General features: G+C 40.7%; 3 long non-coding RNA genes across 5 annotated transcripts; 1 reads left to right on the top strand and 2 right to left on the bottom strand.

Moving 5' to 3' along the window:
- Positions 1-14048: 14048 nt before the first annotated feature.
- Positions 14049-18249, bottom strand: LOC121358644. Its single transcript, XR_005955924.1, has 3 exons — positions 18142-18249; positions 15988-16111; positions 14049-14112 (listed from the first exon to the last, which is right to left on the bottom strand). It is a non-coding gene; the product is annotated as an uncharacterized LOC121358644 (long non-coding RNA).
- Positions 18250-43875: 25626 nt separating this feature from the next.
- On the bottom strand, positions 43876-137206 carry LOC121358642. Of its 3 annotated transcripts, XR_005955921.1 has the most exons (4): positions 136974-137206; positions 46926-47073; positions 45818-45914; positions 43876-45025 (listed from the first exon to the last, which is right to left on the bottom strand). It is a non-coding gene; the product is annotated as an uncharacterized LOC121358642 (long non-coding RNA). The 3 variants fall into 3 exon arrangements; XR_005955920.1 differs by lacking the exon at positions 45818-45914; XR_005955922.1 differs by lacking the exons at positions 43876-45025; positions 45818-45914; positions 46926-47073 and adding an exon at positions 105765-106706.
- LOC121358645 lies at positions 49985-53779 on the top strand. The gene is made up of 3 exons (XR_005955925.1): positions 49985-50244; positions 51969-52043; positions 53686-53779. It is a non-coding gene; the product is annotated as an uncharacterized LOC121358645 (long non-coding RNA).
- Positions 137207-144179: the final 6973 nt, after the last annotated feature.

Genomic DNA, 144179 nt, shown 5'->3' with positions numbered 1-144179 from the left:
AGGTTTTCTGAGAGATGACAGATGATTACAGATCTTGATCTGAATTGCTGAATTCATGGTGACTTAAGGCTGATATCTGATGTCTCATCACATTCATGGAAGCACCCTGAAAACCTCTGTACATCCTGTGTGAATGCAGTGCCTGGCACTGCTGCCTGCTGGCACATCCCAGGGAAGGTGCCGCAGCTGACCCAGGAGCAAAGCACGCTTTCACAGTCTGTAAATCAGGGTCACTACAGCAGTCTCTCCCAGTCAGCATGCAAGCAGAGGGGAAAATGAAAAGGATGTTACATTTCCTGTAACATATTAGGAGCCAAAACCTTCAAGGTGAGAATTTTTATCAAGCACACAATTTATTTAAAAGGATAAATATATACAGTGAAATAAACAAAAATGGTGAAGTACATCCTAGTAAAAACCCAGGTCAAGATTTAGGACTCTAGAAGTCCTAAGAAATTATTTCAGCCCTTTCTCTTCAATCATATGCAGTTTTGCAGTTCTTAAAAAAAAAGATAAAGAAAATACTTGCAAAACTTAGTGTTTATTTGGAAACAAAACAATTATTTTAGTGAATAATATATGTGCATACCAAGATGTGGCCTGGGAGCTGAATGAAGCCTGAAAGAGCTGAGCCCTTTGAGCTGAGCTACAAAGTCCTGCAGTTGTGGAACATCCTGTCTTTTCAGGACCCAGTTCTCTCACTGTCTTGTATATCTAGGTATAAGACTTTCTAGGTTTTTTCCAGCATCTCAGTAACAAGTTCTAATGATGTATAAAAGAACAATACCACTGCCTACAAAACAACTAGTGAGTGCTAGGTTGTGCTATTTCATTATTATTTCACTGAAACATTGTCAATAAAGCCCAGCAAATGCAAACCTTAACAATAGCAAGAAATTAAGGTCCTCCTGAAAAGGACTCAGCTACAGGAGAAAATAATAAGTGCATTTGCTATGAAGTGACTTTATTTCTATACAAATAGTAGTGACATAGAAAATGCATTAGTAACCTTCAAGTTATATTTCTTTTATATACAAGTGCTGGATTTTAGATCAAAGATAAATTGTTTCTCATTTAGTTGTTGGCTTTTTAAAAAAAAATTCTTGAGTGCTTTTTAGTGGAAGTGCACTAACATTGATATTTTCCCTAGCGGAGATGAGTAGCACGGCTAAGTGGATAACAAATGCTTTGCTCTGTATTAGAACTGTAAGTAGCAGTTAATTTACAGGCTTTCAGAAAAAGTAGGGCAAAAACAACGGAAGTTAATACTTTTTTTTTTTTTTAATTTTGCCACAGTGCAGTTTTAATTTTTCCGCCCATCTGGGATTTTGCTCTACTTTGAATCAGAGCTGTGCAAATCAACATGAACTCTGTTATAACTTTTTAATTGTTCTACCTATACACATGCAAAATGGATGAAAAGAAATTGAGTGATCAGTGTTAATTACAATTACTCTTACATGTTATATGATTTTTAACAATTATACAGATAATTATCAGGAAATTCATGTGCACTTCGATAATAATTTTTCATTTAAAAATTATTGTTAACTGGAATATATTCTGTAATTTTCTCAATCTAAGAGTAACTTTTATTATTTCCCTTAATTTCTTAATAAGCCCTCCAGTTTTGGGGAAATACCAATTTGCAGCACTATTTAGTTGGGGAGCACACAGTATTACTTTTAATTCTAGTACATTACAAGGCAATCACTAAAATTCTGTAGAATCAGTGGATACTGAAGCCTACAAATATTGGAAGGTCTTGTTATCTTTAGGTCTTGATTTGTACCAATATGAAAAGGAATAATTCTTAGACCAAAGGAAATAAATGCTATTGAGATGAGAAGATATCAATGCCTTGAGCAACCTGGTCAAGTGGGAGGCGTCCCTGCCCAAGGGCAAAGGGGATGGGACTAATTGATCTTTAAGCTCCCCTCCAACCCTTAACACTCTATGATTCTGTGTTCTGTGATTTTACAACCTATTGCTGTAGCCTATCAAGTTTGAAAGGTATCAATGCCTATCAATAGGTATCAAAATTGTTCCATATCAGTGGCTGTGAATTTCAGGTGCTGGCTCTCTACTGGTCTTGAATCCTACTGATGTCAAAGGATTTCTTAAGACCAATAGACTAGATGCTTCTCAAGGCAGACGGTTATCAAATGCAATAAAAGGAGTTTCATTGAAATATATCGGTCCTACTAAAATTAAATTGACTTTAAGTAAATATAACATGAAAACATCCTTTGTGAAATATCAGCTGATGGTGATTTGAAGATGACTCAAAAGCACAAATCCAGATATATAGCATGGATTCATACAGTTCCTGTAAGTAAGATAGTCTTAGCGGTGAACCAAAGACTGTTTTGATAACTGTGCCAAGAAGACTTCAATTTATACATACTGCAGTCAGATGTGAATTTGCCTACTCTACTTAGCCTATTTGTTCATACTTAGAAAGTTACAGGAATGGTGGATCTCCTTTCTAGGGAAGGAAAGATCTCTCATCTTTTAGTTTAAAACTGTTATCCCTTGTCATATCACTGTCTGCCCATATAAAATGTCCCTTCCCCTCTTTTGAAAGCTCACTTACTGAACGGCCAAAATGAGGTCTCCCTGCTGCCTTCTCTTCTCCAGGCTGAACAACCTTAACTCTCTCAGCCTGCCTTCATAGGAGAGGCACTCCAGCCCTCAGAACACCTTGGTCACACTCCTCTGGACCCACTCTAACAGCTCCTCATTTTTCTTGTGCCAAGCACCCCAGGGCTGGATGTGGCACTCCTGGTGGGGTATCACAAGGGCAGAGCAGGGGGGGAATCACCTCCCTCAGCCTGCTGACCACACTGCTTTTGATCCCGCCGGGGATGCAGTTGGCCATCTGGTCTATGAGTGCACACTGTTGGCTGATGTTCAGCTTTTCACCCACCAGGACAGCCAGGCTCTTCTCTGCAGGGATGCTCTCAATGAGTTCTTCTCCCAGTCCACACTTATGTCTGGGATGACCCTGACCCAGCTGCAACTTTGCACATGGATTTATTGAACTTCCTGAGGTTTTCACAGGCCCGCTCCTCAAGGTTGGTGCTCCTACTCCAGACTTTGAGAATTGTAGTGGAATAAGGGAAGGTAACTGAATCTTCAAAATAAACACACATAACAGATCATGGCTATGCAACAAAAACATCAGCCATAAGAACAAAGAGACTAATTTTCAAAGGCACTAACAATCATATTTCTTTTTAAAGCTTCTATCATACATCATTTTCATGGGTCAGTCAAGGAAAATGTGAAAGAAGAAACATATTTCCCTCTCTGAAGTCAAAGAAGTAAGAGAGAGGAAATGAGAGAAGAAAGGATTAGAGGCTTCTTCAAAGTAAATGGTATCTGTGAAGAGCTTAGGACTGAAAAATAGTCATGCAATACAACATATTTGAAAAAAAATATGTTCTTAAGAACGAACATAATATTTAAGAACCGTACTTTCATTCTTCTCCACTATTGATGACATAAAAAAGTTTGAAGGATAGACTGATGATGCAAGGCAAAAAGTAATCTAAGGATTAAAAGGTAAAGAAATAAAAAGGGTTTTTTTTATTTCTTTTATATATTTCTGCTGTAGGAGTCAGCTTTTTCAGAAATAAACCCATATAAATAACCCCAAAAAATATTTTTGCTGTTAAAGCAAGTTCTTCCTAGTGTTTAAAAAAATTTGTGGACAAATCCTTAAATAATGTCAGTTCTGTTTTTCTGTTTCATCCTTTTTTCTAGCTAAAGTTATTCATGGATAAATACTGGGTTTGCTAGTTTATTCATTTTGTGAATCTTGAAAGAACATGCTTGTAAACCACTTCCTTTTGGTTAAAGTCCCAGACTGACAAGTATATTTCCTGAACTGCAGATGACTAAAAAAAAAAATTCAATCAGAGCATCAATGCCTTAATCTTGATCCACAATGTACCTGAGGAAGAAAATTACCTCAATTGAATATCAATGGCAAAACTCCATTGACTTCAACAAGCCAAGATTCAGTCCCTGTTCTTTGTCATTTTGCTGATATGAAAATTCAAATATCTTATCATACAAGGCCAAGCTCAGAAAATCATGACTTTTTGAACATCAAATAAGAGAGGGGGACAATCATTTTTTCTAACTAAGTGAGTACTTAGAAGTGGAATCAGTGTTTTCATTCTTCATGGCACTTGCCTTTCATTCTTATCTAAAAGTAGTTTTCTTCTATTGCTCTCAATACTTTTGTCTCCTGTGCACCAGGCTGAAAATCCATACTGAGCCTTAGCTCTCAAGGTTATTGTCTCAAATGTGGTCAACCTCAGCGGGTACTCTGCACTGTCACCATCTCACAGCTGCTTGGGGTCTGTGGGAAACACCCCATGGGGTCAGTGAGGTCCTGGGCAGATGCTGACCAATACAAAAGGTATGACCAGGAATTACATTAACAACTGTATAAGTTTCCAGGTGGCAAAGGACTGAGGGAGCTGCAGCTGACAGAATTACTCAGGCATCTCTGGGGTAGTCCCTTTGGCCAGTAATGTGATCTACTGGTGAATCCAGTATGAAACCTTGTAGGGAACCAGCACAAACTGGTGAAGAGCTTTATTGTCCCAGGATGCCAGCCTAGCACCTTCCACCTCCACTAAAAACACAGCAAGCTACACACAAAGAAAGGGCTGCAGCTCTCAGGCAGGGCATTGTTTTACTTTACAGTGTGGCCAGGGGGTGTGAGCTCTGAACACTCAGGCCCTGGGGTAAATTAAGTGAAAAACTCATTTTAGAAAGCAGCATGTTAAGCTCACAAAAATAATTTTTAAATCTTTCCCCTGAGCTCTGGAGCAGCCTTCCTGGCTAATGGATGGCTGCACAGCTGCCTGGCAAAAATTACGAGCTCTCCCACTTTCATGTAGACAAACTGGGAGAGGCACTGCAGACTGATCTGAAAGATGCTGAGAAGACTTCTATAATTATGCAACTGATTTTCCTCAGTTTTCTTTGTTGTCTCAAACAACTTCAGAATGATTTTTCAAGTAAATTTCACACTACTCTTCAGACAACTCATTCAGCTCATTTGGCTTTATTTATTCATTCCTTGCTAGCAGACGTGTCAGAAATGAGCAACTCAATACATATAGCAAAACAAATACACAAAATGAAATTTCAAAGGTAAGGAGAAATAAAAGAAAGAATTTATTGTGTTTTCTTGTTTCACACTGGCAAACCCAGAGGAAAGTGGACAGTCTTGTCTCTGGATGGTGGCTGAAAGAGGGATTCTCATGGAAGAGTAAGTTCTTAATTTCTGAATTTTGTCATCCACCTGCTTGGGCACAGAGCTGAAGACATCACTACCTGGTAATTTCATTAAACATTCCACTTCTGTGATTCATCTATATTTCATAGTGTAATAAACCTTCCCTAGACACATTAGCACCACTAGATTAGAATATTTTACATTTACATTTGTTATCTTGGGGAGAGCGTTAGTATTTTCTAGTCAATGTAATTTACATGAATGCAAGATAACTTTCAGTGTGAAATACTCACACTGAATGTATCTGGAGGTAATAATAGCTATGAACTTTACTTATTTGTTATCTCCTAGAGGCAGATTACACTTTCTATTAATAAGAATAATCCACAATCCTGAGATTGTGCTTCAACACAATACCTTTGATAAACATTACCCAAGTGCCAATTTTCTTTGTCTCTGTAAGCAGGTAGGTCAACACTGATGATGTAGCACTGCAATCTATAAAATCTCTGCTCCCCATGCTTCATCCCTGCAGAGAGCTGGCTGCTGGCTATCCTTCATTTACCCATCCAAGGAACAGGAGCCCATTGCTTAGCCTAATAAAAATCTCTGCACCTAGGACTAATGCTTACCATGCCCAGTTGCATAGAAATATTACCACAGATTGCATCAAACTCCCAAAAAAAAAAAAAAAAAAAACCAAAAAAAACCACAAGAACCCATACCAAACAAACAAAAACACTCACAGATATAAGAAAAGTCTGAATAAAACTCAGCACTCCTTCTTTCACAGAATCTTGCTTTTGGTTTCTCCTACTATTCTGATGTCTGTGGTCCTCCCAAACTCATCTGAATGCCTGCTTGCATCTTCTCCAACTCTTATCTTGGAACTACCACTGGTACCTCTTCTGTTACTGAGGAGTCCAGTGCTGTCCAGTTACTTGGATGCCACGTTTTCTTTTCATCAGCTGAGGGTGTCTTTGCTATGCCAGGCTGTGAAGTGCCTCTTCTGCATTTCATACTCAGAGCTCTGTCGGCTCCACCAAGTTATATCTTGTCACAGTCATTTTGAACCAAAGGGCCCAGGGGAGACACTGAAGACATGCAAATGCTTCTGTCAGTGCCATAGGCCTCAGGTGTTCCAGCCACATAATCGTCATGGGCAAGTCAGTGGGTGTTGGTCTGATTCCCAAGGGATTCCATGAATGGGCAGGGATCAAAGGGAGCTCCCTGGGCTACCCAAGCAGAGCCAAGACCCTCAGACCTGCATTAAGTGACAATAAAGGGATTCAACTGTGGACAAAAGTCCTGCGCAACTGCAGCCATTGGGTTTTGCCGCTGTCTGGGGAATGGGGGCTGAGGAAGGGATCATACACTACTTTTAAGAGGCCTGTAAAATCCAATTAGGGAAAGCTACATCCACAGTTTACCTATGGGAACTTTCTTAAAGGGCTCACAACTTACAAAAGCACCAGTACTGCTGGACTGCACTTCTCTGGGATAAAAGACCACCATTTTATTTATTTGTAATGGTAAAGGTAAGGGGGTCAAGGCGTGACTCCCCAGAGGATGAAGTTTTTATTAGAGCCCTTGAGTATGTGACTACTTCCCTCTTTGCTTTGCAAGCCTTGATGCAATATTTTCTTCCTATTTTTTAGCTATTTTATTACTATCTTCCAAAGGAGGAAAAAGACACAAATTATCCAAGCATTTAGACATCTTTAGATGTTACAGTTCAATAGCAGTTTACTGCCATTTTGGCAAATTGTGCACAGCAGCAAGCCACAATTAAATGAAATCTTCATTCTTAATGTCTATATGTCTCTAAGATAAGAGTGCAGTTTTATTCTCTTAGAATACTCTATATCTTTATTAAATGCACATGTCGTTACAACATAAAATGACTGTCTCCTCAAGCAGACTCTGAAAGATGGCTGCATTTATTTTGCTTTCTGCCTCAGATGACAATCAGAAATGCCTAGAGCAAGATTCTGTTCCTGGTAAATATTGAGCAAACTGGGACATTTCTCTGTTTGCACATCTATCCCATGTATCCCATAGATTTGGGATGGGGAGCAGGGCAGGAATGAAAAATACACAAAGGAGAAAAAAGTGCAAATCAATAAAACCTCACCAGTGCTCTCCTCACCCCACTTCTTGAAAAAGTCACTTGCTTCATGCTGTATCCATAAATGCAGTGAAATTCTCCATGCTTAAGTGTCCATCTGACTTATTTCTAGTCTGTCAGACTCAGCAGCATCATTTCAAAGAGATGGAGACACTTGATAGGAAAGAGCTGATCCTCCACCTCATGCTGGCATGACCATGTTTGACAAGCTGGGACAAAAACACTGTGGAAGCCATGCTTATCTGTTTGCCATCCCTGTCTTGTGTGAACAGGGAGCTCTGTAGGGAAAATCTGCCCCAACTTCTGCTCCCAAATTCTGCCTTTGGTGTGTGCCTGTCTGAGCAGTAATTCAAGCATCGGCAGATACTGGCTGACCTCCAGCTGAAGCTGGATACTGCACTTTCCTTCCCGCAGGGATAGGCATCCCTTCAGGAGTCTGCTATTAGCAGCCAGGTGAGAAGGAGAGCCCAGCTGACTGCAGAGCTGACCAACAACATGTTTTTATCACAGATATCCACCGCTGGGGCATGCAATGAGAAACACGGGCCTGAGATTTGCCTCTCCAAAACATTCCTTACCTGAGAGCAGCTGAAGAGTCACCACTTCTCTTGATGCTTTCCTGAAAGACCTGAGGAGCTATCTGTGCACAGAGCAGGGCAAAAATGCACATAAGCTCCATACGTATTGCTCCTTTCTTTTTTTCCCCCCTGACTTATATTCCTATACTGTTAAAAAAACCCCAAAACCAACTAACCAAAAAGCCATGAAAGACAAACAAACAACCCCAAACCATACAACAATGAATGCCCCAAAAGAAAAAAAAAAAAAAAAAAAAAAAAAAAAAAAAAAGAAAAAAAAATAAAAACCCCTCAAAAAAAAATAAAAGCCCCTCGAACAGAAAAACTCCAAACAACCAACACCCAAAAACCAAACCACCTCTTCCCCAAAAATTTCCCAGCAGAATTTCATTGGTTCCCCAGGGAAATATCAAAGTAGATATCCAGTCCTGAGAGATCCTGTGTTCCTTCTGTAAGGTGCAGAGCACCATCAACCACAGCGGGCAGCCAAAGGGTGAGGGGTGATGACTGGTGTATTTAAGACAGTGTAGGGTCCATCCCAAGGAAGCAACACTGTGACCAGCTCAGGTCTTTGAAGGAGCACAGGAGTTAGAGCTGAAAAAGACAATGCAAGCACCAGTGTTCCCACACTGACCGTTTGGTATAATGGATTTACCACTGCCACGAGCAGCTGCTGGGTGGTGTGGTGTTCTGCAAAGTAAGGAGCTCCTGACAAAAAGGTATAATTTTCACACAAACCAGAAAAATGAAGCGTTGCCTCCCAGATAGCTCTAGCTGACTATAGGGAACCACAAAGTGAGCAGCCTATTTACTATATTGCATCTGACATTACGAGAGCCTGTGTAACGTAATTATCCATAAAAGTCCCAACAGTCTGCCAATTGTTCCTCACAGGTACACTTGTTTTTAAGACAGGTTTCCTAGACATCCATTACTTACAGCTTCCTGCCTGCCTTTATCTGTTCTGTAAACATTATTTTGCCATGAATAACTGAATGTAAAAAATTTGAAACCACACAAAATCTACTGGTTTGAAAATATAGATGTATTTTTATTTTTATAATTTAAAAAAAATCTGTTTAGATAGGATACTTGACGTATATATAACCTATCCTCCTCATTGTTATTCTGGTATGGAAAAGTTCATTTGCAGGCAGTGGGCCTTACTGTGGACCCAGGGAAACATGGGGGCTTTGTTCTACTGACCTCTGTAGCTTTACTGAAGAGTATAAGGAGCTGTGCTTTTGCAAGAAAAGAGGAACCTTGCCCCACAAGATTTGTTAATACACCTTCTTTGGGTTCAAGCACTCTAATTCACAGAAGAGGACCATCACTCTTGGAAGATTAAGACAAGGAACAGGAGCAACAGACTGAGACAGTAAAGGCCCAAAATGGCCCCCATTTAAAGAAGCTTTGGATGGTGAGGATGTTTTGAAATTAATGAGTAACCTGTAGTTGGTTTATGCTGTTTCAGACTGGCTTTTCGTCTTCATTTCATGAATTAAAAGACACCACTGCTACCTCCTCTGTGTCATTTCCAACTTCTCTTTGTTCAGGTCCGACTTCCCCATCAGTATGCTGCCTTTTGTGGATCTAATTCTTACACAAGAAAGTCCTTATTTCTCATAAGAAGCCTACATATTTAAATTGGAGTTATGATTCATTTTGGGCCACTGATAACTTTAAAGTATTCCTAAAATTGCACTATACTTCATCTGGTACTTAGAGTTGTCCTTATGAGACCCACTGGATACAGGCTATGTGCTAACTCATCCAGCTGCCCCATATCCAAAACTGGATAAACTTTTCAGATGCACAGGCCTTGGTACATATTAACAGTGGCAGAAATCATAGAATCATAGAATGGTTTGGGCTGGAAAGGACCTCAAAGGTCATCAAGTTCCAATTCCCTTGCCATGAGCAGGGACACCTTCCACTAGACCAAGAACCCATCCAGCCTGGCTTAGTCGATCTTTGAATTCATTCTGTGCTTTCCACAATTTCCACAATTATGTTTCTTCTTTTAAAAAATGTATAAAGAGGGGACTCAGATGTTTTTTGCCTCACATATTGTCATGCCCTTGTAAACCACTCCTGCTGTGAGAGCTGTGCTTTCCTGCTGTAGGAGGAGATAGGGTAAGGTTACTTTCTGAACACAGTATTGGCACCAGCAAAGTCCCCTTTGGACTGGAAGGAAGTACAGCAAAACAAAAAGATATTGAGGGAGGAAATCTCCCAGCAGCAACTATGGGACCTAAAGCATGCTATTTCATAAGATGTATGCTTCTTTTGGTGTGCTGTGTGCTAATCCTTACAAGTGTTCTATAAATAGAATGATAGCTAAACATGAGCAAATCTTAAGAATAACTCAACTGTTTCAGAATCTCGTTATATTTTTAACTTGATTTCAGTCTTGTTCAAACTCCATACCAAAAAAGCCAATTCAGGGCTGCAGGCAGCCTTGAAAAACACTTAAAACCAGAAGAACATAGAAGATACATAACAAAAAATTGATCCAAAAGGCAACATTTCATCCTCAAGCATATTTTATCCTCAAGCATTTCAGAGGCAGTTCTGTCTAGTGCATAGGAAACCATAAACTCAAGAGCAGGGCTTGACTCAGCCACTTGGCAATTCCTTCCCCTAGCCGAATGGTTTACCTATCCCACTCTATTTCAGACTCACCAACACAGGCTGATAACCTTCTGTGGCTGGTACTGCCTATTTTCCTGTATCTGCCCTCTGTCCATAGGTGCATTCCTAATGAATAAGGGTGTATGCACCATTTTTCCCTATAAGACCTCTTGTTTCTCACACCAATGGAAAAGAGGAACCAATATAAGAACAGAGGAAATGTGAGATCCAAGAGGCATCCAGAAGAGTTACAGGAAGGGTAGAAGCTAATGTCACAAAGCCATAAGGTTATGGGAAATAATTTTTTCCTAGTTTTCTGTCATTTGTTATGTAATTACAGAAAACAAGGCCACAGGGAACAAAATTTCCAGGAAGAGACAGGAAAATAGAAATGCCATTCCAGGAGACACACTGGTGATGATTAGCAGCTGAAAGATGCTAATCTGCTAGATGACAGCAAGCAAGAAATTAAATAAGAAGAAATCTATATGCAGATAATTTGCCTAGTTTGGGAGAGTACTAATCTGGCATCTTTTAAAGAACTACTGTTTTGAGCAACCCATATGTTTTATTTCACTAGGCTTTCTATTTTCCAGGTTCTGTCAGGGGATGCCTATTTTTTCACTTAGTTTGTGTTCTGAGAAATTCCCCATGTCAAAAGTCCCTGAAGTTTATAATTAACCACAACAGAGCTCATGCACTTGAAGATGGATGAAGCTGAAAGAAAAGACATAGCCACAGAGAGAAAAATATTGTACTGAAGGCTGTTAACAGGGAAAAATGCTGTCACTGTGCATATCTGCCTGTATAAAAGCAATGTTCAGCAAGGGATCCTTGTCTGGTGTCCCTTAGGCTTTGCAGGTAAGCTGTGTGAAAAGCTAACTTGAAGGGGCAGCTCTATATTCTCCTGCCAAGGCCAGGAAATGCTGTTATAAAATCTAGTATTCTTCCTGGAATATTTATTAGGAGTTTGGAAAGATTGATTTGGCCACTGAGGATAGATATGTGAGCATCTGCTGTAATGGCAGTAAAAAGAATTAGACTCATCAGGAATAGTAATTCATAATGATAGTGGTGGTGTTTGCTCTTTGAATATAAAGAATCTCCTAGGCCCTTCAATCAAAGTATAACTAACACTACTACGTGCAAGAAAAGCCTCCCTTTCTTCTTTTTCCTTTTTTTTCTTTTTCCACAGCAAGAGTTGCAGTCAGAAAAGGGCCCAAACATGTGAGCCTCTGAGCACAGGAGTGAGTGGATGATTGTTAATTGAGGTGGTTCCTTTTCTGATCACCTCATACAAACAGAAAGTCTTGCCATCACATTTGCAAAGATACTTGAGAAACTGTTACTGTCTGAAAAATTACGGATGAAGGAACCTGATATACAGGTCTGGTAAAACTCAACACCATTTGCAGTACTGACATAACTGGATTTTGGTTTCCTAAGGAAAGAGGAGAGATGAAGTAGGAAAGGCAGATGTCTTCTCTTCTCCACCTGGGACACAGGGAAAGGAAGCCTGAACTTGATTTATTTCTTTGTATCCCATTAAGGAAAAATAAATGCTGTTCAAAATGCTATATTTCTATTCTTTCTGAAGTATGACCAGAAAGTCATCTGAAGTATGACCAGAAAGTCATCCTAACATCCTAAGTAAAGATGAATCACATTCATGATGAAGTCACTCAGACTGGGTGAACCTCTGCCTCCTCCACCTCTGCTCCTCAGGTGAAACTGCAGTACACATTTTTTAAGAATTCTCCATGCTTACTCTTAACAGTCTTTTACGTTGACCAGGAATAAGGAGTTGTAAGGAAAGGTGCTATAGAACTTAGCAGAAATAAACCCAACATTGTATTGTTAAAATTAGAACTTAAATTGATATTTAAAATGCTGAACCACGGATCTAATTCTCCATAAAATTCTACTCAAGAGCTTGAATAAAACTGCAGAAAAGATTTCCTTCTTAACTGTAGAGAAATTTGCTGTAAATGGATGCAATGGTGTACTTTAGAACCCTGGAGGCAGTTAATTGAGCCCTCCCTCCAATTTTAGCCTGCATATTCTTTGCTAAGCCCACACATGCAGCTGAAAGAACAGCTCCTGGAGTACCATCCTGCTCTAAAAATGAATCTCTGCGTGGTCATGCGCACTGATATAGCCAGAACAGCATGCTTGTGACAAGTGTTGTACACAGGGCGTTTAAGAATACGGCTGCAAAAGATTAGCAGCAAGCAGGTTCTTGCTTAAAATGAGATAGACGTGGGAGACAAATAACGTGGGAAACAAGTGGAAATGAAAGAGTCTTCAAAGACCATTGAAAAACCTCTTCATTCTAAGGAAACAGCCCACATTAGCAGCTTAAAAAAAAGACCCATACTTATTTTGGTCAGCATTGACAACCTTCTTCCGTTGTGTAGTAGTTTCCTTCTCAAATAGTCAGGTGCAGAGCACAGTCTTACTCATTGGGAGCAAAGCTGACAGAATCTGCCTCTCACTTGGGCACATTCAGCCTTTCACAGACTTTATACTGTATATCTGGTGAGTCAAGCACCCATTCTGCCAAGCCTCCATATGTAAATGCAGGCTTACCCCCACTGGCACAGCATAGCAGAAGACGTTCCCAGACTTATTTATTATTTATTGGAAAAACATGTTTATTAAACAGCCGTGCTTCAAAACACAACTTTCTTTTTCTTTTCCCTCCTTTTTCCCTATAGCCTCCTAGGATCTCTCTGGCACCAAAAATTTCCCTGCAATTATAGCCAACAACTGAAACTCAGACTGAAGTCCAGATATAGATTTCACACCCCTCTGGAGCAATCACTGAGAATTTCAGGGATTTAAGGAGTTTCAAGAACTGCCTGCAAAGAGCTAAATCTTACAGAAGTATTGCTCGTTCACCACCAGACACATAGGGACTGTACTTTTTATTTTAACACTCATAAAACATGTACAAGGGCTGAGGTGTTTTTGACACATAAATCTCAGGTGCTGAAAGTTCACTCTTGTTCTGCTGCCTCTTACAGTTATTTGAGGCAATGTGCCACTCCCAGTGTTTCTGGAAATGTAATGGCACACTTCCCCCTAAAAGCCCAGAGTATGGCTATTATACAGACTATGGAAGTTAAACTCCTTTTGAGGATTCTTGATCCTTTTCTTAAAGCTCAAGTGAAATTTTCCTTGCCAGTCAGCCAAAAATCATATTGAAGTAACCCTAAAATTTTAGAGATATGGGCAGAAAAATGGACTGCATGTACAGCTAGTGCATATTCAGTATGAGCTAAATTGTCCCAGGCTCTGGAAAGGATGTTGTCACTGTGTGACCATGCATCCATCTGCAGAGGGTGAAACAGGCACTCTGGTCACTAGCTCCCCTCCTCTTGGCCCCTGAGAAAGAAATAGCCAAGGACAGTTGTGCTGCCCAGTGGAGGTCTGAAGCCCCTCACCACTCATCTTCTGGGAGACCACGCTGAACTTCTGCCAAGCCACAACGTTTCTGTGCTGGTAGGAACCTGCAGGAAAATGTAAGAATATTCCTTCCCTCCTCTATTTTCATATACAGTAAGTTATTTAACATAAAACAGTGAAAAAATATACATCTGGCCTTTTATTTACTGGCAGTTTCAGACCATGAGCTCTGGTACCAATCCCTGGTGCAATTCCATTGACTTCAGCAGACTCCGCCCGAGGTCACAATGTGCCATTAAGAGTTGAAATAAGACAAGATATGCAGGCCTGTTTCTTTCCAGCCCATAAAACCAGTCTGAAAGGTTTTCTTTCCTGTCTTCATTTTATCCAAGATCTATCAAGAATATTGAGTTCTATCTTTGCTTTGCTGAAGGATTGCTGAAGTGGAAAAACCACTTTTTTTTAATTACAGGGAAGGGGGGCTTAATCTATAACAGAAAGACAGCATTTCCTAGTTAGTTTCCACATATTTTAATTCAGTGGGTGATAACTGAAGAAAACCCAGCATGTTCAGGATGTTTCAAAAAAAAAAAAAAAGAAACTTTTCCTTCAAATTTTCTTAAATTTAGACTTTATGATACATTTTATTCAAGTGCTTGTGCCATACTTAGCATTGTCATCAAGAGTCCTTCCAGAAGTGTATCTGACAACACAATTAACATTTTCACATGTTGTTTGGGGTTTTGCCTTCTTCAGGACAGGTTTATATGGAAGAATGTCTTATTTTCTCCTTTATTTGTTTTTAAAATATCTCTCTGTCTGAGAGAAGGGCAAATAAAAGAGGAACAATTTGCACTAGGTAAATGTGCACAGACTTAGATGTGGTGGACTAAATGAGTGCAGCCTTAGAGCCTTTCCTTAAGCACTGCCTAAGAAGGGACTGTCTGCTGGATACTTCTTACTCCTTGAATAGGAAGGGCCTAAAAGATGGAAGATACTGCAGTCTTCCTCCTTCTTCTTCCAAACTAGAATTAGTTAACAAAGACCTGCTACACTCTGTACCTCAAACCCAGAGACAACACAACAGCAACAGCATGACATTGCTATGGCTGATATTTTATGGCCCTTTGCAACATGGAGTAAGAAGTCATTCAGAAATACTTTTCCAAACACATTTGACAGAAGTTGTTCATTAAGGATATATATCTTTTGAGCATGAATAGCTTAGTGACCCTCCCAAGTCACACAGGTGACTGGGAATTTCAATTTGGTAAAATAACACAGTTTATATAATGGTTGCCTGACTTGTAATTGCCATGTAAACTATTTCCTTGCAGAAGCAAACAACCAAATAACAAATGAAAAACGTAATGCAACTCCACTGACAATCATACTGAAATCTGAATTAGGTGTCACAGTATGTGTCTACTGACATCTACATTGGAGTGGCAATGGGGAGGGGAGGAAAGGCTGTCTCTGGTTTAGATTCCTGAGGCTAAATGCAATACAAATAAACCCTGAAGTGAACAGACTTTCACATGTTATACATCTGTCCTGACTTTGCTTTCCAATATCCTGCTTCCCAGATTTGGTGCGGGCAGATGGTGGATGAGATCTCCCTGGAAGCAGCATGTTCTCCCCCCAAGAGGAATGCCCTTATGTCTCTTAGACATGAACTGTCTGGCTGATTAATAAGCAGTGCTGTTGGGCTTAGGAGAAAGTTCAGATTTGCTTCTTTTGCCTGCCAAGTGGGACTTTACTGGGGCAGGGGTGTTAAACTGGGACTGTCGGAGAAGTTGGGAGCAGATGGTGGAAGTGACCAGAAGAAGTGGGAAGGGAACAAAGGAGGATGCTGTGTCCCCTGAGGGAACAACCTGTTGCCTGTGGTGATTTTGTCTGGCATGGCAATGAGGATGCCAGTGCCTGGAGCTGCAGAGAGGTGCCTCGTCTCCTCAGCCCTCACCGCCTGCCAGGCTTACCGGTGTGATGTGACCTCTCCAGGTCACCCAAAAAGCCCATGACTCCTGGCAGAGAACCTGGTGCAAAGTTTTGTTCTCTGAAAAGACTTCTTTCTTCCCCTGGATAAGGAAAATCCTTCTGCTCCTAAGGGAGACAAAAGCAGCCATTCAGTTCAGAGCTGGGGCTGTTTTCAAGGCTTCCAGCAAACACACTGTGCTTCAGTACTGCTGATAAATGTGTTAAATGAGAGCACATGCTTTTAGAGGGCAAGCATGTACTTTACCTAAATGCTATTTACACGTGAGTGTTAATCAAGAAATATATTCTAATCCAATTCTGGCACAATATTATTTTTCCTTCCTTTCCCTGACCCAGCATCTATATGAACAAAGGGCACGAAAGACAGAGCTGTCATTTGATTTATGCTACTGACTGTGTTTATCACTGACCGTGCATTTTCTTTAACTTTACATAAAATCAGTGTTTGGGACACCATAAAGTTGTAAAGGGACTTTTAACACAACACTGTGTTTACTGACTTCACTGACTTTACCCAACACATCAATAATGAAGAACCACAGAAACAACCCAAAGTAATATATACACCTCAGAGGGAGAATTTAAAGAATGGTAATGCAGGCACTTCTGCAGCAGGACCCATCCCTACATTTCCTACAGAGAAATGGGAAGCAGGTGAGGTAGCTCTGGGGCTGTGGGTAAAGCTTAGCAGTCCTCCCCAACTCACAATGCCATGCAAGGATGGGACTGACTAATTTCTGGGAAAATCTCAAAAGTGACAGAATCTGAGAAGAGGGGGTTTAAAGGCCTCTTGGATAAAACCTAAGAGGTCCTAGTAAGTAAACTGTAGAAAGGAGCTTTTGGGGGTATGGTATGTGCTGACAATAGCAAGTTGAGAGAAAAATAAAATTCACTTTTACTGTGGCTGCTTGAAGCCTGCAGATAAAGATGCAGACCTGAGATCAGTGAGACCACTCTAGAAAGCCTATGTGAAACCAACACAGGATTTCACAGGGCTGTACTTGCAACTTTGCCTCCACAGAGTCTTCACCAGACCAGTCAGTATTTACAAGGATATTTCTAGATGCCTGCAGACCTCAGTGTATGACAAATGCTACAAAATGAGAAAAAATAATTTCTTGGCTCTTTCTCAAGATGCTGTAAAGGTATTCAAAAATTTAATAGTCATAATAACTTGATATGCTTCAGAACATTAACTCAAGAGACATTTTTTTCAAACAGATTCACAATATTTATAATAACCCTTATGCTATGCTGCTTGTTGCCACCCACGTGAAGGAGCTGCCATACAATGTTGTCTTACATTATTTGCTTAGCTGCAGAAATTTTGGCATGGTATTGTATAGAAAATGAGAGGAATTAACTGTGTGCTGCTGATATATTTTCTCCTCCTGCAGTTTCACGTGGTTACAGCTCCCATGTTGCACCCCAGAGGTGCCTTCATTACAGTAGGTGCATGCTTTCCTGTGTGTTAGAATGAGTTTGTAAAATATTCCTTGGAATTAAAGATACTGGATGGATTTCTAATTGGACATTTAGTATAGCTAGCTGGCACATTGGTGACAGCTTCATTTAATGTATACAGCTTAATTGGATAGCTCATTTGCCAAGCCCCAACTGGCAGCAACAAGCACCAGGTTCTGCATCTAGATGTCCACTTTTAACATCATCTTGAGACACCAGAGAGAAACCAAATCAAACTGTGAGAACACTTAGTGAGCAATATATTCCCTGCTCACAAGCAGTGAATCAAACAGGCTTATTCAAAGAGCACCTTATTTGGGAGACCATAAAAACAAAGAAGAGAAAAAGAACAGCACACAGAAACAATCTACAATAGGCCCCTTTGCTCTCTGCTCCAGTCCCTTCTACTCAAAGCAGATGAATAATAATTCATATTGCCCTTCTTTTAGCATGTTGCTGCTTATTGCTTTTCACAACCAGACCCATCACTTCCTGACTATGAAGATACCAAATTTTCCTAATTTAGACCTTTAGAGAAAAATCTCAGCTTACTGTGAAGGGGCTAACATCTCTCCTGATAGCCTGCCCTGCTGTTGTTTCCACTTCTCACTAGGAATTAAAAAAAAAAAAAAACAAAAACCAAAACAAGAGACAGCCCATGAACACCTCACCTAAAGAAAGGAGCTTCCTTAAAAGTAGGGTCCTTTCATGCTTCCCAAGTTTCTTTGGCCCAGTTCTTTCTTCTGCAGCATCAGATCTGGGCATCTGGTCAGGCTCAGTGATACTTCACTGGTTTCAATGAAAATGCCATAAAAAATGTTTTAGAGGTCAGGGTTAACAGTGTCTCTCAAAAATTTACTAGAGCTTACAAGACCCAAAACTTACTCTAAATCTTCAGTAGTTGTCATTGCTCTCTGGATACTTTTGCTTGTAGAGCACTGAGTAAATTCTGTGTCTCCTCATACTCTAGGTACTAAAGTTCATTGCTGAGACAACAACTTCAATGTTGTGCTCAGGATTTTCAGAATCACAATCCTCTCTCTTAATCCTTTTCATTGATTCCAGTCCACATATTGATATTTATTTTGGAATATGATATTTTGATCAGTATTAAACTGAGTTGTGTGGCTTTTTTTGGAGATAAAAACATAGTAGAAATGTTAATCTGATTGGCTAACCAAACAGTAATGTTAAATATGCAATTTCAACATCTCTTTCCTGAGATATGTTGGCTACTTATCTTCTTTAATTTTACAAAAACAATTTTTCTACAATCTGTGTGGCTAGGCTGAAAAACATGGGTATACAGCTTGGCCACATATTCTCTCAAAATAAAACCAGCAATAAAATATGTAGTGAAGATTGAAATGGATGAAATACAGCAGAGAGAGATGAAAATCATCTCCTGCTGAAAACAAAGGCAAATTTATAATTGATTTAATTTTAGTTGGGATATCAGTCAAGGCATGTAGACGTCTCAGGAACATGTCTTTATGTGTGCAACACCCACCCTCCCCCTCCCCCCACCACTACACCTACTTCCATTTCTTGTCATGGTTTCTTCATCACCAAAATCCAATGTTTTGGATTATATGAGAGACCTGAGAGTCCATCAGTTCCAAAAAGCAAGCTCCAAGTCAAGGACAGCCTGAGAACTGTTACAGTTGTACTTTCCACTGACAAAAGTCACTGTTTCCAGCAGAAAACTATAATATCTAAATGCAGTGGGAAATCAGATCCTTGGTAGAGCAGTATAGCTTTATTAAAGATGAAAATGACTACAATTATACCGGTAGCTCATCTGATTGATGAGTAGAATCTCACCTTGTAAGACTGCAAGAGGGAAATGGAAGGGAAACATTTTCCTGTGCTCCCTTAAGAAAGCAGAGAAAAAATTGGTATTAAATGGGCCATGGATGCTAATGTGTGATGGTGACTGTGGATGAAGGTTGCAGGACTTGTAACAACATTTTCTGTGTACCCACATCAGTGGCAAGTTTTGAGATCCTTTCCTTTGGACTGTAATTCAGACCTGATTGAGAACTCTTTTTTATAATCTCTCTTTTTCTTTTTTTTTTTTTTTTTTTTTTTTTTTTTTTTTTTTTTTTTTTTTTTTTTTTTTTTTTTTTTTTTTTTTTTTTTTTTTTTTTTAATTGAGCTCACCATACCATCAAGTAGACTACAATTGAAATGAACAAGATGAGATTTGAAATGGGAACAAACTCCTTCCCAAAGAAGTCAGCTATTGAAGAAATGATTCTGGGGTAGGCAGAACTGGTTTTCTGGTACTCAGGTCTACTTACCCTGTGAATAGGCACTTTCAAATTAAACTCCTTTCCTTGAGAGATTCACAAACCTCTCTATTTATACATGCAGATGCTAAACAGAGCAGGAGGTACTGACTCCTTCAAGATGCACTGTCTTCAACAGTGGTGAAGATTTATTTTGCTGATGCCTGTGTGGGATGGAGCTATTAGGGAAATTATTTACTCTGAGAAGGAAATTAATACCAGACAAAACAAGAAGAAAGGATCTTGTTTCTGGAATGCTTTTTCTTCTCTTTAAACCAGAGGAAAGAAAACTCACCTAAAGAATGAGGCATTTAGAAGGTTTAAAATTTATTAGGTGCAGAGAAATAACCTTGGCAAAACTTGCTTTTCTGTGTCAATACCTTGAGCAAGAGCAGATTCAGACAAATGTAGCAGGAAGTACTGAAGGAATGAGAAAGATTTAAGAGCAGTGGGATGCTGCTGTCTTGTAATGCTGAGCTAATTCAATGTCCCATCAAACATCCTGGCACAAGCATACAGCTCTCTGCCACATAATCCAGACAGCAAACAGAAGCAAAACAAAACATTTCAATTAATATACCACTAAAGGTAACAAGATGACCTTGACTTGTCTGAATTCACCCTTTAGCAAAATACATGTATGAATAAATAATGACTAACATTCGTAGTTTTAATAAAACCAGTTGTGTTCTGTATGGGGAGATGAGATCTTTCCTTCACAGCATTTTCCTCCTCCACATATATCAGTTTACTGACTCAAGCATGTTTACTCCATGACCCTCAAATTCAGTTCTATGTTGTTCTGATGCTGGTGTTGATAACGAATCACACTTAAATACTCCTCTGGCACTCCAGTTTAGGGCTCACCTTTTCAAGGCTGTTTTCAGACATCATACCCACCTCCCACAGATGGCATGTCTCAGCCTTGCTCAGTCTCTAGTCCTCTTTGGGTTGTCCATAAACTAGCTATGGTTCTGGTAGTAGGGATAACTCCCATCAAAATCTCCATGAGATGTTGCCCAGGTCCTACCCCAGATACACATCTTTCTTCCCCCTGTAAGACTTGTGGCTGATCCAGCCTTTTAAAGGGAGTGAGATGTGCTTCAGTGTGTGCTTTAGGATGTATTCAATGTGCCAGCATCAGCAATATGCACAGCCAGGTGCTCCCTATAGAGTTAACCTATTTTATCCACCAAAGGGTCATTACTGTCATCTACCAAAGACGTGTCCCAAAAGGTATAATCCTAATCTTATAGCACTCCAATGAGATCTGTGTAAGCAAAATTTGCTGACACTCTTTAGGTATGTCCAAAGCCAGATATATAGACGACTTGGCCTATTATTTTCTCTTCCACTCTCCAGGGAACTCATCATGCTTATCTTTATAAAGTCATCATTGAAGCTTATTTGGACTGGGAGCCAGAACAATAGCAATGTCATTGTCAGCTGTGACTTTTCAAAGATTCTCACATTTTCTATCTTCTTCCTTTGCTAAGGAAAAAATGACCTTGCACCTTATTTCCTTGTTTTCATTGAAGAAGGTGCAAAACTGCATTTCTCTCTTGGCCATTCAGAGAAAAGTCTTTTAATATCACAAACTAAACTGGTGTTTAGATGTTCACATTTAGATGTTTTCCCAGCAGGGATTCAAATGCATCTGCCACTTCAATGTCTCAACAAGATCCTATGAAATACTGGAAGGAAAAGAAAGACTCCACAGTATACAGGGCCAACCAGTGAAAACATTTCATCTGCACTTTGTCCTAGGGATAGTAATTTAAGTCTAATCTGTAAGCAACAGCTTCAGAGTGCTACAAGTACATCCTGTGTCCACTAGCAGCATTTTCAGGGGGGAAGATCACTGGTCTCTCAACTTCTTAGCCAGTTTCTAAAAGGCACTTGTCCCATGGAGGAAGGTTTCTCTCGCCCTGTCTCTTCTGATGAGTTTTCATCACAGGTGAGACATAGAAAAACCTGCAGCCTGTCTTTATATTTTCATGACCAGCTTCCTTCTAGCAATTTACTCTCAGCTCCTCACAGGACAATCAAAATATCAGATAGGCAATTAACAACCCTCCACCTGCACACCCACCCACCCTCAGTGTGCTACAGTGTCTAACAGCATAGGAGAACATAACTAATGACACTTACAGTCCAGAAAAGCAGAGGGAGATAAAAAACATAATGAGTTACCATGGAACAAAGCACTTATTCTTCTATTGAGGAAATGAGCCATAAGAGGCACGGTTAAGGCCTGGGGTTTTGTAAAACTACACGCTATTTCACTCCATATTCATTTTAATTCAACTGAATCCTTTCTTTAAAATATTATTTTTAATTTTTGGTCTTTAGGAATAATTATTAAAATAGGCTGCTTTTTGCCTTTTTTAATAGACTATACAGACATCCAAATGTTCCATCATTCTCTAAACTTAAATTTCTGAAGTAGTCATAACTCCTGACCCTGCATGGGAGAAAATGTGCTTGAAATCAGAGTTTTATACGCAGAGTTTATAACAAATGAGTCTACATTTCCTACCACCTACTATTGATGATCCAAGTCAATATGGGCAAAACAGTGAATAGATTTTCTCACATGGACTCAAAACCAAAACTCTTTGAATATAGATATAGTTGTTTGTGTTTTGTTTTTTTTTTCTTTACACCGGCTTTCATTTGATTCCTAGCTTAGGAGCATTTAGTCTTCAAAATTGTTTTATTGCTGCATTGTGATGTGATGTGATAGATCGCAGTCCAACACACACTTGGCGTTCTCCCAATTATTCAAACAATTCCCAGTTTGCAGAGTAGTGCCCCCAGTATCTGGGTATAGCAGTCCTGGACAGTGGGTTTTCTGATGAATAGCACATCTTCTTCTGAAGCATTTTTCAGCTCACCCGTCACAGTCACTCAGGTCTGATAACCATTCCCATGCCAGGGAGGAGAAAAGGCCTTAACTGGCTACTTGCCATTGCTGACAGACTGATTTGCAGAATCTTCCCTGCAGCTCAGCATGGCTCTAGTAGTCCCTTGAGCTGTTAGAGCCTGTTCTTTCCTCCCTCTTCCTCCTGCGTGCTCCTCCCTCCTGGCCCCTCACTTTCAAGCCTTCTTTATCTTACTCTGTGATTCCTCTGGCAGCTTCATGCACTCTGCTAACACCACTTTATAGCCTTTGCTCTTTGGCTGGTCATCAGGAGCTGTCCCCTCAGATAACAAGGTTTCCTCAGAGGTTCTGCCTCCAGCTCAAGCTTTGCTGCTCAGTCCTTCCCATCCTCTGGGCAACCCCTCCAAAGGACAGCCAGATGTCACACAGTTCATTATGGGTAAACTTCAAATGAAGTTTAAATTGTCATCAATCACATAAAAAATAAAGAAATGGGCTACATTTGAAAGAGTAAACATAAATTATCATTGTCTTTTTTAATCTCTACGAAAGCAATTCTCAAACTCATCTTGTGATTTCACCAGCCATTTGATGCATTATTATCCTCTGTGGGATTATGTGGATACAGCCATTTCTGTGGGTGATTATTTTTAGTATTTCTATATAGGCAATTTTGAAAGGCTCCATAAGAATATAGCTTTTAAGACAGCATTTCTTTAGGAATGATTAAGCATAATCATGCAACTATAATCATGCATTGCAGAGAAAAGTTGAATACAGAATTGATACAGTCTCAGTTGTGGTTGCTATGTAATTTTTCTTTTCATACTAATATTGAATTTTATGCATAAAAGAGTAACTGATTTTTAAAGATTGAGAGAGAAAGCCTTAACTCAGAATTTCCTGTAGATGCAGTGTCCGTTTGTTTTTGGAAACTGCATTACATATTTTGACAAGTATGTTATTAAATATTATTTTTCCCTGGAAATTAACTTTTGTTATAATCAGATAATACATTTTAATGACAACTATCCTATTTATTATATATATACATTTGTATATCATATCAGATATATAACAGCCTGGGAGGAAAAAGTGATGGTGATACTTCATATATTGAATTAAAAGTTTATAGGAGGGTAATTTCACACAGAGGTTTCTTGTCTGTGTGAGGACTTCAAACCTGGGTATTCATGTTGGAAATTATATAAGAGTTAAGAATAATTGTTCTCTGCCTCACCACTTCCTCCAGCATACATCAAGCCTGCTGGTTCTAACTGGAAGAGCTTTATTAAAACTAGTGTAGTTGCATCAGTTTCTTTGGCAGGGGACCTCATTCTGAAATTGTTGTCTGTGGTCTCGGCGGAAAAAGTTATAGCAACCTTTTCAAGTTAATTTTTCTGTTTTTCAATATATAACAATTGAGTATTTGTAACTTCTAATATTATCTAAGTATTGAACATCTTGCATTTCTTATTCTTCTTTCATCCAAGAGTCTTCCCTTAAACTTTGATTGTATTAGTTGCACAAGTGTATGTGGAAAGATGTATGGAAACACCTAGAACAGAAATTTTATGCTGAGATCTCCACCAGCTAAAAAGCATTTGAGCTGATACTGAGTATGTGTGTTAAACACATATACAGCATGTCAGGGCAAAATGGATAAAAAAAGATTTTAGAGAATTTTATAAAGCTCTGGGTGGGGCTAGACCCACTATTCCCAAGGAAGGAGTCATCCCTGCACACACCAAAGAGTTTTGCCTTTCTGTGAAAGTACTTCACTTTCTGTGAAGTACCAGAGTCCCTGCAAAAGCTAGTATGAACTAGAGCTGTCATGCCACGTTTTGCACAGAAAGTAGAAAAGTGCTTGTTATTGCCTTGTTTGTTATCTACTGTGCATAAAAATAAAATAATTTGTTTTTAAAATTATGGATGTAAATCTTGACACTAACCCAGCAAGGACCCTAAACATGTTTACAACATAATTGCAGATCTTACAGCTACAAGCTGTGTTGATATTGCAACTCTCTACCTAACCTGTATATAGGGATAAATAATTTGCCAACTATGCAAGAGGAATTGATGAGTCCATTGACAGCCCAAACCTTTACTAAAGACAGCTCACCAGTTTGTAGTAGGACCCATCACAAAGTCACACAGGAGAAAGTCTCCCTCTTTCCTCCTTTACTCTCCCCCTTACCCAGTGTAGACAGTACCAGTGGGACCACCTTTGTCACTGGTTTTAGAGGACCTATGGCTATTTACCTCTTCACAACAAACAGCTGGAAAGTTTTGCCTCTCTATTTCTACACCCTGGATATGGGACATCCCTGACAGCAGAGAGATGCCCATGTCACCCTCTCAGGTCTTGTCTTCGCAGAGGAACAGAGCTGTGTCCAGGGACCACAATGTGAGCGTGGCAGACCTTGGGTTTGACTGGGGGTTTAGGCAGCCCTCTGCAGTGTGTCAGAATATCAAAAACCTCAAGCAGAAGAGATATCTTTGCATTTCTGCTTCCTTCTCAACCTTGTTGCAAGCCAAGAAGAATAATAACTGAGAAGCAGGCTCACTGATGCCAGAAGTCCCTGCTACATCTACAAACATTAGTGAAGACTGACACAAAGAGCGACTTTTTAATTTAATGTTGCAGACTTCAAATTGCATTTTCAAACTTAAGGATTGCCAACCTGACTTGAGGCTTGACAGTTCTTAATAGCCAGGTTACAAATTAATACTTTTTATCTAGCTGAGCGCATATCATTTTGATAAATTGTTCATTTACCTGTCTGCTTTATCAGCTATGCCCTCTTTCCTTTCCAAATCTAAGGAAACTCTGTCCATAAGTTGACTAATGGAAAAAGCTATTTAAAAATCCCAGAAACTCCAAAGCTTTTCACATATTTTATTATAAGTGTTTCTGAGCCTCTGAGTAAAAATAACATTGTATGTATATATAGTTTCCTCACTCTTTATTTTTGTCTTTTTTTCTCATGTTGTTACAATCTTTAATTTTGTTCAACACCTTTATCTTACAAGTATTTTTCACTGCTATCCCTTGGCTCTTGTGGGGTATTTTAGTCCATCTCATATGTTCTAGAAAACCACCTTTACTGTGCCATCAATAGCACAAATAAAGGAGGTTTTCAGTGACACATAAGAGTCTTTCCCAAATAATGCTCTATCTTCTGGACAAAAAGCCTGGAATCATTAGCAGTTTGAGGTTAGAAGGGCATGATCCTTTCCTTTCCTCATTTTTTTTTTTTTTTTTTTCCCTGCAGCTAATATTGCCTCATTTTCAGTCTACTATAAGGACCAGATCATTTTCTGTAGAACGAGTGCAGAGAAATTAATTTCCTACCTTGTACTACTGTGGTTCATTATTTCTGTACAATACTCTAAATGTAGCACTCCCCACTTACTTTTAGTGACTTAATTGATTTTTTTACTTTCTCAGACCATTTCTCCAATTTGTCATGATAAACTTAGGCTTTCATCCTGTACTCCACTGTATTGCAGCTTCTTCCAAGCTTGTATCATCCCCATGTTTAATAAATTCAATCCATTCCATTATCCATCTTATTAATGAGATTACTGAATAGGAAACACCTTGGTGCCACCAGCACAGGGAGCATAATTTCAAACTGACAGTGAGCCTTTAATAATTACTTCCTTTCAGTACCATCTTTGTGAAGGATGAGGTGCCTGGTGCAATGTGGAGCCTGGAGAAACATCTGCCCTCCGTGCGCTGCAGAGCTTCCCGCCTTCCAGGGAGGGTAAGCTGCGTGCTGAGGTTTATTTTGCATTAGCAATTTAATGTACCTACTCTAGCACTAAAGTCAGCTTTGCCCAGGCACGTGTACACTCTTAGCTAACCATAGGCTTGCACATGTGTGCTCCTGGTACAGAAGTTCCATCTTTCAGACCCAAGCCCACATGCATTCCCTGAGCTGAACAAACATGGCAGGTGCTAAGTATCACTGGGTTTGCATTTCAGTTCATAAATTTCAGGGAGATCTCTTATCTTCCTGATGTGCTGCTTCACAGTGTTTCTCAAGTGCGGCTCACAATGGAATAGGACAGCAGTCACAAGTGAGATGACTCACACTCATGAGCTATTTTCATCTGGCTTATATTGCTTCACTCATAATGTTTCCCCTCTGCATTTAGAAGTCTTTTTTCAGAGAAAATGAGGTCTGCTGGTATGAATCCACTGCTGCCAACCCCATCTGGTAGCATATCTTCCTGACCTTCTCCAACCTTCTTCTTTCCTCAGTTTCTCCACTGTGAGCACAAAATTCATCTAAAAATGTGAAACATTCTTCAATCACTTATAGATGCAAATTACTGCCTACTGATTCCTATTTGTATTTTTATGGTGATTTTCCCCCTAATGTCCTGGAGAAGAAAATCTACTTCTTTTCATCTTCAGACCACTATGGCATGTAATCATCCAGTGAGAACACCCAGTACCTATGTGTGACATTGGAGTCAACATTTCATAATATCTTTCTGTCTCTCAGACACATTTTCCTTGCCTTTCATCCTCTTAGCAGCAATATAAAATAATTTAGCAAGTGCAAGACAATGGATAATCCCTCCCTTTTTGGGGAAGTTGTGGCTGACAACTTGGTTGAAGAATTCAGCAGCAGCAACTGTGCCAGAGGTAAAAGGGGATTTTTATTCATCACCTCCTAAACATTTCTGAAATGACACCTGTGTAGGTGTGTGTCCATGAAGGTTTCCACAAACCTGCCCAAGTCAGACATTTGTCTCCATTAAGTCATACGTGAAGATAAGGGCATTCCTGTAGTCAACAAGACGGCACATTGTATTTTAAAATGAAGGATTCACAGGGGTGGCAGCTCATTTGCATGCAGCAATGTGAATCTCACGGAGGAGGTGTTGTAAATCACCAAAGAGCTACTTGACAGTGCCACTCTGTGAGTCTGGTTCAGAATTATTAATTAGAGCAAGCTCAGGGTGGTTTGTTTGCATATCAGTTGAGCTAAGCCATGTTGGAATCCCTGTAAATAATAAAACAGGCTGATTAGGCCTAGTCATTAATTAAGTGTCTTCACTGTGAATAAACAGTGAAATCTTTCAGTTTGCCAGGGACCCCTATGACACTGTGATAAATATGCAGTCACAAAAGCTTCTATAACATGGTTTGACATCTTCATCTATTAAATTGCAGCCTTCTCCCCACTGACAATGGGTTCAAATCCCACAATGGATAACACATCTGCTTAATTTAGTTTGTTAAAATATATTACTTTGGAGATTTTGGGTAACCAGGGTTGAGAACCTGATATGAAAAAAAGGAAGGGGGAAAAAACTTGTTAATATTGTAAAATGAAGTGTCAAGCTATCTGTACGTATGACTTTTGATGGATGTAACAATGCAGAAGACGATATAAAATCTTGTTTTATTGTTACATGGATGTATAAGTCAGCTGTTATTTATTTGACTAAAATGGTATACCTTTAAAATTTAATTAACTCCCCTCAGAAGTTGGGGTTTGAATTGTGTTTCTGTCTACCACTTCTCAGTGTGGAGTAAGACCAAAGCTGAAATCATTTTTACAAAGTATACTTTTTTTAAACTACAATGTCAAAGGCAACTAAATCTCATGCCTCTAGGCATGAATTGACCAGGTAGGTGATCAACTAGTAGATTTTATCTCATTATGCAGTGCTGCACAATTGGCGAGGATCCATATTGTGGGGATCTTTCATCTTTGAAAGGTTTGAATATTGTCAATGTTTGCAGCCAGGACATTGGACTAAAAGACAGATGAATGTGCTCAGCAGACAGTTCCATTTTGCTGTTCCATTCCACATGCTGCAGGTACTGGCTGAACATAATCTCCTGGAAAACAAGACAATCTTTATTGGTTCAGCAGAAGGGCAGAGACCCACCCCATGCCTGTGAAAGCTGATGACCTTTTTCCAAAGCATTTCCCCTCTGTAGCATTCTCCCTGCTGCACTTTGCACAATGAAGAGGTCTAGGACAGCCTCATTTAAAAAAAGGCATGCAGACATCATTTTGGTATTCTGGACATGAGGAAGAACTTTACTGTGTGGGTGACTGAACACTGGAACATGTTGCCCAGAGAAGTGGTGGAGTCTCTTTCTCTGGAGATATTCAAAAGCCGTCTGGACACAATCCCGGGTACTGTGCTGTACGGGATCCTGCTTGAGCAGGGAGGCTGGAATAGATGACCTGCAGTGGTCCCTTCCAAACCTGAACCATTCTGTGACTGTGATTTTCTGATACTCCTAACTCCCAATGTAAAGGTGCTGAGATAATTACAATGCTGAGCATGAACATTTGAATAGGTGGGAGACAGATGACTCAGTAAGATCAATCTATTGATCTCAAGATTTTCTAAGTATTTAAGTGCCATGCAACAATTAAAGGTATTTCTGAGTATACGGTAAATGGCTTTATTCTGACAAGTTCTTTTGTTTATTTTATACATAATAGAGAATGAGAATGTCCTTGAACTTGGAAGATCTTTCAGGAAACAAGTGCTCAGCAGCCTGTTTGATGCTGACAGCCTTGTGCAGTGGTAAGCAATCAGCCAGGTGGCAGGAGATCACTGAATTTACTGCTGTGCAAAGTGTTAACTTCCTGAATCCTCAGGTTTACTTGCACAGGATCAAAGCTTATAGACCTCAAAAGGAAATTAATAGTAATGTGAAAAGTTTGGAACATCTACATTAACTCCCACTAAGTACAGACAAAGAAACTGAATCCACAGTGGTCCCTTGAGGAGGATAGCCATGACCATGATTACTTATTCAGAGTCTCCCAGAAGCGCACGGAATTACTCTCTGAAGCTGTCACCTTCATGCTCCAGAGGCACCCTAAGAGGTAGCCATTGGCAGTGTTCCTCAGTGTGCAGAGATTCCAGCAAAGCAGCACGGGAAATGCTCGTGATAACGTGTGCCAAGAGACCTGGCCTGTGCAGATTTGTAGCAATATTCAGTATGCTGATGTCACCCAGCTGGCACAAGGGAAGGGATTAGCCAATGTCTAGACACACTTGAGGCTGTCAGGGGAGCTGGCTATTTGCAAATGAGCGTGGAAGAGACTGAGGCAACCTTGGTGGGATGAACAGAGGCAGGGAGAAGTCTTGCCATCTCCACTGCTCACTGAGGTAGAGCGCAACTGCTGTTGGTGAGGCAGATGGATTTAGCTCAATTTAGGGTTGTGTTGAGACTGAACTTCTTCCCCTGGGCATCACCAAAAAAATCTCTCTTAGTTTCTGCGTGAGGAGTAGACACAGGTATTCTCTTTTCTGTTAGACTTCCCTATTACTATCAGCATCTCTTTTGTCTGGAGGTGTTGCTATAATCCTGCCTGATAACTCACTGCAGACTCCACAGCTATTTTTATCCCTGGTTTCCACAGAGGCATCCTGTGCCCCCAGTTGCTATTAAAGAAACCCTTTGGGCTGGAGCTCCTTTGCTATGAAAGCAGGAAACCCTGAAGGAGTAGGCATCCTCGAGTCTGGCATTTTTTTCTTCTTCAAGGCCTTTGGGACTGCATGAATTTTAAGTTAATAAGCCTTTGGCTATGTCACAAGCTATGTCCTTTTTTCCCTGGATTTTGCAGAACAAATAGTCTGAGAAGTGGAGAAGATGGAGTTTATTTTATTGTCTCCTTATCTTGCCAACATGCTAGTCAGGTGAGATGAGCAGTCCTTTTGTTTGTGGCTAGAAATACACCAGAGCAGGCAATGACCCCAAAGAACCTTTTGCAGGAGAAATATGTAATTTAGAAAGCTTCTTCTTTCCCCAGATAGCTCAGCTAAGGCATGTTTCAACTCTCATGAAAGCTGATGGAAATCTTCCTAGGTGCTTCAGTAGTGTGGAATCAGGCCTATTAATTATTATACTTCACACTTCCAGGGAATACATACCAATGATGCACAGTCATCAAAAAATATGCTACAGATGGCTGTGAGCGTTCATGATAACTTTATTTTGGTTGACGGAACAAAATGGCATTACAGAGAAATTTCAAGGTGTCTTGCACAATATCACAGCAATTAGCATGGGATCGCTTCAGCTTGATCCTCCTTCACGTGAAATCAAGACCTTCCACCATGTCTCTGAATTTAACATTCCCACATTACTCATACACTAAAGACGTGGACTTTGATTTCATATACAACCAGGGCATCCAAGAAAACAAGGAAGTGCCATACCTTACACTTTCTCTAGAAAAGGAGAGCAGCAAGCTATATTTCACTTTGTGCAGTAGACCACACATTTGGCACTCTAACAAAAAGAAAAAAATCACTGCACTGCTGAAAACTCCACAAAAAGTGCAGCATTTCCTTTGTTCTCTAGATCAGCCTCTTCTCCTCTTCCAAGCTTAGTCTTTTTTAACAGATCTCTAGCTGTGAGAATAGATTTCCCAATGCAAAAGACACACAGTTTTGCTGAATTTACATCCAAGCAGACAGAGGGAAAAAAATCACCTGGTGAGCGAGGTTTTAATCTCTCAAGTAACACTGAGAGTCCTATTGACTTTGGTGCTCTTTGAATCAAACTCTGGAAAAAGTTGTACCATTCCATAGTTGCCTCAACAGGGAATAATGTTTCTGATGCCTAAAAACCATTTATAGATCTCAAACTGCTGTAGAACACTACACAGTAACATACTAATCTCACTAATGCATGCCCATCTAGTGTGGCTGGCACATCCTTTTAAATGTGTTTTTTCAAAGGTTCCGTATAGCCTAGGTTGAGGCAACAGAGGCACTTCTGTCAGTGCATCCCTGACAGCTCTGCAAAGTTTGGGATAATTCTACCACCTCACCAGAGGTGTAATCCAGTGCTGGAGTATATTCAGAAAAATAGAAGAACTTGGATTTCTTCCTGGAAAAAAATCTAGGAGAGGTTCAGACCTGTGTGTTGGGAGTAGATCTTAAACTGTGGGCCAGGTGGTTTCCTAAGTCCTTGCTCTTGAGCAAGTGGCATAAATTAGAATATGAGGCATGAGGGCAAAACACGTGCATAGGGCATTTTAAGATAGGGACAGCTTGTACTTCCATCATCTGTTCTTTACAGTGTGTGTGCACTTTCCTCAAGCCATCAGTGGCCACAGAGGCAGGGGCCAGTCTGGAGTGAGAAACCAGCATCCCCATTCTGGTATCCTTTCAGACACAATCCCAACTCCATACAGAAACCTAATCCAGAAAGCAGCAGTATGGCCTCAACCCCAGGGCTCAACCTGGAAACATTGTGTTCTTCTGTTTGGAATTATTTCTGGGACAGTGTTGACTTCTCCGTTAACTCTCTTCAAAAAGATTTTAACAAATAGAAACCAAAACATGTACTTTCAAAAATCAAGACATTTACATCAGTATAATTTTTCTGAATGAGAGATTCAAAAATAGAGTAGATTTTAATTTCTAATTTTGACTTGGATAAGTAATATTTCTCAGATTTTGCACCAACTTGGAAGTTTTCTATTCACTTTTATTTTGATTAATTACTACTTCTGTTTTGTTCTGTTTTTTTTTAATCTCCATGAAGGTTGTTTAATCCAGGCCCCTACATGCAGACTAAGTTTTCGCAAAGCTGTTTATCTGTATGACTGCATCTGCAAGTGTGTGTGTGTGTGTGTGTGTGTGTGTGTGTGTATGAGTGACTATGTCTGTACCCACTGGCCTCAGAAACATTAAGAAGGCATTACTACATTCAGAAAAATACAAAAAAACTTTCTCTGAAGCCACAGAGAGGGGGAGAAGCAATCCAGTTTTTAGTACACTTGCAAAAATATTTATGCCATAGTATAAGTATTATAAAACAGTCTAGTATTATCTCTAACATTTTGTAAGAAAGCCCACTGAATTAAACAAAGCTTATTTCTGACTAGTTAGTAGTAAAATAAGATGTGCATTCTGGGTGCTGGAAAAGGAAATCAAGCACATTTGGAAAATCTAGGAACAAGAAACAAGTCATTATGATGTTTTTCTAAGCTTACCCGAGTCTCTAAGAGCTGGTGATTATACTGAAATATGTATATTAGATGTGGTCTTATAAAGGAATAGAAATTGTGATTTTATGAAAAAGAGGACCTGCCTGATGAATTTCGGAAGCAGGTGGGCTGACTCTGGTGTGATATACCAGATCAGTGCCAGCGGCATGTCATAATTTAAAATGGTCATTTCCCCCAAACACTGGTCTTCTTTTCAATTGTACCTAAATATGTGCTTATCTTGACACAGTTTACTGTTTGCATCTCATCTCAGAAGCACAATTTACGAACTATGATCAACAGTGAAAAACTTTCCTGAGTACTGAGAAATGCAATTTTGGTATATAAACTGCAAGTCTATCATTCCCCAGAAGATAAATATTTACCCTACATATGTTCAAGAAGTGTTGAGACCTCTTATTCAGGGTGTTAAACAAAACATACACAGACCTGCAGGTTGGTTGTAGATTTGCCTTTGTGGTTTGGGAAGCTGAATAGAGACAGGAATGCCACTGAGACAGCTTATTACAAAAATGTGCCCAGCAGAGCCAAACTCCTTCTTTACTGGCCACATTGACAAGATTTCAGGCATGTGAAACTCTGTCAGAAGAACACCTTCCACAGCATCCCGTTCTGATGGGGATTTCACCATCAAGCTTGCAGGCATATCAAGGTTGGTACAAATATCCCAACCCATGTCAAGAGAGAAGCCAGGTATGTCAGTGGATGTGGAAGAGCCAAATTCTGGAGCAGATGAGGATGTTACAAGAAAAGCACAGAAGAAGCTCTCTGAAGCAGCAGACCAAAGTTCTTATCATTCATGTAGGTGGAGTTTAGGAATGTTGTGAATATGATAATCTGCCTAACTACAGAGACTTAAGGTGCCCTTTCCAAAGTGTTGTCCTGAACTACAGGCACATTCCAGAGACTGTATTATCTGCTGTGCTATGAAAGACAGGCTAACTAGCAGCTCCCAGATGGAAATGCATCCTGTACAAAACGAATGTGAGGGGAAGGACTGTGGTTCAGTGGAGAATCCTCTTTTTATAGTGGTTAAATTCAAAGGCAGTAATTGTGCTCCTACTGCTACTAAGCTATGTGGGATACACCAGACTGATTCTAAGGAGAGGCACTATTCCATGGCTAAGGTGAAAACTGGTATCTGTGACTATAACATAGGGGGGTTTTTTTAAGGTAGTTTGGAGAATATGTGCATGACTTTACCAGAATGAAAATCAGTGTCTATCAGAAGAACTGCTATGTTTATCAACCTTCTGGGCTGACAGTTACTCATGTATTTTCATAATTTCCCTAGAGGAATCTACCAGCTAAGGATGAGAATACTTTTTACTTTTCTTCTGAAATGGCTACTGGGTCTCCTGGAGCTGATCTCCAGAACTTTTTTGCATAAGTACAGGTAATTCTGTTTTTCTCCCACAGGCTCTTGCTGAGGCTGAGTTGACATCCTGGTTATTATCAAATGAAATAATTAGCCCATGTACAGTTCTGGTCAACAGTTTGATGTATTGAAAGCAACCTTGGAATGTTTTTATTTCCTGACACAATAATGCCATATGATGGTAGAGAAAGGTTTATCTTTATAGTGCAAAATCTTACTGGACTTTCAGCAAATATTACAACAAATAAAAATTACAGGCAAGTTAAAATGAAATCCTAGCATTATCACAAAGATCACTCAGCATCAATGGTTTGTGTGAAAGCAGAAGACTGTTTCTAGGGTTTGGACATGACCCTGCAAGATGCTGTGGACATCTTCCAAGATGCTAGATTCCTCCTGTCCACATTGAGGAAGATCAACACCTTGCACAATGGCATCTGCACATAGTAAACACTAACAAAACCAGCAACAGTAGAGCTTACAAACACAAGTGTTTTGAAAGGTAACAAAGCACAGCCATGAATCAGAAGCCATTTCTGTCACTGGTTTCTGAAAACCCAACAAGGGTTTGAATGAGCTCCAAGTAGAAACTCTACTGTCAAAAAAAAAAAACAAAAAAACAAAAAAGAAACCACAAAAAAAAAAAAAATAAATAAAACAACAAACCTGCTTTCATTTTTTGAGTTGGGTAGATTTGCTGTCCTGCTTGCACAAGGCAAACCCTAAGGTAAGGGTGGAGAGGAGAGAAAGAGGATTCATGGGGGACTGTAAGTTAGAAAATCATCAGGGAAGATGTGATCATACTTAGAAGACTGTTAAGAACTGCACAAGCTTCCCTAAGTATGCAACTTTGCACTTTACTTAATTTTACGAAATGCTTATCTTTCAATGAAGGGAAAGACTTAGTGACACAATTTATTTTCAAATTAATGGCAAATAAAGACTTTCTACTTCAGTGTAATGAATTTGATTACAGAGCTCTAACCTCTTACTCATAAAAATCACTGCCACTGAGAAGCCAAAAAAGGAAAGGGATTTCTAAGAAGGGGCACAATTCTAAATATCATGCCACTGAAAAATTTTAAATAACTTAGACAGTCATCCAAAATGCTGTTTGTGCACTGTGTGAAGCAGATATACTTGTTTTACTGACTATTTTATGTCACTGTAATCAGAAATAAAACATAAAGTTATGGCTCAGGAGCTGGAGCTAAAAAAAAAGGTTTTCTATCATTTTTATCACCCTGATTTACATATTTACATAAATATTTGGAGTTTCTGCACAGAAAAGGTAGAAGTGGACTGGTAAAGCAAAAAAGAGTAGTGCTGTTGATATATCTTGCCTATCACACCTGTCTAACCTGCTATTAAGATCTGACCTGTTTATTAGAAAAATAAATACATGAGAGGTTTCCATGGTAAGGCCCAAATGAAGCAAACTTCTTTCAAGATTTAATTTGAATTTAATGGCTTGCCCATGAAGTAAGCAAAATATCATTAAAAAAAAAAAAAGAAGAAATTTTAATGATTTACAATGAATCAAGAAAATATATGATGTGCCAAAGGACGCTTTAATCTTAACAGGCTCCTGCCTACATTTTTTGTGACATGTTGTAGAAAAGCTGAGCTCATCATGCTACTTTTTCAGAAACATCATGATGCAGAATTTTAACTGGAACAATCAATTCTGATTGCTGCTCCCCACTGCTTCATACTTGAGGGGGAAATGTGTTTTGGTGGTGCAAAGTACTTTGCACTGTTTCCTTCTGCTTTGCAGAGTGATCTGTATCTCTTCTCTTCTTGCATGCCAAAAAGGAGCTCATCCTGCTTTTATTGGTTCAGGTGTAAATCTGTATTTCCCCAGAACAATCGAAAAAGTAGAATTTGGCCTGTCTTGGGAAGACAAATACATTTCTCTTCTAATGCCAGCGTTAGATATTCTCACTAGCTTGTCTTAATACTAGACTCTGATGCTATCTCTAAAGTGGAATGAAAATGGGTTTTTTCTTTCCCCTGTGCACTATGCCACATCAATTTCCACAGTGCAATATTTTTCTTTTTTTTTTTTTTTGTACTATGGAGGAGCATAATTCAAACCTACTCAGATTTCTGACTTTGCTGTAAATTAATCTTGCCAGTGCATGTCTGGCACTTGGAACTAAGCTATATCTTCTACTTCTTTGGTAGCCTGAAAGACATCAAAATGCTACTCATGCTGTGCACTGCTGTTTTATCTAGTTTATGATGATATAAAGAAGACCAGAAGAAAAGGTAAAATACTAAAAAGACACTCTGTGGTGTTTTCGTAGCTTGTTGCTATCCTCCGCCAACTCAAAAATCCATCTAAAGGAGCTCTTAGCTGTCATGGACTCTGAGGATGGGTGACAAGAAAATCTATTTGCCTTGGCTGAAATGACAGCCTAAAACTCTAGCCCTTTTAAAATATGAGCACTCTTATGGATATAATAGAACTGATTTTCCTCTCAGTTACCTGAGTATAAATCAGGATCACCTCCTTGAAATTGTACCAGCTTAAAGCAGAATCAGAACTATATTCCATATGTTGATCTGGTGAAAAACATCTTCAGTAGTTACAGTTCCAAGTATTAAATATTGTAGGTTAGATAGAGAACAGAAAAAAGCTCCTGTGGAATCCAGTTTGTCTTACTTTCAGGACTCTTGATCCATACGATCTTCAAAAATATACCCATTTCAGACTCAAAACAGTGCTAGTGGGGTCATGCCAGAAAACTGCTTTCAGTTTTAGTGTATTTTGAAGGCAAAACCTGGCTTCCACCTCTCTGCTAGCCCAAAGCAACATGGCAACTCAGGGAGCTTGTACCAGCACAGGAAAATCCTTGTGAGCACACTAATGCTGAGATAACTCCAAAACACACCCAACACAGACCTTGGAGAGACTGCGGTAGGCAGAGGGAAAGTCTGTGTGTTCCTGTTCCCCAGGGAAACCCAGAAGCCACCAAATCTCCTTCAGGAAGCCCAGGCTACCATCAGCATTTTTGCCTTAACAGTGTTTCAACAGTGAAGATGAAAAATAGTTTTCAGGATACCAGCATAAGTAAACAAGGACTGGGAAAATTAAACGATTGCTTAAAATTACCTTTGCACAGATGTAATACCTGAATTCTGCTGAGCATTTCTTTGTACTAATTTGGGACCTGTTCCAGGGAGGGTATTTTCAAGAATTTAATTGCAACCCATTTAGTTTCAAGGCATTCACAATAAGTAAGAGGAAATATATGCTGTTAACAAAAAACCCAAAACATTTGTTGTGGGGCTGTGAGAAGAGGAAAGATAAAGATGTTAATGCCAACATTGGCAATTTTCTTTTTTTTTTTAATGCTTCTCAAGAAAGTTTTTCCTACGGTGAACTTTTTAGAGGAAAAGCAGATTTGCTGCTGAAGAATAAATTAAAATTGCCATTTATTTGTGCTCCCTTTTTCTACAGATACAAATAGCTGTGAATGATGAGTCAAATGTCAGGCGTGATGCTTGGAGCTATGGCTCTGCATTAATCTTCAACTTGGAATTTTTTTTCCCCTTCTTCCTTCAAATCCGTTTAATCTGAAGGGTTATCCCCCTCAGCTGCTCAAGTGCGAGATCGGTTACCCAGTTGCAACTTCTCTGTAATCCCTCTATTTAAGGTGAGATAATCAGCTTTTGTCTGGTTGACTTGGATCTAAGACAATCTCCGGCCTAAAGACAAAGAAGAGCCTACATGAAGAGAATGCAGAGTCTCTGCTTGCCTGCAGAGAGAGGAGGTGGCCTTTTAAGCTCTTTCCAACACTGAAAATTCTCATGCCCTGCAAACCCCAGCAGTATTAACTTAGAGCACTCCCCACAGACAAACGTTCCTGTTAGGAAGTGAATATTATTTGGATAGCAGGCTCAAGAACGTGACAGAATATTTGGCATGGGTGATCATCCCAAGAGGGAGAGAATAAACTCTTTGTTCTTCAAGTGATGGCACACAGCGCTGCTTGGGAAGCTACCTCCCAATTTCTGTCGATTGTCACTTTCCTTTGACAATTGTGTGCATTGTGGAAGAAAGACAGACCAACCTTCTTTCCTTTTTTTTTATCCTTCTTTCCTTCTGTCTTTTTACATCTCCCCCCATACACCTCTTTCTCCTGAATTTAAAGCTATGAAAAATCACTGGACAGAAAAGTGGTGAGAACAAAGTGGTTCATACACACAGAGGTTGTGGAGCCATCCAGGCTACCCCACAGCGTGTATCAAAATATCTGAACAGTGGCTTGGAATTTCACCGGGAAAATGTATTCCTATATCACTTCTGTTTGGATCTCCTGTCAGAAGAGACCCACAGAATTGTGCAACAGATAGAGAGTTTGGGCTTTTTCCCACTACAGAAATCCCTTAGGAGCTACATTTCAGCCATAGGAAGGAAAAAAAATAAAGGATATTGGAAAAAATCCCCACAAGGTGACAAGTGTCTTCAGAGACTGACTAAATGAACGGTTTTGTTATCTACACACATGTTTCACTCTGCAGTTCTATTTCATGCTTTTGATATTTCAGGGTTTGAGGTCTATCTGGGAGTAAATAAACACTACTGCATCAGAATTTCAGCAAGACAGCAATCCCCATTTTCAGACTATGTTAGGGAAAGGGCCTAAAGGAAGACTGTTTCTGTGCAGTGTATTTCTCTAGGAAACTGATGGCATAAATGCTTAGGGAACAAATAACTTTGTTCAAGCCCCTGGGGTACGGTTCCAGGTTCTGGCTGTGTCCAGTAGAACTTGCCATTCAATAAATACCCCTGCTCTTCACAACATAAAATAGGTCCATAACTCTGTATCTGTGAGAGGCTAAGGGAAAATGCATCTGGAATTGCCAGATAAGTGTTGCTAAATACATGCTAATGAACTCACTGAACAAGGCAACATAGGTCAGATTTGATCCTGTGTGCAAACCTCTAGAGGCTCACCTGTAAGTGGACAGTATCAGGAAGAAATTCAATAGACCTTCTGAAAAAGACAGGCAGAAGAACAGGTACAATGTTTCCCCACCCTGACATAGGGACCTGCTGCAGATCAGATGTGGGAGCATGGAGCTGGTAGGGAGGCATGTAAGATGGGGTTGCTTCCAAAGGGTGGGTCAGAGGGATGTGCCACACCCCCATCCATTGCAGTCTTATGATTTCACTATTACAGATTCAAACTTGGCATATGCAAAAGTTAAAGTTCCCATGGCAACAGTTACTTCTACCACAATTCATGCCTTGTATACTTATCATACACATTTAGCGTCAAAGAGGAATATATTACATGACACATTTAACAACGTAAAATAGAATAGAAAATACTTCAGCTGTGGAATGAAGCCAAGTTAAAGATTGCTATAGAAACTTTGATTTTTGCACTACCTGACCTTTTCAATTTTAGCTGTAAAACTTTATGGTTACATTAACAAAGATTTGTACTTATTATCTGTTCACCTCATCCCACAAATGGTAAGAGCATTGTCCAAGCAGAAGAAATGTTCTGTTCTGTAGATAAAAACTCAGTGCTTATTCTCACTTTCCACTGGTCAGCTGAGCTTCATTTGTAGTCTTGCAGGGACAGAAATTAACAAATATACTAAGAGAAAAAGAATGGCGAAAAATTCAGCTGTGTGATATCAGTTCAGGCAGCTGTTTGCTTTAGTCATTTTGTAGTTCCCTAATCTCTCAGAAAGATAAGCAGAATTGAAGTGATATGGTTTTAATACCCTAGTCTTGCAGAAATTATATGTGAGGGGAAGGTGTTGGCCTTTCACCATACATATAGGAATGGACTTAACAGCTCAACCCAAAATCAGCTCTTCCAGCACCATGTTATGAAGAGTAATTGATAGCAGGTATCTGTGGAAGACTATACAAAACAGAAAAAGATAGAAAGAGACTTCACAGAAGTTTCTTTCAGCCTAAAGCAAATTTGGGAACATCATGAAACAGATTTAGTTTGGGATTTTTTTTAATCTCTTCCTACTCTAAACCTGTCAACTGATTAATTTATTTACGCAAAATGCATCAGAAATAACAATGGGCTGACTTTAGCCCTGAAAGAAAGAAGTGGGTATCGTTCTACCCATTTCAATGGAAGTACTTCAGTGACAATATTGTGCTATTTGACCTAATTTTTTCCTGGTATCTTTGCAAATGCAAGCAATTTCTCTGAATCAGTACAAAGGGAGGATAAGTGAAAGAAGAATCTCTTGGATGTTCCAGGCTTTCTGTCTCCATGCACTTGTGTCCTTGTTGACAGCTGCTCACCATCACTATATACCACTGTCACATCAGATTGGCATTGCCTTGCACATTAAATCCACATTTCAATGGTGTAACCTGTCATTGCACTGTTCATGTGAATTGATGTGAACTGATTTGTTCTAACCAGAGCTTGGAGCAATTTGATGGCAGGGCCTGTTATTCCACAAAATATGAGGCAGTGCCAAACAGCACAAGCAGACAATCTAATTAAATTCCTCAATTCCACTAACTTCACTGTCATGGTAAGAGTGGGAAAGTAGGTTTTTACAGCTCTTTTGACACTGCTGTGCTGTGGTTTATTTGGAGGTTTGCTAATTTCATGTCTGTAAATTATTATTTTCCCATATGGGAGTTTTCCCAGGTGGATAACACAACACATATGTGCAGTACCTGCCACATACCTGCCATATACCCTACAGCCTGCCCTGCTGCCCAAGATGTGCTGTACATGTGAAGATATGGGAGTGTATATGTATGCAAGCTATACCAAACCATACAAAGGTTTATTTACCTGTTCTATACTCACTGCTCCACTCAAAGTAAAATATAGGCATTTCTCATACAAGAGACTCACTGTTAGGCTGTTATGTTACTTGGAAGTAAAAATTACACAACCACACTAACTACCAAGCCCCAAAACAGCCGTTATGCAAGCAAAAGGCCTAGAAATATAACCCTGAGTATCATCAATGCACTTTGTGAATAGATTCGTAGTTCAGAGTTACGATCATTGTATGCAACAGTTATAGTGCAGTTTATTTGAAAGATAAGTTTTGAAACAGCATCTCATTTAATGGGACCATAACATCTCTAAAGGAAAAACATTGCAGTTATTTAACATCAAAAAAAAGAACATAGATGTGTACCTGCCAATACAAAGGTTGTTTTTGCCCTAAGGTTCTCGTGGGTTAAGAATTCAGAGTGACTGAAAAGGCTCACTAATTAAAGCAGAAAAAATAATTTTTACTTGTGGCCACTTAGCTTTTGACAATCAATTATCTCCATATACCTGCAGTAAAAAATTACCTGGATTTCTCAGATAGCCAAATCTAACACACAAAGAGCTTTGATTCATACAAGAGAGTAATAAAACTGCTTAAGTGTAACAATTTGTGAAAATCTGATGTTTCAATGATAAAAAGTTGCTTCTTGTTGTAGTATCATATTTCTGACATCTTGGTCTATAGATTGGCAAATCGTTTCTTTTCTCCCATCCTCAGTCAACAAGTATCTTTGCTGGTGGTGGGTCAATATTAGCATTTAATTTGCTTGACATACACAACAGGAATATCTGCCAGCTCCGTCAAGTTTGAGGCATACACACCATATTCCCTGATGCCTGCCATTACTGCAGTTTCCAACCTAAGAAAGAAAGAAAGAATTTCTTCCTTTCTCATCAAGCCTGCTAAAGAACCCACAAAATCTCAATAACACAAGCCTGGCAATGGTCTCCTGGTCATAAAGGCCTATGCACCAACGTATTCAGTCTGTACTCAAATTAAACTGTATTCCTGATCAAAGAAAGCAGTTGAAAGCTGGAAAGTTGGAACATAGCCTGGCCTCATCCCCATTCCTGTATCAAATCTAATTCAGAACAGGAGGGGTCCCAGCAGCGACCCTGTGGGATTCAATTGGGTCCCATTTCTCCACTTTATAAACATGGCAGTTTTTGTTGCTTTTATTTTAGTCATGTATGAAACCATGTGAGGGGACCTCCCTTTTATCCCATAACTGTTTAATTCCTTTAAGGACCTTTGGTTATGTGAATCACTTTGTGAAAACTCAGGTCCACTGTATATCAGGCAGCATGCCTTTCTTCTGATTCTCATTAACTCCCCCAAAGGATGATAATGGATTTGTGAGGCATGTTTGCTCTCTACAAAATGATGTGTTTACCAGTTCTATTTTCTATGATCGCTACCAATTTGTCTGGTACAGAAATCAATTTTACTGGTCAGTAGTTTTTCTGTTCTGCTCCTTAAATGTTTTTTTTTTTTTCTTTTTAATAGCATCACATTTGCAACTTTCTATTTTTCTGCTTTCAAGAGTGATTTCAGAAATTAGTAGTTTAGCAGTCTCATATTTTAGCTTCTTTAGAATGCTTGGTTTAATGCTACCTGGTCCTTGAGATTTGCTACTGCTTATTTTATTGAATTGCTCTGAAAATCTTCTCTGTTGACTGTTCGATTTCTGAGTGCTCTTCAGGCTTGAACCTGTAAAGAATGGCTCAGGTGTGGAAACCTTCATGACCTCTTCTGAAGAGAACACTGATGCAAATAATTCATTTAGCTTTCTCACCACAGCACTGCTTCCTGGAGTATCCTATTTGCACCTTAATCATCTCTCAGCCTATTGACTTTCCAAAAGGCTTCCTGTTTCTGAGAAACTTCTTATTAGTCACTTTTATGCCTGTAGGAAGTTGCTCTTCAAAATCTTTTTTTGGCTTGCCTCATTAGAGTTCTATGTTCAACAGGATGGGTTTAACTTGTCTTTTATTTTCCTTGTTTGGACAGGATTTCCACATTTAAATCGATGAGTATTTTACTTCTAATAGCCTTCGCTTTTCTGTAGCTCTGTCTGGTCCAGAGAAAAGTGCTGCACTTTTCCAGAGCTGAGAGATCTGATTTCATAGATTTTTAAGACCAGAAGAAAACAGAATGTTCATCTGTCTATGATGAAATACTATCCCTCTTAGCACCAGGCTCAGATATGACCCTGACATTGAAGCTTTGAGTTTATTCAGCTTATTATTTATTTTCATATCTGCTTGTCTACCAATGGGAGAAATTCTCAAGTAAAAATTATTTTTTCATTTCATACTGCCTTATCAATATGTTTGGTTTTGGGGTGACAGCTGCAAATATCACATTAGCAGTATTCCCATTCACTTAGCCACCAAGGTGCCCTTAAAGGACCAGGTCTGACATGCTTTTCTGTAGCTCTGTCTGGTCCAGAGAAAAGTGCTGCACTTTTCCAGAGTTGAGAGATCTGATTTCATAGATTTTTAAGACCAGAAGAAAACAGAATGTTCATCTGTCTATAATGAAATACTATCCCTCTTAGCACCAGGCTCAGATATGACCCTGACATTGAAGCTTTGAGTTTATTCAGCTTATTACTTAAGTTATTTTAATATCTACTTCCCTACCAATGGGAGAAATTCTCAAGTCAAAATTATTTTTTCATTTCATACTGCCTTATCAATATGTTTGGTTTTGGGGTGACAGAAAAGGTAACTCAAATTCTTGTATTTATAAATATTCATAGAGGTGAGAGGATTAAGCAGTTAAGAGTATTGTTTGAAAGAAAATTTAGATCCCCTTTGCAAACACCATCATGGTGATAGAAAATCATTCTTTTCCCTGTAATAATCTACTTTAAAAACATCCTCTTTGCATTACTTCCAGCTATCAGAATCAGCCAGCAAAGTACAGCCTGAATTCTGATAAAGGGCAATTGCAGTAAATGGAGAAACAAGCATAAATTATATCACCAGTGAGCCCATGAAAGAATTGCAGAGATAAGGGAAGATGAGCTTTATGAATCATTTATTTCACCTTACATTCTACTGGTAATAAAATTAAAACAATTAATTATAAATAATCATGTTTATAAAGAACAAGCAATTTCTATGCCTTGTCCTTCCATCCTCATAGAAAGTTCACAGCAGCCAGGAGCAGCAGCTGACTTCACACCATTTCATCCACTGGACATATGACCAAAGTCAATTCCTAAATGACATATGACATTCAATTCTTAAAGTTCAGCTGTGTGTATCAGGAAAACTCCACCCTCTCTGCAAGCAGTCTCACGTGAGGCTATTGAACTGACTTCACAAACAAGGGTCTGCACAATCACATTGTCAGTGGGCAAGCCACTGAGCAAGCTAGTATGGACAGCAGGGAAGCCACTGCACTCCCCAGAGCACAGGAGAGGCTGCAGTTCCTGCACTTGCATCCATGCTTCCATGGTTTGCTCTTTCCACTGGCAGAAAATGTCTGTCATCAGCAGTCTCCACTGCACAAATCTTGTGCAAGCATTTTAAAAAGGGAAGCTTGGTGCATCTCTGTTTCCATAGGCATGTTCATGGAGTCAAGAGCCACAATGTCAGCAGGCACATACGTACTGGAACTGAGAGAACAGCTTGGGCAGTGGCAGCAGCACACTGTGGCACTGGGAGTTCAGGATAAATTGGACAGATCTGTTTACAAATGGCAAGTACATTCAGAGGTGGCTGTTATGCACTAAGGACCATATGCAGAGCGTCCTTCTAGTGGCACCCCAAGGGCAGAGGTGTCTCTGCCCTTGCTGCAATGAGACCCTTCAGCGTGGGTGGTTTCTGCTGCTAGACACATCAGTGTGTTGAGACCGTTTTGTGCTGCTCTGGGGATGTGATGCAAAAGTAAATAAACATTTACCAGTCAGTTTAAACAGGCAGTAATGGCCACTAATTATGTGAGTCAAATAAAATAACTTGTGTTTGAATGATTGACCTCTAAATTCTATAACTCAAGAGATCATCTATTTGCTACAATGTTCAAATATCAGTTGCTGTTTTTTTAAAGTTTGCAAAGTTTATTATCATCTCTGAATTTTAACCCTATGATACAGGGCTGATGAGTGGGTCCTTTAGAGTGATTTCTTTTTTCTGTTTTTCCTTCCAATTTTCCCAGGAGTCTGGTGTCTAGGAGAAGCTGTTTTATGAAAGAAGAGCAAATTTTACCATTAAAATAATTTAAAATATTAACATTAAATCAAAGCATTTATAAGCTGTTTCATGGGACTTGTGGAAATGCCTTACTTAAGGCACTGTGACTCTCAGCAACTAAAACTGCAGCTATTTTGCAGACCTGACATTCCTGCTGAGTAACAATTTACATCAACAAATTAATTTTATTTCAGAGTTGTTAACAAGCTTATCTTTTAATTTATGTGTTCATTTAAAAACTACTACATAAAAGAGCATTCCTGAATAAATTCTAATCCTACTTTGGGGATAAGCCGTCATTCAATAATATTTATCATAAAAATACCACAAAAACTCTCACATTGTTTAAGGAAATAAAACCCAGACACTAGACTGATTATAGACAGGCTACTGACAGCCAGAACTAGGAGTGCTTTTGCATTTGTGTCACCTGCATCAGCAAAAGTGCTTTCAGTTATAGCAGGTGGGCTGCCTTTGATTAGGTAGAGGCCCAGCTCTTTGCCCAGTGGAGCCTTTGAGCAGGATTGCAATGCCAGTGGTATTGACATAATTCTAAAGTCAGTCACTTCATCCCCTTGGGAACTCCAGTAAAGCTCCCCCACAATGTAATGCTGTATTTTCCTCCATACATTATAAACAGTTATTCAAGGGGTAGCACATCTTATTTTTCATGCTTTTTAGCTTTCCTAGATTTAGGTATTCACAGTACAAATGGACAAGCTTCTGTCAAGTTCAGGAGCCCAATGAGCACTGTAAAATATAAAGGACAGAGCAATACCAGAAATCTGCAGGTTTGGCTGCTTTTTCAATTGCTGTGATTCACATGCGATTCCACACCTCAAAAGCAGAAGCATCTAAAAGGTGGGAGAGTAGATCTTCAGGGGAAAAAGAATATAAGTCTTGGTTTAGCTCTCCCTGTGAATACAAATTTCATCTGCATGCACATAAACAGTAGAAAAAACTTTATTTTGAGAGCTAGTTTAACAACTGGAAGGATGCTCCTTCAAAGACTGAGCCATTAGAAGGAGATACATGACCTTAAAATTTAGACAATTTAGAAAAAGTATCTTTCCATTTAATGAACAGCTGGTCGAATGCAGAGAAACATAGTAATTTTTCTTGGAGATGGATTTATAACTACTAATATTTTTATGCTAGCAATATCTTCAAGCAAATGTGATGTGTTTTATGATGTATCTTTGTTTTATATACACATTTCATTCTTGTTATTCCTTGAAAATGAAAATAAGAACCACAGCAAATAAGAACAAAAAATGTGGAGCGTAAAAACACTGGATTTATCTGAAATCCTAGTAATAATATGTCAGAAGATTAAAATTTTAAAAAAAGCCTTAAAATGTAAATCTCTACTCAGCAAAGACACTGACTGAACGTAATAAACTATGTGAAAGCAGAACACTGAATTTGCATCCAGTCATTAACTGCTGTACTTACATCTTTTGGGCAAATATAAAGCTCTCAAATACCACAAAAAATGGAAATGTGATGGCCTCACCATATAAAATAAAACCCCAGTGCAAGATAAAACATATTTCAATGACTGCAATTAATTGCAAAATAGAATAAATCACTATACAAATAATTTATCTGCTTTAAATATCATAAAAAAAGCCATTAACATACCAACAGGAAGCTGGCAGCTTGACAACTTTATGACACTAAATAGGACTGCAATGGTGTGATTCTCACTTCATTTAAGACAATGACAAAGCTTTCATTAATTTCAGCTAGTGAGAACAGAAGTGTCAATAATTTTTCATTTAATAAAATGTATTTTTCTTCTGCAATGCAAAAGAAATTCAAAACTCTAAAAAGTCTGAATATACTGACATTTGAGCTGGTTTACATATGCTTTACATACTTACAGAAATGAGCAGAATAATTTATTATATCAGACTTGCATTGTCAAATAACTCTTGCACTGCAGAATCCCCTTTTGTTCATCTTTTCCTCTGATCAAGAAAGAGCATTAAAACCCCTCATGTTCTTCTTGGGTGGCTTGAGCCTGTAAAGCTAATATAAAAAGAGATATGACTTAGGAGAAGCTATTTTGTATTGTTAGTTTATCAAGTCCTATCTTTACGAGTGAAAAGCAATCTAAAGTCAGGGGCAGTGGCTATTTCTCATGCTCACATAATTTTTGTTTTGAAAATGTTGTGCAAACCAAATGTTGTGCATAACAAAAGTAGGATTTATGCTGTGAGCAACATGCAAATGAAGGAGAAGAAGTGGGCACCCATTGTGTGAACTGTGGGTGCTTGGCAGCGTTGGAAAGCCCAGGGCCACCTCCCATGGTGGGAGAGAACCAACAGCTCCATTCCCACTGGAGAAGAGAGCCACAGCCAGCCTGAAAGACCAGACAGGAGAGCATTTCTGTCCCGAGCAAAAGGCAGGGAGTGGTTAGTGGCTCCAAAACACAAGGAGTCCCACCTCGTGCCCAAAATCCTCTGCCCGTTCACTGGGAGCTGGCACACTGGAATGAAGGCAGAGAGATTCCACTTTACTGTGCTGCCTCCACAAAGAGGGGCTGGCTCACCATGGGCTTCCTAGGGCTCATCCTGCCACTCTGTGCATGGAGGTGCTCACTGAGATGAAGGAGACACAGCCTGCTTTTCCCTTCCTTCTCCTGCTTACCACCATTTCCAAAACACACCACCACTGGCTCCTTGCCTAGTCCTGCACCATCCCCCTGCTCCAACTCAACCTCTCTGCAGCAGAGAGGGCTAGCAAGGATCTCCTGGGGGACAGCCGGTGAACAGAAGGGGAGGAGGAGATGCTATTTGGTGGATAGGAGTGAGGGAAGGGGCGCTTCATGAATTATTATTGTCTCCTGAAATGAGTTTAATTTAGCCCCTAGGACCATAAGCTGCTTTTGAGCTACTGCTAGGCAGTGCTCTCTGCGTGTACGTGTCAAACACATGGCCCCTTCCCAACAAGGGCCCCAGGCAGAGGTTTGTGAGGCAGTTGGAGTGAGCTAGTGTTGAGGAGCTGTGGTATGCCAGCAGATGGGCTGGGATGAGCATCTTATGTCAGAGATTGCTCTCCAGAGGCTATTTCTAGCCTCTTCAGGCCTTTTGTGTTGCTGGAGGGCAATGGAGCAACAACATAATACAGAATTAGGCCTGCTGGTTCTGAATGAGGAAGGTGTTTCCAAGCATTCGTGAAGCAAGTGCAAGTCAGCTATCTCAGCACTGGAATGGTAATTGTCTTGCAATTTGACTAATTACCATGTGTGGCAATATAGGTGCGCTGCGACAGCATTTTTTAATGCATCCATTAGTGTGCAGCTCTGCCACACAGCAACAAGGCTTCATCTGTTTCACAAACTTCTTAAGAGTTTGTGAATAAAGTTAAGCACATCCCTCAGCTCCTTGCTGACTCAGGGAGAGATTAGTTACAGCATTAACTCAGCTCCACCAAGGTGCACCTTTATTCCTCAGAGAAAAATTGCAGGGCTTCCTCTTGCTTTTATGTATTGCAGTCCTTATATGTAAAAAGACTTCAATGTATCTTTCCTCTTCACTAAAACGATAATAAAATAAAGTGTAACTGTATTAAGTGGCAACAATGAGAAAAATACACATCTGGATGCTCAGAGATATGTAGACACCAAATTCCCATTGAAACTGTCTAGCTAAAAACCACTCCTTCACCCGGATAGTTTCTGCACACTCTTTGGTTACATCAGTATATCACCACTGCAAGAAAATTTCACCCACGCTCAGCAGTTCATTAGAACTATCTAAGCCTGTCAGACTTGACTGACTCGGCTGAAAAATTTTTAGGTATTTAAGAGCTCCCATTTTTCTGCGTTCTTAAACCTTTTCCCCGCTCGAGACAACAGCCTTCCAGCACAGCCAAGCCCTGCGCTTTCCCTGCCTCGCCCCAGCTGGGAAATGCTCGCTTCCTGCGGGAGGGGAGCGCGCCTTTCTTCCCGCGGGCGTTTCCGCCCGGGCGGAGCGCGGCGCGCAGGCCGGGCCGGGCCGGGCCGGGCGCGCATCCCCGGACGTGCCGCGGGGGCCGCGACAGCAACCTTTTTAATTTCGGTGTCTTGGAGGAAGCATGACACCGGGTTGTTAATAACCTCACCTGTCTGTGCTAACACAACCACAGCCTTTTTCACTATCCCAGCAGCAGCAGGAAATCAGCAAGGGAAAAAAAAAAAAAACCAAACCCAACAGCCTAATGTAGACCCGAGAAACATAAACCAGCTACTCCTGGAAGGTGATGTTGAAGCCCGGGATGTAAAAGGATCCTCTCTAGGTTGCGGGAGGAGTGACCCGGTCCTGGGAGACAGCCAGGATTACCCCTGCTGCCCTGCGACCGCGGCACTGGGGACAGCGAGGAGGCGGAGGAGGGACTCACTCCAAGGGAACAGGCAGTGGAACATGAGATCCCTTTCCTCTCAGTCAAGGGACATGCACAGCTGTCAGTGCGAAGGTGGAGATAGGTAAATGACAGACTGGGTTCGCTCTCTTCCCAGAGCAACAGCAGCTGAGTCAAAACAAGCACAGCCAGAAACATGAAACCCTGAAACCCCGCCCCCGCACACTCGCTCACATATATACACACATCATAATTCATGCTACATCAAAGCAGTGATTACCACAGCTTCCTGGCTGTCTACTTCTGTTTATTTATGGTGCATTACACATTTTAATGCTATTCTCATACAGCGGCTCAGCTGCCACTGTTCTGCATTTGGGTGGGGGAAAAAACCAAACCAACAAATGGCTGTAACATACAGTATGTTGTCCCCTGGGAACAAAGGATGAACAAATGCTCAGCATCTTCCAGGGAGCAGGGATTCAGAATTTTTAATAGCATGACTCCCCCTCCTCATTTCAGTCTTGCTCATGGCTACACACTTCAGCAAGGAAAGGGAGGAGTGACAGTGGGGAGGGGAGAAGGGCTGGAGATGTTTCTGAAGTGACCTGTTAAGCCCAGCTGGCTCCAGGAGAGTCCTTACATCATCCTCCATCTCTGTAATCATGTCTAGCTCTGGGCTGCTGCAAAGTAGTGGATGGAAGGGGGAGGGCAAAGGTTTAACATCGGCCTGAGGAGAACCACCAAACTCATGTCTTGCTTGAAGCTTGGTTCGAGCTGATGGTAAGAGATCACCTACTAAAAACACTGCCTGCCACAAGGTCGCAGCTCATTCCCTTTTCTCCCCATCCTCATAAGGTAAGAACATCGGGACTTGACTTTATTAATTTATTTAAGGAAATGACAGTCATCTCAGACTAAGTTGAATGTACAAGATTTATTTCTCCTTGCTGTCAGCCTTACTATCATTTCCCCTTGAAGCCTGAGTTCTCATTACCATTACTCTCCTTGCAAAATGCAAGTCATTTTGTTTATGCCATGGGAAAAATATATAATCTCTTTAAGTGCATTGACAGTATCAACATAAAACAAATAATACTGAACAGGCAGCAAAAACAGAAGCCATTGTGCCAACAGTCCCTGCTGTGAGAGACACACAGACCGCCGCTGTGCACCTCCTGCTGTACCCTAGTGTGTAGGAGTGACACTTCTAAAAGGCTCTTTTTACATCCCTTAATAATCCAGCCATCCTTGTGAGCTCACTGCGGGCACCATGCTATCAGCAGAGCATTTGCTGTAAGAAACTGCTCTTTTATACACCCAGTGATAGTGTCCATGAAACATGCTACAGATACATCCAGGATCCCAAAGCCCTCACTGCATAGGGCAGGGCAAGTGAAGCTGTGCACTTGGTGCCAATTTACCATGGCCCTTAACTACAAAAAAGAAAGAAATGCCATCTTTCCCATACTCTGTTCACAAACTTTTCTCTAAAGAGGACCTCAGCTCAGAACAAAGGGTGTGACAGTTCGTGAGGGGTCTCTGTCAAGCAAAAATAACACAAATAAAAACTGTTCTTGATGGAAGAAAGCTGCTGAATGGAGTCACACCTCAATCAGACAGCCAAGGCTGAAGGGCCCCATGCCTTATCATGAACTTCTTGTCACCCGGTCCCTCCTGCCACCCCGTTTGCAGAAATTGTTGCAACAAGAAAGGATAGCCTGAAAGGGCTAAGCCTTGCATCATTTTTTTTTTTCAAGCTACTACAGTGACATGTACGTTCCTAATTTCACAGAGCTGCTGCACTTCATTAGTTTATGAGCATCTATATGGCTACTTTTATACATATATATACACATACACACACAATGGCAAGGACAGATTACATTACAAATTTTGACCTCATGCAGAGATATAAATGGAACCTCTACTCATGCTGGTAAGACTCTAGATTTACAGGGTAAGGAGTGACAAAATGTGACAAAGTGTCTGGAGTGACAAAGTGTCTGGATGGGATAACCTACACAGAGTTAAGTTCCCTAGACATGTCCCCTGCTCTATCTACACACTTCTGCCTCACCAAGTACCCTTCCTCCAAAGATATGAAAGGCTTCCAAAGAAAGAACGAGAAAAGTCCTCATGCAAAAATTTGTGTGACAGTACTAAGCAGGGGAACTACAACAGAGCTCAAATGCCAGGGGGCCTGAAGGGAAAGTCACTATGGGGACTGGGGAGGAGGACACTGATGGCCACCTCTTGCCAAGTCTGGACTATCCCTGAAGAGGGGACGTAAAATAGATGGTGACCCCTGTGTGGAACAACCCCCAGAAGAGGCACCTGAGAAGAGCACATCCGAGCCTCCCAAATGCCCTCAAGGGGAGCTCTGGAGTGTGGGCAGAACAGGGTTTGCACTGTTTCAGCTCAGTCCTTGCCAGGACTGAGTTTCGTGGGCCAGTTAATCCCAGACGGCATGTGCTAGCTGAGGTGGGATGGTAACACAATCCACATGGAGGGATTTCATACAGGGAAAAAAATGTTGCTGCTATGCCATAGCATTTGCAATGGGTATTTTTGGCCCCCAGGTTCATTGCACATGGGCAGCAGCCACAGAACTGAGGAGCCTGTGGTAAGAGCTCCAAGGAAGCTGGGGCGACCAGGTCAGTAACACAGGCCTTCAGCCACAAAATTAAAGTTCTTAGGGTTGTGTTTCACTTGAAGAAGAGCTGAAAAATTTGGTGGCCACGGGTAGTGCCTCTTGGTTCAGAAATTTAGTTGTAGACTAATTTTTTTTCATGTTCCATTTACTATCTGCAGCTATAGTTCTCACATCAACAAAAGCTGTGGGGCTGGGTAAGCTGTTGTGTTTTTTCAAATGGCCCACTCCTACTCACCACAGAAATTGGAAGCATCTTAGGCAGTTCTTTTGCTATGTTGCCATGTCCTGCTGCTGCTGCAAATCAAAAAATGTTTCTTTCATCCTCAGCTTAAAGCTGAGGTGTATAAGAGGTGGTTTTATTGTTTTTGTTGAAAAGTCAGGAAAATGCCATTCCGATTACAGTAAATTATTTTGAGTTTCTTGATGGAGTAATTCAGACTAAACTATTCAACCCAAAATGAAATGTATTCTTCATTCTCCATGTGTTTAATTCTCTTGTTAAACTTTGTTTTCTTCTCGTTTAGGTCACTTTTGAAATGAAAAATGCCATTTTGACACAAAAGGTCCAAAAGTTTCATTTGGTAAATGTCATAGCAGTTTCATGGGCTATTTTTTTAAGCACTATTCCATTAAAGGCTGCTGAAACAAGAAGTTTCAAACTTTTTAAAATTGTTCCTTGTCATGACATTTTTTGGGTTTTTTTGACAGAAACTCCATTTCAGGAGAATTATGTTTCCCAAGTACATTTCTAATCCTAAATAGATTGTAAAACAAAAGGAAAAAAAAGAACAAAATTAGAACATCAGCCCACTTTCACTCAGCTAAGCTATGGTCTTTTCTTGCCACATGAAAGGACCTCCTGAGAGCAAGCAATAGGGATTAGTTGTCCTTGACAGATACTGTTCTTTTTTGAAGAAAGGCGAGTTCTGAAGAAGAAGGGAACATGCAAGGGCTGAATTGGTGAGGCTGGTCATATTACTTTGTAGGATGATCCTGAAATCAGCAGGAAAGTGCTGCATCTAGAAATGTTTCTGTCCTTTATCCCCATGACCGATTGCACAGGCTTTGCGGGCTGCCAGTAGCTGTGTAGGCAATGGCACTCCTGTCACAGGGAAGGTGTCGCCATTTTCAGAGATTTGTTTGCTGTATCAAGACCCTGCAGCATGATACCAGCTACCTCTCAAATCCAGACTTGCAGCACTTTGCCTTAAGGAGTGAAGTAATCTGGAGTCCTGACATGACAATCCATATTCTGTACTCTGTACATAAAATGTTGTGCTGTTTACAACCGGAGAAAATAGGTGTGTGTACATGATCCTGTAGCCAAGGCCTTTTAGTGACTTCCAGTGAGGAAAATTTATGATTAAAGATAATCATAAATGGCTGCCTGCTATTGGGTCCTCTCTCCTTCCTGTCCCATTCTATCCCCACCTGACACACATCCCAGCAGTGATTAAACCAATGGGAATTAATCACATCTCATGAAAGAGAAGTGGGCCTGTAGTTTCCCCTTTCTGTCTGACAGAATTATACAATCAACTTCAGAAATCATTTGTTATTTCCCTTATGACAGGCTTTTGGCCGAGTGAGCCACTGTTACATGCAGGCAAATCAGAAATTATTCCCTCAACTTCATCTTTCAGCTTCAAAGGTGCATGAGATGCATTCCCTGAATGTGGCATATCACAAATTAATCCCGGGAAAAGTCACAGCGATTTCATCTTAGACCATCATGGATTTCTTGCTGGCCTGAAAACCTGAGTAAGGACCTGTGTTTTTCACAATTCAGGAAATTTCACAGCTTCAAGGAAGGGGATAAAAATGAAAATCCAGAGCGGCAAGAAGACGCTTACAAATTCTTCAGCAATACAAAAATTACCACCAATCAAAAAAAAAAAAAAAAAAAAAAAAAAGAACAAAAAAAACCTCCAATCCACCCTCCCTCTACCCACGGTGTCCCATCATGAGGCGCAAATTCTTCATTTCAAGAAAATCTTTTTGGGGAAGCAGGATGGGCTCCGGGCAGCCGCAGCTCCGCCGCTCCGCCCTCTGGGCCCTTTGTGATGCGCCTGTCACCAGCCGGGACACTGAAAGTACAAGGGCATCGCCGCAAGGCGAGTGTTTGGCTTTGCATTTACTCCCTAAAGCACTCCTGCAGCAGTCATCTCATCCATGCATCTCATTATGGCGTGATTAATTAATGAATTAATTACAGCACGGTGCTGCTAGCTCCGGCTCGGCATCGAGTGGGGTGAGCAAGCAGCTTGGGGGGCTCCCGAGGGCTGCAAGGGAAACAGCTCCAATTCAGCCAGCATGCAGCTCTCACTCTTACAGCTATCCCGACTGCAGCAATGTCCTGCAGCCTGAAAACTTCTCTAGAACCTACTGGCAAGACGAGGAGTAAAGAAAAAAAAAGAAAAAGGAAAAATAAGAAGAAAAATCCTAAAAAGCAAATGCAAAGTCTGATAACAAAGATGAGTTCATTTGGAATCCAAGAAATAGGTGTGAAACAATAAAACCTTTATTTAAGAAAATTAATAAAGATTTTATTCATGGAAATGACTGGAGTCTGTTCTTCCCCTGATGACTATCAAACAAAATTAACTATGCCATTCTTCTCCCTTTAATGTGGTTGGTAGGGGTTACTTTAAAGGTTAATTTTTTGCCCCTTTACACATGGATTTCAGGTGGTTTACACAGAATAATCACAACTGGCATTTTACCATGTGACAGGCTCCTCACAGAAGCTGCCCAGAAAAATGTCCATCTCCTCTCCTCCGAGGGACAGAAGGAAGTGTGAATCCTCTGTCTGCAAACCATTAGTGCTCAGACTACCCAGTCAGAGTCACATTCTGCTGCCAATGTACTGCATGGTCTTAAGTAAGTCATTTATTATTGAAAAATTTGTATAAAATCACCACTGGGATGTGAGTTTCTCCTCTAAATCAGGTGTGGATGTGATGATTTACCTTCAAAACTTTCCTTTATGGCAGAGAAGTAGTCAAATGCTAATCCAAAAGATGCATAGGGAGGGAGAGCAGGGGAGAGAGCCTATAGGAGGGTAGAGGGGTGCAAAGGGGAGGCTCATCTTGTCCTTCTCTCTCATAGAATGATGGCACAGTTTAGGTTGTATGGGGCTTGGAGGTCTCCAGTCCAAACCCCACTCAACCATGGGTAAGTTTAAACTTAAAGCAGGTTGCTGAGGCTTGTCCAGTTGAGTTTTGGCTGTCCCAGAATGGAAAGTGCACAGCCTTGGTGGGCATTTTCTTCAGTTCTGAACCACTCTCATATTGCTCTTTTTTCCCCCATACTCAGTCAGAATTTCTTACTGTGGCTTGATGCAAATGCAGCTATCATCTTCCTCTGAAGCAGCAGCAGCCACACAGCAAGGCAGCAAAGCTCCATGCTCCAATACTGTCTTTCCTGAACCACCTCCCCAGATAACATAAGCCCTGGGAAGTCCAGTGTGCTGAAGGATGGTTATGTGTGACAGGGAAGTCTGGTCCTTCAGAGAGGCTGGGGATGCACAATAATCCTCTCAGATCAGTTCCAAGAGAGCACTCAAAGGCTTGTTTCCAACAAGGAACCCGAGACAGTTAGACCCTACCCCGGGGTGCCACCTGCTTCCTCATCCCTTTTGAGAATCCACTGGGCTCCTTGGCTGGAAGTCTCTTGGGAAAGAAACAGCATGACTTCATTCTCAAGAGGCTTGAACATTCTGCCTGGCTGTGGCCTTTACCAGCCTCAACTCTTTATAAAAAGTTACTGTTTACATACTGTAGTTAATTCCCTTTGCTCAGTTTCACAGCAAATACAACTTCTTGAATACTTGTTATGCCAACTCTGTGGATGCTGGATTTGCACGTAAGGGAAAAACACATGGATGGATGGTAGGTAAATTAAAAATGAGAGCTACTCAGCAGCTGCTCTGGACATATGTAGGCATTTCTGTGTGGTGTCTGTTTTTGCTGGCAAAACAGGAAACTGTGAACATACTAAAGGTTAAGAAAATGCACATGGATAGGGCATGATATTTTGAAGAGTGGCTTGACCTAAACCTGTGATTAAACAAAAAGGAAACAGCACTTGAAAACCAAGTAAAGGATCACTAAGATATTCAGGGACTTGGAGGGAGAAATCTGCTTTCACTTTTCTGGGCATTTTGCCTGTCAAATTATGAGCTTATTTGTGGTGCTAAATGCTTTGCTTGTGTCTCAGAAAAGTACAGGAACTGCTGGCTTTTTTTTTTTAGTGGAAGAGAGAAGTCGTTAATGATCCCAAAGGTTAAGGAACTGGCACAGTCAGAAGCCAGGACTCCTTTATTTATTCGTCAGCTGGGCTCTGTGTGGGCTCCCAACATGCAGAATTCCCCACTTGACTGCTTGCCTTCCCCAGAGGCTTCTCTGTGTTTGCCTGTGTGCACACACCGGCGTCACCCTGCGTATAAAGGAAGATTAGTTTGCAGTCAGAGATACTAGGCCAAAACTATAATATGGTTCAGCCATTGGCAGGTGTTCCAAACCAAACATGTTTGTTTGTTTGTTTATTTGAGGTAAACTAAACCCTGAATTTCACTATATACCAAATGGCTTCAGAGATGTTCAGTTTAAGCACAGGCTCTATGTTTATATGTCTGTATCTCCTAGATCTGTATAGAGGTGGTGTGGTCAGTGCCACAGACCACCCACCCCATCTTCCCCAATATGCCAGCAACAAATCCCAAGGGAGAGGCTCAGGAGTGAGAGACGACTGCCCACAGTTGTCCCTACAGAGGACCTTGGGTATCAGGGTCAGAGTTTATAGCACAAGAGATTCAGCTTCAGAAAGGGCTGTATGAAACTCAAAACTGAAGACATCCCTATTTAGCATTTTACTGTCTGTGAAGCCCCAGGATGCCCCAGGGCACTTGGAAAACCTCTTTCCAGATCATCAGGACCAGCCCTGATCCTCCTTAAAAAGCAAAGAGGAGTCCACTCCCGCTGCTCTTGTGTCACCTCTGTTTTGGCATGTGCAATGCCTGGAGCAGGTGGGAAGGCTCAGAAGAAGAACAGCTACTTCTCCCTTTCTGCCCTGTTTTTAACCTGCTGCTTCTGTTGAAGGGGGTCTCTCTCAAGTGTGAATGTGTGTGCAGTAACCCTGTGAAGGAGCTTAACCTCAGTCCTCCCATGCAAAATGGAGAAGATCTGCTGGACCAGGTCAACCACTGGTCTCCACTTTTCCAAGATTTTGTTAGAGGAGAGGTGAGTGCATCAGCTTACAAAATTCTATCTATTGAGAGCAGAAGGTATTACCTGCTTAGGCAATTGCTTAGGCAATTAGGTGTAATGAATTTTCCTCTACAGTGGTAACCAGAGAAATCAAGAATCAACTCTGCCTGATTTTCCATTCAAACTTCTCTCCAAGGAAGCACATGAGGGGAAAAATGGAGGAAATTATAGTAAATTTCATCCTAAGCATTGTAAGCCTTGCCCCTATACTTGTCTTGCCCCTTTCCATTTCTGTTTAATTTAAAATATTCATCCTTCAAATAAAAAAATAATAAAAATAAAAGGGGATATGGGGCAAACTCATTAAAAATACAGGTGAAATTTCAGTGCTTGTTTGTGGAACCAAGTACAGAAAATGAAAAGGTGTCTGGCAGAGAAAGAAATGCATTTATTGAGGTTTTGTGCTGTAGCAGTGCACGAAGGCCTTTAATGAGAGCATGTCCCAGTATGCTAAGTAGTCCTTATCTACAGGGGAAGTTACATTCCGTGACACCTTCTGAAATCTAAAGACACAGGGACAGAGCACAGTAGCTTCTCTTTTACCAGCAGGAAAAGTAATGCACCGAGAAGAGATCAGGCCTCATACCTCAAAGCTGAGAGTGGAACAACTTTAAAAATCTTGTTTAGTCTGGCTTACCCCCATGCTGCAGAGCTAGGAGCCCAGTACCCATTACATGCCAGCACCTAATTAGATGCCAGCTCGCACATCCTCTTGCATATATCACCCGTACACTGTACACCGGGACACGGAGTTTGCTATCTGAAAAGCCTCTAGCATTCAGTTTGTGCTAGATAAGTAATAATAGCATTAATGGACTAAAATATTAACATAAAAGACTAATTGTTGTAATTTCTTCTTTGTATGATTCCAGCTAACAGCATCTTCTTTTCTCGAAGGGAGACTGCTTTGAAAGGATCAAGAACAACTCTGCAGAAGTGGGAGGAAAGGACATTTATGTAACAATAAGCCTTTTCCTTTTTCCCCCTTAATTTTTTTCAGTTGGCTGCACAGTCTTCTCCCATCTTTTGCTAACATCTCTTAATAAAAACATTAAAAGGATAAGCGTAGGCAGCTCCATTTCCAGTGATAGGGTGGGTATAAGGCCAATGAGAATCTTCATTTCATAAAACCTCCCTGCTGAAATCTACCCTACCTCAGCATTTATCAACTTGTCTGCTTTATTGTCTAGTTAAAATGGAAATAGCCTATCTTCAGCTCTTAGTTATCAAGCCATGTGGGTGACAATGTCAACTGACACTGGTTTTCATAAGCTAAAAAAGCTGCCCTGGGGCAAGCAGCAGTGAGACCAATTAGATTTAGTGATTAATATTTCCTGCTTCAGAAATGATAAAGACACACATGCAGTTGAAATTAAACTTCGCTGGTGAAGATGAATTGAGAAAGTAGCTGAACAAACATCAGGTTTCTGAATGAAGGACCAGTGGCTCAATTCTTAAGTGGTATTTTCCATCAAGTTTTCTGGTTGTGTTATACAGAGCATTAAAAACTAGAAAACAGAGTTGCCAAATCTATTCCCTGAGCCATTGAAAAAAACCCAAGAAAACAAGAGGCAGGTCTGCTCTTAGTGCTTGCACAGTAATTGTTTGCATCACCTCCCGCCAAAAATTCTTCCTCTCTCCTTTCAGCTTGGATGTGTTCTTTAGGATTCCTGCAGCGTTCCCAGTGTGGCTCTGAGAAATATTGCACTCTCTTATCCTGTATTTTTATTCCTGTCACCCACCAGCAACTTTCATTTTGCTTTGCTTGCCTGGCCACCTGAAGGAAATGCTCACAGTCTTTCAAATGAGGCTCACAGTGTTTGACTGTGAAGGTGTTACATCAGTGCTAAACCAGTGCACCATCAAAATAGAGCAATCCAGCTAATGAACAGGCAAGTTCCACATGCTGGGTTCATGCTGGTGACTTTGGTATGCTAATGGTGGATATAACAGAGACTTTCACTGGCTTTACTGTCTCTTGTGCAGTTTTATTTTTGAATATTTACTCTCTAAAGATGTAAAAAGAGGAAAGGCCTTTCCTCCTGCCTCAACTTTCCTTGTATAAGGTGTTCTAGCTAAGAACTGTCATAGAGTGAAACATGCCTTTATTAGTGTATAAAACTGTCTTGTATCTTTCATGACACTTGGTTTTTCTTGGTCCTTGTGTAAGTGAGGAGGAATGTTGTGGCTCTCAGTGTCAAGTACTATTGACACTAAGTCAAGGGTGCCCTGCCATTTCTGGCTCAGAGTCCATTTCTTTTAAGCCAGATGTAGAAAAGCCTGGGGAACCATTGAAGTCTGATGGAACAACAGTGCCAGAAAAGTTAGTCTGTTCATACAGCTCAGCTTCTGGGGCTCCATGCTGTCCCCAAGCCACAGATGGGTGGAGAGCTACTGGATCTTGCCATGCAGGAGTCTCATGGAAAGTCAAAGCAGCAATCTCTCTTCTCCCAGGACAGAGGCTGTCAGAAGAACAGAGCTCTGAGTGAGCTGTTAGCTATTTGTTCTCCACAGAGTTTTGGATTCCAGGGTAACTCTGAGCAGTTCTATAGGGCTGTAGAACATCATTACCAGGAGCTAAGATGGTCTTACACAGGATGCTGACACTTCCTGAGTCAGAACTGTCTAATACAACAGAAAGCCAGGTCCAGCAGGAGCAGCTTGGAAACAAAGAAGCCTTTGAAGTGGTAGTGAGCAAGAGCAAGTGAGACACAGTCCAGGTGCCCGAAGAGGATAAAGAATCCTGCAAAATAATGAAAACTCTGAGAGTGAGAGAAAGGTCTGTCAGAACAGAAGGAAAGAGAGACCAGGCTCAGAAATAGGAAAAAAACAAGTCACTAAAAGCAGGTGACAAAGTGTTAGGAGGCAAAAGGGGCTGCGTAGGGCACTGAAATGAAAGAGACTGATTTATGGAACTTGAAAGCACAAGTAAAACATAAAAGCACAGAGACATTCCATCCCAGGTAACTCCACAGCTGAAGTTTTGAGGTTTCACGACACAAGGTGTAAAGTATTTGACCTGGTTATCAAGAAATGTTTTTAAAAATTCTCAGTCACTATCTTTTTCCAGAAGTCATCCCTATCAGTTTGAAATACAGGAGTGCTGTATATTTTTCAGGGTTTGTTTTGGCTTTTTCCTGGTATTCTATAATACCCAAATTTCACAGTGTTTCTTCAATAGTGCACTTTTTGGTGGGTAGATAGCCCATGAAGTGAGAGAATTAAATCATATTGCATCTAGTTGAGGCATGTAGCTGCTTGAAGTATTTACATTGCTCTGAAAGGGAGGAGATGATTAGAGAGGGATTGCATCATACAGACACATCTGACAAATTAATATATTAATGAACAAATTTTAAGTCTAGATCACAGGTCGCGACTTTCAAATGTGCTTGGTCTGCATTTGGACATGTAAAAAAGTGAGCAGATTTTTTCATGCTTCAAAACTTATCTCCAGAATGAGATGAAATGTTCATTTGTGAATGGTAAAGGTTTATGGTGAATCCTGAAGGTCACTGTAAATTAGAAAGCTGGATTCCTTTTCTCTCCATCATATGCTCTCAGTCCCTCTAATTTATACTCCCTCCCTGCAAAGGATTAGCAAATAGATTAATTTTATTTAAATGGGTTGTCAAAATGCAACACAGTCAGCTTCAGGTCACATGTTTCATCTCAAGAGCAGAAGCAGTCCATGCTGAGAGAAAGCCACACTACCAGTAGATCAGAGCTTTCAGTCAGGACCATGGGGATAGCTTTGATGACTTTACAGTTAGTCACTATTAATAAAAGTCTCTGTAAAACATCTCTCCTGCATCCCCACTCTCCCCTCTGCCTGCTACCTGTGGGCTCTGTCAATTCTGATATCTGACTGCTCTCACACTTCATCTGGATTAGGGAAAAAGAGAGTTTTTTGGGAGGGGTGCATGTATGCACACCTATGTGCATGCACACACAGCTCATGGCCCCTGAGCCTTCACCCGCCAAAAGCAGCTTTTCATTCTCAGCAGGACAAACCCACAGAGGAGCTCAGAAGTCATTGCTGTTAGACAGTAAAAGGGCCAGTTCAAATCTGTCACTCCATCAGAGCATGGTCTTCCCCCCGGTAAAGGTCACTTGGAGAGAAGATATGAAAGCAATTCAATACTTGAACTTAACCAAAAAGCCAAGCAACTTATTTACTATGCAGTGACCCTGCAGTGACCTCATCCACAACAGTTGCAGCTCCCACTGGTATCAGCTGGTGTCATGAGTACAGATGAAGAAAAAGTATTGCTGTTATAGGAGAATACATCAGGAACATTTCTGTGGCGGTTTAGTTTTACAAAACCTGTACACATCTTTCAATCACTTTTTATAAACATTAATAAAGTATTGTGTGGGACCTTGAAATATGTGCTTTTATTTCCATCCAGGCGTTTCTAATGTTATTTCTCAAGGCATAGCAAGTAAGGCACAGACACTAAAGACATGGAAGAGTTGTTCAAGCTGTGCTGTCTTTTACCTTGAACAGGAACGGCCACAGTGATGCTCTGAAATAAATTCCACTCTGAGCGACCATTTGCTTAAAAGTGAGGAATAAGCAATTTTTCTTTTCCTTTTCAAAACACTGGAGGCCAAAGGGACAATTTAGAGCTCCTCTTACACTTGATTTTTTCAGTTATTAAGAAAGCATCTAGTTCAGAAGGTAAAGAAAAAAACTGATGATCCACATCTCTCAAAGACACACTGTCGTTATCGGCATTGCAGAGCCACTGCATGAATCACTGTTTTGTGTCACTGCTTATACACAGCTGTGCTGTCACTATGAAGAATTTTTCTGCACATCGACATCCAAATCTGGATTAAAAGGGAAACCCAAACAAATTCATCTATTTCCTTCATGATTCACTCACTTGTCACCATCATGCCCGCAGTGCAGGGACAGAGAAGAAAGAGAGAAAAAATAAAGCCAGCAACCCCAAATTATGGAAAGTTAAGGTTGTTTCACAGCTAGAAAACAATCATGACATCTTGCTGGACTCTGGGGTTTGTAAAGCGAATTTTTAAAAATTATGATCCCTGGTTTTGCCCAAACGAAGTTTATATTTCTGGTATAAAATGACCAAACTGCCTGCCTGATGTAAAGAGCTATTTTCCTTCTTTTCTCTCCTTTCCTTCCCACCCCACATCATTTGACAGCACTTGCCTCCGGTGCCTCAACAGAAGCTATGACTGTGTCTTAATGAAAAAAGATGTATAAAATATTACCATAACCTCAGAGGCATGAGTAAAGCCCTTATTAGAATTCAGGACCTACAGCTGGAAGGGGGGCTCGGGCCGGCAGATAAAGTTAACTATTGTTAGCTCACAAGTGGCTCAGACTTCCTGGCAACTGCAGTGAATTACTCAGCCCTTTATGCAGGGTTTCAGAAACAGTTCACTGTTTCACAACAAAAAAGGCATTCAGGCCGGGAAAGATGGTCTCCCAGGGCTCTAGAAAGCTAGCTTTAAGCCAGTGAATGGACACTGGAGCCTCCTAAGTGAATGACCACTGTGGGAAAGGGTGGTGATGTCAGCCTGAATGCATTTCCAATGGTTTTGTCCCACTTTTCATTGCTTTTGCACTCTCCCTCACTCTTTTTCTCTGCCTCAAGCTGTCCCCTTCCTGTTCTTTTCAGGCCATTATATTAAAAGTTTAGAGCTCACATGCACACGGAGGGGAGGGCCCACTGCAGCATTGCTGCCATGGCAATGCTTCTCCGCACTTTTGTTTCACATTAAAAAAAATATTGGGGAGTATGGGCAGTGGGGGGAGCTGAAAAGGAGAAGAAAAAGGGAGAGGTGGAGGGACTAGAGAAGAGGGAGTGTCAGCATCCTGCAGCTCAGAGCTGGGGCTATGAGACTGGGTTGAGGGGAGAAAACTGGGAGCACAAGGAGGGGAACGGATGAAAGCAGCAGGGATTTGGGGTCCTTTGAAAAACAAATTTGTAATCCTTCACACTGCACATGTTTGAAAGGATCGGCACTTTTGAAGGCCTAGAGAAGAATTGGAATAATGTTCTTAGCTAAGCCCTCGGAAAGAACAGAGACGTGCTTTGGAAAACATACCCAATTACATAAGTTTATCAAAAGCTTTGAAAGGCTCCTCTGTCTATGACCAAAAGGGGGGAAAAACGGTGGAGAAGTGAAAGAGAGAGAAGGCTCCTAAGTGCATTTACCCATGGTAGTGGGAGAGCAGCAGCTAAGCTGACATACTTCAAACCGATGTGGCCCACCATCCCAGACCTCCCCGTTGTCAGCAGCATGCAAGATTCCAGCAACAAGCCCTGGAAAGTGCCTTTGCAAAAACCAGATGGACTTATAAATAACAAGGGAATAGGGAGCGAGGCACTCGATATGCACTCGCTCCTTGTAAATAAAACCACAAGTCCCCTGGCCAGCAACCCACCTGGTTTTCTTCCTGCTTTCCATGAAATACTTGCTATTCATACGGATAAATGTATGCAGGCTTGGCTAAGCCTGTCCTGAGGCAAAATTATAGGATAACAGCATTGCACGGAGATCGAGCATTACAGCTTAGCCCACACTAAGTTCTCAGTGTGCCAGGGCTTTTTGCTTTTAATGTGTCTAAGAATGCAGCTGTACGTGCTGCACACACAAGTGTGTGTTAGCAGCAATCCCCTCATGGATGCTTTCCTTCCGCCTGCCTGAGCTGCTACCCTGTTGCACCGAGATTATTTTGCTGATGCATAATTGGCACAAATTCCCAATCCTCCTGCAATAATTGTAGCAGAGACCAAGACAGTTTGATTTCCCATAAAACAGGTGAGAAGAGACTTCTGGCTTTACATAAACTGTCTTTTTATTCGTCCTTTCTGTTACTCACCCTCAGCCAGGCAACATTCCTGTGCAGACAGAGGTAAAAGCGCAGCGCACTCAATGTGCTGTAGTTTTGCCATAGGGTAAATTCACTAAGCTCAGCCCTGTACCCGCTATGAGGCTCACTTCAGTAAGTCTTCATCTGGTAAAACTTACAAACCTTGTCTACACTGTGTTTTCATTGTATAATAATTCTTGTGTATGGTAAAAGACACAGCTTTTTATGCTTAAAAAGGAAAGCTCTGTGGCTTTCTTGTACTAAACACAGGCTCCCTGTCTCAAGGCAGGATTTAGCAGGGAGGTACTTTCACCACATTAGCTGTCATCTGAATAAAACCAAATCAAAGCTTTATGCCATAGCTTAAGAGGGCAAACACAAACCCTACCTTTTTCAAAACTACCAACATGTTCAAAACCACCTGCCTCAAAATATGAGACTCCCTTTTTGACCAGATTAGGAGATCTGTGCACCAGAGCTCCTGAGATTCTTCTGGAAGTTCCTGTCATGAAGATGATCCACTAAGCATATTTCTAACCAATCCTATGAGATAAAGTGAGGGACATTTATTGCCCTGAGTCAGTATTTCCTCCTCCTTCTTTTGCTTAAAAAGACTCCAGCACCATATCTCGTTCTGCTTCCATTTAACAAGGGACCTCAGGTCTCAGATCTTGTCCATGTAGTAAAACCCAAAGACCAAGGAAAGCTTACGAGGCTGTGATTTCATGGGTGGTTTAGGCCAGTCTGTGGTTAAACTGCTGCCAAAGGGGCACTCAGCAATGCACACAAGTTGTGCCTTTGCTTGTGGAGGGTAAGTTTGTGATTCCTGATGGCAAGACAGTCTCTCCTTAGCCATCATTTGCTTCCTGGGCTGGTGCAGGCTGGTGCGAATAACATAAATATGAACATTCCGGTTCATTATAAACCAACTCACTGGCTTCAATAAACTTACACAGTGCCAACAGGAAGGTCCCTTAATACAGATTTCAGCCAAAATTAAAACCAGCAGGACTTATAATTGATGCAGGTGTTTCAGTATCATCAATCAGGTGGACATGCCCACTGAGAACTTATGTGGTCTCTGTGTCTACACAGCTGCAGGGACTTAGGTGGTATTTCTTTGACCCTGGTGCCATTTACCTAAATTGTTAATCCACTAAAGATAAATAGGTGTTAAGAAAAGCATCACTGGAATTTTGAACTGCCTGCCTGAGGTGTTTTCTCTCCTCAGCTTCCCTCCACTTAAATCTTCTGACTTCTCCATTTCATTAGTTTTATTCTGGACTACAACAGGTTTCAATGAACAATTTTAAAAAGATTTGTCAATGTAAAGAGTTGAAAAATTAAATTACTTTTCAGGGCTTTTTTATGTACTAAGGAAGAGAAAAAAATCAGAAAAACCTAAAGGGCATAGCTATTTTTCTTGGTCACCTCTAATTTCCTACTCTCGCTCTAAATATAATGGGCCAGGTGCTTCCAGGCCCTCTGGAGCCCCTAGAATCCTGATCCAAGGCCCTCCTCTGTCAGCCAGTCCTGGCTGAGGTGAGCCAAGCCCACACAGGAAGCAATGCTCTTTCTCAGGTAGAAACGCCTCTGAGGTGAAGCCATCCAGGACAGATCACCTAGAAAAACAGTTTCCACAAACCCCTACAGAAAAAATATTTTGCTCTGTTTAGAAGGCCCTTCTCTGTTCGAACAGCCTTGGGTTTTCCACATAACTGCTGCGATGGTGATGGTATTTCCACATAACAATTCCCTACCATGGCACTTAGGAAAACCTCTACTCTGTGAGGTGTCATCTGGTGCAGATGTACTACTCTGCCTCAAAGGCTCCAGAGATATTAATTTCATTTTGGAGGTAAATAGGTGACTAAGTAGAGGTTAATGTTTTGAAAATTTGAGTTACAACAAAATTTTTCACAGAACTTTTCTGCTATATAAAGTTTTAAATTTTATATTTTTACTCTTCAGTCTTGGTTTTAGATTAGAAAAAACACATGGAACTGTATCAAAAGCCTGCAGGACAGAAGGTCTCATCTGCTGCCAGCTCTGTTTGAAGGTTGTAAGTTGGTCTGTCTTGTCTGACACCAGGCTTCTGGTAAGCAACCAGCATGACGGTTTTCTTTCACTTATCGCAGAAAGGTTCATACCATTATGGAGTTCCAGTCATTTAAGACATTGGTCTAAGAAAGACAGAATGTCTCAGCTGAATTTTAAACAGCTCAGTGAAATAGCCCCCAAAGTTTGAGTTGGATAAAAGTCATAGGAAATAAACAGTTATGAAGGCAGAAGGCCAAAACAAGATTTAAAAGGCTTTTGAACTCTATCCAGACAAGATCAGGGGAAATTAAAGTGATTTTCTGAGAACTAGATCCTGGCAGGTATATTTTAAAGTAGTGTCTCCTGAAACCTTCCTTCTATGGTTCAATCTCTTACAGCTTTGCTGTGAATATGGTTAATGAGGTTTTGAAAATAAAATCTTTAGGATTATAATCTACTATCATTCCTTCTGGCACATTCCTGTCCTCTTGTATCTAAGTCCTTCACAGACACTGTTAAATTTATTCTGTCTCCCTCCCTTCCTTTACGCTCTGGGAGCTGAGGAAGCAGGCTTTCCTAATTTTCCATCAGGAGCTATTAAAACCTCCTTCTGGCAAAGATTAAGTCTCTGTCTGTTGTCTGCAGCTACCTTCACTTACAGAAACCTTTTCTCCCTCTCCCCTTCCTGGTTTTGGCTGTGGTGGAAAAGTTTGACTCCCCTCTAAGTCTTTCCTCCTTCCCTTTCTCATTCTCTGTCCTCTGCACAACACTCTAGCTGATACTTCTTTTCACCTCAACCTTTCTTGCCATCTCTTATCTCTCCAATTCCCCTCCATCAGCCTTGCCTCTAATCTTAACTCTGGATTCTCCTGGTTCTTTACATCTCAATCTTTCATCTGAGACGTCAGCCTCAGTATCAATGAGCTTTCTTGATCTTCAGCTTCGTGTGTTGTTCCCTCATGTTTTTACCACATTTATAGCTCCTTCATAACTCCTCTTGCCCATGGAAAGGACCATCCACTTTAATTCCTCTTAGCCAAACACAGCTCTCAGCCAAACACTGATGCTTCCCCTGCTCTTTCAGCTCATCTACCTGCCACAGATGCTTCACTTCATGACACAAACTCTTATAAGACCTTTCTGCACTTACTCCTCAGCAGTTTAGTCTCCTCTTACTCCTCTTTCATAGTAAGTCTTAGGGAAACAAAAAAAAAAAAGAAAAAATAATCTTGGCTCTGCTCCTCCACTCCCTGCTTTCTCATTACCCTCTCCTTTTCCTCTTCAGCTTTATTGAATATGCTTCTTGCAGTAAACATCAGAAATCCTTTCCTCCACTTGTACTGTAGACTCTTTCCAATACCTCTATAGCAGTCCACAAAAGAAAAGGTCCTTAATAATTGTCAAATATTTCACCCTTCTGGCTCTCTCAGGTGACTTCAACATACCTCAAATCCTATTCTCCCTTGACTTTTATGTCTCTTATCTCCTCAGTCTTCCACTTTTTTCTCTAGAAACTTCCCTTTTTTTATAAACTTCAACTCTCTGATACTATTCCTCAGATTGCCTTCTTTCCTGCTTCTTCCAAGTATACTTGGGTAATCCCAGCCACATCAATTTTTACAGTATTTTATGTTGTTTCTCAAAACAATCTGAGATGAAGATTTTTACTATTGTCGTCATTGGTGCTGCTGTGTTGGTGCTTTAATGTAAATTAAACTCTTTCAATAATCCAAATTCAGATTGATTTTTTTGTGGTAATGCAAGAATTATATCATTGAACTAAACCAGAAGTAGTATTTCTCTTGATTTCTCCTTCTTCTTCTAATCATTGTCCACACAGACAATACTCTGGATGCACAGAATTCCTTCATTAATTCCAGAATCTATGTTTATGGCTCTTTTCTTTCTGTTGGTCTATTTTTCTACCCTGTATATGTCTTGGTCTCCGGAAGTACCTCATTCCTTGTACAAATATCTCACTACCAAGTTAAGGTCTTGCTCCTCCTTGATCTTTCCATGGCACCAGGACTACTCCTGAAATGCTTGGCAGTTAATAGCTGATCATTGATTTAAGCGGGAAGTGAGAAACCGGAATATTTTATTGGATCTGGGCCATGGTCCTCCCTTAGGAGCTTTTATCCACATAAACTCAGAGTATCTGTGTAGAATGCAAAGGTATGGCTCTGCTTGAGAGATCTACAATACAAGTACTGACAGACAACGTCCAGTTCCATGTTATATGAACAGACAAGGAGAAGTTAAGTCAATTCTGCTCTCTCAAGAGAGAACTCTCTCAAGAGTTTGCTTCAAGTAGAGCAAACACCAGACTTCCTGCCTTGCCCCAGGGTGACACAGAGCAATGCAGTCCCTCTGGTTCTGGAAAACCGCTAACCAGCTGGCACTGTCACTCCATGGAGCAGTCTCCCATGGCTCCTACTTTAGAGCCTCCCCATGCCCAGGGCAGGGTGTGCAGAATAAAGCAACCAAGGACCTATTCCTGAGGCACACTGGAGCTGGCTGATATGATTTCATATTAGAAACCCTAAATTCATCTGAAAACACAGCATCACCAGCATTACAAAATACTATTTGCATGGAATTTGGCTGGAAGATGATGACATGTCACTCTGCAGTTATTGAGAGTGCCCTGAGCACCATGCTGTAGCCTAGCTTTGACTGGGTGGGTATGAAAGCACTGCCCATTGCTGCTCAAAATCGAATTGTGTCACTGTGCAAAAAGTAATTGAAGGGCAGAAGGGGAGTGGCTTATGGTTTGTTTTTCTTTTATGGGTGGTACTAAATTGGGGAATCCTGATCTGAGATAGGAGCAATTTACTGGAAACAGCAACAAGGTAAGAAAACTAACAGTAACAACAATATGCTAGTCACAAAAATGTACAAAAAGAGGGTGATTTACATACAAAATGCTCACCAAACCTGGGATGAAAAAAAATGGTGGACAGACCCTTTGCCCACCATGCTTTCCCTTGACCGTAAAGGGATGCCCTTTGTTCCTGAAAGCAAAAGAGTCACTTTCCCCTCAGCTCCTGGCAATGACTTAAGATGATATGGAATAATATTAGAATCTTGGCCACACCCACACAGCTCCAGGCTCTGCCTCCACATAACCACAAAAAATTAACCTTGGCCAAAAGCAGACACTCTTTTGTTTACTATTTTATGTCTGACTGATATTCTGTTAGTTTTATCACAGCCTTATTGTACAATAAAAGCATTTTATATTTTGATTGGTAACAACAATCAACATTATTTATTTGTTATATTTATTTGGGTTTTTCCGTGAAAGCTGTAAAAAGTTTAAACATTAAAGAAAATCAGTCCATGTTTCACTGCTGAGAGTGGATTTTTGCATGGTAAATGCATTAGAAGCATCTAGAGAAAGCACTTGGCCTCATTCTCTAGGTATTGGAGTTTCTTTATTTTTATGTAATTTGGTGACGATCTGGAAACACCAAGAGCTGAGGTTTCAAATATGTGTGGTTTCAGACTCATCTCAGGATTTAGGTAACTTTCTCAGTTATCTGAGAGTATCTCAGAGTATCAGAATGGTAAATGAAACCAGTTAGACCTTTTGATGGTCATCATCTCTGAAACCATTGCGTCATTTAGACTTCAAATGTCATGTCGCACTCTTAATTAAAAAAAAAAAAACATTAAAACCAACATAAAATTTACTCCTGTGACAGAACCCTATTCTTCAGAGAACCTTCCAAGGGAAAGATTCAGAAGTCATAAACATGGTTCCAGAAGGGATGGATGAGATCCTAAATTCCCTTTACATTATTCCATCCTTCTATTTAAAAAAATGCAGATCTTTTTCCTCATCTGAGAAAGTAGGGTCACCCATCTCTTTCTCTCCATGTCCTTTGTACTCCTGCCAAAATCAAAGAAAAGGAACAGGAGAGGTAGAGACTGAAAAGAATCTATCCTGAGAGGGGGACAGAAGGGTGGGAGGTAAGACCGGGCAGGTATGACTTGTTTACTCTCTGGCATATTAATCAGGTGCAAACTCAAAAAGACACAGAGAAATGAAAAATCATGAGAAAAACACTATAAATAGATTACCTCAGAAAGTAAATTTAGAACTATTTTCAATCAGCAGGACCATGAACTATCAGACATATGGAATCTTCTTGGGCACTGCAGAGAAAGAAAAGCATCCACGTTCTGCGCCGCAATGCACACTACCAACCACATTTGACTGACCAACCCTCTCAGCAGAGTGAGAATATCATGTCACTTACATGCTCATAGCAACCTTTTCAAACAGGGCAATATAAATAATTGTGGCAACAAATAGATGCATGGATAGACAGACAGATGAATGCCTCATGTCTTTAGAATTAATTACAAATTTGGATAAAGAAGCAATTGCCTGTACAGGTGAGTTCGTAGGCTGCCTGTGGGGTGGAGAAAACTTTTCCTTGCTGCTTGCTGAAAACCCCCACCAAACCAATTAACCAAATAAACAGAAAAACCCCACTTTTTAATTATTCCTTAAGGAACACATAAAACCAGCTTTGATTAGAGGCAAGCCAAATGCAGTTAAGCAAGGTGTATAATATGAAGAAAAAAAATGTACTTCTCTTTATGCTGACATAATTAACATTGCCTATTAACCAGGACAGCAATATATTCAGGAAAAAACAAGACAGAATCTTTTATACAACAAAAAACAACTTGTGAAAATGAGCCACAGGTGAGATAGGAGAAAACAAAATCCAAGCTGTGACTATAATATTTAATACTGAAATTTACATCTTACAATGTTGGAAAAACCATTACACTTATTGGTGTGAAAGGCCCAAGGAAGACAATGACAGCAAAATGACACGTGATCCTCGTGAGTCCCATGCTGAGGTTTGAAATTTAATGCTTCAGAACACACATTTGCTTGAGACCCAAGGGATCTATGCACTGGAAATGGAGTTTCATGTGATGAAAGACAAGTAGACCAGTCATGGTTTATGAAGAAGTGCAGGGAGCAGAAATGCATTTCGTGGACATCTGATGAAGGCCTCCACTTTAAATCCTTCAGACTCAATGGGGCAGAGAAAGTCCCTTGTCTGGTGCGAGCAAAGAACTGGTGGTGCTGAGGGAGTGAAGTAGCCATTCATCACTGTGGCACGGGAGAAGTTGTTTGAAGGATGAGAAAAGCCCTCCCAAGCACCCCAGCCCAGGCAGTAATTATGTCAGGCATTTGACCCACTGAAACCACTGTTAGCTTCTAACAGAGGCACAGTTGTACAGCCAAACATTCACAATCTTAGTCATGTTTAAACAGCTTCCAGTAAAGATGACACAGGTCTATTAAGGAATTTGCACATTCCCTTGGGAATTGATGGGTTTCTTTTGAGTCTTTATCCTCAGCCTTGGCTGCCAACTTCATCTTTACAGTTCTTATCCCTTATTTCCCCTGAGAATCTAATAAATGGAATATTGTCCCCAGAGATATGATTTTTGTTACTAGAGGAAATATGGCTTAGTGAGGGTTGACTGGCTTATGCTGTGAATTTCCTAAATGGTTGATTTGAATATGTATATTTAAAAAGTTGGCCATGAACAACCTTCATTTGGGGTAGAAAGGAAACACTGTTCTCCAATTTTTTCCTGTTAAAAAAAAAAAAAAGTCATACAAAATTTATTATCAATCCCAAAGAGCTGATGTATCACGTTCTCTTTCCTTTAGAATTTCTTTGTGTAACTCTTTGTATATGATCCAGGAATGTTGGGAGAATAAAATTGTTCTTCGTCACACAGGAACCAATCCTGTCAGGTCAGGCATTCTGTTTGGCTCTGAGGCTGCCTGATGCCACTGAAGTCAACAGTTATCATCATTTGCAGCAATGGCAGGCAGTGTCAGGTCCTTCTCTTACTTGGCATTCTGCAGCTCTGGCTCAGAACTATAAATAAAGTGCCTTATCCTATGGGCAGTGAACTAGCACTGCTGCTGGGACCAGTGAGTAGTGGTACCAGCTGGAGCCCAGCTGGTACCACTTTCCAACCCCTTTCCCAGGCTGGAAAGAGGTAACTCAGGGACAGCCTCCACCCCTTCCCCTCCCTCTCTCTCACACACACAGACCAGAAAAAGGTGACAAAGGCATTGTTGTCAATCTGTTGATTGGATAATTTTAATTCTTAAGAGCTGGAACCACTAAAATGAACTATTTAAAATCAAAAAGGATCCATAAGACTTTTACGAGATTTTTTTTCAACTACTGCTCTATCATCACCAAATAACTTCATAGTACTTGGTTGAAATCAGTGGAATTATGGCAGCATGAAATGTAAATGTATCTGGTGGTGAATCAAGTCTTTCAGAAATAAAGCTCAAAACCAGGGGTGTAGGAGATACCACAAATCCGACTTAACAGGAGTGGACCAGAGACAGAAGTAAACACAGTCCTTGTCATTTTCTAGGTCAAGGCATGGTGATAACTGTGGTAGCAATTTGTTCTCCATTTCATACTCTGGTATTTTATAACAAAATGAAACTAATTAAATTAGTCACTAACTATGTTCCTATGATTTTTTGGAAGTGAGTTCTGTTTACAACCTTTACCTGACATCAGAGACCTTTTAAGGTGTTTCAAACAAGATTTCAAGTAGGTAGACTGATTTTGCTCCTTCCCCTTCTCAGGCTTCAGCACTCTTATTTTGGCAGCATCTTTTTGTTTTCTAGTAGAATTCAAGAAAATGCTGCTTACAAAATCATAGTGGAAATTAGCACATCTTGTGTATATTTTGAGAAACCAAGCTTACTCTGTATCATCTACTTGATCCTACATGTTTTGGCTAGTCTTTATTGGTCACCTGAATTGTGCCCTGGGCATGCACAAGTAGACAGTCACATTTTTCCTGCAATACTGCATTGCATTCAGAATAATATTGTGTCCAGTTCCCCAAAGACATCTTTATGATGTTTTAATTAAATCCTGACCCCGCAGCCGTGAGGTGTTGATGAGGATTTCTGTTATGCAACAGAAGAGTTACGACTGTGGCACTGTGGGAGCAACACCACCAGCTGTCCTTTGGCAGCCAAATGCAGGTTCAAGGGGAAAAAGTTGTGAAAAAGCTATCAGATAAGAACTCCACTTTTTAAATGACCAGCCCATGCAGCTGTGGTGAGTGGGCTTCTCCTAAGTGTTCTCCTGAGAGTAGGGGCTTACTTAACTCAACCATTGCCAACCCAGCCTCTTCCCCGAGCAGAGTCTGTTTTTTGCTCCTACAATTTCCTTCATACAAGCTGAGCATTACCACTGAACATCTCTAGAGTCAGGAAAAATTGAAGGCTTATATCTATTCCCTAGCTCAATGCTTAACCAAAGCCTTCTGTTATCCCTGCTCCCACTCTTTCTCCACAACCATGGAGTATACAACACTGAAGGCAGAGATCATGCAGACAGAGCTTTAAACCAGACAGCTTGTATTCCCCTAAAGGGTGAAGTTGATGTAGCATGGATCTGTGTGAGTTGCTTCAGTACCTCCAGCCTAAAGTGCAACCCATGCCTTGCTGCATTCTGCTGCAGCTGCATGGGCATCCCTCAAGCTTGGTATTGCAATGCTAGTTTATCTGTGCTACCTATTGTAGTAAGGTAAATGACTACTAATGAATGTGGCGTGCTCTTGTAGGGACATGGTTTAGGCATGGACTTGGTAGTGTTTTATTTATGTTTGGGCTCCATGTTCTTTAGACTTTTTTCCAACATAAATGACTCTATCTTATGATTCTATATTGCACAGAAGCCACTGAGGCATAAACCAGTCTTCACATTTCTCTGCATGCCCCTTATCACCACCATCAAAACCCCATTGCTCACTGTGTCTTGTGTTGCTGAAGCATCCTTAGCAATTTATCTGCCCTGGAAGATGTGGGATTTGGATGCAATGGCAAACAGATCCCAGCTAGAGACTGATGAAAGATCTGAGATCAGCAACAAGATCTTCAGAACAAGCAAAGAAGGTGCTGAAGGTGAAGGTCCCATGGGCTGGGATTTTACAAAAGACCCTGAGCAATTTGTGAATGCTAAATTTCATTGTGTCCTGTGAGACAAGCACCAGGAGAGAAAGAACTTGGTAAAATGTCAAGCATGAGTAGAGACCTGATAAGACTCCTTCTATGAAATTAATTTGGAATAACTTTGGGTTTCATTTCAGTGCAGAGAGAAGATTAGGGTCAGGGTTTTTTTATCTTCTTCTAAAGTGATGCTGTTATTCCTTCTTCATTTCTATAATAAACTTCTATGGATTGTAATCAAATAATCACCTTCAGGATTCAGTTTCATTGCCTAAATCAAATGCATCATCTTTACTCCAATTTCGGAGAGCATTACAGCTATGTGTAGTAGTCCAGACCCTTCTTAAAAAAAAAAGGCAGTAATTTAATTTAACAGCAAGGCTTTTTTCCATCAAAAGGATAGATAAATCACCATTATCAAAGTTAGTCCTAATTACAGTATATGGCATAAAAAATTCTATAAATACTAATGCCTATGCTGAGCTTTGGAACTTGCTATCTCCCACTGGATGTATGTACCTCAAAAAAAAAGCATTAGTAGTAACTCTGGAAGAGGAACTGGAACATTATCATACCTCAGGCACAGTCCTTTCCCATCACCTTAGTGAGTTCCAATTTGATATTCTTTGTACCTAAAAAGGTTCACCCTCACAGCTCCCTCTTCTGAGGAAAGACACTTAGCCATCTTGCCTAATAATAAGTTTATGAGCAGTCCTATGTTACGGAGGCCACCAGAATGTCACTTAGGTACGAAGTGTCTTTTGAGGTGAAGCCATGAACTCCACCATTGACAATGACATAGCCAGCATATGTAACCTCCTCATGAATGGAGAAAGTAGGGAAAAATGAATGAGGTTTAGCTTTTATCCCTGCTGGAAAGTTTTCTCCCTTGATTTTCCATCACACATATCAAGACAGTTTTGAAGGAAGAAACACGAAGTAGTGTTTTGTATTATCATGTAAGATAAAAGCCCTTAAGAGGTAGTTTGAAGAGTTGAGGCAGGTGTGCAGTTCCCTTGCTTCAGGGTCTCTGGCTCAAATCAAGTTCACTGTGGTCAGAGTTTGTGCCCTTGTGAGGTGCTCTAAGTGAAGGTCCTAAATACTTCTGTGTTCAGCTGGGAGGGCCTACAGGGCCAGCTTTTGCATGTGAGAAAAGTATACTGTAATATCTGGGCCACTCACTTAAGAGTTGGATTTGGTGATCCTTGGGGGTCCCTTCCAACTCAGAACATTCTGTGATCCTAATTGATTCTGTGATCTATGCATTGATCAGGTGGCTCCTCCACTCTGGCAGACAGATTTAAGAGTTTCCTGAGAGTGTCAACAAAGGCTCCACATGTGTTTGGCAGCGCCCAGACTAAAATGCCTGACAGCTTTCATCCCTGTTCTGTTTGACTTTGTGTGGGACAAGCTCTCTGTCTTGTTTAAGCCTCCAAACATAGTGCAGTGTGTTTAGGCCATAGTCATTCACTCAGTGCACACACCTTATATCATAGCAGCCTACTGCATTGGGAATGGAAGAAGTCTGATCCAATAACACTGTTCCCATTTTGTAGGAGAAGGACCTTAATACTTCCATACACTGAAATCTAAAATGCTCACAGAGCCCTGAGGACAAAGCATCAGATGTCATCAAGAGGAACACAGGCTGCCATGCACAATTTCAATATCTAGCATTTATTCAATTTCTTTCTCTTTCTTTTCTTGTGCCTTGTGGGCACCCTTTTTTTGTCTTTCTGTTAATAAGCTGTGTTTTTTTTTACTTTCACCCCCTGGTATCCATTTCTCTCATTGGTAAAAGAAAAGGGAATTATTGAAGCCCTTTCTGCTTAGAGGAAATGCTCATTCCAGGGCATTTTCTCCTGAAACTTGTCTCAAAATCAAGACACATGCTTTATGAAGTACCCTGGCTTTACTAAATCTGCCAGTACTACTCTGGCACCACTGTAGAAATTGCCTCTGCAAACAAAAAGCTCATGTTATATTGGCCATCCTGAGCTGGTAACTTTCAAGGTTTGTCCGTGTTTCCAGCACTGGACAGGGGAAAGTAACTTGCTTATATATCATTCAGTTCAAACCTTCATGAGGCTGTTCTTTTTATACTGCTTCTGTTCAGAATGAATTTGGTGCTTTCAAACTTGGGCATTAATTTTTTCCTAATAAGATATCATCATAAAACATGCAATTTAGTGCTTCGTTTCTTCCAATTTCCATATAGGAATCCGACTCTGCTAAATTTGAGCTTCAGTCCCCCTGGCCCTTCATGTAACTCGTGCTATAGACTATGAAGGGTTACCGACCCATAGCAAATAAATTAATAAGCTTGCATAATTATATTTGGGTCATTTTATTTCAGACCGTGAAATCAAAATCTCTGTTCACATTAGTGCAGGAATTGCTCTAACTAGCCATTGGGGCTCCCTTGATATACCATCTGCAAATGCAGCAGACTGGCACCTGCTGGACCAAAGAATCCATGCTCATAGATTGCATGCATGTTTTTTTTTCCATTACCTTTTCTGGGCATCAGCTTTGAATCCTATTTCTGTCCATTTCCTGTCTCAAAAGAGTAATTCTGCTTTACAGCACGATCTTTGTCTTTTGTAGTCAACAGTTGCTGAAAAGTCTCACATCGCTACCAGGTAGGTCAGATTACTTGGCCTCCAGCTGTCTTGGGGTGCAGTGCAGAATGTATTGGCACAGCCATCAGAGAGGACTCTTAGAAAGCCTGGGAAGTAGGGCTGTGCTTCTCATGGGAAAATGTGTCATAGCACTGTCGCTGATTCCATTTCTCTTGGCCTCCTATGCATCCTCTGCTAAAAGGACACAGTCTTTATGACAGCTTGAGTCTTTGGAGGTTCTTACTTGGCTCCTCTTGGCTCCATTTCACCTCATGATCACTTTAAGGAGGAGGCCTGAGAAAGTTCTGCATCTTGGATTGCTGCTGTTCCCAGGGATCTAACTGAGCTTGAAAAATAGTTCTAACTTCTATACCTTGTAATGTGATTACACAGCATAAGGTTGGTAAGGTTAACATCTGAGTTACTGTGATCATCACTATAGACACCTTGGGATCCATCATGGAGACATGTCCATTACACACAGCATGGAGACATGAAGAGGGATCTTCCTGCTTCTGCTGGAAGGGCCAAAACAGAACCAGAACCGTCATTCCATGTATTTCACCACTGCAGAGACTCACAGAACACTATTTCTGCCCATAACAAACAACAACGTGGACAGCCTGTCAAGTGACTGACCACCTGGCGTCTCTTGAAAAAACAGCTGCACGGAGCTGTCTTGTGAGGTGGGCCAGCTGCCATCCACAGCTGGATGTGAATTACCCACAGACACCATGGTGAGGAGGAGGAGGAGCATGAGAGGATTTTAGTTGAGAAAATAGAATTGGAATGTACTCCAGAATGGGAGATTAGTTCACTGCATTACTTACAATATATTAGTCAAATAACAGCAGAGACAAGCATCTAGAGCTGGACGGAGTTCATAAAGTTAGCAGGGCTACTGAGGAATATCTATGAGTAACAGGGCAACTTTTAGACACTGAGTTAATTCATGGTGGCTATAACATGTGGCAGACCTGACCCAGCCTCTACATAATAAGTCTCAAAAACAGTGGCTTCTGGATGGTAACAGGATGCACCAAAGGAAAGATCATGTTGTATGTACCCTGTGCTGATATACTTTTCCTAAGCATCTGCTGGATAGCCCTGTCAGCCTTGTACACTGAGCTAGATGGCCCTCTAATCTAGGAAGAGAGTTCTCATGTCCTTCTAAAGGAGGATCTATGGGGAGATAGGTTATGGTAGCAGAAAAATTACATCTTTCCCAGCTCCTTTATGGCCGAAATGCCTAAATTCTCCCCTCAGTAAGCTTATGAAGTTCCCACCCACTGCAGTACAACTTGTATTTGAATAGCTGAGGGTAGAACTTCTGGAATTCACATTTCTATAAGTTTAATATAACCTGAAAAGAGTTTACCTGTCTGGAATTTTGAATGCAGCTGTTTCATATGAGGGTGATTTTTAGCAGACGCAGCCGTTTTATACTTACAAAGTTAGCAATGATTTTGGCACAGGATATTTTGTGTGCAAGAAAGCCACTGAAAGAAAATATTAATCAGAAATGAAAGTAAATCTAAGTAGAAATGAAAGCAGCCGCCAGCTTCTAGCACTGCATTCCAAAAGTTTAATTGTGTAGCCATCAGGCTTTTAAACTTAAACCATACAGTGTTTGGCAAGAGAAAAAACAGAAACAACAACAAAAGAAAACCCCACCGCACTTTTTGTCACATTAAGGGACGCACAAAAAGATGATTTTGTAATTTTAGTGATGACTTCCTTTGCAAATCCTTTTCATTTGTGTCCAGCCCTTCCAAGTACTGCACGCGGGGGATGCCAGGTCCATTGCAGATGTGGTGGACCAGCCAACAGGGGGCAGCCAGAGGACAGGAATGAGCATCAGAGACCGACACCCCTTCATTGGAGAGCCCAGAAAAGCAACAGTCAATCGCCCTACCAGCAGACCTAGCTGGTCTCCAGACTGATTCATTAGACAGACACCTCCCTCTCTGTCTCATCGTTTCGTTATGACACAGGAAGATGTCAGCCTTTCATGGGACAAAAGGACATTCTCAGGAATGCAAAGGACTGAAATATCATCTCATACCCTGGCATGCTTCCAGGACACCAAGGATGTGCGGTCTCCTTAATCACAAGTCCTTTTTTGGTCCTGCTGCATTTTAAGAGACTAGTCTGACTCAAAGACGATATCAAGTTCGCCTAAAGTAGCCTGGAGGATTTGCATTTGAAAGCCATCCAGTCCAAGCTTTACCAAACTAGCTTTTCTGAAATTAAAAACAGAAAGAAGGGAAGAAGGGTCTTTCTTGACACTGCTTTTTTTTTTTTTTTTTTCCTTTGATTCTCTGCTTTGCCCTTGGGAGAGAACACTGCTTTCTGCCTCCATTATAATGTTTTTAGAAGGTATGCTCCTTTTATTTGGGCAAAGTCATTAAGCAGACTACCAAAAGGACAGACACAAGCTATTTTGGAAGGCTGCTTTCACCCTGAGGATGTAGTCATATAAGTGTACCTCTGCTTCATAGCACTGTTCCTACACCAAAAGCCAGTGTTCATGGAGGATCAAATTAAACTGGGCAGCTTGGCATTGTAACTGGTCTTAAGACCTAGCGGCTGGTTGGTCGCTGGGTCTTAAAGGAGTTTATTGCTGTGGCGTAGGTTTGCCAGAGCATAAAATTAGAGGCCTTATAAGTAAGGATTTCTCACAGGATCCTATACCTGTGGTGGACTCTGGAGCCAAACATAACCAGCTCTGACTTTCATCTCACACGTGGGATGGCTATAAATAAACGAGAGATTACTCTCCTCCCTGTGAAACAAGAGAAATGAGGAAAGGTATGTTACCCGATGAAATCACTACAGCCGAATCTTTTCAAAATGCTGCTACTGAACTCACACTACTGTCATTTCTTCTTGGCTGCCTCGACTTTCTAGAGCCCTTTTTCAATGATTTCCTACTCTTGAATTTTAAACTCAAGTCTTCTACCTCTGTTTATGAGGTACAGTGAAGTTTTTCTCACATCCGCAGGACCTCCCTTCTTTAACAGTTGCATCCACCCTCATTGTTCCTTTCAAGGCACTTTATCTATTCACCCATTCTTGTCTACTTCTCTTTTATCAGCCGCAATTTTCATGTAATTTTATATTCTTAAGCAAAAAGATTTTCCCATTTCTTTTTTTCTTAGGCTGAGTGTCAAAAGCTCACTCCTACCCCATAACACTCTCCACTGCTGCACATTTCTTGTCATCTTCTAGCTCCAATATTTGCTAGCAGACATGACAAAGACTGGGAGCCACAGGCACATTCAGAAACACAGTAACTAGAAAATAACAATTTAAGATAGTGGCATTTCAACATGGATGTCACTTCAGTTCTGTCCCCATCATTAATTCCAAAGGAGACTTTCATCTCTACGTTATTGTATTTTCAAGCTCTAAAAAGGAAGTTTCTCCCAGTTCTTAAGCAATTCACAGCACATATCCTAGTCAGAAAGCAATAATGTATTAAAAAAAAAAAAAAAAAAAAGCTGGTGGATAAATCATATTTGCAGGGTGGTTTCCTATATTCATTGTTCAAATTGCTACATGCTAGCTGGGCCATGGAGAAATGTCAGCTTCTCAAAAACTTTCTTTATAAGCAAGTCCCATTGCCTGCCTAAAAATTGTTGAATCAGTTAGCAAAAGCCTTTGTTCCACTTCCTTTCTTTCTTTCTTTCTCTAAGGGACACAGCTGGCCCTCTCCTGAGCTCCTTCAAACACCTTGAATTTGTGAATGGCTACAAAGAGGCATTCTCACTAGATTCTAGAGGCATTTGTTAGCAACATTGAGCAAGAACAAGATACTCAAGGTCTGCCAACATGTGTGAAAAACTGAGATGGCTCAAGCCCCAGATAAGCAAAATACATGTTTCTTTACACATTGTTGCTCCAAGTCAGCCCCAATTTATTGTCCATCAAAGCCAAAGACTGTCTATCCAACTCACTGGGACCACACTGGGACCCAGATAACACATTTCAGAAATTCTCCTGAGAAAGAGCAGGAGCATTAGCAAAGCAGCACATGAATTTAAGCAGGCTTGATCCTCTTTAGTGTATGCTCTGAGCCTAGGGCCCACTAAGAACCTTCTGATCACTTAATCTGCCTATCTGGAGGATCTGTATATATATGAGATAATCCTGGTAATCAAGAGTGTAGATAATAGTATTTTTATTTGATTCCCATAAACATTTAAAAATAAATGTTTTTCTTTTCCAGTGCAATCTGATAGGTAAAATTCACACACTCAGAGAAAGAAAACAGACCTGCCAGAAAACTGCAGAAATGTAATAGGAATAAAAGCAAGGAAAAAGTATCTCAGAAGTCAAAACACACTAAGTAAAAACATTTTGACTGCATACATGTTTTCCAATCTTTAGGTGTAATCAGAAATTACTGATAAACAACATAAAACTCCCATACTGTTTTATGAGAGGTGTCAGAAAGCTTAACCATATTTCCATACTGTAGTTGTGTACCCCAGAAACCTTGGACCACGGCAGGCAGGAGCGGGAGGCAAAAGGAGACTGAGGTGTAGCTAAGAGAGAGGCTGACAACTCCCTCTGTCCAAGGGGTGGGGAGCTGGGAATATTGGGGCAGTGGGGGACAGGAGAGAAAGCCCCTTGCCAGGAAGGGCAGTCCAGGCCTGGCATGCTGGTGAGTGATCACAGCAGTTGCAGTCCTATTCTGGTGCCCCCTTAGAAATGCAGTATCTGCCTGGGCCCTACTTAGCCCATTATGTCACCACTAAAGCCAAAGAAAAATGTTGACAACTCAAAGAAAGGACTGAAGGATGAAGTGTTACCTGTATGGTAAGAGTTGGTGAGAGCGAAAAGTCCAGTCCTCTCTTAGGGCTGCAACTACAGCAGAGCAGGAGCAAATCCTATTAATGGGGTTTCTCCTAGCCTTTGCATCTCTGAAGAAATGGATTCTTGATCTTTCCTGGTAGAATTTCCTTCTGATCAGAATTTCTTTCTGATCCTAAGGGAATTGTAGCAAAGACCAGAGGTTACTGCTATGACAAAGCATAGGTTTGGGAGCAGCAGTTATTGACATGCTTCTGTTCAGTGAGTGCCAGAATAATCCCCTAAATCATCAAGGGAAACTCAGGTCACCTTCCATTCCACACAACTCTAACTGTGGTTTATTAATACACTGAATACATTTCCTATTTCTACATAAGGTTAGTCTGTTCTATTGAATTTGTTTTGGGCTTTTTTGGGGGGGTTTTTGGGTTTTTTTGGAAGGGGTTACTGTAAGATGAATATACTTATTTTGTATCACTCTCCCTGAGAAAAATCTCTGCAGTCCTACCAGTTTTCCAAACTTCTACAGCCTTCACTCACGTGGTGTAGGATGGGGCTTGGAAGGGAAGAACTTCCTCCACAGCCAGGCACTCCTGTTTCTCATTGTTTTTAAATTGCAAATTTATAATGAGGGATACACCTAGGAAGGGATGGGATTTATTTGAAATTTAACAGTGGAGTCTGGCTTCTCAGAGTTCTAGCCATTAGACTACAGCAAAACATTTTGTGATAAACCACAGCACTACAGTTTGAAATTGGACTTGAAAAATCATCTACATCATATACCATCTGCAGAGCAGGAATTACTCACCAGGAGCTCTTGAGCAGCAACAAAATAAATTTTTACATTTCTGCCAGAAGGACTGTGCCAAAAAGAGCAGACTAACCAATATTTTTTGCTATGCAGTACTTACACAATTCTTATTATCACTGTAGACCCCCAAGTGACTCCGTTTGTCTATCTTCTGGGAAAGTATTCAGGATACCAATATGATTCCTTATTTTCATTTTATTCATGGCAAAGTTTTTGGGTTTTTTTTTTTTACTTTATGGTTTTGGTTTGATCCACAACAAAGACAAGCAGCTCTTTGCAAAATCTGGATTGATTTTGCTTTTCAAATTCTCATGACAGTCAATGAAAGCTTAATCCAGCACTATTGAAGTCAGTGAAAGTTTTGCCAATGCTTCAACTGGGAATAAGAATTTAATTATGCACTAGTGAGAACTGTCAGCATTTGATTCTAGTACTTGCAAATGCAGAATATGAGCCTAAACAGATTACAGTTGTCCCCAAATGGCAGTACCATGGACTTAACCCAACTCTTGTTTGGTTTTTTGGTTTTTGGTTTGTTTTTTTTTGAAAGAGGAATCTGTTTCTAGAATCCAAACACCAGGAGACTTGCCTTCTGTTTCCAAGTATTTCCTTGATCTGCAAGAGATTAATATCCATCCTCCTCCTTTTTCTGTAGGAGAATTTTTTTGTGAATAAATTTTTCACAGATTCACAGAATATTCTGAGTTGGAAGGAATCCACTAGAATCTCAAGCCCAAATCTTCAGTAAATGACCTATACAGGGATTGAACCCACAGCCCTGGTGTTATTAGAGCCATGCTCTGATCAATGGAGCTAAGTCTAGGCCACTGACTTGCAGGATGAAATAAAAAGTTATCATTGGTCTTCTGTCTGATTGCTCCAGGTTGGCTTCCCAAGCCTGCAGTCCCTTCCTCCCCAGCACCAAAGGGGGATTGCTCTTATGCATGCTCTTCCTTCCCTGGGGAACCTCCACAAGCTCTATTCAGATATGTTGGGTCTTCTTTGGTATTTATTTCATTAGGAGATCAAGTCTTCCTTAAATGTCAAGAGATTGTCTGGAGTTTTAGGTTTTTTTTGTTTGTTTTTTCAAGACAGGATGTTTACATTCCTGGCTTTCACCTAGTTTTCCAGGTTATCAAGATTTCTGTCAGGTAGGATATTACTTTTTTTCCACTCCCTGCTCTCCACACAATTATCTGAAGTGCTTTGTGTTTTCCCACACAGGGCCCACTTCTGATCTACTCTAAATAGGTTTTAATCTGCCTGCTTTAATGGAGTTACTTCTGATTTAGTTCACTTTGGCAAGGAATCACTCCATGATCCTCCACGGAGCTGTATTGGCCATCAGCTTTCTAATTGTGCTACATAATGCTTTTATTTTCTTTATGGGGCCTCCTAGCCCCAAATCCACACCTCAGCAAAAGTCCCACCATAAGTCAGTCTTCACATCACAGCCTGAAGGAGGACAAAGAAAGAGAGAATGAGGATCACAGGAAGAGGATGCAGCATGGGCTCTTACCCTCCACTCCATTTTTCCTGTCGTCTGTGCAAGAGTAAGAAGACAAAGTAGTTTTTCCCCAAACCCATTTCTGCTGATGCTTACACTAAGTTGAGACATTTTAATCTGTCCTGTCCACAATAACTCTGCTCGTCCCATCTGGGTCTTTCACAGAAAGAAAAATCTGACCTGCTCTAGAGGTATCTGTTGGTTTGTTAGAGAAGAATCAAATCTAGTAAAGAGATTAAAGGGGCAGTTCCAGAGACAGATGAGATATGTGGAATGGTTTCTCCTGGATGCATCAATCTGGCATCTAGTTACAGTAAATCAGCGCCACAATGAGCTCAATCCATTTCATGAACACAGGGGCTAAGGGTTCATTTTTGCAGCTGAGAGCAGTTTATTCCCAGAAGTTAACACCCTGAAAAAGGAGATGAAGCAGATGAAACATACCAAGCTGGAAGTCAAATGTCTGTGTATGTGTTCAGTTTTAAAGAATTTTTCAATGTTTGCATTTTGTAAGCCTTAAGTTAGAATAGATATTGTGGCTAAATAAATTAAAAATAAAACATAGACACCCATTACTAAAATCTGTATGGTTAATATCTGAGACAACCACTGAGGCTTCTTCTTTCTGTTTGTTGATTTACAAGATATATGGTTAGTTTTACAATCCAGCTCTAAAACAATGCACACATTTTACTACTAGCATTAAATGCTCCTGATATTAGTATCATAAAATATTTTACTTGCAAATAATCTTATAAAAGTTTTCCAAAAGTAAGGAGCAAAATGTGGCACATACATAACCATTCCTAGTTCAATCCACCACCCGAACAATGATTACATCTTAGAGAGATATTTGACAAAATAACAGTGAATGTTTTTGAGAGGAAGAATAACAGGATAAACTGTCTGAAAATCCATTCAGATAATATAGCGAATGAAATATTCCAGAGTTTTCCTTAAAAACATCTTGTCTAAGAAGTGTTGTTGAAACTTCTTAATGAGAAATTACTAGTGAAGGAGTTCTATCTACAAGGCAGCTGAGATAAAGTCCATGAAGAGATATGAAGAATCATGTTTCCTGGGCTGTCAGGGTCCACTCCGGCCAGCTATAGACCCTTGCCCACACGATAATTGATAGACAAAGGTAAAAGATTAGAGAAGTGCTCTCCTCCATGTGGGAAACGTTGTCCTTTATTCCAAGACACACATCAGGCGGACAAACCCGTGGGAGAAAAGAGAGTGTTCCCAGGCAGCAGGGAGCTTTTACACCCCCCGGGATGGGGACAGAGGGAGAGGTCCACAGCCAATGGAACACCAGTGAGGAGAGGCGAGGGGAGGGGTAACCCAGGGGAGAGACCACCAGGGGGTACCAGGACAGGTGAGGGAAAGACCAAGTGATGGGGAAACGGGGTAACAAACCACGTGATATAACATAAGCTATACAGTGCAATACAGAACTATTCTGTGCAAATTCCCAATCACCCAGTGCAAGAGAACAACTAAACTGGTGCACCACAACAGAGATATATTCAGAGCCTTCCTCTGGAGGCAGGGCAATTCATTTTGAACCCAATTTCTGTATTTGAGTAGGCTGAGGCAGATCAGTATTTTGTCCATAGGCTCTCAATAACTGACTCCACATTCACAAACAGATTCATTGACAATATCCAAGTGAAAACTCAGGTTATCTTTCCCACTCTACCACAAAAAAAAAAAAAAAAAAATTAAAAAAAAAAACCAAAAAACTATATGTATCTTTTAGTGCAGTGAAGGCTTGGAATCAGTATCATCCATTATTGACTTTGAAGCTAACTAATGGCTTTGCACAATATTAATATTACTAGTATGAATATAGCTAATGGATATTAACACAATGTGAAAAAGTGGTCATTAAAACACTGTAAAATGCATTTGGTTAATTATTAGCACCTTTGAAAGCTTAACTTCTTAACTAATGCATTTATTTCACATATTTATAATTGCAAAATCATATGTACTCATTTTTATAAATTATAGTTTCAAAAGAAATGTGCTCAGTGTAATTCTAATATACATTTTTATGCTTCCTTTCTTTCTCTTTTGCATGTAATAGAAACAGCAAAGGAAGAAGATTTCAGCAGCAACTCAGTTATGGCAGCAAAAAGCATTCCCCAGACAAAAAGCAAAATGCCACATGGAAATGCAATGCTCCTGAGTAGACACCAAAATGCCTAAATGCCTGGTGCTCCCTGTCCCAAGTGTTCTCTCTTGGAGCAGCCAAGATTTACTGATACATTCAGGATCTGCTGGATGAGCATCATGCATCAGTGAGCTTCATCAAAAGTTGTGCTTCAACACAAAGGCTTTTACTTCAACCAAAAAAAAAAAAACCCACAAAAAAAAAAAAAAAAAAATGTGCTTCCATTTCCAAACATTATCATGTCCTAGAGAGGAAAAAACTCAAACAAATAACACCCTGAATAACCCTAAAAATAAATAACAACAACAAAAATCTGGATGAGGTAAGCATAAAAAACAAAATGGAAGGAATATGGAGGAGAGTAAGGAGATGAAATTCCCTTAGCAAAACCTCCACTAGAGAGAAAGGAAAATATTTCAACAGATATCTCCTATTGTATGTATATCATGAGCACCGAGACCCCCTAAGCTGGAGGTTTTCCTTTCTTTTTCACAACATTCTTTAAGCAACTCTTCAGGCTCCTGTGGAAAAAAAAAATCTCCTCAATCCCTTACTGAGTTCATTTAAAATTCTAAAACTAATGAAGCTTTTGTCTCCCTCTTAACCTAAGAACTATTGTTACCTCTAAAAATAAAAGATTATCTGTTAAAGAGCTAAAAATACTGAGCTCTGAGAGCCTTTTCAGACATGCACAGAAGATGATTGACACCCTTGCACCTTTAGTCTTCACAAAGAAAATGTTGGGGCAGGAGCTCCTATGCCCACCTCACAGCAACTCTTTTATCAGCTGTCTGCCAGTTGTCCTCCCACAGCTCAAATAAATCCAGCACAGCCTGGGTAGAAGGTTAGTGCTCAGAAAGTGGTATTCATGAAGAATCTAAAACAATCACCCAAAGGTGCTTGGGCAACACTGTCTTAGGAAAGAGCTATGTATATTTTTTTTTTAGTAGGAAAAGCAGGAAGTGCTTTCACATAGGAATGCCAAGAAGTCCAGCTATGTGCCACCTGCCCAAATCCCCATGGCTGCAGGACAAACAAAAGCTCTCCTGGAACACAGCAGGACAAGGGGTGCAGTCTGGGTGAGTCGCTGCATGCTTTGAATTGAATGGGAGAGTTAAAACAATTAGACCTAGTTACCAGTAACACAAAAAGCTCTCCTGTTTATCATAAAGAGGTCTTGTCACAGTGAAGTCTAGTCACAGCGCAGTGAGCAAAACTGTTCATATTCCAAAGCTAACTGGTCAGAACAGACAATCATTTGCCTCACTTGCCTAACTACAAAGTTGTCTTGAGTGTCCACAGCAAGTTGTTGGCAGAGGCAGGACTAGAGGGATGAGTCTGAGCCAAGAGATGAGGAGCTGACCCGTGACAGACACAGCCAGCTCCAGCTGGCTCCACCAGACCCATGCAGGACACAGACAAGTTCATCAGATGGTGCCTCTGTGATAAGATAACACACAGAGACAGAGAGAGGAGAACTAAAAGGAATGAGAAACAGCAGAGGGAACATCAAGGTCAGAGTAGGAGCAGGTACACCTGAAAGAACTGCAGCCCATGGAGAGCCCAGGAAGCAATAGATATTTCCTTAGGGGCTGCAGACTGGAAGGAGACTCTGCACAGGAAAAATGTGAGAGGAAAAGAGCAGGAGAGAGAAATCACCAAACCTCTATGTTCCGACCATAAGTGCCCCCCAGCACCACTTGGGGACCATCTACAGGAGTCTGGAGAGGAGAAGGGAGGGGAGAGAAGAGAAGGGGATGGGAGGATACATCTTTGTATTTCTTTGTGTCTTACTGCCAGATTCTATTCTAATTGGGAATAAATTATATTAACTTTATCCAATTCTGTATTGCTACAACAGTGACTGGTGAGCTATTTCCCTGTCTTTATGTTGACCAATGAGGTTTCTTATCCTATTTTTTCCCCATGCCAAATGGAGAGGGGTTATGAGTGAGCAGCTAGATGGAAAATTGGGTGTTTGCCAAAGCTAACCCACCACAAAAGTGAACCCATCACAATGTGCCAAAATCTCAGCAGCACATGGACTTTCTCAGCCTGGAGTCTCTGCAAGAGGATGTACTTGGTTTCAATCAAAGGAAATACAGGGAAAGGTAAAGCTGTTTCACATAGTTCTTCCACAGACATAAATAAAAAGATTATTCCCTAGGGGAAATACCAGTTTCAGCTTTTGCTGATCATTTGGAGGAAGAGGAGGCATCTGAATAATCCTGGAATCCCCAGTTCTGCTGTCCTTTCTCTTAGAAGTAAAAAGTAGAGTGGAGGACAATTGAAGATTCTCCAGCAATGACACCATATAGAAGTTCTTTTTGATTCTAAAAATACCCTGTTTAGTTCAAGTTGTTCTTTCAAACAGAAGATGCAAACCTGTTTCCAAGTCCTGATTTAATTCCAGCTGGGCATCTAAGGAAATAGAAAGTTTTCCTGGATCGAACTACCGTGGGACATTTTGGGCATTTTGGTCACTTGCTTCAGCAGACGTGTAATCCTAAACCCTCTTTCTATGGCCAGCTACATTTAGCCATTTTTAATCTACAATCTTTTAAATGTGAACCAGTCTTTTTCCTGGGTTCTGAATTCTTATTATGACATGTTTTCCATAACTTGCAGTACACAGAGGAATGTCCTGCAATTTCTTCAACCTCTTTGGCAATAAAAAGGCTGCAATGGGGAGGACAGCAAAGGAAGAAAGATTCCCTCCCCTGAACACTCATTTTGGGAAGTGAGGAGAGGCTGAAAGGACATTTCTACTGTCCAGCAAATTGCTTGTGCTGTGGAACTATTTCCAACACATAGAATTCCCCAAGCCTGCACAGGGTGCCATGAATTAATCTCTAACTCACTTGTAGTCTAGAATGTTTCCATCCATTTAAGCTATCAAGGGATTTGCTGTGCTTCCCATGTGTCATTATAAAGTCCTTTAAAATATTTCAATTCTGCTTTAAACTTAAACTCCTCAAAGAACTTTAACTGTGCAGTATAAACTTATGAAGACCATATGGATGATGTCAAGCTCATGATAAAAGTCAGAGATAATCTAGAAAAAAAAATTGGACTACAAATTAATCTTGAATGTTCATGTCTGTTTCCACTAGAAGAAATACCTCTAGCAGTGCCTCCAGGTCATATCTCCTGACAGAAGTCAGCCAACCTACCTCACGTGCCTGTGAATATTCTGAAGTCAGTGGTCACTTCCACAAAATCCTGCATTAAAGCTTTTTCAACATGATCCTGTCAAGTTTTACAAGATGCACAGGGTGTGGTCAAAGACCAAACTGTCTTTGAAAAGCTGTGTTTCTGCAGGTCATGTTCTAACTGGAGGAGCTCTGCCTTTTTGACCAACGCTGACTTAATGGCAAATCTTGTCTGAGGCTGGGCACCAGGGCTGTGCCTTTTTGCGACAGAAATTAAGACCAAGTTTTGTTGTTCTCAGTTGACAGAAACTGTGTAGCACTTATGCAGGAGTTGTAACATACCAGCTTCGACCTCCTGTTTAAAACATATTTTGGGTAGCTGTACTCCAGCTAGTCATGCTCTTTACCATCTCAAACCAACAAAATAATCTCTACACTTGGGAGCACTGCTGTGAGTTGACAAATGAATTGTTCTGGCTGCATGATGTACACGAAAGAGAACACTTACAAATGCTTTAAAAGTGCAGTATATTGGTCAGTGTTTAATTATTTGCAAATCTAGTGTCAGCAATATTTCTAGTTCTATTGTGCTAGCAGAATTTTAATAAAGATTAAATCACTCACTCAAGTTTCACTTTACTAACATTCTAACCTGGGCCTTGTAATCAAAGGGAAAAACCTAATTCTGGCTTGTTTCTTGTATCCTCAATCTGAGGAAGATTTAGGGAAAAAAATGTCAGTTCCATAGAATGGAAATGCATTTCCCCAAACTTGTTACTTCTCTCCCAAATCAAATATTTGTTTTCATTCTCATTCATGAATCATGCAAATCCCTCGTTTTTCTGATTCATTCCCTATGGACTTCTCTCCATTAAAGGAAGGTTAAATGAGGTGGACAGAGCATCTATAGTACCTCTAGAGCAGCAGAGCAGGAGTCTTTCCTCAGTTGTGTCGTTACTGAAATTTCCATGAGCCAGTCCTCTTGACATGTGTCCTGTAGTGTCACCCTTCACAGCTGTCCTGAGTCTTCCAGGACATTCTTTGCTGGACTTGAGGTCCTCTTTAGGACCTGAATTTGCAGGCTCACCTCTGAGGAATGTTATTTTTTCTCCTTCTCTCTCCAACTTATGATTTTTAGGGCCATCCATTTCACTTTGCATTTGACATGAAGGCAAGGAAGTACATTTTTAAAATCACCTATTGGGAAAGTAATAAAAGCCTTGAGCCATTAAATCCATACACATTTTTCCTTAGCCCTTGCCAAGTTATGTGCAATAAAACAATTTGACTGTCCTTGACCACACTTGATTGTTGACTATCAGAGTAGCATAAGATATCCCTCAGACAGTCTGATTACATTATACAGTGAGATTATATTAAATGTGTCCTACATTTTTGGCTGGGACAAAGGCTAACCATGAAGATAGTGAAGCCTTTGATTGTGAGATATTTCCTTCCTCCATCCTATTTAAGAGTAAGTTCTGCAAATTCTTAATAAGATCTTCTGACAGCTCACATTTATTGTTTTCTTTAGCCTACATTTGTGTGTAGCTTATGTGAGCAAACCTGCCCCAGAGTGACCCATGCTCCAAAATGAATTCCATTTAAACATCATGCTGCTGGCTCTGTGAAACAGTGTGAAACAGTCATTTCAATAGGCTTGCTCAGTGACAAAAATCCATTTCTCGTCTTCACTGGCCCAAGCCATTTTCATTTAATCACTCAACAGAGTGCAGAGGGCTTATATGATTCATTCTGAGGAAAGGAACTTATACTTATGCCCTGCTTCATTTTTATTTTTTTAGATGCTTTTACAAAAATAAGACAACCCAGCTATAACAAAAAGATCTTTCATTTGACATTCATCATTCACTTTCATTTGTCATTAAGTTAGTGACATTGAGACTCTCTGGCTCACAAAATAAAGTCACCTTAAAAACCATCTGCAGGAAAATTGTATCCCTGTTGTAATGTTTACATGTGTGTTCAACTGTGTGACCCAAGCCATAGATGACACAGACATACTTCTGATTTTTAAAGACAGAAAAACAAAATTATCCTCTCATGCTGATGAAAAACTCAGTGAAGTTTTTTGGTTTTTAAGAGTTTTTTGAGCTACAATCTTCAGGGAATGTGGGAATCTTCATTCATAGCCAGCAAAAGAAAAATAACAGTAATGCTGAAAATGCACACAGAAATTTGCAAAAGCTGAGCCAGATTCACCTTGGAGTTTTCTGGAGATATCCTCTGATAAAGGCCATCATAAGGGCATTATGACAAAGAGTTTATGGGGGCAAAATGTAGCTCTTCCCCTACCCCTGCCACATACATCTTCCTCGAGTCATACTCACAGACATCTAAAAGGGCCAGGACATTCTGGAAAGTGCGCAGGGTCTGCTGAAGAGAGAGTTCCAAGGTAGAAACAGTGTACTGAGAATATAAATTCAGTACATCCCTCTACAGAAACTTCCCATTAAACCTTGAAGCCATTGCTCCTGAAAAGATGTGACAGGACAACCACCTCTTTACTTCCCAGAAAATGTCCCAGGTAATCCACTGGTCTCATTTGAATAAGAAAACTTATTTTACAACTTCCCATATTGACAATGTGATCTGACCTACTGGAATGACTGAAAATTTTCCTGTTGATTCCAGCGTGCACCAAAGTGCCTCTTATCTTCATTGACATATTCCTGTTAATAAATCTCTCAAGTGCAGGGTTATTTTCATTTTACCAAGGAAAAAGTCAAAGGGAGGTCAAAAGACCTACTGTCAAGGTATAGGGTATAGAGAGTGTCCTTGCCAGAGCGGGATTTTGGAAGCTTAATCGCTCTTCATCTCATCCTCAAGCAAGATGAAGCTGTTTTCTCACAATTTTTCTAAAATCAGTGCAACATTAAAAGCAAAAGGTAGCAGGAGACATCTCTCTTGACAGCATCTACTTCAACAGTGGGTGTATTGGTAGCCAAAAAAAAAAATTTTTTTTTAAAATAATCCTTCTAAGTCCATTCAACTCTGGTATTTCTTCCTTACTTTCTTGCCTGGAGTTCAGTCGTTGTAACAGTAAGTGCAAATTAAATTAATAAGTTTAGCAAATCCAGCATAAATGGTTGCTTGTCTGTTCCCATTTTAGCTGGAAGTGGTCAGACTCTGATGCCATCGTGTCTGAGAATCAGTTGGAAAGATAGGGAGAATTTTCTGCCCACTGATACCTGACCTTGCAGTTTTGGATTGCTGAGTAGGAGCTGAAACCTGACAATTCATACAGTCCCAATGCTCAAATTATATAAAGAAAGGAGTTTGCAGTAAGAGTGGGGTTGAGACACGCGAATGATACGTGTTGAGCACTATGCTGGAAGGGCATGCAGCTCATAAAATAACAGTCTCTTGGTGGAGTAGCAGACAACACTTCGTGTATCTGCTCTATTTTACACATGCACATTTTAAATGAGATTGTACCATTCTGAGCACTTTTTTTTTTCTCTCAAAGACTCGTTATTACCATAATTTGTTCCACAATAAAATCAAATATTCACTAATGTTTTTCATGTCAGATTAACAGGGGGGAATATTATTTTAGCACCACAGCAAATTCCATTAAGTAGAAGAAGAGTTTAAAGTCTTGTGCTTCTCAAGCTCCCGTTTTTAATTAGATCACTTGTATCCTTATTTTGCATTGGGGGTGGGAATCCTTCAGAGCCCAACACATCAGTAAAAAGCACAAACTTACTCAGAGCCTATGGCTTTATTTCATTAGTACAGAATAGTTACATATCATTGTGAATATAATGCAGCATCTGGACAGTTTTTCGGTCTCTTTCACTGTTATTTCTCCCTTTAGCATTAAGAAATAGCATTTTCCTCTTAACTCTTTGTCTAAAGTGTTGTGTACATCCAAACACCAGTATCTCCCCCTTGTTAAGCTCTCCAAAGTAACGTTGCTTTTGAACTGTAGGCCCAGCACACAGAAGTGTGCAGAGATAAATTTTAATTTTATTTCTGTTCCACTGGTGGTGGGGCTGCATTTATCAAAGTTGAAACACACAAAAAGTACCTTTCAGAGATTATATGACATAAATTCTGATTACAAAAATCAAAAGAGGGTATTTTTTAGCCTTGCAAAGGAGAGTGAAAAGGCTAGCTAGAGTAACTACTGAGAGATTGCAGTGCAGCAGAAACTTTTATGTAATGTCTTGAATCAGCAAGGCTTTTTCTGGCAAATGCCAAGATACTTAGCATGGCTTTGCATTTAACTATTCCACTGTCCAGCAGATCTTCTTTCAAAACTGTTTTACAGAGATATTTGAGGTAATCAAAAGCTCAGTAATATAAAACAAATAAACAAACCACCAAAACACCAGAAAAAACCCAACACAAATACATAGCACTTTCATCAGCACTTTTTTTCTAGTTGTTGTGTGAAATCTGATAAATCATCTCAGCATTTTGGAGAAGATGATGCTAATGACAAAGTGACTGGGTCTTGCACTGTGCAGTGCTAATGCTTCAGTGACCTCAGGGCCCAAGCTAAGAGAACACAGCATCATGCTGTATCTGAGAGGTATTGCAGTGCCTCAGGAAGCACTGAGCCATCATCACTGCATGGAGCAAGCACACGTCTGGACATGGAGAGCAGAGGAGACTGCAGGGATGAAGCACAAGCCAAGCAGAAAGCCATCTAATTTAACAGGCAGCCAGAAACAGCAAAGTAACTGTGAGCCCTGCCTTGCCTGCACCAGAACCCTGAAAATTCATGCTCTTGGTGTGAACACAAGGGAAGGCCAGAACAACTATGGTGGCAATTGGTACAGTGTTGGCTGGGCAGGAAGGATCAACTCTTTCCTTCTGCTGCTGTCAGCTGTAGTAGCATCACCAAACCAGTTTCAGGAGGGTTGCCTGGCACTCTGTTGTTTGCCACTCTTGCCCTGAGTCTGTCTCCTTAGAACAGAAGATGATGACCCTAGCCACATTCCTTGCTAGAGAAAGATAATTGAGTTTTTCCACACAGCAGAACTTGAGCAGAGCACAACCAACTAGTTCAGTCCATCCCCTTTGAAATCCTATTTCTACCACAGGAGATATTACTTTGGCCCACTTGGAATAGGAGACACAGAATTCTGCTCCTGGAAAGCACAGATCTTGGTGTGTTTGTGCATGTGGGAATTGGAACTTGGTAGTTTTGTCCTTTGTAGGCATCATCTTGAACAAGGTAACAAACAACTTAGGTCTTAAAACAACGGAGGTAGAAATAGAGTGAGGAAGAAGTTATTAGAATAACTAATCCATAGTTATTGGAATAAAAGTTCAAGGTTCAAGTTTACTCAAAGGAGTAAAGGGATCAGAATCAAACTGGAATTTTCCTGACTGTGAGGAGTTGCAATCCAGACATCCTCTCTTTTCACTGGACACGTATGTTCAGGAGACTGTTGCAGTGCTGCAGACTCTTGAGCCTCTCTGTGCTGAACATTGTTACAAACTAATTTGATTTTTTTTCTTATTTTATTCTATGGACTGGCTAAGTGCTGTTTTGTGCAATGCAGGGAAGCAGGGGTCTAGTTAAGCATGTGTAGCCATTCACACTTACACTAAAGACCTGATCCCCTCAGTCTGCCATATAGAAACTTAAATGACTAAAAAGAAATCTGCCTTCAGCTCAATTGCTCCAAATTACAATTTGTTTTGCATTATCGAGGAACATGCTGAGGATCACCTGGAAAAAATAATAATTACCTCACTGTAAGCAGTGCTCTCAGAGCTCTCTACCATGTGGTTATTTTGTCTTATTCAGTATGCATCATTCTGATCTAAAATAATTTCTAAAAATACAGTCATTGCCTTAGCTTTCATTCTGCTTAAACTATCACATAATGCTGCACATGGACTGTTTTCTTTCATTATCCCCGACCACCCTGAGCTAGAGAGCATGCATTAACACTACACCTCCTATAGAGCCACACATCTAAGCCAAGGATTAGAGCACAGGACCCAGCAAGTGAGCCACATTTGCATCTGTATGCTTGGCCACACTGATGCAGGGGAACAGGGTAAAGAGAAGCTGTCACTTGACTCAGTCTCTCTAAATAAATGAAGGCAAAAATACTTGATAAATGCATGATAATCAACACAACTGTATAGTGAAAGAATTATGGCAGGGAGGGTAAGGAGGAAACAGACATGTCTATTTGTAAAATGCCATCCTAACAAGGAGAGAGCAAGAGTTATAAGATCACTCACCTAAATACCTCCCAGGATGTCTTCTCTGATTAAGGATTTGTGAGAGTTATTGAGTTTTGAATTAGATGCACTTTAATAAAACAGTAGAATGTTCTTATCTGATTGCACCTGTATTGATTGTGTTAAAGAGGTCTATCCTCAGATCAAGGTCAATGATTTTACATAAACTCCCTAGCTAGATGGAATTGCTAGCAGTACTTAGGACTCCCATAGTATGTCCACCTTTCAACATATGACAGCTACTTTTGAAACCTAGAACTGGAATGAACTTATTGCTCTTTCCATATTCTCTCTGTCTTCTAGCAGTACAGTACTTATTCTAATTAAAGTGTACAATTAATTTGGAAAAGACCACTCATGCTAGTAAACTCCCTAGCAACTGTCTTACCAGCTATAAAAGGAAATTTTACACATATATTTAAACAACAATGTTTCACAGATTTAAAAGCACCCTTGACCACTTTGAAATGCTGTACTTCATGTAAATATCCTTCTTTACCCAAGGAAAATGGCACATTAATCTGATTCATTGTTCCATTGGCTTCTGTAGAGCTGATCCAGCTTTCTGCTGTGGTGTTATAATTTCGATGGTTTCTGAGTGATACGCTCATATCTTTCCTCAGTAACTATAAACAAATATTTTATATATGTATGTAACTATATACATATATAAATATAAAGTATAGTACACATAATTATGAACATGTATAGCATTTAAAATTGCACATACCCACCTACGGCTTTTAGTCTGTTACCTTACCCTGCTTGGGACCCTAAGTGCAGATCAAGGAGCACAGCTAGTCAAGACTTCCTGCCAGTCCACAGCATTATTTTGCAGCAGATAATAAGCCCTTCAGAGCTTAGCTAGACCAGGAGGCTACCCCAGTGAGTGAAGGTGCCAGCAGGCTGGTCAGGTTAGCAGTAGTGCATGAGTGTGTGGCTGTACCCCGTGGGATGACCTCAGCTTCACCATCAGCCCTGAGAAGAGATCAGCAGAGCTGTTCCAGAGGTGACAAGAACATCCTCCTAGCCACCCTCACCTGAACTCGCAGAAGGTGAAGTGGAGGAAGAGGACTGTTCAGTAGGCTGTTTGCTGCTGATGGAGATGCCCAGCAAAGCGGAGGTGATCCTGGAGCTGAGGGTAAGAGCCTTTTGTATGGGCATAGTGAGGCTGCACTGTAGCAGGGAAGGGAAAGAGGCAGCCCTAATCTGCCCCCTTCAAAACTCAGACTGAAGAAGTACTTGTCTTGTGAGTTTTGAAGATAAGTGACATCTTGCTCCCTGTGAGCAGGTGGGGAGACTTCCAGGTAAATCTGTGCCTCTTCAAATGTTGCAGGAACATTCTCAACTTCATAGCAAGTAATGGAAACTGAGAAAATAGAGAAGTCTCCTGTCAAGTTTATAGGCTGGAAAAAGGACTGAACAGGATCCATAAGCTGGTTTATGCTGATGACTGCTGACAGCCTGAGGCAGAGAATCTGAAGGGGACAGCTGCAGGGCTGTAAGATGGGCTTAGGGAGGCAAGGGTGCATTAGTGGTGCAGGTGTTGAGGCTGCTGGTGACCCAGATGGCGAGAGATTTCCTGAGTAATATTTCCAAATGTCACAACTGAAACACATGAAGGGGAAAGGCATCCCAATGCCCATTAAAAGCAAGTTTTGTTCATGACAACATGAAGTCTGTCAGCAAGGCAAGGAAAAGCTGCCACCCCAACTCCAGATGGAAATACATCTTGTCCACATAAAATACAGCTCAAGAGCTTGTTAGATTTTTCTTAACTATCCTGCTAGTTTTTCTGTGAAAATTTCAGCCCCAGCCACAGACACAGCAGGAAAGGAGGATTTAGGAGAAACAAGTTTGCCAAGGGCATCTGGAGCTTTCTCTGGAAAGTCTCATGCTTCTGCATGTCCCAAGCTTCAAAGACCACCTGGCCAAGATGACAAGCACCCAAAGGAGGAAAAAAGCAAAGCACTCACTGCTATCTTTGAGCCAAAAAAATCACATTTGCTATCTGTGGCAAAGGACACCAATAAGAATCCTGTCTCCTCTTCAGCTGGCACATTTTCATGAAGGGTGGGATTTCATTTGGATGATACATTGACTCCCATCTGTTTGCCATATTTTCCTGGTGCTGCTAAGTGCTGGGGAGGAGAGAGTGTGTTCATTTTTGAGTTTCCTTCTCTCTGAATCAGCCAGTTAGAGTGAGAGCAGAAGGGAATTAGATGCTGCTTCTCAGCCAGTAGAACATGGTTCAGACAGAACTGTGCTTGAGCACTGACTGGTCACACAAATTTTCCTGGATTATCTGTTAACATGTCTGCCTCAGCAGCTGAATGTTCTCTGTCCATCAGCAGGTAAAACACACAGCGAATTTTGCTCAGAATTGAAACAAAGATAAAACACTTCTTATCACTGATGAGTTGGATCCCTTTTCCTTGCAATTCCACTGAGCTACTGAGATACAAGATACCTAATCCTATTCTTTCATGCACCAGCTTCTTATTTAATTTCTCACTAATTAACTTAATGCAAGAAAGTATTCATAGGCTTTAGAACAGGCTCAGCTACTTGTTTCCCTGCTGTAGCACTTACACGGTCTAATAGGGAAGGAGCTCCTGATGCAATTCCAGGCAGCAACATTGCTCTTTTACTGCTGCTCAGCACGGACTTTGATTTTCTCTCGTTCGGCAAGAATGAGCAGAGATCTCCTTCCAATAGACAGGTAGTGTGATGAGAAAGGTCTAAATTCTGGGGCTTAGAAGAAGGAAAGAAAATTAAATGAGCAAGAGGAAGTGGCTTCACAGGAGCACAAGCCATTAGATCAATTCATTAAATGAAATAGAGCAAGCATGTTGCTCTAAAAGATTTGTACCACAGCAACCGCAAATTTTTAGGGCTTGGAATATGATGTTTGCCATTTATCCTAGCCTCATTTTCATTTCTAGGAGCTGTAGGAAAGAAGTAAAAAAAAAAGCTGAAGACTGACTGTCTTCTCATCCTGTGAGAGACAGTCCTGCATTTGTGGAAATCTTCAATGTTTTTGAGAACTTGGCCATGCTGGCTTTAAATGAGGAGGTGTGGGGCAATACATCAGAGACCCCCACAAACGCTTAGGCAACGTGCAACAGAGAGGCCAGAGGTAAACTCCTGGGCTACTCACCTGTGCTGAGTGTCCTGCTACAGGAGAAGCACTGCCACTGCTTCCCATGCTCCAGGATTTTACCCTGGCCCACTTTTACCTGTACAAGCTGCCTTCATTTTCAGAGCAGTCAAACCCTGCAGTGCCTTAAAGGAAAGTCAGAACAGCAGCCCAGGTACGTCAGGTAATAGAATGCAATGCTGAAGAACTGGAACAGACTCTTTCATTAAGTTTCTGTTATGACAGAAGCAAGATCTTTTTAGTGCCAGCAGCTAATCATACTTGTCCTTCGCCCCTGGTCTACTGACACAATGGGACATGGTCAGGGCCTTTTTCTAGTAGGAAAAACATCTGGGCTGCCAGAAAAACTCCCAGGGACTCTTGTGCTCTAGACATGCAAATATAAACCAAATCTCCTCATTTCTTCTTTGGATAAGGCTCAAGGAAATTATCCCAAACCTGCTAAACCAGGGGTCAAATAGAATTTACCTGTCTGGACAGAAATAAGGGGGTATGAGTAGGGGGTGTCAGATGCAATTTTGCTATAGAGTTGGCAGAGTTTTGAATTCAGGTTGGGTGTCCTTCAGGGTTTCACTTCAGCACTCTCCTGCTAGTTTAACCCAAGAAATTGCAGGTACTCTTCTTCTGCAGCCTTTTCAGCACAGTCCTATAACTTAGTGTTGTGGGTACCTCAATGAATGACAGAGATGTCAGGGTGAATAAATGATGACATTTTAGAACTCATAGTGACACTTTCAGTCTCATCAAACAGCCTGCATTAGGTATTTGTGTCTGTCTTCACAAGTACTAGGGCTGGAGACATGCCTTTTTTCTCCTTTTTAAATGAAAGGGAAGACAGAGTTATCCCTCAGGATGTCTGTCTGCAATCAATAGAGATACAGCAGTAGGCACTGTGGTTGCAATAAGCCAGAACTAGGAATAACAAACCAACTCAAATCAAATATCTGTCAAGCCTTCCCTAAACTAGGAATGTAAATGTCTCCAGTTTCTATAAGCACACATTGGAAGCAATCACCATATGTGGTAAAAAAAAATAGTCTGAAGCCAGTCAAAGAAAGTTCAATGTATGCGCATAAAAGGAAAGATCTGAGATCTCTCCTTGAAGATCTTTCAGGTGTGAAAACATACAGCATGCTTTCACATCCAAAGCACTAAGCTCCCATTCCAAAAATCAGCATCATCCATTATGTGCTCTAAGCAGCCCAGCTGAAGGGGAAAATGGGCTCAGAGGCCAAGGACACATGGTGCTTGCCTGCCCAAAGGATGCCTGGTCTGGCCTCCCACACTGGCATGCTGTCTGTATCCACGGAGCATTTGTCTCCCAGCAGCTGCTAAATGGGCTGACACCTTTTGTCAGCAGAGACTTCAACATGAAAAAATCAAAAGACACTCAAAAAAGAAAAATAGAGGAAACTGCAAAGCACATTAAACTCCAACTGGGACAGCAAAACATAAACTGGGGTGGGGGAGGAATAAATAGAAGCTGTTGCTTATGTGGGAAACAGCAACTGCTTCCAGGGACACATGATTTACCTCTGCTGCTGAAGGCTTGTTTAAGTTTAGGGAAGAAAAAGCTCTTATAAATAAGACTTATACACAGAGATGTGCATAGTTTGCTATGACTCTCCTTTGCTAGTATGTTTACACTTTCCCTTTCCTATTTTTAGGAGTGGTTTTGTTCTTCCAAACACAAACAGGCAAAACTGGATTCATTACAGGCAGATAAGGCAGAACCCTCTGGACCCAGGGGGCTGGGACCCAGTCCCCCAGCTTCTCTACATCTTTAGACATAGCTTTATGCAATGAGCCACCTCTCCTACCCTCCTACCTCGTTCTCAGAGTTAGGCGATAGGAGGAAGAGAAGCACTTCCAAAGGCTGACTGAAGTTTGGCAAGGATAATCAAACCAGGGTTTTCAATAGTTACAAGGGAGAGACAGAAATCCTCTAAAGTAGGATTTTGGAACAGGAGCCCAGCTTGGCTGTTTTAAATCAATTCTCCATGTTTCAAGCCTGATTCCCCTTCCTGCCATGTGGCCTGTGGGAGAAAGTTGAATTTTGAATGAGACCACAGCCAGGAGGGAAAGGTAGAGAGCCAGGAGGGAAAGCTACAGAGCCATCATCACTGGGAGCCTCCAGCTGCTCCTGGAGCCTTTTATACAGTTTTGACTGGGTTGTCAATTTGTGCTAGTGGGCTGCTTCCTCTAGCCTGCATCACAGTTTTCTTGGAGCACACATCTTTCCTAGCTTCTCTTTCTCACTTCACTTTCCCTCCTTTTCCATTTCAGCTTCCCTTCTTGGGAAACCTCCCATGTTCAGCTCTCCACCAGCCTCAGTGCCAGCACACTGGCTGCTGTCTCCCACTGAGAGCTCCACGTCTCCCTTCTGCTGTGTGTGGCCAGGCCAACACCATGGCTCAGGCTGCTGTGCAGAGAGCAGGACCTGGCTGCTGGCTTGGCTGTGCAGCACCTGGGGCAGTAGAGACTGTTCTTGGCCGCTTGTAAGGCATGACTGCAGCAAACAGGATGTCCCAAGAGAGACATATGCAGAAACCCACGCAGTCTTCCACTTGAATATATGATTGTGCCAGGCCTCAGAGTCCCAAGTGGATGCCTAGAGAGTCTGGGGAAGGAGACGTGAGCACTGAACCCTTTCAACTTCACTTTGTATGTGTTTGCTTTATGAAAGCCACACACACACACCCCCCAATCAATTGTTTTTTTCATGAGACTCAGATAAACAGGAGGTGATGCTGCTTTAAGTCAGCAGGAGTGAATAAGAGAGATAACAAAGGCAACAGGATAAGGAAGCCCACATCAATAAGATGAGAGCATAATTTTTCTGTTTTCTGGAGCTTTCTCACTTTAAATGTCTTGCTTTCATTTTTTCTTGTGTGTTAATAATTATAAACCAAGAAACTAACACACCCATTCTCTGTGCCAAGTTATCTCCTTAGGTGTGCAATGTAAAAAACAAAACATTTAGTTATTATACTAATACAGATAGGGAGAGACTGTGGTCTGATCTGCATTTGTGGGATCAAGCAAGATCAGCATAAATTCCTAATAATAGCACAATTGCATTGTACTAGAGTTTGTATACTGCTTTCAATATACTAGTTTCAAGCCTATATTTAAAGCAGTGCAAACATTGCATGTAGGCTAACCCTTTGGGAGTATGTTTTTGCTCTTCAAACAATTGTAATCAAAGGAGCAGTACTGACCCCACTGCAGTCAGTGGGAGTTTCACTAGACATTGTTTTCAGAAGTTCTTTCAGCTCCTGGAAAAATTTCTGTTAAGTCAGAAGGCTTTCATAGTGCAAACAGCTTTTCGAGGTTAGGGAAAAAAAAAAAAAAAAAAAAAAAGAAAAAAAGGGAAATAACACCGACTGATCAAAGGCAAATCTATGTCTTCGACGCCTACACACACATTAACACCTCATTAACACTACTTGTACCTACAGAAGAAGTCAAGGATGGGAATGGCTCTGGCACAAAGTAAACAAGTCCTAAGCAGAAATATTGCTTTTTTCTTCTGATAGTACCAGAAATAGTGGGTCCTTGACTGCCGTAGCTTTATTCTTACCATTTATGAGAACACAAATGAAAGATTCCAACATTCAGTGATAAAGAGTTTCTATATAAGAACTCATAACAATCATGACAAAAACAACAGCAACAAATTGAAGAGAATGAGATGGGGGGAGGGGGGCGGTGTTTAAGCATAGTATCCATTTACAGCATGGTAAAAATAACAGAATAGTCATTTGGAGAAATAAGCTTCAAAAGTGTCATAAAACTTTGCAAATGCTTCATAGCCCTGAAGGCAAGACATCATTAGAAACTGTGATAGCTTAAATTCTGTATTGATAATTCTCAGTTCTCCTGGGATTTCCATTCTCACAATATAGTGCCACACTTCTGCCAAGAAGCAGAACTGCTGCTTCCTCTTCCTACCTCCACCTGCTCCCAGCCACTTTCCTTACCATACCTCCAGCTCAGCCATCTTTGCAAACCTCTTCAAAACACTAAACTGGCTGAAAACAAGTGTGTTAAAAGTACACAGTGGAAGACCAAGATGGTTTGCTGCCTCAGTGACCTGGAGCCTGGGCAGGCAGAGTTAGCAAGTTCTCAGCTCGCGTGTCACTTGGTGCTCCCAAAGCTCCTCCACTGAGCAGTGCAGTCAGGACGAGGATGTGCTTGTGCATACGTGTGCAAGCTGCTGACGAGAGAGTCCTTCATTAAGGCAACCATCATTATCTGCCTTTCTGTACATTTTACTTTGCCAGGGCTTAAGATTGGGATAGTATCTGCTAAAGCTGTGCAGGGTCTGGGGTTTTACTGGGATATCTTGTACCTGATCATTAGCAGGCAGAAAGAGAAAGCAAGCCTTCTTTGGGCTCATGCTGAATCTGCACCCATTTCACTTCTCTAAAACCAATTTTGTTAAACCAGATCAGATGTTCTTATACTGACTTAGCTAAAATCAATTCCTAATTGATTAAAGCTAACTTGAAATAAAATTGCCTAGGCTATAATAAAGGGTGACCGTAGCAATTTAACTGACTGGATTTAAAATAACCCCATCAATTAAGCAGCTACAACTGTCGAGCTTTTCATGGCAGAATTTGCTTCCTCCTCTGTGCTCAGGAAGCATTAAGTGCAATGGGGACCTAATCCCAATTAGTGCAGCAGAGCACTGCTGTGGGAAAAGAGTAACCAATCCAGAGTGAAGCTCATCATGCAAGGCGTTGGGCTGGAGAACTGGGTTCTGCTTTCAGCTTTCCAGTTAGCCGCTTGCAATGCCTCAGGCAGGATATCCTCCCTCCTTGCAGGTTATGAGCAGAGAAGGCAAATTCCTGGAGACAGGAGCTGTCTTATACCTTGGATTTGCAGGGCACTTTGCACCAAAGGGCTAAGTCTTGTCCAGGTCCTTGGAATGCTGGCATTAACTAAATATTTGTCTTTGCAAACTGAGGAACACCAGCCTTGCACTTTCTCAACAACTCAGTAATTTTTTTAAACTTATATGTGTTCATAGGTGAGACAAATTTAAGCCAAAGTTTGATTTTCTCCCTTTTAATGTCTTGTGTCCTGCTATGAAGTCACATCCATATGGAAAAAATTACACACATAAAAAACTGTCCCAGCCACAAACCTGGTGATGAAATTTGGCTCCTGTGATTTGGTTTGCTAACAACACATTTGGATCCTCTCATAGGAAGAGTCTGCAGTACAGCTGAGGTTTAGCACCAGCTCCTAAACAAGGGTTTGGAGAGGGGTATAACACTTGACTACTTTCTCTGTTTTTCCTGTGTCCATTGGAGCCATTCCTGCCAATCTGGAGCCAGCACCAGGTTCAAAACACCCCAAGTTTTTAGCAGACAGCTCTATTATGCTCCTAAATTATATGAACCTCTGTAAACAGGTGTTTGAAGCACTGAGCACTGAACGTTTTCTGTCTGTGAGACCAGCACCTTCTACCTGGTACACCAGTCAGTACTGGGAATGAGGGTGGCTGAATGCTGCTGCCTTCAGGGAGGTGCATCCATGCAGGCCAGCAAAAGTTACACAAATCATCTCCTTCAGTCCGCTGTGCTGCATTTCTTTTCTCTGCCAGCCCACAGGGAACTGAAAAATACCCAAACTACTTAACTGCTTATTCAGAACAGACATGAGCCAAAGCTGGAATGGGTTATGCAAACTGTCCTGAAGACCGGATTTGCTGGTAAAAAAGGATTCAAATCCAGGCCACCCTGTCTTTGTTTCTGCAGAACCAGGAGTCAGACAGTGATTTTCTCAAAAACAACCACAATAGTTCCACGTCTACTTCATTTCCACATTTTGATTCCCTGGTTTGCCATCCATCCCACACAACATCCTTTCCCTCTGCCTGCCAATCACTACTTCACACTTCCAAAATGTATTTACCTTGTATTAGCCATATAAAGAGGGCTTTCTTCTTTTCATGGTCCTACTCAAACTGAAATCTATATTGACCTCCATATAGAACAATGATAAGGAGCTAATAAACATTTAAAATGTTTATTAGTTTACATGTTCACATTTATGCCTGAAATCTAGTTCATGGCCAATGAGAGAAAATTTCCAAAAATCTGAAATTGATTCCTTTGTTTTGTTTTGGTTTGTGGGGTTTTTTTGTTTTTGTTTTTTTTTTTCCATCAGTAATTAGTTACCTACTCAAGAAATTATTTTAAAAACTTTTAAAATTTGAATTCTCTATAAGGAAGTAGAGTAAACACTGGTGGAATTCTGGTGAAAGATATATAAGTGACTTATTATTTCCAAGTATGAGACTAAAGCAAGACATGTACATTTGTGTGGTTATGTATCAACATACATACATTGTGCCTCTGTGTGTACACACACACATGTACCTGTGGATTTACACTCTTTGCACACAGAATTATTTATGTACTTGAAATAGATTTAAGTTGCACAATTCAGCCTAAATCAAGTTTGAATCTTCTCAAGTTTCTGAGGTATTTGAATCTGAGCCTGGTTTTCAACACATAAAAAACTGGGTCCTATTCAAATTTAAGAATCCATTTAAGGCTCAAACATTTCCCACCAGTAACCTTTCCCAGAGTGGCAATGAAATTTGAGCTTTGCAGATGAGACAAGGTCACGTGAAAAAAATACAGGAACATTATATCTCTACAAGGTTGACATAGGAAGATGGCATTCGAATAAGCAATTAGGATTTCTGCTAGTGTAAATCAGCATATCTGCATGGAAATCAACATACTACACAAAGAAACACAGCAATTTCAAACTAACATTTTTATCCTTTGTTATGAAAGGGAACAATACTAAGTCAATAAAGTAAAATGACAACTCTTTTAAATTGATTTCTTTAAGCATTGACAGGAATGTCACTTTTTCCTCTGTGTAATCAATGAACTGCCTTTGTGTAGGTTTTCCACTCAGTAACAAAGGACTGTGTACATGGATGTGAATAAATTATGAGAAATTGTATGAAAAATCAGGAATAAGAAGGAAGCCTAGAAACAAGCGCTACATTAGAGACATCTTTTATTTTTGCAACTGACCACATTCCAAGTTGAAGTTGCGCCTTTCTTATCAGCCTTAATATAGATTTCTCCTAGCTGCAGGTCCAACACTTAAACACTTAATAAACTATTATGCTCACATGTTAAAACATAGTTGTATTAAATGTCCTGCTGAAGACAATTAAATCCTTTTGAAGGCATACTGGTTTTTTCCAGCTCTAGCCAAGGCCTGGGCAGACCTGAGCACCAAGGAGGCTGAATTGTCCTCACACCTCCTCACTTAGGGGCAGCAGCAGCCACAGCATCAGCACTCATCCCTATGGCACTTGGTGTGACAGCCAGCCCTCTGCCTCTATCAGTTTGATTTGCAGTTTACCACAAGGAACTGCAATAGTTTGCACTTGAATAATAAATACATAAATAAACTGGCATGAATAACACTCCTGGGAAATCAGCAATGAATTTCCAGGTCTATTTCTTACTAGGAGAAAAAAAAAAAAAGGAGAGAGAGAAAGGGAGAAGATAGATTACTGGGAGAGAATTATGCTCCAAACCTTTCCTGGTCACGGAGTATTGACAGAAAAAGAAGTGCTGAACTGTGGGCTATTTGGAGATGCATTTGTCAGTCGGTGCACAGCTTTCCCAAAATCTGTACTTTGTATTTGCTTAATGCTATTAGACATGAGAAAGACTTTCAGAAAACAGAGATGAAAATTATATCTGAAATTAGTATTTCTGTCTGTTTTTCCTTCCTCCAGGTTATTTCTACAAATCAGATATTGTGAATTCTTATCTTGCTCCCAAATCAAATAACTCCAGTGAGTGGCAAAGGCAGGGTTTGAAAGAGGGATCTCCAATGATCTGTGCCTCAGAGCTGCAGTTTATTCTCTTCCTCCTCAACTTTGAGGCTGCTTCATTAACTTGGACTTATATTCCAGCCTCAGCTCCTGTTGTAGAGAGAAGAAAAAAAAAAAAAAAAACGAAAAAAAAAAACTTCATCATGATCCAGCCAGACCTTGAAAAATTAGACCCACGGAAGAAAAGAATACAATCGGAACTCGCAAAGACATTTTTTTTATTGGCCTTGTAATTTCCTCACTAAACACGCTTTTAGCAGCCTACCCCTCTCAGAATCTTAATTATCTGTCGGCCCCTTATAATGGCCCCATTCATGGTTCTTCAGAGCAAAAGCACTGTGGTATCACAAACACAGGAACTCAGAAGATACAGCATGTTCCTGAGGAAGGGCTGCACACCCACAGATAGCTGGCAGAGGGAATTTGCTACTTGGAGAACATAATATAACACAAATATGTAGATTTTTTTTCCCTTCTTTCATTTTTTTCTTTTTTTTCCCCCTGAAGCAAGAAAGAAGAGATGCTGTGCCTGAGCTGTGTATAAGGCAACAAAAAAATTAAAAAAAAAAAAAAAAGCCCTCTGATATACAGTTCTGAAAGAAAGTAAATATTATAGGCTCTCCATCTCTCTCCTCCACCATTTCTGACTGTTCATTGACTACCATAAATTAGTATGACTTGATATATTGTAAGGGCTGGAGACATTTTATGAGCTTCTGAAGTCTTTTCCAACAGGAAATGTGAAGTATCACTTACAGTTCAAGATTTTTTTTTTTGTTTGATTTGTTTGGAAATGAACCACATGCTGAAAATATTTCATTTAAATCAAAACTAAGAATACCAAGTTGGTCAGCATCCTTGAGAACTGGACATTTTTAGTGATTCAAGTACATACTTCTACAGACCCTTTCTATGATAAAAGAAAGAAGAAAAACACTACTCTATCACTAGCTCTGAGTCTGCTACTTCTCAAGTTCCCACTGATAAATGCTCTCTAGGTACTTTTTGTAATCAGTTTTGCTTCTTAAATTCGCAGTCTTACAGAAAAAAAAAAAAAAAAAGAAAGAAAAAAAAACCCACACAAAAAAAAAAACCCTGAAACCAAATGGTATGCAAAATACACTCCAGAAAATTATATTATAATCACATTAAATAAAAATCTTGCCAAAAGGCTGTAACTTCTGTAATAAGTAATGTAAGACTTTTACCAAAGTATTCACTGTTCAGGGGAAATACCGACTTTGTATGTCCACACTTGTCTTGGGATGACAGTTTAATTTGACATTCCAATAGAAATGGTCCCTTTTATTTCAGGATCTGCTGTCTCAGGTCTACTCATTAAAGATTGACCAAGGTCCTAGGGATAACTTTAGGAATACCTGCCAATTTTGATTTCAGCAAATGTGCTCCCTCTAGAACTGGTGGGCTAGCCAAACACCATGACCCATATTCCTAGCTGGAATAGCAAAATAAAAGTGATCCCAGAACAATGATAAGAATGATGGGTGGCAGAAAAAAAGAGGGGAATATGTTCATGCAGAAGCCTTGCAAAGTAAATTTTAATTTTGATCCAGTTCATCACACCTAAAATTTGTGTTTTGATATTAAACCTGTTGTATCTAGTAAGTACAGATGTGATCCAGGTTTATTTGCATATCAGAAATATCCAAATTTCAAACAAAGCAAACAAAAATAAAAAGCCCACCCACAAACAAGGATACCTAGAGGTATTTGAACCTCTGAGGGTGAGTATGTATAGACAACACCACCCTGAAGACCTTCAGGCAGTAAGAAAAGGAAAACCATTACCAAAATTGGGTTTTGGGGCAGGACTCCTTCCCAGAGTCCTGTTTTTAACCTCCAGGGAGGCCACCTCAAAGAGAACTGAAAGCCAGAGGCTCCTCACAGGCATCCAGCCGCCTGTGCATGAGCTGCTTTAGGGACCAGCTTCAGGCTGCTCGTCCTCCAGGAGCCTCATGACATGAATGTGTGCCAACCCACCACCACCACACCGGCACCTTGCAAGCAAGACAAGGAATGTAAGAGAAAGAAACAGATGTTTTCAGTCATCAGGAAAATGTGTCCTCCAGAAGAGGGTGAAGAGCAGAGTGTGTGTGTGTCTGCCAGGCTACCCAACTGCTCTACCTGCTCTAGACTGGTACAGTAGCATGTCTCCACATTTCATGAATAATAAATTCCTGTGTTAAAGGGGGGGATCACTAGAGAGAATAGATTGAAGGAAAGCTCAAGTTAAACAGTGAGAAATTCACCTAATACTTGCATTTACCAAGTGAAGCCCAGAGTTTTGCATCTCTAGGCAGAAAGAAATTGACCTCTTCACAGAAGTGGTGCACTGAAGATGTTTAATAAATTGCTTCAGAAGCAGAATCAGTTCTGAACTTAACACAGGTGTCTCAGGGAGGAAAAACGCACATAAAAGCACTGTGCAAACTGCTGACAGCACTAGCTATGTGAGAGACAATCAAGGTACTTAACGTTTTAAAACACATGCCCTGCATAATAACCAACACTTCCAGAAGCCTCTGTCACTCTTCCAAGCACTGAATTAAGAGAAGTGTCGCTGTACCAGGATCATAAAAGATATCCTTTAAGCCTCTTGCATAAATGCATGTGTTCTGAGATGGAGAAATGTGAACTCATATTCTTCATGTATCCAGGGGCTATTTTCCCCCTGAGAAGTTGAGGGGAAAGGGAGAGCGGGGCCACCACACAATTGATTTTCTACAAACACATTTAACCTTTAGCAGCTGGTGTCAGCATTTCCAGTGCTAATATCTACAGTGAACAAAGTAGCTGGAGAAGTGCAGAGAGCTTGCTTCAGAGGTGAGGCTTAGGAAATCAGAAATTCTTCTCTCAGCCCAGGATGAATTGCTTTAATGGCCATACTGGAGAGGGTATGGATGCAGGAGAGAATGGGGGACGAGAGATGGGGAGGTGTCTCCACAATTTCAGGCAATATTTCCTGCAGAAGCACCTCCTCAATAGTTTCCCTGAGCCATTGCATCTGAGTCAACTAATAATACTCACAGCTAAAATGTGCATGAATCTTCTCATGAACGTTTCCCTCAATGAGTGCTGTGCAGCATCAAAGAAACAATGCTTAGGCCACAGGTGATGGTGGCTCCCACTGCCCAGCTTCCCGCCCTGGCAAAGGCTGATGGAAGCAGGGTGACAGGAGCTCTGCAAGAGGCAGTAGTTGAAAAGGCTGGTAATAGTTTCTCTAGCCCTTCATTTCTAGGTCACTAGGTTGAATGCAGAAGCACATATCAGTCAGCTTCATCTCCCTTGCAGTCACAAGGAGCCTACATGAAGGGAGGCAGTGCTTTCAGCCTAGCTCCTCCCAAGCCTCTGCTTCCTCCCCGTTGTGAGCCCAGGCTGACTCCCTCTAGGACAGTCTCCCAAGGAACACATAACAGCAAATCAGCATATAGCTGGTGCTGCTTCCTGACACCTAAAATCCTCATTTATGTTAGGCAGGTGGTGTGTCCTCATCCCAGTAAATTACAACTGTCTTTAATTCCTGACCAGCTTGCCCACACTCAGGCCATTCGTGTACCTGCAGCGGGCGCACCTCACACACCCCGCTGCCGCAGCTGCTCTCTGCGAAAGCAAACCAAGGCAGCAGCAGCACGATTTCTCCCCGTGTCCCCCACAAACGCGTACTCCTTGGCAAAGCAGATCCATGTTCTGTCCTGAAGCAAAGGTAGCATCCCCCTGTCACAGCCCAGAGGTGGGCAGGGGCTGAGCCCCTCAGCAGAGCACCCATCCACAGCACTTGCTCCCCTCTCACTTGGCGGCGGGGGATGAGCCCTGGTATCGTAGAGTTACGACTGGGTTTTCTAAAATGTACTGGTTGCTATTTTTTTGTTGCTATTACCTCCTCCAACGCAGTTTGGGCTTGCAGTATTAAGACAGCTTGGGTTTACATACAGAGGGACTACAAATATCTTTCCTGCTAAATAAGTGGTGCAAACACATCACTCGACGGTGCTGCGTGGCTCACAGGATTTATGGTCCCGCGTTTGGGATGAACAGCGCAGTTCTCTTGCGCTGTTTCCATTATGAATAACGCGGCCACGCTAAACTCACACTAATAAAACCTGAATGTATCACTGCATTGTTTGGCACTCTGTATAGGAGAAACCCATCCATTACTGAGGCGGGCACTGAAAACTCTTTGTGACAGGAGCAGCACAGGGACAGCTTCACAGCAGCTATTCAGAGCCACTTTACAGCTTCCTGAGCAGAGCCCAGGCTGGGCTGCATGCCAGCAGTGTGGAAAATGGCTGGCAGGGGCTCTGGCCACTGATTTGTAAGTCGCGTGAACCCCCAGGGGAAGAGGGAGCAGGTACTGAGAGCACCTGTTAGAGGGTGCTTGCTGCATGTCGCTGCCCATCTCTAACATTTGCTTCAGCCCACTTGTTGATGATTCCTCTGACAAAGCAAAATGACTAAGACTCTGCAAATTGGACAATCACCACGCTGCTTCAGCTGCTACACAACTATTGGGATGACAGTTTAATTTGATATTCCAATAGAAATGGTCCCTTTTGCTTCAGGATCTGCTGTCTCAGGTATACTCATTAAAGACTAAACAACTATTGGGGACCACCAGAGTCTGCATGGGCATCAGAACTGTTCCAAAGAAAGTAATGCAGGCAGCCACACCGGTGAGAGGGACAGTGCAGGCTGCTGAGGCAGTGTGCCCAAAGACGTGTTCCCCGCTCTCAGGGAAGGAGTGAAGGCACCACAGACCTTCTGCTGTCTCCAACCCAGCTGAGGGGCAGAGCCAATGGCCACAGAAGGTATGACTGCATACCCAGGTTGAAACCAAAAGCATAAGAGCACGTACTAGCAACAGTGTCTGCTTCACAGCCAACACCCTCCAGCCTTCCTTGGTAATGGCTGACATAGGCTGCTTCCTGCATGTCCCATCACTAATCTGGCCAGCCTCCTGTGTCCTGCTCCAAACCGCTTTCATTTTATGAATCCTTTAACCCTGGGGAGTTACCCAAAAATGTGCTAACACCATCCCTTACATTTCTTCTTTATGAAGCTCCTAACAAATGTCTCCCTAAGTTGAACGGCCTTGCTTTAAAGAAACTCATGACTTTGCTACTGGATTTGCCTTTCCTCCAAGCAGTGGTATTCAGCCATGCAAAACAGACCTGTGAGTTCACCTTACTGCTGTGGCACAAAGAGAGCCCCGATGAGAAAGTTTAAATTGAACATCTTTCAGCAGATGACAAACCTTAGCCTGCCTGAAGCCTTTGAAAGGCCAAAATGCAATGCAAATTAAAGTTCAAGGAGCTTAGAAGAAAACTATTTTAGCTTTAGGCTTTCAACCAAGCAAAGAAGAGTTAAAATTATATTTCAAACAGCAGTTCAATCATTCACTTTCCCAGTATTAATGAACGCCTCCTGCATGTTTACCCAGATAAGGCTGCGATTCACGTAGCAGGCATACCCCAGAAACTTAAAAGGTCAAAAAAATGGCAACAAAGAATTCTGCTAATATTACCTAGAATCCACTCTGTTCTTTTGGCTATTTTAGTATCAGTAAATAACTCTCTACGTTTTCTGACCTAAGCATTTCCATTTGAGAAGCTTCCCAGGCTAGATGTTTCTAAAATGTTACCAAATGATTAAACACAAATCCTCAAGTGAAGAGAGCAGGTTTTATTAAATATCCCAGAGCAGTGCTGCCTGCCCACACTTATGCCCATGTCTGGCTGCTGGCTGATAAACGCCTTGGCTTTAAGATATTACTTATTAGCATGCCTGTATATTTCCACCTCACACAGTCACCCAAGGGTGATTGCTATCTGTTAATTGAATTCCGTGCCAGCAACTGTGTCTTTGTGTGCCTGCCATTATAATTTCGAGGTTTGTGACTTCATTTCCTATTTACAAGTTGCAGTAATGAAAAAGTGTTTGTATTTATACATACATAAGCTCAATATTTTTGTAGCTATATGGCAGGAGGTGGATGGAAGTTCACATGTGAAATGCATAGGTGTGTCCTGGTTTTTGCCTTCCTTTTTCTCTTTCTTTTTAAAGGCACTCTGCTTTCCACCTGAAACAGAGCTGGTGTGATGGAATATATCTCCAGAGATAGAAGAGGGGGTCAGGGAAACAGAACGAGAGCCTTAAGTTTAGAGCAGAGCAAGTTGAGTCTGTAGAATTGCTTGGGTTGTTGCCTTCCAAGCAGTGGACTCGATGGTGCAGCCTCACTGCAGTAATGATTGGCACACCTACCATATTTTAATCAAGCATCATTGCCTTCATCTGAGTGGCTTATGCAATGTTTCATCCATTGTTTTAGATGTGAAAATGTGATGTCTACATTGCCTGGCTCTCCCAAGACTACTCTGTGAGACTGAGGTGGGAGTAGGAGGAGAAGGAAGACAGAAGAGACAGGACGCCAGCAGTTGGTCTGAGTTCTGGCCCTGGGTTTCAGCAGCAGGAACCTATGCCTCAGACAGCTTTTGCTGGCCTCCAGAAAGGAGCTGAAGCTTTTGAGAAGACATTGGTCCTTTTGAGTTTGGACAAGTCTGCTTCAGCAAACAAAAGAAACTCCTGAGCCACCAACCACACTTGGCTGCTGCTGCAGAAAAACGTGGTCTATAATCCCTTTCATAAACACCCTGGGATCCATTTCATAATCCCTCTTGGCTTTCTTGCCCCTCAATATGTCTGTAGGAAAGTTGTTCAAAATTTCCAGTCCCTGGAAGATCAGAAGCTGATTTCTCTATCAGAATCCCCAACAAGTGGCTCATAGCAAATTGAATGTAAAAAAGCTTGGGTGGTGTTGTAGCCACCTCAGGCTAAGGGTCTGTGGAAAACCAGGATGATCTCTTTTTGCCCAGCCAATTAATGTTAGACATAAAAAGCAGTCAAACCTACAGCCAAACAAGGGCTTGTCACAGTGCACTCTATGGAGGTAGATATCTCACTACCCACGTTACAGTTGTGAGCACGCCTGCTGTGAGCACTCCTATTTCCAAATGTCTCCAAAGAGAGCAAATGAGTAATGAATTAAAGAATCCTGATCCGTTATGTCATACACTAGCCAAATACTTTTTATTTAGCATGAAATGCTGTGAAAGCATTCCTTTTTAATAAAACTCTTAACATTTCCTGATACTTGTCTACATAAGTCTCCTTCATCACTATTTTGCTTTACCTTTATCCATAATCAGAATGTAGTGAGACACATGTCAATTAATATAAATACCCAGGAAGTTACAAAATGTTTTGGGAACTGGAAATAAAAGATTTACGATCAGATTCATTTAATTATCCTGAGAAATCTTTATCCAAATTATATTACTGTAGTCCAACCTGTCTTCAGTTTAAGATAACTTCTATTTAGTCAGGTTTTATTAGGACATTATCAATATGCAGGATGCATATTGCTATAAATTAGCTTTAGGAAATTTTAACTACATTCAAGTGTATGCATCATATTCATCACTGATTCAGCTAACATTAAAAAAAAACCTGGCTTCAAGTATCTTCTCTTTGTGCTACAAATTCTCTATAAATTATACTATTTAAAAAATGAAATACTGTTTTCAGAGTAACTTCCAAGGACAAATTGTTTGCAGTGTAGTAGATGGAGCAAAAGTTGCCATCTATTATTGAGATCGCTTAATAATTTTAAGATTTATTTTGGCCGCTTTTAACTTGCAAAACCTTTATCCTCTTAAAAAAGATTTTTAAAAGACTGAACGTCATCGTCTAGCAGTTATAAATTCTGTTGAAATTAAGTTTCTGAAATTTTCTTGTTTTCTTAAAATATAGGAAAGCCCTGTGCATGCAGAAGGGCCGATAAACACATAACTGTTAAAACCCAAACTTATTGAAGCCTTCTAATAATCAAATTGGTCAATGTCAGAATGAACATGATTGAAATGTTCCAAGGGCATTGTGCAGGGGGTTTAATAATATTTAACTAATTAATAGTAAATATAAATAATATATGCTCTGAAACCAAAAGAAATTAAATCAAGCCTACATTGAAACAACCAGCAGTGAGAAGAACTTTCTTCAGATTTTGAATTGCTCACTTTTTTTCTGTCAAAAAATATCATCATAAACAAAATGTTCCTATGAAGTATTTCAATTCCAACAAAGCAGCATTTCCTGGTGGAAGATATTCTGGTCAGGAAAACCCTTCAACACAATTACTTCAGTCTGTCTTTGATTATATGAGAACACAGTGCTCTTTCAAATGTCTCAAATGCAAAATTAGTCCTGCTTGGTGTATGGCTCCAGCCGGAGAGGTGAATTAGTACAGGGCGTTCTCTTTCTGCAAGCTCTTGCTGTTGGAGTGGGAAAATCAGAAACATGCGCGCTGAGCCAGGTCAGTTGCTTAGGTGACCAAATCCAGGAAAAAGTCCTTGCCTGGGAAACATTATAAATTTGCTTTCGTCTGATCCCAAGGCTTGGCTGGAGCCTTGGCAGAGCCTTGGCCTATGGCACAGCGTGGGACACACGCACCCATTGCAGCTGAAGGCAGCTGGGGCACAACCAGAGCACAGCTAATGAAGATCATGGTATAAGGCACATGTGCATAACTGGGGGTTGAAATAGGATTGCACCTTACCTCTGATGCTCCATAAATTTGGGTGCTTGCCTTTGAAAGGCTAATATTTTTTGAACCTATTATTTTTGTTGCATAACTGTATATAGTACATAATTACTCATAATACATTACTGCACATGCGACTCTGCAGACAATGTTTAGACATTAAATCTTAGCTCAGTGATTGAATAGAGGGTACAGTAAAAATAAATATCCATGTATTTTGTAAATATTTGCATAATGAGCTATTTAAATGCAAGAGATTCTAACATATGTAAACAATTGGAAATACTCTCTGTGTAAGTCTAAAGTGGATGTAAAAATATACACAGCCTCCTTTAAAATCATATGATTTAGTAGTCACACATTACATATTTTTTAAGGCTTTATATATAACTGTTGCAGATTGTAAATACCCATTGCATTAAAAACACGTTTCTTGGTACAACTAGTCAGTAAACTGTATGACTGAAAGCTTTGGATGGCAAGGACAGTGCAGTAAATGGACATTGGTGACTGTCCAGTTACAGAGAAAGCTCTTTGTGCTCTGCAGACTTAAAATATCCAGAGGGTTACAGAATTCAGTGTAATCAATCCCAGTCTAACAAGTAACAGAGGACATAATTTCCCTCTTGTTAAAAAGCTGTCATGTAATGTTCTGTGGAACAAAACTTTCTCCACAAAACTTTCTCCCAGCTCACTGTACAGCTGTCTGTGCCATGGGAACTGTGAGGTTACCTCCACCTCCACTGCTTGCTTTTCTGGTCTTGGTCCAGTCTGAGACTTCTGAACCCGCGTGCCAAAGTGGCATCTTAAAGAGACCTCACAACCTTAGCCACAGTGTAATGTGACTCAGCATGGTTTTTGCAAAGGAAATGTAGCAGTGGTGGAAGGAGAGAACAAAATTACTTTCAAAGTGGAAGCTTTTTTTTGTGTTAATAACCAGCCTGAGCTAGCTGTCCAAGGAGAGAAACAATGAGCATTGTACTTGGTAGCTAGGCTGCCTTCTGACTAATTACTGTTCCTGCAGAAAGGACCAGTGCTCTCTGCCTCTGCACTAAGGACCAAGGCAGCTCGATCATACCCACAGTCACGCCTCTGCCCCCACACCTGATTAAAGAGAGTGAGGAGAGGATTGTTGCTGCCATCTCCCTCAGGCTTCATGACTCAAAGGGACACTGCTACAAGATGCATCCCACCACCTGTAGGGCACTCCATGTCTCTCTGGTGTAGGGGATGAGTGGAACATCCTCTGCTTTGGGAGAAACAGCACTGTTGCCAGGTGGTGCCCCTGCTGCCTCTGCCGTGATTCATGGCCACCATCCGTGTAGTAAACGACTTCTGTTACAACAATTAAGGCCTGGGAGCTTCTTAACATGATGAACTCCTGGTTCCTGAGCAGTTAAAAAATGTTTGAGTCACCAAGGAGCTAATTTAAGATAGTCCACAATAACGGGGTGTGACAAATAATTGGCAGACTGAAGAAATGGAAGATAATACGAGATGGCTGGGTGTGGGTGTTTATGTGAGGCATAGGGAGCAGTTTTTCACTCAGAGGCTAAGTTATCTGGGCCAGATTTAAGGCTTTGGAAACTTCAGTATGAGTTTTGGGGAGGGAAGAAGTTAATTTCATTCTGTTCTATAGGACATTTAGTTTCAACATTAAACTCAAACACATTTTCATTAGTAATGCTCACTAGTAGTCCTCAGGCAGCTCTGAATTTTTAAAATCTCCCTTTCAAACTCCTACATTGCATTCCAAAGAGGTTGTGTCCAACTCATGACAAGCCCTGCACAAAAATAAAAAAAAAAAAAAAATTTCTGCACAGGCATTCCACATGCCTGGAGGCAGAAAAAAAGGGGTTTCTGAAATGCCACACGCAAGAAAGCCATTTGGGTTGTGGGGGAGAGTTTCTCAGTGTGCAAACCACAATCATAGTCATATTTCTTACACCTTCTAACAATCAACCCACAAAGATAACACTCCTCAGAAATGTTTTTCAGAGATTTTCTCCTCACCTGGAATAAAGATAACATTTACACTGTTCTTTCTCATTGAGCAGCTATTCTTAAAACCAAGATGTGCTCTTGACTAACCTATTGCCAAAGGAAACTTGAACAGCTAAAACCCACACCTTCTGCAGACCAGGGAAAAAGGACAGTCAGTATTCCACTCCTTTCTCAGTCTCCATAATATGAAAAGTCATTATTTTAAAAATTTATTATTAAAATATGATTTAGTTGATATAGGGTAATGTTATGGAGAACAAAATCTCCCTTTTCTTCACCCCCAAAAAAGGCTCTGAAATTAGATTTCTCTGTTAGAGGGAAGCACCCCAGATCTTCATCACAAATGTGTGAGCATGAAATGCATTTGACAGAGCCTGCACAACAAAAAAATTCCTATTCCATATATCAGACTCCCATATCCAGTCTTCTCTCTCACTGTCCTTACTTGCATGACTAGTATCTGCCCCAAACCAATTCTCTTTTGAGAGCAAAAGGCTGAGGTAGACTCAGATTATGTCTGAATGTGTATCCTAACAAAGGGTGGTTGAAACTCAAGGGCTCTCAGGCATCTCCTCCCATCCATGCTCTTCTCCTGCACTCCACCACAGCCCTACATTCACAAGAACTTGCAGGTGTGTAGCTGAACTTGTGCACTCATGGTACGCTGCACAAGTTAAAAATTCTGAGCAAACCAAGTCCCTCTCATCCCACAGGCTTCTTCCAAAGTACAGCTCCCCAGAAATATTCACGAGGGATTAAGCCATTGCTGTTGTTTGTGCCTTCACCCACACCACTGGGACTTAAAATCATTCAACCAACTTTGTCTCTGGGTGGAGCAGTGTTCATCTCCACAGGATGGACACAGAAAATGGACACTGACATGCCTGAAACTTGGGGGCCTGGCTTCAAGCAAACATGTGTCCTCATGTTTGTGCAGACAAGTTTAAGAGAGGCTAAAAGCAGTCAGTCATAGCTTCTTGTTCAGCAGGTAGGGACAGGCACCTTGCTTGCGGAGTCTGAAGAAGGAAAGGTAGTGCATTTTAGAGGCAAATGATCTGGGTCTGCACTAGCAGCCCTTTATACTCCAGCAGTGAAAGGTCTAATTGAGGCTGTATCATTATCTCCTCACGATGTAAAATTAAATGTGCACTCCCTTGGTGGATATCACTGATGAAAAGCCAGTTCAGGAAAAGGCTGAGATATACGGCAGGATCAATTTTATTTCTAATGGTTTTTAACATTTCATCTATACATTTAACAGGCTGAAGCAGGGGGAAATAAATATTATGTTAGCGACTGTGTCATGGAATGAGGCTTTGCTTTTGATTAAAAATATAAAGGGAAAACAACCATCACCATTTTATGGCTATCATAATTTGTTTCACATACATTTTTTCAATATTAAGGTGTACTAAAATATTTAACTGGTAAATAAAATACCTATAGACTTGTAAAGAAATCTTCAAATCTCCTGGACAAAGACTTGAAGACTTCCGTTTGATTTTATGTTAATTGTCTTGTAATACTTACATGAGTCAATATTAAAAAGATAGATACATATATGCAGCAACACATAAAATTGGCTCTTTATCTATGCATAAATTCCATATAGCAAAAATGTACTAAAAATATTGATCTCAAACATTATTTTGCATTGCTCTGTTTTTTGTTTTATTGATATTAACAATATTTACTTCCACATAAAGTGTATTTTGCAGATTTTATTACCACATGATGCAAACTGAAATCACAAACCAAGACACAAATTTGGTTTCACACATCAGTCCTAAATTCCCCCCCCTACAAAGCAGTTCAGACTTCATGCTTAAAGAACCAGAAAGATAAAATCTTAGTTAATGCATTTTTTTTCCTTTAATATATGGAAAACATGCAACAATCTGGAGGCAAGAGTAGAACATCTTTAATATGATAGCATCTCGTTTGATATCTTAAACATGAGACATCAATACCATTAATGTGTAAAAAAATAAATAAACAAACCAAGAGGAAGTAAAAGTCTGACATGCATCGTATCTAGGGGTCTTGGTTTTATTTTGAACCTATCAACCTCGGGTAAGGATCAAGACTTTTCTACAGAGGATTTTACCCTGTGGATGTTTATTTTTCTGCTGTGTAATTTGATGCTGCTGTTGTGTTTGGCATCAATACATTAAAAGTTGAATTTATGTCAGCTCAAACAGACCAACCATCAGATGTTGCTATTAACTTTGACATCAAAATCATTAAGAAATTGCCATCATGTAAATTAATTATCAGAATTGTATTGGCATGAATGCATAATGATATTACTCATGGAAATAATTAAAGAAAATGCACAGTGAAAAATGCATTAGAATAATGGCACAAAATGTCATTACTCTGGCTTCTTGACAACTAAATGCTATTAGTTTTCAGCACAGTGAACTTTAAGGTTAACTGAAAGAGTCAGGGAAGTCCACTGCAGAGCTCAAGCTGCTCCTATTTGTGCCTTTATTTATTCAGTATATGCGACTGAATAAATAGGAGTGAAAACTGACTTTTTTAAACTTGTCAAATAAAGCTTTTTATCACTCTAGGAGAGATTACAACAAAACAAACAAACAAACAAACCCTAAACCAAAACAAACACAAAGCAGCAGAATTACTTATAACACTGTTGTCCAAATATATATGTGCTTTTGTTGTTGCCAATGTCAGGTTTCAAGGGACCTGAGGCACAGCAAAGTTGTTAAAATTTTAGGATTTTCCAGAGCACAGAGGAGTAATAATTAACAAAAAACTATTTAGGCTGTCACCTTCCACCCCCTACCCAAAAGGTCACTATTTCTGATCAGTGATCAGGGAGAGAGAGTTGTGATTATGGAGCATGTGTATGTTCTCTTAATTTAATATGTAATGGACTGAGTTATTTTGGGTTTTTCTAATCAACAGTAAAACACAGTCCACTCTAATAGAATAAACTAATGACTCAGTGATGCATGCCAGCTTACTCATCAGCTGGACACGTTTCTTTTCAATGTCTCTCTCCATTCCCTCTCAAGTCAATGGAAAAGTTCTCTTTCTCTCTCAGTCATGGTTTTGTACTTGATCCAGAAATTATATTATAGAAATAAATGAAAAAAGGCAATAATTTCTGGGCTTCTTGCCTTCCATCTTTATTAGACTAAGCACACCCCGCTACCTCCCTGACACAGAAGTTGACATCCTAAAAATAAAATTCAATGTTTTAAACAGTAAAGTATGGAGGGAAGAAGCTTTATTTATCGTGTTATAGACAGTTAATCCTAATGACTCTCAGAAAAAAAAGGAATATTTCCAAGCTATATATGGAGGGCTAGGAAACAGGACATTTCTGAGCGGTTTATGGCCCTATCCTTGTTTTTCTACATAACTTCAGGCAACTCACTTAAATTACTTGCCTTAATTTTTTTCCCTGTTGCCAAAGCGCTAACACAAAGAGAACACAAAAAGATGTGGCAAAGAATCCATGGTTAAAATGCCAAAACCCACTCCATAAATAAAAATTAGTCAAGCTACCTAAGCATGCACAAATAAACAAACCCTACAAAATGTGTCTGAAAATTTGCAGAAGAGTCATTTGTGACCTAATGTACAAAGTCTTCAGCTGGATCTGCCAGCATAGACTCCTGCATGTCTGAGGAGTCCCTTGTAAATCTCTGTTTGCAGCCTCATTGTCACTGCACTCTCCAGTCTTGACATAATGAATCTCAGCTCAGAAATGGGACACAACAGGCAGGCAATCTACATGTCACTGATACCAAAGGTTTGGGTGCTGTCTAGACAGTCCTGGCAGTTCAGAGCTTATTTTCTTTGGTTTGCTCTGGGGGATTGGGAGAGACATAAATCAAAAACTTTTAGGGTGGCCAAAGTTTCTGGGAGAAATTTGGATGATAATTAATATGAGAGCAATGGCAAAAATAATTTTTAAAAAAATACTTGAGAGCTATTCATGGATATCTTTAAACTTTATAAGTTGCCTTAGGGACAGCTAGCTTTTCAGGTATGCTTTGACTTTTTATGGTGAAATACAGACATTTTACTTGAAACAGTTTGTTTAATGATGCCCTGAGCCTTTTAATTCTGTTTAACAGTCTAAGCTTTGCTTCTAATCCATCAATAGATAGGTCAAACTTGTACCCATAATTTAAAGTTATGTTAATAAGATCTATGATATGTCTTGCAACTTTTTATTGATAATATCTAATGTATTATAAGTATCATGAACTTGCAGAGCTGCTGTCACTCAGGCATTTTGAGTATAAGGTATTAGATCTCCAAAGCATGCTGCTGCAGTGAAAAAAAGGACTTTAAATAAAATAGGCTTCCTTCAAAGGGACAGTCTATAAATTCACAAAAAAGATTTACTATGTAATTCAAGCCTGAATCAACACAGGACTTATACTGTGTAACTAAGAAGGGACACACCATGCGGTAGGGTGTTTATAGTGGGGGCAATATTGCAATGCACAGGTTGTTTTCCAGGCACATCTTTTCTAATTACATTGATTGACACCTCCCACTTACAGTCACATACCCACACTGAGATTAGCTGCAATAATTGCTACACGAGAAATTTATTTAAGGAAAATATTGAGTGTTTATTTAGTGCTTTTTAATGTCATTTAGCAGCTGGAGAAAAAAAAAATATGGCAACAACACCATCACGTGACTTCGTTAATTCTCCATGCAACATGGCAAAGCAGCTTCTGAACTACATCTGTGAGGCCTTGGAGGTACAGTAGCTGCATCTGGATTAGAATGAACATCTGTAAATTTGCTAGCTTACTTATAGTTTATAGCCACATTTACTTGTGTGAGTTTACTGTGTCCTACAGATGATATTTTTCACTCCCCTGCTGTTTGTTGATGGTATAAAACCTTCCTGGGAAAGGGCAGACAGTGTATTACTTAGGGAGCAATAAAATCCTGCAGAGACAGTCTTTGTGACATAATCTGAACATGTAAATCACTCAAGGAATTGCTTTTTCTCCACCCAAAATTTAGCAACCCAATCTATTAAGAATCAGCTTGCTTTGTTCATATATATATATATATATATAATAAAAACAGTTAAAATTACAAACAGTACAGGATACGTTCATTCACTTAATTCCAGATTTATGGGGTTACGACCTGCAAAAATACAACTCCCGCAAAAAATTAATCCATGTCTGTGTTATGGCACCAGTATTTGTTGTTGTTATATGATCAGCAAAAGTCCTGGCTCATGTCACCCACTCTCAGAGCTGCACCTGACTTTCAGAGGTCAGGATCATGTTACGTCTCATCTTCTCCTGTATGAGTGAAGGAAACATGTTCTTGCCAGCTCCTTTGATCTCTGCCTACAGAGCTGTTGTTTGACAAGTAAGGCTGTATTAAGAATGTGATCTGCTAACCACAGATACAGCAAAATCAAATGTTATACCCTGCAAGCTGGAGTCGCAATTCATCATTCCTCTTTAAGACCAGAACAGAAACACACAGCCCAGTGTTTAGGCAGGTGGAAGAAAAAGATGCATAGTGTGTCTGTCCTTCAGAAATACTTCCTGCAGTTTTAGCCAGTGTAACTGTAAGATTTCTGACCTGGGTTCGTTTGGAGAGCAACACTGCAGTTGCTTTCCTAAGAGGCAATGTTATAAATTATCATTTGCTACTAACTGAAAGGAAGGGATTATGGAAAAGTGTTAGGAGTGGCCCCTTAAGGACTGCAACTCCTCGTTCCTGCTGCCTGCTCTACTCTGCATCTTAAGTCTTTGAGCAAATAATTTTAACCCTTCTGCACCTGAGACTACAAACCTGCAAAGCAGTTGGTCCCACAGGAGTGCTGAGTCTAAATACTTATTTTTAAAGAGCATTTTGATTTGCAGGCACAGCTTACTCTAACAGATTATATCTGTTAAACAGATTATATCTTCTGGCCAGGCTCATGGGCTGTGAGATAGAAAGGAAAAGAGCTAATGCTGAAGAGCCAGCAAAGCCACTAATGTCTGTAGTGCTGGGGACTCCTACAATTACAGTTTGCTCTTTCAATTAACCTCTCCAAACACACAGAAGGTGTCACACGTCCTCCTTGCTCTTTCTGTGCTTATGTTGTCCCAATATGACCAGTGATCTCAAGGGAAAGCCTGGCTGCCTCACGGTGAGCCAGGCAGGCTCAAAGTGGGGGCCAAAGCCCTTATGATGTTTTGTGTCAAACAGGGATGGAAGCAGCCTGTAGGCTGTTAGAAAAGACTACTGGGATCTTGAGCTGCTTTCTTTATTGTGGTATTTTTCTATCCAAACTTTTATCTCTCCAGTTCATATTGCATGAACGCTACCCTATTCAAGCAGGTTTTGAAGAAGTGTACTTGAAGTGATGAGCTTGGCTGTGCTGCAGAGCAAGTGAGCCAAAGCCCTCTAGCTCCTCTCATCTCCCCCTTGCACCTCAGCATGAAAGGGGGTTAACAGGCCCCCTAAGACGGTGACTTCATGCATCTCACAGCTCCTCTCAGCAAAGCCATGATGCTTGCTTAGTCCTTCACCTCAGTTCTCCTTGGCCCGATTTCAACACCAGAGCAACATGCCATGTGAATCCAGGAATGCCTGGCTGCCTGGCCATGCTGAAGAGATGGGATGGCATGGGATGGAAGGGGATGGAAAGCAATGTACCCAGGCAGCAAAGGTCCCCTCATTTTAGACAGAAGGATCCTGATTTACACAATCAGAGACAAAAGCATAATCAATCCTGTTCTGATTAATTGCAGTGGAAACGGTAAGACGCTATCAGCGCAGCAGCCAGGAGAGCTTAAAACTAAATATAACCTGCAGGAGAGCAAGGGAGGATGAGCCTTTGAAAACACTTTTCTAAAGTGAAACAGGAATCTAGGGAAGGTTTTACTCTCTTCTCCCCACTCTCTCAGTCTGTGCAGTGAAATGGGAGTTCCTGCCTTCCCTCTCAGATAGAAGTGCCACTCGTGTCCTTGGGATGAACAGCTGGGACCATCCTGCTGTCACCTCCCGGCGCTTCCTCACCACTTCAAAATTAGCTTTGCTGTGATCAGGCAGCAGCGGAAGAAATGCTCACCCACAGCTTGCCACAGAGTTCAGAGCTGATCGCTAAAGCAGCACCTGCCTCCAGGAGCCGGGGAGTTTGCAACACCCCGTATCTCCAGCAGCTCAGGGCCGGGACTCGCTGTGCGAGCAGAAGGCATCACCCACCAGAGAGCTCCTGCTGCTGCTGGCACCTCTCACGTCTGCCAGGACTGGCTCCATGCTCCGTGTGAAGCAGCCGGGGAGGCAGAAGTGACTCCACAGTCATAAATAGCAGAGCCGGTCGGAGCTGAGGAAGATGATTCAATGAGATATTTTGGTTGCATTTTTACGAAGGCAGCAAGACTATCTAGAGAAGTTATTTTTAGTGGGTTGAGCCCCATGATGCTCATCAGTAGGCACACACACACTGCCAGTGCAGGAAACATGTAGAGTAAAACCACCCTGAGGGTGCATCCAGACTAGGTGGTAAGTGCAAGTCAGAGAAGAGCTTCCTGTAAATTCTGAGCTCCAGGAACTTCATGGAGCAGATTTCACAAAGAGACCTCAGCAACACGAAAAGTCCATTCAGCCCTTCCTGGCTCATCCTGATAAATGCTTCGTTTCTGGTTTAACAGCAAATTGAAATTGATTAAGCCAGTATCGATATTGTCCTACAAGGTACAGAAAAGCTAAACTCATTTGGGATAAATCCCAAGAAAGAGCAACATTCATGCAAGCAAACAGACACACACCATTTAAAATAGATTCATCTGGGATGCATAAAACCTGAAAAACATTCATTAGGACTGGAAAAGGAAACACTATTAATCAGCTCTAGGCTTCTTTTTACTCAGTGGAAGAAAACTTCAGTCAGATAATTTTTTAAACACACATAAACTCTTCAAATTCTCATTGGAAGAATTAGCCAGCTAACTTGCTGTAAATATGAGGAGGTGGGAAAAGAAGCAAATTAAAGGGGTTGGGGGCCAGATTATTTTTATTTTTAAATATGCATTCAACAGGAGAAAGATTTATGCATGAGATGCAAATTGCTTTGCGTTATTTACACATCTGAAGAAAAACAAATCTTGAACGTAAATGTTTAGAGGGCATATTTTTAAATATGAAAGTGGTAACATTATTATAATGTTTATAACTTCCACACTGTTTAAAGGAGATTAAATTGGGGAAAAAATAGCCCTTTTATTTAAATTATCAAGTCCTCACTAAATATTAGGGCAGAAATCAAATATGAACATCTGTGTGTTTCTGTTCTTGAGAGTCTTTTAGAGTAATTTGTTCACCTTGCAGTTGGTCCTATCCGGAGTATCCCAGTGGGTTAGCAACTGGAGAGGGCAATAGCCAGTTACAGCATTTCTGTTTCCATAGTGAAATACTACGCATGTCTTCAGACATTTAGAAGCAGAAGTACCATTTAAAAAGAAGTCCACTCCATAAGCAGTCCAGATTGGGTAGTAGGATATGTATGACCTGTAGCTGAACACTGTCCTTAGAATGAGGTGAATAGCACTGAAGTCTGCAATAAATGAGCAAACAAAGCTAAAAACCAGGAAGAAAACAACACGAATGTTAAAAAGATGAAATAAGAGCAAGTGATGGCACTTAGAAGACACAACATTGCTTAGCTGATCCATATCACTGAACTGTGCATTTTCCAGTTCTCTTTGGAAAATTTAAAGGACTTCTACTGCACTAGAACTTCTCAATCTTTCATGTATTCATTTCTGGGGCAGAAAGCTGTTATGTATGTTTTTACTGAGAGAAAATCAAGGTAATAAGACCTGAGTTATCAAGTCCATATGTGCTTGACTCCTGTCAGCTTCTAAAACCTTTGATTATCTGCACTACAGACTCATTAAAAAGCAAAGAGGTTTGTGTGCCTTCATGTGCTTATCACTTTTAAAAAAGTGAGTTGTAATGCTGCCAGTCTGAGTGGCTCAAATGTCATGAGACCAGACTGCATAAGCCAAAAAATAACTATGTAATTGCCACTTTAGCTTGCTTTTTGACTTTGTGAGAGCTGGATGGAGGTTGTTCTTTTCCTTCAGCTGCCCTGTGTGAGCCGGACCTTAGAGTCACCTTTCCTTCATCAGAGCACATCTCACCAGTGAGCATGCTAGGGTAAGACCTGAGTAGACTAAAACAAGTGTTCTGGCAACACAGAGCGATGACTGCCCACAGCAACTACTTGCAGGTAGCTCTGCCCACTGCGGAAAGAAATTAGTGCAAGTCTAGACTGTGTCCTGCAGGACAAGGACCTTTGCAAGCACACGTTTCACAAACTGAATCAAAACGTCCATACAGAACACCAAAAGTTTAGAAGAGGGCTTGGGAAAGGAATGAGGGACATTCCCTATCCTACTTCCTATTAAATCAGGCGGGGGAATTTCTAGTGTAATAAAGAGTGGTCAAAATGAAAGGAAGCCAAATCATTAGTCATGACCACTCCCTTTTTGAATGTCACTTCATAAACACATTAAAACCGAGTGAGAAAGCACCCACGTTTGCAGCCAAAGATGTGGAGGAGGGTTTTGTGGTTTTGGTTTTTATGGGTATCCACATGGGTAATTCACATCATGTTTTTGTTGATCTTTTAATATTTATGTCCAGATGCCTCTGAAAGCTTCCAGATGTTTTTGCACAGACATCAAATATGTTTGCATAGCAATTATCAAAAGAAGTTTTGAGGCATTTCAAAGGCCTGAGAATAAAAAAAAGACAAAGTGGCTTTTGTCTCTTAAAGATTTAATTTTCTTTTTTTCTTCTCTAATTTTTATTTTATTATTACTATTATCTCTTATTTTTATTATTATTAATTTTTTATAAAACATTTATCAGCCTACTAACCAAAAGTGGAATCCAATCCATCTACTCTAAGGGTCCTGCTTAAGTGCTGTCTCTGAAAAGTTTAGGTTTCTGTTGTCAGATGACTCCTACATTTTCTATCAAGAAAATTTATTATTTTTACAAATAATTAAATACCTTCACAGGTGATCTATGCATATAACTTAATCACTGATTCAGTCTTCACTCTGTTCCTGAGGTTTAAGCCAGAAATATTCCTCTGTGAAAGAGAAAAGACTGAAGGAGCAGGAGCTAGTATGTGCCTGCTGGCCTTTTGGGTTTACTCCTGAAGCAGTGGGCTCTGCCTTCCTGCCTGGTGTCACAGCACGGTCCTTCAGGAAGCTTCGCAGATGCCCCTGGGGAAGGAGGTGGAAGTGACCTGTCCATCGCTGCTTTCACAGCACCACAGCACAAGAAGACCCTGTTACCCCAGAGCATCTGCTTCCAAGAATAGATATGCAACTAAAACAGAGCCATCATAGTGCATTCAGGCTAATTAGGAAATTAGCTAACACTTGCAAGTGTCTGCAGGGAAAGGACTCCTAGGAAGTCAGTGCTGGACAGCAGACAGGGATTCTGGATGAGATGCAGACTGTATGGGTTGGAGTTAGGTGGGCTTAAAACCTTCAAGTTATGTATTCTGGCAACTATAAAGCAACCTCATGCTTCCCTGTGTTTCTGTATTGTGTTGGGAAAAAAGCTCCAAACACCTAAAACCAAATGTAATCCAAGTGCCAAGTGTGTAGGAAAAGAAACAAAACCTCTCTTAATGCTGAAAATTACACCATATGCTAGAACAACACAGTGGAAAAAGACCTGTGTTCCTCTAGAGTGAGAAGATATCACAGGAGGTGATTTGTTTAGCACCAATGCTGAAAGTGACAGTCCAGCTGCCAAATTCAGTGGCTTCTGTGAGAGAAAACAGGCAGTCTTGTTCTTTATGTGCTGAGTGTTCACTGTAGTATATATTTTGGTCCCAAAAATAGTCAACAAGAGTTTTGCCAGTGAGTTCAATGAGGCAAAGATTTTTCCTTTGGCCAGCAGCAGAGCAGCAGCTTCACTGCTCTTGTGAACTGGTGTGTCCCTGGATTTGCCCACAGAGCTTCACAGAGACAGAGGTGGGTAGCAAACACATCTGCATGAGTTATATTTGTATTTAGGCAGCTATAAGTGAAATTACACCATAATGTACTTAGGGAAGGATTTTTCACTGAGAAACAAATATTAAAGTGTGTGTCAGTATTTTCTGTTAATTGACTAAGGTTTGAAAGCATATATCTACATCCCAGACAGAAGTGTGAGCTGGAAATAGCCAACCACTCTAAACTGGCTTAGATACCAGAAGAAATATGAAAGGCAGCAGCATTATTTCAAACTCCCACTCAGTTAGAGTTAGTTCAGGCATCTCCCTTGCTTACCTTGTAACCTGCAGTATATTCTGATGCTATGATATGGAGAGAAATTTCAGAGAGCAAACAGCTGGGAAACCATAAGATATATTTTAAGATATTTTTCAGAAAAATATATCAGAACTTCCTAGAGCAATTATTTCCTATGCACATCTTTCCTAGTCTCAGTTCATCTCTTTAGCTCAAAAATTATGTCAAAATAAAAAGGGTTAATCTGATTAGCATCAGGAAATCCATGAAGACATTATTCCACACTGCTACTATCAAATGTCTTCTTAAGTCCATAAAACCGAACACAAAACCCTCTAAATGAAATCTGTGACCTTTAAAAGGCAAAACAAAACTAAACCACATCTGAAAGCTGTGGGTCAGGTGTTCAGCTCTTGAGAAACACTGTGGTTTCCTTGAGTCCACTGAAGCAAAGTTCCCAACCACAAAAAAGCTGTAATGAGTTGCACCAGTTATAATATTCACTGAAACAAAGGGAACTCCTCACAAGCCTTCCTGGAGCTGGTGATTCTCAGGCAATTCAGGTATCTTACCTAAATTATCTACTCCCCAAATTTATGGACTTCATCTTACAAACACAGCCAGCCCTGGCTGCTGCACTTACTGCAGCTATTGCCAACACTGGCCATGAAACTCATTTTATGATTCTCAGCAGCAGAACCACCTATTTGCCTTTTGTTGCTTGGCATTTGCTAATAATTCCTCCAGAGTCAAGAGAACATTTTTTTTCCCATAGCACTGGCTTGAAGCATTTTTGTCTCTGTTTATTACAATTATTTTTTTATCTTCCCTTGTAACATCAGGCTTTGATCACTGTCAGGGACTGATTAATGAGCAAGATGGACATGAGATGTCCTCTGGGAAGGCAATTCTTGTGATTCATTTACAGTGGTGACATCTGTTTGCATCCTACTTTAAGGGCCCATTTCATCATCCAGTAGTGGCCAAGAGGCATGTCCCTGGAAATCTATATTTGTCATATGGGAAGCAAGACAAAACTTTACCTAGTCAGACTGCTGAGGGAAGTGATAGAGTTTAATCGTGAACAGGGTGGTACAGCTGGGTTGACAGTTGGACTAGATGATCTTAAAGGTATTTTCAAACTTTGACAAATCTATGGTTCTATTTATGACTACTCTGTCCGCTTTGGTCTTGTCCAGCGGTCTCAACTTGTCATGGAAGCAGTTTGACCAAGGCTCAAAATGAAGGGCATATGCACAGGCCAAAAGCCTACACATTCATGTGACTGGTTCATTTAGCATTTTTTGCTTCCTATTTTTTTTTTACTAGTGTTTTTGATAACAAACAGTGTTTAGCAATGAAAAGTAAGTTTCACTATAACATCAGTTACCACAGCTTTAAAATGACTGAAGCTCCTTTAAATAAAGGACACCAAGGAGGTGGTGTGGGCTCATCTGTAGCTGTGCACCAAAATTACCCCAGTTCTTCCCCCACTTTGCCACTTCTGGTCAGGCAGGAGGTCGTAAAAGAGGCAAAGGTGTACATGATCTGGTAGGATAAAGCTGCCTGGAGAATCACATGGAAGAATAGAGCCACATCTCTAGGCTGCAGTTGATAATCATGTCTCTTTTAATCAGGAGTCTGTCCTGGCTGTATCACAGCATCAGGGACTTTCTTCTGTGCCATGACCCTCAGGAGTCTTTCACCCATGTCAAGCCCTGTCAGTACAGCTCAGGAGAGGGACCACAGCAGGGTTCTGTGTAAACGCTGAATGTGTAGCCCAGGGTACAGCGGGTCAAGGGGGAAGGACTGTGCAGCCCTCTGTTACAGCCCTGAATGGTTTATCTCTTATTTTCTTACAGGTCTGAAAAGGTATTTTAAGACTTTCAAACAGGGAGGGAAAAAGAAAAAAAGGATAAAAAATAACTCTAATTGCAAATAGTGGCATAAAACCTGTGCTGTTCAGTCAGCCTTTTTCTACCAGGTAGTAGCTTAACTGTCTGTTTTAAAAAACTATTGCCTTCCCCTGTTAGATTCAATATCTGTCACATGATTAATGTGCTGGTGTCTTATTAACTGCTGTGTTAGAGGAGCTTCTGTACTCACCGCCACCCCCCTTCTCTCACCCCTTTTGCAGAAACCTCAGTGCAATCCAGCTGCTCTGACTGGAGGGTACTGCACCTTCCGACAAAACATCATAAAGAGCAAAGAATTACCATTTCCAAGTAATCCATCCTATAAATCAACGCTCACATTTTGTTCTGAGGATGGTGAGGGACTCTGTGAGCTCTCCCTGTGTTCACATTCACATGACTGTCTGTCTTCAGAGGGAAGAACAAGTAAAAAAAAGGTATGAGGGAGAAATCAGAAATGGCTAAATCATTCCAGCACCTCATTGATCTTATCTGGACCTCCCTGGCTGCAACAATAATTTGAGACTGTTGAAAATTGCCACCTTATCTGATTGGTGGTCTCACCAGCTGCTATTTTATCGGGGACCAGCTGGATGAGAAAAGCAGGACGTGGCACAACCTTGGTGTCTCAGCGCCTGACCTCAATATCTAATCAGTCGGATGTCTCGCTGAGGCTGCCTCGGGATGCTGTGCATGTCCCTTCTGGCACCAATTCGTTCAAAAGATGTTTGCTTCACACTGGTGTTAGCCCCCAGCACACACACACACACAGAGCACATTCCAGCACATCACTGCCCTGCCTGATGATGCTGCAGCACCTGAGGTTTAAGATGCTTTTCTGTAAAGCTTTGGCAGCCTTGTTCCCAAAAAGCTTAGTTTGCAGGACTGCACACAGTCAGCAACATGTCAGCATCCTGCTGGCATGGCAGCCAAGGCAGAGCAAGTCCTCCACACTCATTTCCTTGGCTTTGTGTGAGCTGTACAGTAATGTCCATCAGCGCAGGGAAGGTTACCAACAGAGTGGCACACCACAGACACTGCCACGTGCACTGCAATAGGGAGAAACTGAGTCTTGCTTCAGAGTGGAAAATGAAGGGAAAGGTTTTTACCCTAGCTCTAATAGCCATTAGCTGCACATTTGAGGAAAGCATTCCACATCTCTGTGTTCAGAACAAGACAGAATTTCACATGTAAGAATTCCACCGAGGCAAGGTTATAGCGTCTGTTAGACCCAGGACTTTCCCTCAGTGCTGAAGAGGAGAAATTCCCCTTCCATTCCATTGGTGGAGCAGGGTGTCTGCACAGCACCTGTGATCGTCTACCCATCAGAACAGTAAAGGAACCATATTCAGACCACCAGCCCTTCTCTTCCTTTTCTCCTTGCTGTGTCTGCAGGAGAGCCTCCAACCTGACAAGATACTGCAAGAAGATATATTCTCTGGGGCAGGTCTCTGGAACATGGTCACCTCCTGTCCTAGCTTCTTGATCTTCCACAGTGGTGGATGCTGCTTGAAGAATTACCTCTCAAAACAGCAGCCATTGCTCTGTGCTGCCCTGTTTAACAGGTGCAGTATGAACAGCATGCTGGGGGAAAAATCTGGGCTTGACCCACCTGAGGCATCATAGACCAACAAGGGAAAAGGTTGCAAACAAGTGAAACCTGGAGCACAGAAAAAATAACCATCCAAGAAAGATCACAGTGCTCTAGCAGGTCATTTCTTAAAAAAGAACATTAATAGTTTCTCCTTCAATTTATGGCTTTTAATTCCTTTAAATGTGTACATTTATTATGCAGATTTTTTTTTTTAAGACTGAAACTGGAATCAAAGATTTTGATTCTCTTAAGCCTTTGGTATGACCCTATTTTTTTTTTTCCTGGAAGTTACTATGGGTTTCTTTCTTCCTGTTCCATTTAACCAAATTTAATGTAGAATTTCTCATAAAACAGCGACTTCCTTCCCAATTATCTCCATCCATCACCTCTGCTGCATGTGATGACTGTTAAAAGGAGTCTTGGATATGCTCTTTTCACATCAGTACCATGCACAAACCGTGGTGTTCCTGCTCGCAGGAAGTGAGAGAAAAAGGTGTCAGTTCTATACCAAAAGAAGCTCTTGCTCTGGGGGTAGATTTCCCTGTGCAGTAAGTAGGGATTATAGCAGGGGAGTCCATCAGGCAAAATAAAGGAGCAGTACATTCTCTGGCCAAGTCTTGGTTAGCTGTTGCTGTTCCAAGGTGCCAGAACATTGAAATCCATTATGTCCATGGCAGTCTTGGAATTTAAAGTTCAGAGACCTATGTAAGTCTTTGCAGGAGGTGCAAAGATTATTTTTAGTGCTGCTATAATTTTCTCCCTTGTCTGAAGAAGAAGATGATGATGAGGATGATGATGATGATGATAAGAATTTCTTATATATTTTTTGTTCCATTTGGTCTTTACTTTCACTGTGGCTGAGCAGAGTCATAGGGTTTGCTGTCTTCTAAAGCCAGATTTAAAGGCCTTTAAGGTAGAGCAGTTGCAAAATAATCATTACTTTATTTTGACAAAAAGTATTTAGTGTGTTTGGAGTCTGGTTGTTTACTGAAAGAAACAGAGTGTGACAATACTTGTGGCTTGCAATAGCAATCTTATCAAGCAGGGCTGCCTGCTGTCCCCTGACTGCACACAGACCATAACCCTGGACAACATTCCTGCACTTGTGAGGACATTGCAGCAAATTCCAGTCCAAATAAAGCTACAGAGCAGATAAGCAATTCCACCTCAACAAGCACAGACGTATATGTGCAAAAATGTCCCCATATCAGGTCCTAGATAATAAACCCCAAGATGCAGGCAAGTGCATCTTACTTGACTGACAACACGTAGCAGATTGCCTTAGTGTGTTCTTTAGGAGAAGCAAAACATACAATTAAATAAAACTTGTTATTGAAAGCAACCCCCTCCCCCCTCCCCTGAAAATAGATGTCAAGCTCTGACTAGATAAATGTGGTATTTCAGGTGGAAAATTGAATGGACTTAACAGGAGTAATATGAACAGTTGGTCCTGGAAGAGCTTAGAGACTGTAAATATTGCTCACTGCTGATGCTAACACAATGATGAATGTATCAAAATATTAGTATCAAAAGACTGCTGGAATAGATTTGCAATGTTGTGGAAAGCGTGAAGGGAGGTAGCTGGCCTTCCCGTGGCTTTATATTAATCTGGGTACTGGCTGATAGCAGGGGCCATGAGCACTATAATTAGATTTTGGAAATGTATATAGGGAGGAGGAAATGGAATAATTAAGGTAAGCTATCAGATGCCTGTCCTCATCCTTTTTAAACAAGCCAGAAATATACCCTGCACTCGTTCAGCATGCAGCCTTCAAGGGGAAAGGTGTCAGACACTGTAATTGGTAGAACTTGAATGCTGCTGTACTGGTGTCCCTTTTTTAAGGAAACCTATTTTCCACACCAAAATTGATCCGGCAAGGTTGTTATCTCTTAATGCACACCTAGTGAGGTTCTATGAGGCCTGAGGGTAGGAAATACCAGGACACTTGACAGCCTCTGTGCTGCACCCTCTCTGGGGTAACTCACTGCTGAGGCAACAGGCTAAGTGGTGAAATTATAGGTACGGGTATGTGGACAGTTTGGGATTTCCTTAAAAATGGCATGGGTGAGGCATAAAAATTGCTAATGGATCTGGCTAGGTCTGACAGCTGAACCAGGTGAGCATTTCCTTCCCCTTCTGAGGTGCTGCTAGGTGAGAAAGCACCTGAAAGGCACACTGGCTTTTATTTAATTATCCTGCCCTCCTTAAACAGCAGAGAACAGCCTCAAAAACACAAAAAAAGGAATAATTTTGGTGTAGAAAATTATTTGACATTATTCTTAAATATTTAAAGGACACTGCCTGCTGGTTTGGAAATCCAGTGAATAATTTAATACTGTTTGACAGAATCTCTTTGGGTCAATTATTCAGTAAGTGGATTAATATATTCTGACTAAAACAAAGCACATTGCATTTTGGTGGACATATCTCATTACATCACATATTCCATGTCACATTGCATTGCAGAGGATGCCAGCATAATAAAATGGGGCAACTTGCATCAGAAAACGCAATCAGAATAATCTCCAAATATTTTTCTAAACCTTTCTCTTCCTGACTGTTTCTCTACCTGATCTGTCTATATTTCTCTGTTGAAAAAGGGAAATAACCACAACAAGAGGTCTGATCAACTTATTTTAAAAAAAATCTTCTTGGAAACTGCCAGCAACTCTTGACCTCATTATAACCCTAAGCATCTTATCTCTACCAAACACTTTAATTTTAGAATAGCATCTTTAAAGCCTCAGGAGGAGAGAGAGAGCATCTCTTGATGCTTGACAGCAATTCTCTAACACTGACATGGTCCAAAGCAGATATTCTTATCAAATCATTGTGAGGAAAGTAGCTTTAGTATAGAATCTCAAGGGCAGCGGGGATACAATATAGGTTAAAAGAAAAAGGACCCTGGGGATTTTGAGATATATGTAGACAGCTTCAGAGGCAACAGCTGTCTCATATCAGGGAGCGTTTTATAGATAAAATTGGGTCCTGCTTTTGTTTTAAATCACCAACAGGCATACCTCCCTCTCCTGTACTTCCACTTCTCATTCTCCCACAAAAATCCTCTGAAGAAACAGGTGGGACTTTATTTCCAAAATCCCATAGTTCTAGGTGTGGATGACATTTATTTTAGTAAAGCTAATTAAAAGTTGGAATTTTTATTTTGTGGGGAATTCTCAGATTCTTCAATATTCCTTCAAGGAGAATGAGGATAAAAAAATCAAAAATGTCATACCTTTACTGTGAAATAGAATATTCCAAAAGCAATTTGATGGCTATGCATTTTTTATAATTGTAGTATGAATATTACAACATGGTGTAAAACCCAAAACAATGCTGTAGAGGACAAATACTCAACTTTGTGGGAATGATCTGAGTATAACATGATATTTACTTCATTAAAGTGAGGTATTTCTGAAAAAAAAGGCTTCCATTTCCTGCAGTCAGCATGTTCTGACCAAATCCCTTTACCAGTTCAAAATTGTAAAGACAGATATGCAAATATGCATAGCTGAAGGCCTGAGTAAAATCAGAATAAAAATCATTACAAAAATAAAAGGTACCTGTTCCTCTGCTCTCACAGGTGCATTCAGCAAAATCTACTACTTGGAAAGGCTAGGATGGAACTTGGCCTTACCCAGCAGCTGCTTTAGCAGAGCAAAGGGCATATCTAGGAAAAAAAGATTCGTTTTCTTCTAAACATATCCTTAGGGTGATTCAACAGGAATTTTTCTTCCTATACTTATGAATGGGAGCAGGGATGAGGTCAGGATGAAGGCCCAGAGAAGCTTGCAAGATTAATTGTGAGGAGTCCCTGGTCCCCAGCACTAAATGTCCCCACGCTCATGTGCATCTTTGCCAGACAATCTGAACAATCTCTTCTCCAGAGCTGTATGGGAACCTGTCTTCTTCAGTTCTCCAGCCTGAGGCCAGAAGTCCTTCCTGCAGTCCCATTGCCCAAAACTGCAAAGGCCTCAAGCAAATTGGCCTTCTCGCATTCTTCAGGATCATATAAAGAGAGGGTCAAAGACAATTCAAGAGAAAAACCAAAAACTCAAACCAACCTTCAATGCCCAAACAAGCTGGGGTGGGGAAATGGTAAGGCTTTTAGTGTAGTCCAATTTTCTTACCCAGTTCTTTGTGGTTTTTGTTAGGGATTGCAGTACAGCACTGCGATGCTTCATGCTGACCATTTTGAACATCCAAAATTGTTTTTCCTGTTCTACTAATTGGGAAAAGGAGGCAAAGGGAAAGTCATCATTCTGAGAGCGTAGAGGTTAGTGTCACAAACCTACATAGAGCTTGCAGCTTTATCTTTTGGCAAGGTTTGAGCCTGGAGTGGCTGACACGAAGCCCTCAGATCTGCACTGACAGATGGCAATGCTTCCACAAGCAAACTTCTGCATTCCAGACACCCCCCAAGGAGCTCCTTTGCAGCAAAGTAACTAGCACTGATGAAAAGGTACAGCCTGAGTTCTCCTTCAGACTATTCAGTAATAAACATTAATATTGAAAACCCCATAACCACCTAAAAATGCATAACATCAAGGCCTCCTATCCTTGACTTTTATGCACATAACTTCACTCCGAGTCAGCCTCATTAAGCCTAGCTGAATAATTCGAATTCTCAAGTGTTTGGAGGGTTGAGAATTGAATAAATATAGGAGAAAGCTCACGCATCCTCCTTACATTTTTAAAACATGTACTTCCAAAGAGATGTTGCAAGAAATATATTAAAGACAATAGTTCAATAGGCTGAGATGAGAAAACATGCACTACCAGGAACCTTGCCTGATGTATGAGGGGTATTAAAGGACAGGGAAATACAGTTGAACCAATTTCTAACTTTTCAAAATTCCATCATGTCACACTGAAAGGAGACAGAAATTTATTACACAGACGGTTAAAATATACATGCATACATGTACATACACACACATACACATATTTACCTTGAATGGCTCCTGTAGGAGAGGCAGAAAATGCTGTGTGGTCCCCCTGACTCGTGGAAGGACAGAAGCTGGGGTGGGTAAGGGATGCGGGACTGGGGGCTGGGGATGCCCAGAGGGCTTGTTCTGGATCCGCAGTACTGTTCAGGGGTATTTTAGGCAGGGCAGAAAGTACAAGGATCACTGGCTGCAGCACAAGACAGCCTGAAACAGGATGGTCTGGGCTGTGCCTCAGCATGAATACTCTGGCACAGAAAGGAAAGCACTACCAAGAAATTTAAAAAAAAAATAAAAAAATAAAGAAAAAAAATAAGAAAAGAAAAAAAAAAGATATATGCAGAAATGGTTTCAGAGTTTTTGGAAACCTTTCACAGGTACTGCATTATTTTAGAAACACAGACACTCTCCAACCATTTCACACAGGCAGCAGAGTCTTTTTGCAAAGACAGGAGAACCAGAGGGAGAAGGAAGGGTCAGAATCAAAAATGAAAGTTATCAGGTTAGATATCCAGAGAGAGCTGTTTAAAATGTCAGCTATGGCTGATGGTGTTAGTTTTAAAATGCTCTTTTTAGGATTTATTACTATTAAAATCTCTGAAAGAAGACACAGAGATGAGGCCAATTTCAATTTGAATTTCAGTGGTGCAGAGGAAGCCAGCAGTGACTACATCGAGCCTCTTGGAGAGCACAGGGAAATGGTCTTCCCAGTAATGTGTGTTTTAAACTCTTATCTTCCATTTCAGCTCCAGAACACCAGTTAGAAAGGATTGCTGTCCTGACAAAGGGTATATCAGTTCCACAGAAAATTATTAAGTATCTGGTTTTTCTTCAGTATGCCTGATTTTCCAGATAGAGAAGTATTTTCTGTGTAAGTAAATATTTTCTATATTCCTGATTTGGGAACTTTTCTGAGTGTTTTCACAAATAAGGGCTGGATTTGAAGCACTCGTTGAAGGGCTACTCATAAGCAGGGATCTTGTTTCTGAAAAAGACACGGAAGATGAAAGGGAGACCAAAACTATTTTGTGGATAAGGTTTAAGTCAGAGTGATCTCCTGAAATGAGAGGAATCACTTCCGTTTTTCACTGATGCACCAGCAGAATTTGGGCTTCAGGCTTAATGAAAACAAAATGCTGCTCTACTCTAGAGCAAAAACCCTTAAGAAGAAAAATTCCAATTAAAAAATATCTAGGAAAGATCAAAGAAATACTCATGGCTTAACTGACACCTGTAGCTCTCTCTCTAGTTACGAGGAAAGAAGGGTTACATGAGCAGGAGCATGCTCCCAGAGGGAGAAAATGTGGCAGTTGACAGGTGCAAGACGCCAATAAATGATGGGATATGTGGAAGAGAAGGGGTCATCTATTTCATTGAAAACTGTCAGGGTTCAGTCTGCAGAAGATCAGAAAGAGATACTTAAGATAAAAGTTAAAGATGAAAATGCTTCTTTTTTTTTTTTTTTTTTTTTTTTTTTTCTTTTCTTCAGGAGGAGGATGAGAAGGGGGAAGATAACTGTCAGGAAAGTAACTGAGTTGGAATGTAAATCAAAATTTGCATTTCAGTTCTATAAATCTATGGTGGGACATTCTGTCTTCGTGTTAATCATGTAAATTAGTTCAGGGCTGAATTCTGCTCTTAAAACCAGACATGTCTATAATATAATATCACACATGTTCTGAACACTGTTGGTTGTATAGTCTGCTGGAATTGTCTAAAAAGACCAGCTTTCTTGTGCTTAAATTTTACCATCTCTTCCTCCTTACAGAGGAGGAAGAAATAGCCATCAGCAAGTGAATGTATGAAAAACTGATAGCGACAGCAGCACAATGCTCGAACCTGATGCACAGGTGCCCAACAATCAGTGCTGCTGAGCACAGTGTTCAGAGCCCTGGCCAGGAGGGAAGTTGCCCTCTCTTCACCCTTGCTCTTGGTTTGAATCTGGTTTCTCCTTATGCTTCTGCTGTTCAAGTGAAGCCTTGTGATGGTATAAGCAGAAATACTTCATTGTCTCTTTTGCCGTAGGCAAGTGTGGCTGAGTGCGAGCGTATTCCCATTAAGTCATGGGCATTAACTGTGTATCACAAGTAGGGAACTAGGAAACTGCTACACAGTCTCCAAATTGTTTTATTTCTTTCCTCCCATCCTCGCCTTAGTAGGAATGGATTAAAAGTGCAGGCTCTTTGCTTTTTTCCTTCTAAAAAGGGGAGGAAATGGCAGCTTGAAGCTGAGAGCAAGACTTCCCCATAATATAAAACAGTGCACTGCCCCTGATGTGAAAGGAGCTACACTAATTTACATCCACAAAGACTGTGGCTCTCCAGCATACTGAGTATCCCCTGCTAGTGCTGCACCAGGTATTCAGCTGAGGTGTACAACTGCCCAGTGCTGACAGTGCTGTGGGGAATTGGCTCTCAAAAAATAAAATAGAAGCAGGCATAGAAATGCCTTGTCTTTCATTATGTGGCTCTCACAGTGAAGACAAAACCAACATTCCTGTCAATGTCAACAGGATCAGAATATGGTCCTCAGAGAATATTTCATATTGTTATATGCCTTCATGACTCAAACAAAATTTCCTTCCTGGGTAACAGCCCTGGTTTATGATAGGAAATAAGTGCTCTGTCACACCCCGATAATTAGTACATCACAGACAGAATGTAAAACCAGGCAGTAAAATGGCATTAAGTTTCTGGCAGAACTTTGAGCCCCATATAAACCATAAACAAGAAGACAGACAAGACGTGGTTGTACTCCTTTTCAGAGAGGCTGGTAATAGAAAGGTCATCGCCTCAGGATAAAAGAGAATACTGAAAATGAGCTCACGCTGCAAAGCAGTTACAATGCCATTGCCCTGCTTCATATTCACACAGAAAAAAAATCTCAGCACAAGCAGCTTTGGCTGTGTGCCCTTCTTAGCATATAAGGAACTTCTTAAACACACTGGGAGCTGAAGGGATCACAGTGAGGTAACTATCACTGACCATGTGTGATGGAGATGGAGAAGGAAGAATCTGCTGTGAAATGCTGTGAAATGTGATGGGGTTTTAAGGATTTTTTAACAGAGATTATCATTTCAGTAATTCTGAAAAGATAAATGCAATTTATTAAGCACTGTGCTGAGAAAGAGAATGGAGAGAGGAGAGGATATACAGCAAGAACAGCACCATGCTGATAAAAATGAAGACCCTAGACAGCAGTGAAGAAATGGAGACCCAGGTTTCTACCCTCATTGCAGCAGAAAACACATTTCTCAAACTCCACATCCATGAATCATTATCTAGAAAGAAATAACAAAACTTTAAAAGAGTAAGTTAAAGAACAATTTAAGGACTCCAGATAGATTCATTAAACCAAATTGAAACTCATATATTCAGGAGGAGAAGAACATGCAGGTCTTTTCAAAGAATTTTTTTTTTAAATGCCATGGAAATGAATTACTCAGTAACAGGAGTTGAAACCCACTGCAAACTGCTGATTTGGGTGCAGATCCCAAATGTGCAGAAGGCCAGGGAAAACCCAGATTAAATGGATGTGTGGTCTCTATCCCTTTCTGGTGAGCAGGTGTCCACACCCCAAAAAAGCAGTGGGTAAACTGAGAAGCAGTGAGGCTCCTGGCCCTGCCAAGGACTCTGCTGTGACCATTCACCCACACAGCAGCTGGAGGAAGGTTTATTTGCCAACAGGGCCCAGGAGAAAGTTTACAGCAAAAGTACAATGGGAGCAACGCACCAGACTGCACTTGGCCATACACAGCTTCAGTGCCATGTTGCATTCCCCCAGTGGTAGCTCCAATCCACAAGTCATTGCTAATATTAACTTTTTAGCTGAGTTTCCTAAGGAAATGAGGCTTAGGCAATCATTTTTTCTGGCTGGTTTCCCCAATAATTTTGAGCCTACTGGCTGATGTCAGCCAAGTGGAATAGACGGACAGACATTATGTTGTTATAAATTTTACAGAAACAGATGTCTGGAGAGGAGAAATTTATTCCCTACTGAAGGAAAGGCTGCAGCATGACATCATCATTTAGGTATCAGAGGTCCTCCTTTGGATGGAAAAGCTCTTCTGTAGATGCTTGTGATACCAAAAATTCAGTGGGCACTGACACTTTTAGAGACATCAGATCAGTTGGCCCAGGCGGAAGCCTGGAGGAAACCTGGCTTCATTGGTTCCAAAACCTGCAGAAGCACTTGTGCCCATCTAAGCACTGATTCATGCTGACTCACACTGGACATTTCCCACATGACGCTGTATCCTACGGCATTTCCTGTTCTCAGAATTGTCCTCCTCTCAAGAAGCCAAATGCAAAGGATTTCCTTCAGATTTCTGAGACTATCTTCCTCACTTATTAAAAGTTGGTTGATCATCCTTGTGCTTTTCAGCCCACCTTTCATCTTTTTTGACATCAGTCAATAGTTGCAACACATTATAACACTGAGACCATCAGCAACAGCCCTGTAACATTCCCTCTGAATTCATTATCTACTTAGTGTAGGCATGAAAACGACCCACATCTGCTACATTAAATGGATAGTGCATACCTCTGTGTACTTCCTGTGTATGTAATCCATTACTACACCTACATCAGTATCCAAACCATAATACTAAAAAAAGCAGACCTGAGTATCTGTACTGGGTGGTGCCACAATACATCTGGTGGGTTTCTCTGAGTTCACTTACACTTTCTCTCCTGAAGAGTTAAAATCCAACACGTGAGGGCAGACTTACAACACCAGTTTAGCAGCCCCCTTTTTCAAGAAAGTTTATGTTCCTTTTAAACAAAACAAAACGAAAAAAGAGAGAGGAAACAAAACCTCATCAACATCTTGACTAGCTCCTATTGAAAAATACATCTCTTTGAGAAATCCAGGACATTCCTCTTTGCATTAATTGACACCTTATTAGTGGAATGAATGTTGCCAGTCTTTTCTCAAGCTGCTTGGAGGTGAAGAGACTCTTTCTTTCCCTTTACCAAAAACAGCAACAAAACATCCCAAGAGAGAAGAAAAGAGAAAAAAGGAAAGGGAGCTGCTGAGAGCCAGGCTACTTATTCATCTTTGAACATTGGTTTCCATGGGAATAAGTTTGGTTCTTTGTGGAGGCTGAACAACCCCATGCAGTCTAATGCTTCCAACATTACATTTGTGTGGTCAACTTTCCTTTGGCCTCCCCTTGTCCCCTTCCTCCTCATTTCTGCTCAGCAACAAGACTGGTGTGACAAAAATGAAGAAATCATTCAATAAATTGGCTGAATTGGGTTTGAATCAAAGCCTACTGAAGCCATTCTACTGCCACCAGTAAAACCTGGATGAAGCCCTCACAGCCTAAAGCACAGTGGCTTCCAGTCAGCCTGTCAAAACTATTACTCAGCCTTTGTCTGCCTCAACTTTTCTATTTTGGTGATTTCTGTCTCAGTTTTTATCATTATATTTGGGTGTTTGGTTATGGAGGTTTTTTTTTGTTTCTGCAGCTCTTCATTATTCCTTAGTTTTGACCGATTATGTAGAACATACAGCTCAAGTCATATTAATGTTTAAAAGTGAACGAATGCCTATAGACGAGGAAGGGCACAGCTCACCAACAACAGCAAAAAGGACTAAATTAACTGAAAAGTGATTTGGGATGAAACCTCACTTAAATCATGAAGCATTTTTTTTACATTAAACTCTTGAGATAGTCACTCACTTTACTGTGTTTTAAACCAAGGAGATGAACAAAAGCAACATCACATTCCTGTGAGAGTGGGAAGCAAATGAAGACTGGGTGATCTCAGTCAGGATGCAGCAGACATTACAGAAAAAACTCATGGACTGTGTATTCTGTTTGATCTGACTACAATAATTTCCTAGTCTTCTTGTAATCTATTTTGACATACTTTCTTTTTAAAAGAAACTGTTTATAAATACATTACTCAGAGGCTGCCATGCAATACATTTTCATACATTAATCCTCTTCATTTTGCTGTCATGATTTTTTTCTATTATAGGAATAAAGGAAAAGCATGTTATCACAAATCACTAATAAAATATTTAGCACTTCCTATTGCTCCACTTTAAAAACTTCTCTTTCTTAAAAAGGAGAAAGCTTTCTTAAAAGCTTCTAGTCCAAAGTTTTTTTGAAAAAATGAACAAAAGAAAAATATATTAGAAATTCATGAAAGTCATTCACACACAGAATGCCAAGACTACAGGAGTTTTCTATTGTGAAGATATTTCTTCCTTACAAAAGATTTGTATTTTCAGATTTTGAAATGTATTTTCTTTGCAAGATAGAGATGCTGATGCGTTTTCAATTTTTAAATCTAAGATTATGTCTAATTGCCTAATTTACTTTACCTACCCCTTAGAAAACTTAGCTGAAACTGCAGCATTCTATACAGCAAATCAGGATGAAAGTAGCTATTGAAGCACAGAGAAATTGATCAATCATTTGATTGTCAATTCACACATCAGTGAATGACAGGTAGAACCATTTTAGTCTTATCGTTTCTATAAGGACGTTAGCAATTCAGGCCAATGGAGATCCATTGTGATAATGGAAGTAATAAAGAAAGCTGGAGCTTACACCATGCACTAGCATTCATGGCAGTACATCTTCTCCCCTTATTCACAATCAGATTAAATAAGATAGTTGTTAGAAACTGACAAAAATAAAGCCGCCAAAAAACTACTTTCTGTGGATCCAGATTTTAATGGTACATGTGCATTTCTTTCTTTCTCTTTAGTTGCAACTAGCTGAGGCCTTATCCCACCTTCCTACTGCATTTCAGTCAAGGGCTGAAGAAAAGCAACTGTGTGAGATGTGTATTCTTAACATGTAGATATATGTTTCAGGAAAAGAAATACACCAGGTTATTTCTCCAAACAAAAGGGAAATGCAAAACTCACATTCAGAATTTTTCAAGTCTTCCCTAAACCGTTGCACACACCCACTAAAAAAGTGGGAGTGCACAGCATTACTGAAGCAAACTATCAAATGTCAGGAGAGCCAGTTTACCCAAACTGAGTAAGTTTAAGCAAAACATGAAAAAATAGTCCAACTTTACTTTTCACTTTGAAGTACATCTGGCATGGAAATGCTTGTTGGTATGTATCCTTTAAACCAGGGAGAAGACACAATTTTCATCAAATTATACTGCTAAGACAAAGTGAATTGATGCCTTTGAGATGTTTTAGCATAAATAAATAAAATGCAGAGTATAACCAAAAATT

Source organism: Pyrgilauda ruficollis, unplaced genomic scaffold (assembly GCF_017590135.1).
Source record: "Pyrgilauda ruficollis isolate IOZ18807 unplaced genomic scaffold, ASM1759013v1 scaffold4, whole genome shotgun sequence".
Taxonomy (NCBI): Eukaryota; Metazoa; Chordata; class Aves; order Passeriformes; family Passeridae; genus Pyrgilauda; species Pyrgilauda ruficollis.
The sequence above is the reverse complement of the archived record's forward strand: the minus strand, read 5'-3'. Positions and strand labels throughout refer to the sequence as shown.